General features: G+C 44.2%; 1 protein-coding gene across 1 annotated transcript; it reads left to right on the top strand.

Annotated features, from left to right (window-relative positions):
• Nucleotides 1–24,384: 24,384 nt before the first annotated feature.
• On the top strand, nt 24,385–97,575 carry NCAPG2 (non-SMC condensin II complex subunit G2). The gene is made up of 29 exons (XM_007983655.3): nt 24,385–24,482; nt 28,068–28,169; nt 28,479–28,595; nt 36,837–37,025; nt 37,379–37,493; nt 39,946–40,100; nt 40,784–40,918; nt 43,329–43,423; nt 44,828–44,897; nt 47,695–47,781; nt 50,350–50,445; nt 51,067–51,192; nt 55,558–55,737; nt 59,758–59,910; nt 65,477–65,699; nt 65,931–66,043; nt 67,882–68,055; nt 71,539–71,609; nt 72,587–72,740; nt 72,855–73,028; nt 73,831–73,947; nt 74,028–74,168; nt 74,597–74,696; nt 76,809–76,996; nt 78,300–78,440; nt 82,313–82,416; nt 83,252–83,352; nt 84,480–84,579; nt 97,172–97,575. Exons 3-29 carry the CDS (start codon nt 28,518–28,520, stop codon nt 97,221–97,223), a joined length of 3,432 nt encoding a protein of 1,143 aa, XP_007981846.3. The 5' UTR covers nt 24,385–24,482; nt 28,068–28,169; nt 28,479–28,517; the 3' UTR covers nt 97,224–97,575.
• The last annotated feature ends 24,321 nt before the right edge of the window (nt 97,576–121,896 follow it).

The following is a 121,896-nucleotide window of genomic DNA, read 5'->3' as shown; positions in this document are numbered from 1 at the left end:
CACCTGCTCCCCCAGCACCGCCACACCTGCTCCTTCCCCAGCACCTCCACACTTGCTCCAACCCCCCCCAGCACCTCCACACTTGCTCCAACCCCCTCAGCACCTCCACACTTGCTTCAACCCCCGACACCTCCACACTTGCTCCAACCCCCCCAGCACCTCCACACCTGCTCCTCCCCCACCCACCTCCACAGTTGTCTCTCCCCCCGCCCCCCACACCTCCACACTTGCTCCTCTCCCCTCCCCAGCACCTCCACACAGACTCTTACCATGACTGGCCCAGCTCACATCCACTCCCCGTCACTTCTCAGTTGAAAGTTGATCTCAGTGTCCTGTGAGTTTTCTTAGCATCACGTGTGTTTCTTTTTTTCTGTTTTTCTTTCTTTCTTTCTTTCTTTTTTTTTTTTTTTGAGACAGGTTCTTGCTCAGTTGCCCCAGCTGAAGTGCAGTAGGGGGATCAAAGGACCCCCCACCTCAGCCTCCCGAAGTATTGGGATTACAGGCCTACACCACCACCCCGGCCTGTGTTACTTTGATTCACCACATTTAACATAATTACAATTTAGTTGTATTTAAAACTTTCCTACATGGACTATAAACTTTAAAGGGCAGAGATTATGTGAGTTTTATTTAAATCTTTACCTGGTCGCCTATCACTGTTCTGGGCACATGATAAACCAAATGTCTGTTGAATAAATGTATAAAGTTTGGCAGTGGGCTCACACCTGTAATCCCAGCACTTTGGGAGGCCAAGGCAGGTGGATCACTTGAGGTCAGAAGTTCAAGAGCAGCCTGGGCAACATGGCAAAACACTGTGTCTACCAAAAATACAATTAGCCAGGCGTGGTGGCGCATGCCTATGGTCCCAGCTACTCAGGAGGCTGAGCAGAAGGATCACTGGAGCCAGGAAGTCGATGCAATGAGCCATGATTGCATTGCCGCACTCCAGGCTGGGCGAGACAGCAAGACCCTGTCTCAAGAAATAAATACGTTTGGCAGACCAATATATAATTCACCTCTTTTAACAAGTTTCCATTAAAAATAAGATGTATACCTACTAACAGTTTTTAGTGATGACTAAAGAGTAGATACTGCTGAGCCTGATGGATACTATTGAGAGAAAAGGCTAAGGGCATCCTCCTCTGAGAAACAACTGAGACATGAAAGTTGGAAACACCCAGGAAGTCTGCCTTTGTTTACTGTTATTCTCAACCTCCTGGGCAACACAATATAAAAGGAAAAAAGATTATCTCTAAACTTTGACAGATTCATTTTCAGATACAAGATTGTCTACCTGGAAATCCCAGTAATAATACTCTGCAAAGAAGGCTGGGCACAGCGGCTCACACCTGTACACCCAGCGCTTCTGGAGGCCGGGCACGGTGGCTCACACCTGTACGCCCAGCACTTCTGGAGGCCGGGCACGGCGGCTCACACCTGTAAGCCCAGCACTTTGGGAGGCTGAAGCAGGAGGATCAGTGGAGCCCAGGAGTTTGAAACCAGCCTGGGCAACAGAGTGAGACCTCATCTCTATAAAAATAAACTAGCTGGGCATGGTGGGTGCACACTTACAGTTCCAGCTACTTGGGAGCTGAGATGGGAGGATCTCTTGAGCCCAGGACGTTGAGGCTGCAGTGAGCTATATTGTGCCACTGCACTTCAGCCTGGGCAACAGAGCAAGACCCTGTCTCTTAAAAAAAAAAAAAAAAAAAAAATTTGGGGACCGGGCATGGTGGCTCATGCCTGTAATCCTAGTACTTTGGGAGGCCAAGGCAGGTGGATCACTTAAGGTCAGGAGTTCGAAACCAGCTTGGCCATCATGGTGAAACCCCGTCTTTACTAAAAATACAAAAAATTAGCTGGGCATGGTGGTGCGCACCTGTAATCCCAGCTACTTGGAAGGCTAAGGCAGGAGAATCACTTGAACCAGGGGAGGCAGAGATTGTAGTGAGACAAGATCGTGCCACCGCACTCCAGCCTGGGTGACAGAGTGAGACTCCATCACAAAAAAAAAAAAAAAAAAAAAGGAAAATATTTGGATGTACAAATCTCTGTGTTGTATATGGTAATGCCAATAGCTATTGGAAAATATGGAAAAAATCATACAGCAGCAGCCTTAGAAGCACAATAGCAGAGATGACCAGCAGCCATGCTGCGTCCCGAGGGGAAAGAAAGAACTTATTGCCCTCCAAAAGTTCCATCCCCAGGGAATTGTTACTACTTGAACTCTCAGGCTCCTAGGAAAACTCTGTCTCCAGGTTTGTTGATCCAGAAGAATCAGTGGCAGTTGTTTAACATGGCAGCTGCCTGAGGCAGTGATAGCAGTTGGGACAAACAAGAGGCCAATCCAACACTTTGAAAGGAAAACCTAGGGGATGAGACTGTCCACAAAGGGCTTTGTAAAACTCTGGCATTGCTGGAGTGCTAGACACATGCACATGCCAGGCTGTGTACATCCCCAGGAAAGACCTCCAAGTGTTCTCATTTCTGGCTGGCATGGAGGCTCTGAGCAAGCAGGAAGTGAAGGCTAAGAGAGAGTTGTGAGGTGCCTGCTGGAAGGTTGAAGGCACCCAGCACATACACAGGGCCCCTTGGCAACCAGTTGGGAGACCACCTGGTTTGAAGTATTCGAAGAAATCCTTCCAATCCTTAGCTGGCACGTGAGCTAACGCAGCAGAGGCTTCAGAGGCAGCGCGTGACAACACAGCTTCCAGAGACTCCAAGAATGTTACTAAACACAAATAACAGTGACAACCATCACCAACAACAGAGCCGGGAGAGGAAGAGGGATCTTGTTACAGAGTTGCCACATTATATTGTCTTTATTTATGTTTCAGTTTTTTAGATGAGTCTCGCTCTGTCTCCCGGGCTGGAGTGAGCGGCGCCATCTTGGTTCACCACAAGCTCCGCCCCCTGGGTTCCCGCCATTCTCCTACCTCAGCCTCCCGAGGAGCTGGGACCACAGGCGCCGCCACCACGCCCGGCTCATTTTTTATATTTTTAGTAGAGACGGGGTTTCACCGTGTTGGCCAGACTGGACTATATTATCTTAAATGTCCAGATTCGATGAAAAAAGGATGAGGCATGCAAAGAAATAGCAGAGTAAGGGCCACACACAGGAAAAAGGTAGATAAACTGCCCCAAAGGAAGTCGTGGTGCTGGACGTCATGTGGACCAAGACAAGACCCTGAATCAACTTTTAATGTGTTCGCAGGAATAAGGGAATCATGTCAGCCATTACAAGAAAGTATGAGAATGATGTCTCACCAAAACGGAGAAGATCAATATAGAGAAATTACAAAAACAGTAACCAGAAAGCCTGGGGTTTAAAGTAAATAAGTGTAATGTGAAATTCACTAGAGGAGCTCACCCATGGATCTAAGCTGACAGAAGAAAGAATCAGCAAACTTGGAGATGGGTCCGTCGAGATTATCCAGTCTGAGGAACAAAAAGAATAGAGAAAAATGGACCTAACATACGTGCAGTGGGAGTTCCAGAAGGGGAGGAGGGAGAGAAGCACCAGTAAAAACATAGAAAGAAAGAATGGGCAAAAACTCCCTAATTTGGAAAGAGGCACACCCGGGCACATCTTAGTTAAACGATGCAGCTAGAGAAAGACTCATCCCCTCCGCAGTATGAACTGCTGAGTTCTCATCAGACACCCTAGAGGCCAGAGCAGAGGGATGAGGGATCAAAGTGCTCACAGAGGCTGTCAGCCAAGAATCCTGTCGGCAACAGCTGTTCAAATGAAGGAGAAATTAAGGCATTGTCAGATGTTTTTTTTTTTTTCCCAAGAGAATTTGTTGTGAGCCCACGTGCCCTGCAAGAAATACTAAGGATAAAGTCACCTTTTTGTATTTGTGTACATGTCAGGCTCTAAACAGAAACACCTCTCCAGATGGCCTACGTTTCCATTTTGCAGGACCTCAAATCTGGGAAACAGGGAGGCCCAGTGGGGTGGAGCATGGCTCTGGAGTCAGACCCCCCAGGTTCAAGCCCCGCTTCTGCCCAACGGGACCTGAAGCAAGTCAAGTAACTTCTCTGCCTCCATTTCTCCCTCTGCAAAGCAGGAATCGCTGTAGTCCTTACCTCAAAGGCAGAACTGAGGATAAAGTGAGGTCATCCCTGGAAAGCACTTAGGACAGCACTGGCCCGTCTCACAGGATGGTCGTTAGCCTCCACATCCACTCTCCGTCCTCACCTTCTATCAGAATGCGGCAACCTCCCCGCCTTATCCACTAGGTTAGGACGACAACAGTGTTACACTTTCTCTTCTACTCAAATCCTCAAATCATTTAACACATGAAGCTTCACCAACCTGTCAGAGGTGCCTCTCCCGTCTCCAACCCCAGATTCCTTCCCCACATACCTGGCTATTCAGTATCTTCTAGCATTTGCCACTCATTTGTCCAAGAACAAGGCCCTCCACTCCCCTGCCTTTTTTTTTTTTTTTTTTTTCTTTGACAGGGTCTTGCTCTGTTGCCCAGGCTGGAATGCAGTGGCACTAACACAACTCAGTGTAGCCCCAACCTCCCAGGCTCAAGTGATCCTCCTTCCTCAGCCTCCCTAGTAGCAGAGACTACAGACATGCACCACCACACCTGGCTAATTTTTAAATATTTGTAGAGATGGGACTTTGCCACGTTGCCCAGGCTGGTCTCGACTCCCGGGCTCGTGTGATCTTCCTGCCTCGGCCTCCACAGTGCTGGGATTATAGGCATGAACCACTGTGCCTGGCTACCCGCACCTTTTTGAGGTCATGCGTCTGTTGGGCCTGTGTATCCCCAGTGACTTCCCCCAGGGCTCCACGTGGCCTTTTGGGGCCTCCTTCATTCTCCACAGTACAATGAGGCCCCGCAGTTTCTTCTTTTATTCACAGTAGCATGGGTGCAGACAGAAACGTGCACAATCCCATTTCACTGCCTTGATGAATTTCCAAGCCGAACACACCCGTGTAACCAGCACCTAGAAGAGGTAGCAACGTCAGAGCCCCAGGCACCTTCTCATGCCCCTGCTGGTTCTGCCCTTGCCCTGCCCGGGGTCACTCCGCTCCTGACGCCTTGCCCTGCAGATGTGTTTTGTCAGATTCTGAGCTTGATGTAAGTGGAAGTGTTCAGTGGGTTCTCCTGTGTCTGGCTGCTTTTATTCAACATTGTGTTTGCGAGAGGCAACATGGTGCCTTTTAACAAGGTTTGACTGAAGACTTGGGTGTCAGTGAAGTGTAATACAGAAAGAAAGAATTGATACCAGATGAGGCCCAAATCAGGCCAGCTTCTGGCTTCACATCCAGCCTACCTCCAAGTCCACACCCACGACCACAGCTGCATCCATGTCTTCTGCCTGCGAGCCCAGGCCTGTGGACAGGAAGGACTTCTAGGCCCACAGTGGAGGCCTCATCTGCACCCAGCATGCACACCTGGGCTCTGCAGTTCATGGAGCATGCAGTGGACGGCACCCCCGTCCAGGCCTGGCTCCTTCTATTTCCATAACCACGAGGGCACCACAGACCAGGCCGGGCGACGCTGCAGCCCCATGCCAGTGTCCACAGGCCAGGCCGGGCGACGCTGCAGCCCCATGCCAGTGTCCACAGGCCAGGCCGGGCGACGCTGCAGCCCCATGCCAGTGTCCACAGGCCAGGCCGGGCGACGCTGCAGCCCCATGCCAGTGTCCACAGGCCACGCTGGGCGACGCTGCAGCCCCATGCCAGTGTCCACAGGCCACGCTGGGCGACGCTGCAGCCCCATGCCAGTGTCCACAGGCCACGCTGGGTGACGCTGCAGCCCCATGCCAGTGTTCACAGGCCACGCTGGGCGACGCTGCAGCCCCATGCCAGTGTTCACAGGCTTTCCCACAACAGGGACAGGGACCGGAATCTGAACCACACTTGGATCAGACACAGCAGAAGCTGGTCTCAGTTCCCAGTCTCTCATGAGAACCATCACACACACACCACATGCATGGACAACACACAATATGCACACAACACACAACACACGTATTCTTACAGACACAACACACAACACAAACGATATATACACACCATGCATGCATAACGCACAATACACACAAAACAATACACACAACAAAATACACATCACATTCACACGGACAACACAGAGCACACCACACACGTGCACAACAGACAATATACACACAACATACCTACACACAATGCACAATTCACATGCCACACATTCAAAAAACAGCATATAACACAGCACACTACCACACAAATACAACAAAACAATACAACATCATACCATATATACACAACACACAAGACACTACACACAGACAACACAATATACATACAATACAATGATGACAGGACACACAACACAACACACACACAACAGTATAACACGCAACACAGTCCACACACATGCACACAGCACGTGCTCACAGCTTCCTAGAATCTAAATCTCGCCTGAGTGGGGAGCACAGGCCGATGGCCTGGGTTCTGGATGATGGCGCTGCCTCGGGGCTAACTCAGTCTTACAGAGAAGTGCATAGAATCGCCGTGGCCCACACGGGCACAGTCAGGGCCTACAACGTCCAACTCCAGTCCCTACACTGAAAGACAACTGTTGATGACCATTTCTCTAGTTAAACAAACTGAAGGTACAGCTCTCAGGGCCCCCTGTTCCCTGCAGGCAGCCCCCGTCAGTGGATGGGTGCTCTGCTTCTCTGCAACCTTTCTGACAATGCTGACTATTAACCCCTTTGTTTGGCTCAAGATTCCCTTCCGCTTGTCCATGATTCTCCAAGCTTCTTCAACCCTCAGTTGAAAGGTGAAAGCTTTTTATTTATGATTTTTTTAAGAGATGTGATTCACAGGCATGGTCTATTCACAGGCAGGGTCATAATTCACTACAGCCTCAAGCTTCTGGGCTGAAGCAGTCCTCCCACCTCTGCCTCCCAAGTAGCTGGAACTATATATATATGTTTTTGTAAATTATTTAATTCCTTCCATAATGATTTAGAGGGACTATCTTCAAACCAGTACGAATATTTCATAAATAATATCTGGCTGTTTTCTAACCAATTGAGTAATTCGTTGCACAATAAGTCACCTCACAACTTTCAGGAGTAGATTTTAATCTATTAAATTTGAATAGTAAAGATATTACATAATTAGGACACAATTAAAATTTGGTTTAAATATTTCTGTAGGGGAGAGAATGCCACACTTCTACTCAATGAAGACAAACATTTTTACAGTACAGAGGTCTTTGATTTTATTTTATTTTAACACCTATGATGTCATGAATTCACAGGGAATAGCTTCCAGCAGCTCAGGCTCCTTCCCACTGGTTCCCACACCCGGTGCTTCCCTGGGTGGAGCAGGCTGGAGCTTCAGTTGAACCAGGTACCTTTCTCTTAGGCGTCTTTCTTTTTCTGATCATTTTCTTTCACACATTTCAGGAAGCCATCTCGGCTCTTAGAGCGCTTAATACGCACATAATTCTGTCGGCAGGAATCTCGCCCTTCACTTGTTTACAACACTGCCAGCTGGGGCACTCTGTAGACTCTCCCAGCTTTGCCGCGGTCACACCTGTGGGGCTGCCTTTTTGAACAATATCTATTCCCTTGATGTCGAGTGTCACCTTTCTTATAGATTCGCATATACGTGGCCAAAGGAACAACTCCATGTTTTCTAAAAGGCCTAGAGAACATCTATCGGGAGCCTCTCCCCGTTCCCCTCCTGTTCGTCATTTTGGCGAATTACTGGAAGATGGCGGTTCTGGCCGAAAGGAAGCGTGGCTGAAACTGTAGTTGTTTGTGCATTACCACGTCCATCTCTAGATGAATATTTTAACTTAAAACATAATAGCATAAGCTTCTTGGATCATTTATTATACAATAATTCTTCCAAAAATTTGCCCAGAGATAGTGCACTGGATGTGTCTCATCATGATTCTCTAAATATGTAGATACTAGCATCAGTTGCTAACAAAATATGTTTTGTAAGGCAGAACAGCTATGTAAAGTCTTTTCATTCTTTCTGGTCAAGTGTAGGAAACAGCTTTGGGGAATTGTTATTTTGTTGTTGTTGTTGTTTTGAGACAAGATCTCCCTCTATCGCCCAGGTTGGAAAGCAATGGCAGAATTCCAGCTCACTGCAGCCTCAAACTCCTGGGCTCCAGTGATCCTCCCACCTCAGCCTCCCAAGTAGCTGGGACCACAGGTGCACGCCACCATGCCTGGCTAATTTTTTAGTTTTTGTAGAGACAGGTGTTTCACTACGTGTGCAGGCTGGTCTCAAACTCCTGGCCCCAAGCAACCTCCTGTCATGGCCTCCTGAAGTGCTGAAATTACAGGCATGTGCCACTGTGCTTGGCTAGGAAGTTTTTGTTCTACACTCATATTCCCTTGCTTTGAGAATGTCAACCTGTGAAGCATCTCACTGACTTTCTCAAAATATAAATTAGAACCAAAACACTGTTTAGTGCTCTCTATTCATTCAGCAACATTTGAAACATGCACCTACTATGTACAAGGCGGTTTGCACGACAGTGCCGGGGGAGCTCTGTCTTCACGGGCCAAATACATTTGTATGTGCATGTGTGCGTGCGTCTGTGCTCGTGTGTGAGTGGGAGGCTGTGCATCGTGTGTGATCTTTTTATTGTTTTTATAGTTTTGCCTTTTCCAAAATGTCATATAGTTGGAATCACACAGTGTATGGTGTTTTCAGATCGACTTCTTCCACTTAGCAATATGCATTTACAGTTCATGTCTTTTCATAGCTTGATAGCTCATTTCTTTTTCGCTCTGAATCATATTCCATTGTCTGAATGTGCCACAGTTTACTTATCCGCCTCTCCTACTAAAGGGCAGCTCATCTGCTTCCAAGTTTGGGCAATGATAAATAAGGCTGCTATAAACATCCCTGTGCAAGTTTTCTGTATGGCCGTCGTTTTCAACTCTTTTGGTTAAATACTAAGGAGCACAATTGTTGGATCATATGGTAAGAGTATATTTTGAACTGGGCATGGTGGCTGACACCTATAATCCCAGAACTTTGGGAGGCTGAGGTGGGAGGATCACTTGAGCCCAGGAGGTTGAGGCTGCAGTGAGCTATGTCTGTGCCACTGCATTCCAGCCTGGGCAACAGAGCAAGACCTTGTCTGGGGAAAAAAAAAAAAAAAAAGAATATATTTCATTAGGTAAGAAACCACCGACTGGGCCAAACGTGGTGGTTCATGACTATAATGCCAGCAACTTGAGAGGCTGAAGGAAGCAGGAGGATCACTTGAGGCCAGGAGTGAGAAACGCTGGGCAACATATTGAGAACCTGTCTCTGCAGAAAATTTAAAAATTAGCCAGGCATGGTGGGGCATGCCTTCAGCTACTCAGGAGACTGAGTCGGGAGGATTGCTTGAGCCCAGTGAGGAGGTTGAGGCTGCAGTGAGCTATGACAATATTGAGTGGAGTGCCACTGCACTCCAGCCTTGGTGACAGAATGACCTTCAAAAAAAAGGAGGAGGAGGAGAAGGAGGAAGAGGAGGAGGAGAAGGAAAAGAAGGAAAAGAGGGAGGAGGAGGAGAAGAATGAAGGAAGAGGAGGAGGAGGAGGAGGAGGGGGAAACCGTTCTCTACAGTGGCTGCACCATTTTGCATTTCCACAAGCAGTGAAGGAGAGTTCCTGTTGTTGCACTTCCTTACCAGCATCTGGTGGTGTCAGCGTTCTGGACTGGACATCGTAGTTGGTGTGCAGTGGTATAATATCGTTGTTTTTATTTGTTTTCCTGAACACATAATGCTGTGGAGCATCTTTTCATACGTGTGTTTGCCATCCGTATCTCTTCTTTGGTGTGGGGCCTGTTAAGATCTGTAGCTCATTTTTTATTTGGATTGTTTGTGTTCTTACTGTTAAGTTTTCAGAGTTTTTTGTATATTTTGGATAACAGTCCTGTATCAGATGTGCCTTTTACAAATATCTTCTCCTGCTCTGTGCCTTGTTTTCTCTTTCTCTTGATATTGTCCTTCACAGAGCAGAAGTTTTAAATTTTAATGAAGTCCAATGTATAAACGATTTCTTTTATGGATTATGCCTCCGTTGGATCATCGCCACACGCAAGGTCATCTAGGTTTTCTCCTATGTTATCTTCTAGGAGTTCTATCGTTTTGCATTTTACATTTAGGTCTATGATCCATTTTGAGTTAATTTTTGTGAGGGGTAAGATCTGTGTCTAGATTCACTTTTTGCCTGTGGATGTCTAGTTGTTCCAGCACCATTTGTTGTAAAAACTATCGTTCATCCATCGTACGGTATTGCCTTTGCTCTTTTGTCAAAGTTTAGTCGGTTGTATTTATTTGGGTCTGTTTACGGGCTGTGTTCTGTTGCATTAATTTATTTATCTTTTCATTTACCAGTACTACACTGTGACTACTATAGCCTTATAATAATACTTGAAGATGGTAGCATCAATCCTGTCTCTCCATTTAGTTAGTTCTTCTTTGATTTCAGTCATCAGAGTTTTGTCATTTATTTCCTATGGATTTTTTTTTTTTTCTTTTTTTTTGAGACAAGGTCTTGCTCAGGCTGAAGTGCAATGGCACAAACATAATTTCATGTAGTCTTAACTTCCTGGGCTCAAGGGATCCTCTCGCCTAAGCCTCTCGAGTAGCTGGGACTGCAGTTACACACTGCCATGCCTAATGTTTAAAAAAATTTTTTGTTTGAGATGGAGTCTCGCTCTGTCACCCAGGCTGGAGTGCAGTAGCATGATCTCAGCTCACTGCAACCTCTGCTTCCCAGGTTCAAGCAATTCTGCCTCAGCCACTTGACTAGCTGGGACTACAGATATGTGCCACCATCTCTGGATAAGAGGAAGTTTCTTTTTCTTTTCTTTCTTTTTTTTCTGAGATGGAGTCTTGCTTTGTTGCCCAGGCTGGAGTGCTGTGGCACGATATCGGCTCACTGCAAGCTCACTGCAAGCTCTGCTTCCTGGGGTTCAAGCAATTCTCTTGCCTCAGCCTCCCAAGTAGCTGGAACTACAGGTGCGTGTCACCACGCCCAGCTAATTTTTTTGTATTTTTAGTAGATATGGGGTTTCACCGTGTTAGCCAGGATGGTCTCGGTCTCCTGACCTCGTGATCCGCCCACCTTGGCCTCCCAAAGTGCTGGGATTACAGGCATGAGCCACCACACCTGGTCAAAAGAAAGTTTCTTTTTTACTAGTTTACTGAGCGTTTTAAAAAATTATTATTATGAATGAATGTCAGTTGCTTTTTTCTGCGTCTATTGATATAATCCTGTGATTTTTCTCCATTAGCCTATTGATGTGGTAGATTACATTAATTGATCTTCAAATGTTGAGTCAGCCTTGCCTACTTGATATAAATCCCACTTGGGGCCAGGCACGGTGGCTCACGCCTGTAATCCCAACACTTTGGGAGGCTGAGGTGGGTGGATCATGAGGTCAGGAGTTTGAGACCAGCCTGGCCAACATGGTGAAAACCAGTCTCTACTAAAAATGCAAAAATTAGCCGGGCGTGTTGGCTCACGCCTGTAATCCCAGCTACTCAGGAGGCTGAGGTAGGAGAATCACTTGAACCCGGGAGGCAGAGGTTGCAGTGAGCCCAAATCGCACCACTGCACTCCAGCCTGGGCAACAGAGAAAGACTAAAAAAAAAAAAAAAAAAAAACTCACTTGGCCATGGGGTATAATTTTTAATACAAGATTGAATTAGATTTGGTAATGTTTTGTTAAGGAATTTTGCATTTATGCTCATGACAGATATTGGTCTATAGTTTTCTTTTTTTGTAATGTCTTTGCCTGGTTTTTGTGTTGGGGTAATGCTAGTCTCATAGAATAAGCTAGAAAGTCATCCCGCTGCTTCTACTCTGAAAGAGATTGTAGAGAATTGTATAATTTCTTCCTGAAATATTTGGTAGAATTTGCCAATGAACTCATCTGGCCTGGTGCTTTCTATTTTGGAAGGTTATTAATTGATTCAATTTCTTTACTAGATTATAGACTTACTCAGATTGTCTGTTTATTGTGCAGTTTTGGAAGATTATATCTTTCAATATATTGGCCTGTTTTATCTAAGTTATCAAATTTGTAACCATAGCATTGTTCCTGGTTTTCCTTTTAATGTGCATGGGATCTGTAGTATGTTCCCTCTTTGATTTCTGATATTAGTAATTTGTGTCTCCTTTCTTTTATTCGTAGTTGGCCTTGCTAGAGGCTATAGTTTTGTTTTGTTTTGTTTTGTTTTGAGACAGAGTCTCACTCTGTCACCCAGACTGGAGTGCAATGGTGCGATCTCAGCTCACTGCAACCTCTGCCACCTGGGTCCAAGCGATTCTTCTGCCTCACCCTTCTGAGTAGCTGGGATTACAGGCACGCACCACCACACCCAGCTAATTTTTTTGCATTTTTCATAGAGACAGGGTTTTACCATGTTGGCCTGGATGGTCTCAAACTCTTGACCTCAAATGATCCACCCATCTCGGCCCCTCAAAGTCCTGGGAGTACAGGCATGAGCCACCTCGCACAGCCTATAAATTTTTTTAAATCGAGCTAATTGTGTTACTCATCTTTTCCTTAGCTTTACTAATCTTTTGTAGCTTCATAGTTCAGTTTCTGATTGCAATATGTTAAAAGGTGCTGTGATGATTGAGAATTTTATCTATTTCTCCTTGTAAGTTTTTCATTTTTTATTTCATATTTTTAAGGTTTGGTTGTAAAGGGCATACAGAGTCATGATTAATTTATCTTCCTGATGGATTTTTTTTTTCATTTATTACCTATTATCCCTTCATTATTTTCCATAGATATTTTTGCCTAGGATTCTATATTGTCTAATATTAATATTGCCATACCAGCTTTCCATTAATTAGTACTTAAATGGTATTTTTTCACACCTTTATTTCAACCTTTCTGTGCAGCTTTGTTTTAATTATATCTTGAATAAGATACACATAACTGGAATTTATGTTATCTGATTTAATCTCTTTTTAAAATTAAGAATTTCATATTTTTACATTAGTTATGATTAGTGGCATATTTACACTTATTTCTATGATCTTACTTGATGTTTTATTTTTACCTTTTCTTTTGCTTCCTTGCTCTTCTTTCCTACCTTTGGGTTGATAGCGTTTGATATATTTTTTTCCTTTGCTGTTTGGAAGCTTCAGGTTATATTATTTGATTGGTTAAAGTCTTTTTTTTTTTTTTTTTTTTTTTTTGAGACGGAGTCTCGCTCTGTAGCCCAGGCTGGAGTGCAGTGGCCGGATCTCAGCTCACTGCAAGCTCCGCCTCCCGGGCTTACGCCATTCTCCAGCCTCAGCCTCCCAAGTAGCTGGGACTACAGGCGCCCGCCACCTTGCCCGGCTAGGTTTTTTTTTTTTTTTTGTATTTTTTAGTAGAGACGGGGTTTCACCGTATTATCCAGGATGGTCTCGATCTCTTGACCTCGTGATCCGCCCGTCTCGGCCTCCCAAAGTGCTGGGATTACAGGCTTGAGCCACCGAGCCCGGCCGATTGGTTAAAGTCTTTCAGTATCTGTCCTTCTAAACACAAAGGACTATAGACACTACAACTCAGTGTGTGTTCTTCTGGAGTTTTAGTTCCAATCTTTTTCAAGGCAAAATGTCATCATCACTTTATAGTTATTGTTAATAATATCTCAGGGTGCAAATCAGCGATTTCTGTGCTTATTTTTATTTCCTGGATTCCATACCTTTCCTTGAGTTGACTTTTCTTCTTTAATAATTCTTTACAGAGAGTCTCTGGGTACTGATTCCCTTGGTCTTTTAAGGACTGAAAATGTCTTTATTTGCCCTTTTCCTTGAATAACTAGTTGGCTGGTTATAAAATTCTGAGTTGGCAGTTACTTTTCTCCAGCACTTGCCTTCTGGTATTTACTGTTGATGGTTGTTGTTTGTAATAATCTTCACACCCAATAATTATTAAATCATTCACACCTCTTTAAGCAATCTGTCTTTTCGGTCTGAAAGGTTTTAGGCTTTTAAAAATAGCTTAATGTTCTACAATTCCATTGTAACTTACATAGGTATGGATTTATCTTAATTAATTCTTATCATTGCTTAGTGTATACTATCAATCTTTTTTTTTCTTTTTTTTTTTGAGATGGAATCTCACTCTGTCACCAGGCTGGAGTGCAGTGGCACGATCTCACTGCAACTTCTGTCTCCTGGGTTCAAGCGATTCCCCTGCCTTAGCCTTCCAAGTAACTGAGACTACAAGCGCGTGCCACCACACTTGACTAACCTTTTTTTGTATTTTAGTAGAGACGGGGTTTCACCATGTTGGCCAGGATGGTCTCGATCTCCTGACCTTGTGATCTGCCCACCTTGGCCTCCCAAAGTGCTGGGATTACAGGCATGAGCCACCGCAGCCAGTTTTTTTTTTTTTTTTTTAATTGAGACAGAGTTTTGCTCTTGTTGTCCAGGCTGGAGTGCAATGGTGCAATCTCAGCTCACTGCAATCCCTGCCTCTTGGGTTCAAGCGATTCTCCTGCCTCAGTCTCCCAAGTAGCTGGGATTACAGGCACACGCCACTACACTCGGCTCAGTTTTTGTATTTTTAGTAGAGACAGGGTTTCACCATGTTGGCCAGGCTGGTCTTGACCTCCTGGCCTCAAGTGATCCACTCGCCTTGGCCTTCCAAAGTGCTGGGATTACAGGTGTGAGCCACCAAGCCTGGTCCCCTTCAGGCATTTTAAAGATTGGCATTTTAGTTCGTTGGTCTGAGCAGTCTTGGGTGTGCAGTGGCTGTGAAGACCCTGCCTGCTGTGAGGTGGAGGCAGCAGCCAGAGTTCACTCCTCAGTGCAGGCTCCAAGGAAGGACTTCCCTGGCTGGGAGTCACGCCTGTCACCCGTGGCCACCTGGCTGGGTCCCTCCCACCCGCACCTACCTGGCCCAGTGCGTCTTTCCATTGCCCCCAGGGATTTCTCAGAGACATCACACTTGTTCTTAAAATACTTCAGAGAGATTCCACCACCCATTGAATAAACCCCAACTTCCTGGTGTGAACCCCAGTGGCAGTTTCTGTTTCCAGCGTGTTTCACCCCTTGCCAGTCTATGCTGGCGATGCCCGCATTTGCCTGGCACTCACACGCCGCCCTCTGCCTGGCAGGCCCCTCTCCCTTCCAGCTTCAAGCCCCCGGCAGATTGAAACGTACACTCTGGCTACACGACGGAATCCCTCTGTCCAGCCCCGCCAGAGATTCTGACTTAACTGGTCTGGGGAGGGCTAGGCGTTTCGATTTTAAGAACTCAGTGAGTTTAAGTTCTGTTCAGGGTTGACAGTGACTGTTCTCGCGTCTGTTTAGATACCACGACCCTCAGGAAGGCTTTATGACATCTTTCCGCCCTGTGGCACCACCCAGGACTCTGGCTCTGTCCCCGAGGCCAGACCCATGGATACAGGCGTGACTGTGCCCGGTGCCACCAGCACTGCACCCCCTCCCTCTCAGTTCACCAGGTCCCAATCCCCACCTTGGCTCCTCTCTATTCATCCTCATGCTGGTGAATTTTTATTTATTTATTTTTAATAAAGTAATTTATTTTTTTGAGATGGAGTCTCGCTCTGTCGCCCAGGCTGGAGTGTGATGGCATGATCTCGGCTCACTGCCACTTCCGCCTCCCAGGTTCAAGCGATTCTCCCGCCTCAGGCTCCCGAAGAGTTGGGATTACAGGTGCCTACCACCACACGCGGCTAATTTTTGTATTTTGTAGACATGGGGTTTTGCCATGTTGGCAAGGCTGGTCTCGAACTCCTGACCTCAGGTGATCCATCCACAGGCCTGAGCTACCATGCCTGGTCATGAATTTTTTTTTTTTTTTTGAGACAGAGTCTCGCTCTGTCGCCCAGGCTGGGGTACAGTGGCACGATCTTGGCTCACTGGAAGTTCTGCCTCCCAGGTTCATGCCATTCTCGTGCCTCAGCCTCCCGAGTAGCTGGGACTACAGGCGCCCGCCACCACGGCTGGCTAATTTTTTTGTATTTTTGGTAAAGACGGGGTTTCACCATGTTAGCTAGGATGGTCTCGATCTCCTGACCTCGTGATCCGCCCACCTTAGGCTCACAAAGTTCTGGGATTACAGGTGTGAGCCACCGGGCGCCCTGCCGTGGATTTTTAATAACAGCTTTATTGAGATACAGTTTTATACCATAACATTTACCCTTTTAAACATACAATTGTGTGGTTTTAGTATACCCACAAGGTTGTGCAGCCATCACCACTATCTAATTTTAGATAATTTTTGTCACCCCAAAACCACAGCCATTAGTAGTCACTCCCCATCTGCTCTCCTCAGTCTCTGGCAACACCTAATCTGCTTCCTACCTCTGTGGATTTTAGAGTCATGGACATTCCATATACATGGAGTCGTACAGTCCGTGACCTCTGTGTCTGGCTTCTCTCACCGAGCATGGTGTTTGAAGGGCTGTCTGCACTGTAGGGGTGTCAGAGCTTCATTCCTTCTACAGCTGAGTCATATTCTATTGTGAGGATAGACCGTACTGTGTTTGTCCATTTGTCTGTTGATGGACACTTGGGTTGTGTCCACTTTCTCAGTCATGCTGTGAGCTTTAAGAGGACAGTGATTGTCCTGCGTTGACTTCTGGCTTGGGCAGGTGCTGAGGAGCTCCTCATCCCGCAGTCTGATTCTGTTTCAGGTTCTGCCTGGGGCAGGAACCTCAGTTTTATTGATTTTTTTTTTTTTTTTTTTTTTGAGACAGAGTCTCGCTCTGTCTCCTGGGCTGGAGTGCAGTGGCCGGATCTCAGCTCACTGCAAGCTCCGCCTCCCGGGTTCACGCCATTCTCCTGCCTCAGCCTCCCGAGTAGCTGGGATTACAGGCGCCCGTCAACTCACCCGGCTAGTTTTTTGTATTTTTTAGTAGAGACGGGGTTTCACTGTGTTAGGCAGGATGATCTCGATCTCCTGACCTCGTGATCCACCCGTCTCGGCCTCCCAAAGTGCTGGGATTACAGGCTTGAGCCACCGCGCCCGGCCAGCTTTATTGATTTTATACTTGAGTCATTCACGTTTCCTCTTTTTACATGTTTTCTGAGATCAGTTTCTTCTAACCTGTGCATTAAGATCACTTGGGAAGATTAAAAAATATGAACACCCAGGGTATCCCCTGGTTGAACTGATTGATTTGATTGAGTTGGCCTGGAGGAAGCCTAGCCTTTAGTATTTTTAAAGCAGCTCAAGTAGTTTTCATGGGCAGCCATGGCTGAAAACGTTTGCCCTTGACGGTTTATCTTGTTCTCCTCTGAGTAACCACTAAGGAGATACCCCTGAGCTCACACCCCATGCCTGAGCTCCGCATCCCTGGACCCATGCCTTGTCTTCCCCGAGGACCCCAGGGGGATGGGGGCGGGCTGCTCACCTTCCTCTTCACCTTTGCCCCTGCAGTCTTCCCTAGGTCACAACTGCAGGTTGTGCATGAAGATTCCTTTATTGAAACACCAGGGATCATGTTAAAGAGGAATTACAACCTAAGAGGGGGAAGAAAACCACTTTCTTTGAACAGGAACTCCCATGAAGTCCAGAGGGCCCTGGTCCACACAGGCCACTACAGAGCCCGACTGGCCCCACCACTGCCCTCCCCTCGCCGTCGGGCCACACAGGCCACCGCAGAGCCCGACTGGCCCCACCACTGCCCTCCCCTCGCCGTCGGGCCACACAGGCCACCGCAGAGCCCGGCTCGCCCCACCACTCCCCTCCCCTCGCCGTCGGGCCACACAGGCCACCGCAGAGCCCGACTGGCCCCACCACTGCCCTCCCCTCGCCGTCGGGCCACACAGGCCACCGCAGAGCCCGGCTCGCCCCACCACTCCCCTCCCCTCGCCGTCGGGCCACACAGGCCACCGCAGAGCCCGGCTCGCCCCACCACTCCCCTCCCCTCGCCGTCGGGCCACACAGGCCACCGCAGAGCCCGGCTCGCCCCACCACTCCCCTCCCCTCGCCGTCGGGCCACACAGGCCACCGCAGAGCCCGGCTCGCCCCACCACTCCCCTCCCCTCGCCGTCGGGCCACACAGGCCACCGCAGAGCCCGGCTCGCCCCACCACTCCCCTCCCCTCGCCGTCGGGCCACACAGGCCACCGCAGAGCCCGGCTCGCCCCACCACTCCCCTCCCCTCGCCGTCGGGCCACACAGGCCACCGCAGAGCCCGGCTCGCCCCACCACTGCCCTCCCCTCGCCGTCGGGCCACACAGGCCACCGCAGAGCCCGGCTCGCCCCCCCACTCCCCTCCCCTCGCCGTCGGGCCACACAGGCCACCGCAGAGCCCGGCTCGCCCCACCACTCCCCTCCCCTCGCCGTCGGGCCACACAGGCCACCGCAGAGCCCGGCTCGCCCCCCCACTCCCCTCCCGTTGCTGCTGGGGACACCAGGTGGGGTGGTATCTGTCTCAGCACCCCCAGCTGTCACCCTCCACCCCTTCCCAAGCTCTCCCTAAGTGTAGCTGTGCCTCCTGGGTTAGCAGGAGGTGCTGTGGGGCTGCTGGCCCAGCACCCAGGCAGGGGCAATGTGGGTTCCCAGCTGCCGAGCACTTTGAAGTCTTCTGTAGTTACTGTACTTGTGGGATCAAACATCCACATCCACCTTTCCCAGGTTCAAACGTTTAGAGACAATACAATACAAAAACCGCAAAAAGGAAAAAAATGTTTCTGCACCAGCTTCTGATGTGGTTGGCCGTGTCCACACCCACAGTCTCATCTTGAATTGTCATCCCCATAATTCCCACTATCCCCATGTGTCAAGGGAGAGACCAGGTGGAGGTAAATGAATCATGGGAGTGGTTTCTTCCGTGCTGTTCTCGTGAGAGTGAGTGAGTTCTCACGAGATCTGATGGTTTTATGAGGGGCTCTTTCCCCTTTGCTCCTTGCACTTCTGTCTCCTACCACCTTGTGAAGAAGGGTGTGTTTGCTTCCACTTCTGCCGTGATTGTAAGTTTCCCGAGGCTTCCCCAGCCGTGCAGAACTGTGAGTCAATTAAACTTCTTTCCTTTATAAATTACCCAGCCTCAGGTATTTCTTTTTTCTTTTTCTTTTTTTTTCTTTCTTTCTTTTTTTTTCCCCTGAGATGGAGTTTTGCTCTTGTTGCCCAGGCTGGAGTGCAGTGGCATGATCTCGGCTCACTGCAACCTCCGTCTCCTGGATTCAAGCGATTCTCCTGTCTCAGCCTCCCGAGTAGCTGGGATTACAGGCGAGCGCCACTGTGCCCGGGTAATTTTTGTATTTTTAGTACAGACAGGATTTCACCATGTTGGTCAGGCTGGTCTCGAATTCCAGACCTCAGGTGATCCGCCCACCTCAGCCTCCCAACGTGTTAGGATTACAGGTGGAAGCCACTGTGCCTGGCCTCAGGTGTTCCTTTATAGCAGTGTGAGAACAGACTGATGTAGCTTCCTATGTGCCCAAGAGGCTCCTCTCCTTCTTGGAGCCAGTGGCTCACTCTGCTGGGTCAGGCCGTGTGTGGCCCTGGAGACCCCTCCTCGGGCCCCCTGCTGGTGTGACAGAGCCCTCATAGCTGCCCTGCACTGTGGGGTTTTGCCCAGATTGGCTTTTCAATGGTTATTTTAACTAGGACTCCATGACGTTCCTAGCTAATGACTTCTTGTTGGGTTAGCTGATTCTCCATGTTGCAATGATTATAATTAAATTGTAAATCTTGTATTTTCTTATATAGGCAGGGGAGGGGTTTCTGAGAAGCTGATAACAATGGTTTCCTTTGGAGCAGAGGGCTGTGTGTCCGGGGGGGGCAGAAGACTCTTCTGTGTACCTCTTCTTGCCATGTGAGTTTGAACCATGTGATTGTGTTACTTGTGCAATTCAAAATAAACTAAACTTTAAAAACCCTGTAAACCCTATGCTTGGCTCACTATGAAAGATATTATATTTTTGGCCAGGTGCAGTGGCTCACGCCTGTGATCCCAGCACTCTGGGAGGCTGAGGTGGGCGGATCACGAGGTCAGGAGATCAAGACCATCCTGGCTAACACGGTGAAAACCCATCTCTACTAAACAAAATACAAAAAATAAAATTAGCCAGGCGCGGTGGTAGGTGTCTGTAATCCCAGCATTTTTGGAGGCCGAGGCAGGCAGATCACGAGGCCAGGAGTTTGAGACCACTTGGCCAACATAGTGAAACCCCATCTCTACTTAAAATACAAAAATTAGCTAGGCGCGGTGGCTTACGCCTGTAATCCCAGCGCTTTGTGAGGCCGAGGCAGACGGATCACAAGTTCAGGAGATCGAGACCATCCTGGCAAACACGGTGAAACCCTGTCTCTACTAAAACTACAAAAAAATTAGCCAGGTGTGGTGGCGGGCGCCTGTAGTCCCAGCTACTCGGGAGGCTGAGGCAGGAGAATGGTGTGAACCCAGGAGGCAGAGCTTGCAGTGAGCCGAGATCGCACCATTGCACTCCAGCCTGGGCCACAGAGTGAGACTCCATCTCAAAAAATAAATAAATAAATAAATAAATAGAAATATATTATATTTTTATCAAAGATATTTTAGCCAAGTTTTATATACTTTGAAACTTAGTTTGATATTGCCTTGCCATGTGGTCCAACTTTAATTCTACAGACTTTTTCTCATTAACCACATTGTAAGGTTTTAAGAACACAGATGATCGTGGATGCGTCATTCCTTCATTTATTCAGAAAATATTTTCTTCAAGCATCTAAAATGTGCCAGGCCTTATGCCACGGATATAGGACTAAGGATGATGCAGTGCTTGACATGGAGGGGCTAATGAGGCCTGTGGTAGGGGGCTAAGAGATTGCATTACAATGAGGGTTATGGGGTTCAGGAAATAAACCGCTATAAGGCAAAGCTTGAGCTGAGTTCTAGAGGAGAGTGGTTTATTTGCTGGGGAAGGGTACATTCCCCGTGAGTGGTGATGGCAGCGGGAGACAGGTTCCTAGGTGGGAAGGGACAGGTCCCTGGTGAAACCCCACTTTCAAGCCAGGGACAGCCTGAAGCTCCCAGGCCAGGATGCCAGTTCTGGGTGAAGTCAGAGATCCAGAGAGAGAACCTACTTGATGCCTTTCAGCCAATCAAGTGGTGCTTTTTCCAGGCCTGCCCATGGACCAATCAGCACACACTTCCTCCTGTCTATGGACCAATCAACATGTACTTCATTCTGAGCCCATACCTGCCTGTGGATAGGAGCTACCCACTTCCAGTCTCCTCTCTACTGAGAGCTGTTTGGTCAGCTGTTCTCTGCCTTGCTCACCCTCCAGTTGTCTGCCTAACCTCCTGGACATGGGACAAGAACTTGGAACCTGCTGAATGGGGAGAGCAAAAGGAGCTGTCATACTTTCCTGGCCAGCTTGCCAAGTTGCAGGTGGGAGCCAAAGTGGCTGTAACAGGTTCCTGGCTAGCTTGCTGATCTGCGGTTGTGACACGCTCCCAGACTGAGGGAGTGAAGAGTGGTGACCCTTCTAGAGGCCCAGGCCTAGGGTTTCCCCAAGCCAGAGCTACAATGCTATAGCCCTCCCACCCTCTGCTGGCACCAAGGGCTACCCCATGCCATGGGAAGCAGTGGTGGGCCCGGGTCAGCCAAGGAGTCGTGGACCGGTGTGGGGCGGCAGGACCAAAAGAGCTGTAACACAAATGAGCTGAAACACGCTGCCCGGGAAACACGACCCCCAACTCGCCAGGCTGTGGGTGATGAGAAGGACAGAAGAGCTGTGGCCCTTCTGGGAGCCCAGACCTTGGGGCTCCCCGAGCCAGGGCTGTGACACACTGTAACCCCCCTTTGGGTCTCTGTGGTTCCTGACATCTCTGAGCTTTCGGGTGGTTCAATTCAACTTCTTTCCTTTGTAAATTACCCAGCCTCAGGTATTTCTTTTTTCTTTTTTTTTTTCTTTCTTTCTTTCTTTTTTTTTTTTTTTTCCTGAGATGGAGTTTTGCTCTTGTTGCCCAGGCTGGAGTGCAGTGGCATGATCTCGGCTCACTGCAACCTCCGTCTCCTGGATTCAAGCGATTCTCCTGTCTCAGCCTCCCGAGTAGCTGGGATTACAGGTGAGTGCCACCATGCCTGGGTAATTTTTGTATTTTTAGTAGAGACAGGGTTTCACCATGTTGGTCAGGCTGGTCTCAAATTCCAGACCTCAGGTGATCCACCCACCGCGTCCTCCCAAAGTGCTGGGATTACAGGTGTAAGCCCCACCACGTTCTCCTTGTCCAGATGCTGGTGCCCGCAGTGGAAGCCACTTGTGGTACTTGTGGTCCAGCCACAGCCTCACATGGAGCTGGCAGCTGTGCAGGCACCTGGAGCTGCCTGCCCCACGACCGCAGCTGCATAGCTGGGTATGCCAGTGGTTGGACCTCATGCTGGCTTGCTCACATACCCCTTGCTGCTCTGCACCTGGCTCACCCTTGGCAGGCGTGGGGATCTGGGTTGGTAGTGCAAGCCGAGGGCAACCTGCTGGGCCGAGTGGGCTCGAGCAAAACTCTAGCAGAGGCGCCGCTGGCCACGGAGGTTTCTAGCTGGTGAAGCGATACCGAAAGAATCCTATGACATTAGCGGCTACATGGGCAGGTGCGTTGGGGGCACAGTCAGCGCTCCTGCTGCCCTGCTCCCACGTGCCTCTGAGCACTGCACTACACAGACATTTAGGCCTCATAATAACTCCCTAGAGGAGGCTCAGTACTTAAGTAGGTCCCATCTGATAGATGAGGAAACTAAGGCTTAGTCGTCCATGGCCTGTCGAAGGTCACCAGCTAGTGAGCACAGAACCAGGTTAGCCCAAGTGGTACAGCTTCAGAGCTCACATGTGTAACTTGATACGTTATTCATATTCAGGAAGCAGAACCACCAGGAACAGATGGCTGATTGGAGGAGGGACGAGCATAAGGAAAGGGGCAGGATTCAGGGTTGGGAGAGGAAATTGATTTCCATTTTGGATGCATGTCAGCACCCGCATGGGAATAGGCAGTGAGCTGTTGAAAATTCTGGAGTTCAGAAATAACCGTGTCTTGCAAATCCAAATGCAGAGGTCACTGCTCAAAGGTGGCAGTTTGCACCTTGGATATGAAGGAAATTGCTAAGAAGAAAGCAGTGAGAAGAAGGTGGGGGCACCAAAATTCAAGAAACGGCAGGGAAGGAGATGTCTGTGTATGGAGGGAAGAGGAGGTCAGAGGTGGCTGGAGCTCCAGGATGAAATAGGCGATGTTAGATATCGGCCACCTGTTGACAAGGGTCCGGGACTCAGCATGCTCTGAGTGGGTCTTCTCCCTCCCCTCTGCAGCCTGCCTTGCTTCACTGTTGCAAGCTTCCCAGTAAACCACTTTTCTCCCTGCTATAATTTTATATTGCTTGTTGAAACGATATTCCAACAAGTAATATTTTGATACACTAGGCTAAATAAAACATATTTAAAAATTAATGTCACCTATTTATTTTTATTTTTCTAATGTGGTCACTAGAAATTTACAATCGCACTGTGGCTCCCATGATGTTCCTACTGGGTGGTGCTGTGCTCTCACAGTGCAACGACTTCAATCTCGCCGAGACCTCTGGTTTGAGTTCGGCCAGGAAAACAGATACCACTCTAGACATCTCAAGCATGAAAGAACATAGCACCAGGGAAGGCCAAATCCTCACGAAGGGATGCAGAGCTTGGTGGTAAAGAGCACCATTTTCTAAGAATTTGCTTTCAACAAAAATTGGGAACGCCCAATGAAGTTATTCGCTGACACAAATTAAAAGAGATTGATAGATCAGTATGTGCCTTTGGCATTTAAGTCCAAAGAATTAAATGACATTGCTACTCCTCCTTCACACGGGTGCCTTCGAGGGTCCCCGCTAAGGCCTCTCCCTCTCCACCCTATGGGCAGCCTACCTGCCGGGGGTGGGGGGGTGGGAGTTCTGCGGGGGAAGCACCTGCCCAGGGCGCACCTACTGGGTGCAGGCCGGACAGGTGACCCCTTGGCAGGGAGGGCGGTCACGGAAGCCGGCCAGGCCGGGGTGGGGTCCTCCCGGGGATCCAGACACGGCCCTGTGGCCTCTCCCCGCCCCAAACCTTTCCTTCCTCTCCCCGTCTCTCCCTTCCTCTCCTTCCTCCTTCCCACAACACCGCCCGCTCCCAGCGCCCCGCCCTCTCCTGGACCGCGCACTCCCTCCGCGGAGGCCCCAGGACGCGCACGAGCGCGCAGTGGACGTCGGCGCGCGCACAGTGCATGGGTTCCCCAGCTGCGGCGCCGCGCGTGCGCGTTCCGTGGTGCCCGGTAGGGCACTGGGCTAAGCGCCCAAGAGGCGGGGCATAGACAGGAGGAAGACCGGCGGGCATGTGGGCGGGGCATGATCTGGAGGCGGGGCGGAGCGGGCGTGTGGGTGGGGCCCGAGGATCGCGGCGCCCCAGCTCTCGCGAGAGCGGCGCTGGATGACGACCGGGAGGGCGGGGCCCATCTGGGGCGCCGGCGGGTGCGTTTGAATCTGGTCCGAGCGCGGGAATCGGCGGGTCCCCGAGCCCAGGTGAGAGCTGCGGTGCGGAGCCGGGATTGGGTTCAGAGCAGGGGCTGGGAGGTAGCAGGGATCGGGCGGAAGCCCCTCCTCGGCTGGTCGGGGTCCCGGCCTCCACTTCCCTAAGTGGGCTGCCGACCAGCGCGCGGGCAGTGCTGCGTCTGACGGGACCGGACGGAACAGGCGACCCCGGGCCATCCCCCCTTCCCAGCCCAGCGACGCCCGTCCTTCCTGTCCGTGTCGGAGGAAAATCCCAGCCCCGGGCGCGGGCACTGCCCTCAGAGAGAGTCCCCTCAGCCCCGAGCGTGGGCACTGCCCTCAGAGAGTGTCCCCTCAGCCCTGGGCATGGGCACTGCCCTCAGAGAGAGTCCCCTCAGTCCCGGGCGCGGGCACTGCCCTCAGAGAGAGTCCCCTCAGCCCTGAGCGTGGGCACTGCCCTCAGAGAGTGTCCCCTCAGTCCCGGGCGTGGGCACTGCCCTCAGAGAGTGTCCCCTCAGCCCTGAGCGTGGACACTGCCCTCAGAGAGTGTCCCCTCAGCCCTGAGCGTGGGCACTGCCCTCAGAGAGAGTCCCCTCCGTCCTGGGCATGGGCACTGCCCTCAGAGAGAGTCCCCTCAGCCCCGGGCGTGGGCACTGCCCTCAGAGAGAGTCCCCTCAGCCCTGAGCATGGGCACTGCCCTCAGAGAGAGTCCCCTCAGCCCCGGGCGTGGGCACTGCCCTCAGAGAGAGTCCCCTCAGCCCTGAGCATGGGCACTGCCCTCAGAGAGAGTCCCCTCAGCCCCGGGCGTGGGCACTGCCCTCAGAGAGAGTCCCCTCAGCCCTGAGCGTGGGCACTGCCCTCAGAGAGCAACCCCCTCCGTCCTGGGCATGGACACTGCCCTCAGTGTCCCCTCAGTCCTGGGCCTGGGCACTGCCCTCAGAGAGTAAATCCCCTCAGTCCTGGGCCTGGGCACTGCCCTCAGAGAGTAAATCCCCTCAGTCCTGGGCCTGGGCACTGCCCTCAGAGTCCCCTCAGCCCCGGGCGCGGGCATGCCCTCAGAGAGCGACCCTCCAGCCCTGAGCATCGGCACTGCCCTCAGAGAGTAAATCCCCTCAGTCCTGGGCCTGGGCACTGCCCTCAGAGAGTGTCCCCTCAGCCCCGGGCGTGGGCACTGCCCTCAGAGAGTGTCCCCTCCGTCCTGGGCCTGGGCACTGCCCTCAGAGAGTAAATCCCCTCAGTCCTGGGCCTGGGCACTGCCCTCAGAGAGTGTCCCCTCAGCCCCGGGCGTGGGCACTGCCCTCAGAGAGTGTCCCCTCCGTCCTGGGCCTGGGCACTGCCCTCAGAGAGAGTCCCCTCAGCCCCGGGCGCGGGCATGCCCTCAGAGAGCGACCCTCCAGCCCTGAGCATCGGCACTGCCCTCAAGAGAGTGTCCCCTCAGTCCTGGGCCTGGGCACTGCCCTCAGAGAGCAACCCCCTCCGTCCTGGGCATGGACACTGCCCTCAGTGTCCCCTCAGTCCTGGGCCTGGGCACTGCCCTCAGAGAGTAAATCCCCTCAGTCCTGGGCCTGGGCACTGCCCTCAGAGAGTGTCCCCTCAGCCCCGGGCGTGGGCACTGCCCTCAGAGAGTGTCCCCTCCGTCCTGGGCCTGGGCACTGCCCTCAGAGAGTAAATCCCCTCAGTCCTGGGCCTGGGCACTGCCCTCAGAGAGTGTCCCCTCAGCCCCGGGCGTGGGCACTGCCCTCAGAGAGTGTCCCCTCCGTCCTGGGCCTGGGCACTGCCCTCAGAGAGAGTCCCCTCAGCCCCGGGCGCGGGCATGCCCTCAGAGAGCGACCCTCCAGCCCTGAGCATCGGCACTGCCCTCAAGAGAGTGTCCCCTCAGTCCTGGGCCTGGGCACTGCCCTCAGAGAGCAACCCCCTCCGTCCTGGGCATGGACACTGCCCTCAGTGTCCCCTCAGTCCTGGGCCTGGGCACTGCCCTCAGAGAGTAAATCCCCTCAGTCCTGGGCCTGGGCACTGCCCTCAGAGAGTGTCCCCTTAGAGAGAGTCTCCCTGAGCCCTGGATGTAGGCACTTCCCTCACAGAGTATCTCCCCAGCCGTGGACATGGGCATTGTCCTCAGAGACATCAGTCTCCTGAACTCTTGTTGCTGGTTTGGTGCCTCTTGTTGTGTCCATGAGGAAGGAGTTTGGGGACGGAGTGGAAAGTCACGGGTGGTGACAAGGTTACAGGGATTTCTTCTTTTTAATGCTCATCTTGATTCAGTACCGGACCTCCTGTGCAAAGAGTAGCCTGCTCTTTGGACTGATAACTGGGTGGTGAGATGACTCCGTACCTTGAAAGTAGCATTCTGGCTGCAGGGCTGAGATCTTATGCACATACACTACAAGAAACATGGAATATTGCCACTTTGGGAGATAGATTGAAAAATTAACCATTAAAAAATTACAGTCACTAATATAAGAGGGAAAATGGGAAGTATAGGAATAAGTTTGGTAGTCTGGAGGAAGTATATTACTGTAGGTTGGACTACAATGCCAAAGAGGTACACTTGGAAATAGAGCAAACAAGAAAAGTGACCAGAACTATGAAAAAGTGGAGCATGTTCACAGACTTGCCAGGTGAAGATGTATGAGTCCATGTGTTTGCTGCACCTTATTGGATTATTTTTCTAAAATCATGAATTTGTCCTAGCCACTATTCGTTATGCTTGTTGCTGGCCACTCTCCCTTCCCTCCCCATTTTCTTTGTCAGTAAAAAGTGTGCCAGTCATGCTTCATTTAAAGAGGGAGAAACGTTGTCATTAGGCAAGTTCATCATTGAATGAACATCACAGAGTGGACTTGCCTACACCTAGAGGGTGTAGCCTGCTGCTGCTAGAATGTTACTGTACTGTAGGCAACTGTAACGATGGTAAGTATTTGCATCGCTAAACATATCTAAGTATAGAAAAGGCACAGTAAAAATATGGCATTATAATCTTATGGGACCATGGTCATATATGTGGTCTGTTGTTGACTGAAATGTTATGTGGTCCATGACTGTGGTTCATAGTTCAGCCATTTGAGTTGAGGAATGAGATGACCAGACTTCACTGTTAACTTATTTGGGGCTTCACTGTTAACTTATTTGGGGAGTCATTAAACTGAGGTTATTTTCTGCTTTGTTCAATTTAGACATTAAAATCTAGTATTATATGTTTAAGATGACTCTCTATCCCCATAATTATTGGCAGTAATTTTCCATATTGCTCTATTTATAATTGTGCAGGTGGTTTTCATTTATTTTTAAAGTCAGGGGGCTCCTACCGCAAATATGTCCCATCATTTGCTATTACCTCATCTTTAGGTTGATGTCTTTTTAGTAGGGCACCAATAGCACCAGGTGTTGTGAATGTGAAATAGAGTTTCCTGGAAAAACACAGACAGGATAGAAGGTATACAAAGTCCCCTGAGCTCTCATTATCCCGAAGGGGTGGGAGGAGAGTGCTGTGGTTACGCATTTCTAAAGGATAGTCTAACAAGATCCCAGGTGACTCCCGCCCCCCTCCCCGGGGCCACTGTTCTCCATCTCACTTTGAATAACAAGATGACACTAACAGTGGGATTTTTTTTTTGATAGAGGAATGGCCTTTAGAAAGGGAGCATCTTCAGAATCTGCAGCTGGGATCAGATTGTTCTTTTGTTGAACCAACTCGATCTGCCGAGCCAGCATCTTGCTAAGGTACTAAAAAGGGAGAGATGGTGGTGAGCTTCCTAAGGCTATTTGGATTTCTCCCTCCCTAGTTGGTAATTTTATTAACAGTTGTTGATAAAATATCATTAATATCATGTTATTAACATCCCCAGTAAAGGAAATAAGAAAATTGTTTTTCAGATATTATAACTTGTTTTATGTTAGAATATTTTTATAAACTGTCTGCCATATGTGGTTCAGGAATTTTCTTGCAGTTCTTGGATGTTAATATCAAATTAAATCTTATAGGAAAATATATATTTGCAAGTGTTTCAGTATGATTGTGTTTTCCACTAGGGTTACAAAATAAATGCCATTTGAACAGTTCCATCTGTCATGGAAAAACGTGAGACATTTGTACAAGCCGTATCTAAGGAGCTGGTTGGAGAGTTTTTGCAATTTGTTCAACTTGATGTAAGTTTCAAGTTTTAGTTTTGTTGCGATTTTTGACTGTGAATATGAAATAGGTTCTAAAATCATTATGTCCCCAAACGAAACATAGTTATCTCAGTGAATCCTTAGTGACCAGTGTTTATTTGAAAGAAGAAAACAAAACCCTTTATACATAAATCTACCTGCTGGTGGGCTAAGCTAAGATGTAAAAGATAAACAGAAGTTAACCAATCAAAGAGGGATGTTGGGGGAAAGGACCCATCTAACCAAGAAGGTCACTCTGAAGACTAGAGAAGGTTTGTTGTGTTTGAACTTGAAGTTCAGCAGGAAGGCAGAAGATGAGACTGGGGGCTAGGCTAGGTGGGTCTTTACTATTTTAAGGAATTCAGACTTTATCTTGAGAATGGTAGGTGCTTGAAGCAGGGAGTGAGCTGTAGGCAAGGGAGGAAGAGAACAAAAGAGAAGGAGAGAGAACTAGTGGGCAAAATGGAGGTAAGGATAAAAATATGGTTTGCTTTTTGGAAATATTCCTCTGGCTGCAAGTGAGAAATATGTCAAAGGGACATATTTAAGGCTAACCTCTTAGGCAGTGCCCTTCGTAATGATGGTTGAATTAGGAACTGGAAATGGGAAGCTGCTTGGTAGTGGAGTGATGGCACTATTGGACTGATTGGATATGGGTATGGTGGGGAAGGGCCCAGACATCTGACTGTGTAGTACCATTCAGCAAGCTCATGAACATGGGAAGAGGGCAGATTCAAGGGAGAAGGTGGTTCCATTTTGGAGGTGCCAGATGACTGCTGGTGGGATGTGCACCAGCAGATGGCCAGTAGTCAGACATGCACATCTGGATACCAGGGGAAAGGGCTGGGCTAGCGACAAGTTGGGCATGGAAGCCTAAGTTGTGGGAATGCCTGCAGTTATCTCTGTAGTGTTTCAGAGAAAAGGGCCTAGGACACATCTCTGAGGAAGCCAGCATTGGAGGCACTGACTCTGAAACAAAGAATTAGGAATCTAATAGTGAATTTGTTACTAGCAACATTTAAGAAATTGGTTTTCTTTATAAGAGAAATGAGCTTAAAACATGTTTTTGTATTATAAAATGATATCCTGTAAACTTAAAAATAATCACAAACAGGCATCTCATCACCATAGAAGTGTTTATAAGAGCAAGTTAGTTAGATAATATATCAGTGTCTGCTTTAGCAGTAGCAGTGTATATGGGTTGTATTGGAAATGCAGTACCTACATATTTTAAAGTCTAAAAGATTGTTGTTGCAAAGTGCATACCATAATGTTAACAAAATCACAGCCAACTAAATTGAAAATCAAAGGTAAAAATAGCAACTAAAAATCACACTGGTGGCCACAATGACAGGTACCCTTCTGGGGTGCATTGTTTCCAGCCACCCGTTGTGTGCCAACCAGCCTTTGCAGTGTTGCTGGGCAGCCAGCAGACATCTCAGGAGAATACTGAATTAGTCCTTATACTAATGAGGCATTAACTCTAGTTTATCAATAATAAGCTTTATTAACACTTAACAATTCAGTTTAGTACCTAGTCACCATGTAGCTCTTAAATGTAAAAATGAAAATTTGTAGGATTGTGCATCACGTGGTTTCATCAAGTTGAATGACATAAATGCCATTTTATATAATAATGATGGTTTCCCATAGTTCAATTTGATAAGAACTTAAATCAGTTAGAGGCCTATCAGGTAGATCTTTCCAAGCACAATTAGAGTTCTGCTATAATCCCACACGTGCGTTGCCAACAGTCACTGCACTCTGCAGAATTGGTTAAAAAATAAAGTAAAATAAAAAACCCAGAGAGATTATGGGGAGAATGGAGTTAGGAGGACAACACTAAAAAATTTTGCCAGTGACATGTCAAAAACAGGAACCTAATAAAACACTAGCATAATTTTATATGTTAAATCACTAAGAAATGCATAAATACTATAGTAAGCATGGCATTTTACCTTGAAAAATATTTAAATTCTATAGTTGGAAGTGGGTGCCTGTGCTCACAGGGTACACCTGCCGCTCTGTGTGTAACAGGAAGAAAATGAGGTAGAACAGAGGAGAAAAAGGCAAGCTAGGCAGAGGGGAATAGGGAGCATTAGAGAGCACAGTGGGCCTGGGGAGGGCACAGTGAAGTGGGGTTGGGGCCTTTGGGTCATAGCAGGTGAGGGGCACAATGTGTGGCCCAGGGGTGAATGGACTGAGCTGCTAGGTGTCTGAGATGTGTTTCATGGGATCCTGGTGGCTCCAGTCAGTGACTGCAGTTTTCTGCATTCACCTGGTATTTCTTACCTATGAAATCCCACATAAGAAAATGAGAAATTTGCCTTTGGTCAAATTGTTCCTTGATGTATTGACAATGTTGGAGCCAATTTTCATTTTCAAACAAGTGTTCTAGAGCAGAGCTGATGACACCGTATGCCCTTGTCCTTCTTGCAGAATCAATGATGGGGAGGAGGACACAGCACTGAGAATTCCATCATTTAACAAACATGTCCTAAGTGCCTTCTGTACGCCAGACACTGCACTGAGAGTTGGGGTTATAATACGCATAAAGCAAAGTTTCTGCACAAATGGGGGTTTATGTCCTAGTGGTAGAGGAAGAAAAACAAGACACATATGTAAATAATAAAGCAGGTGGAGGCTGAACGCAGTGACTCACCTCTGTAATTCCAGAGCTTTGGGAGGCTGAGGCAGGAGGATCGTTTGAGGCCAGGATAACAGCAGCCTGGGATGTAACATACTGAGACCCCATCTCTACAGTAATGTTAAAAAATTGGCCAAGTGTAGTGGCTTGTGCCTGTGGTCCCAACTACTCAGGAGGCTGAGGCAGTAGAATTACTTGAGCCCAGGAGTTTGAGGCTATGATTGTGCAACTGTAGTCCAGCCTGGGTGACAAAGTGAGACCCTGTCTCAAACAAACAAACAAACGAAAAAACTACTACTACTGATAAAGCAGGTGGAAGTGGAAGTTGGGAATGATGGAGTGACTAAAGAAACCCTCAGAGGAGGTGATATTTTAACAGAGTTGGTAGAGTCACATGACTCTTGATGAGGATAGGTTCTGAGAAATGCATCATTAGGTAATTTCATTGTTGTGTGAACATCCTAAAGTGTGCTTACATACACCCAAATGGAGCAGCGCAGTACACACCTGGGCTAGATGGTACAGTCTACTGTCCTAGGCTCCAAACCTGTATGGCACGTTACTGTACTGAATACTGTAGGTACAGTGTTGTAACACAATGGTAAGTGTGTATCTCCACATTGAAAAGGTACAGTAAAAATACAGTCTAAAACATAAAAAATGGTCCACCTGAATAGGGCGCTTACTATAGCTGGAGCTTGCACAACTGGAAGTTGTTCTGGGTGAATAACTGAGTGGTGAGTAAATGTGAAGGTCTAATATGTCATTGTACACTACCGTAAACTATAAACACATTACACTTGGGCTACAGCAAATTTATAAAAACATTTTTCTCCAATAATAAATTAACCTTAGCTTACTGTAACTGTTTTACTTGATAAACTTTAAAAAAAATTTTAAACTTTTAAAATCCTTTATAATAACACTTAGCTTAAAACACAAACTCATTTTACTTTACAAAAAATCTTTCTTCATTTTATTTTATTTTAACTTTTATATTCGGGGATACATGTGCAGGTTTGTTACATAGGTCAGCTTGTGTCACGGGGGTTTATTGTACAGATTATTTCATCACCGAGGTATTAAGCCTAGTTATTAGTTATTTTTAGTTATTTAATTAGTTATTTTTCCTGATCCTCTCCCTCCTCCCACCCTCTACCCTCCAATTGGTGAGTGTGTGTTGTTCCCCTGTGTCCAAGTGTTCTCATCATTTAGCTCCTACTTATAAGTGAGAACATGCTGTATTTGGTTTTCTGTTCGTGTGTGAGTTTGCTATGGATAATGGCCTCTAGCTCCATCCATGTCCCTGCAAAGGACTTGATCTCATTCTTTTTTTATGACTGCATAGTATTCCATGGTGTATATGTACCACATTTTCTTTATCCAGTCTATCATTGATGGGCATTTAGGTTTATTCCATGTCTTTGCTAAAAATACTTTCTTTATACCCCTATTTGATAAGCTTTTCTCTATTTTTACTTTCTTTTTTTTTTTTTGAGTTGGAGTCTTGCTCTGTTGCCCAGGCTGGAGTGCAGTGATACCATCTCGGCTCACTGCAGCCTCCGCCTCCTGGGTTCAAGCGATTCTCCTACCTCAGCCTCCTGAGTAGCTGGAATTACAGGCACATGCCACCACACCAGCTAATTTTTGTATTTTTAGTAGACAGGGTTTCTCTATGTCGGCCAGGCTGGTCTTGAACTCCTGACCTCAGGTGATCCACCGGCCTTGGCCTCCCAAAGAGCTGGGATTACAGGTGTGAGCCACTGCGCCCAGCGGTCTATTTTTACTTTTTAAACTTTTTTGTTAAAAACTAAGACACAAATACACATGTTAGCCTGGGCCTATACCAAGTCAGGATCATCAGTATCACTGTCTTCCACCTTAACATCTTGTCCCGGTGGAAGGTCTTCAGGGGCAATAACAGACATGCAGCTGTCATCTCATATTCTATGATAACATTGCCTTCTCCTGGAATTTCTCTTGATGCACCTGCGTAAGGCTAGTTTACAATTAACTTTAAAAAAATGTAGAAGGAATATACTCTAAAACAATGATAAAAAGTAAGTTTGTTTACACCAACATTACCACAAATGTGATTAATCTGTTATACTGTGATGTTTTGACAGCCATGACATCACTAGGTGATAGGAATTTTTCAGCTCCATTATAATCTTATGGGACCACTCTCATATATGTGGTTTGTCATTGACTGAACTATTACTATGCATTGCATGACTATTTGATCAGAGATCCAAATGGGCCATGTAGAGATTTGGGAAAAGAAGATTCTAGACAAAAGGAATGGAAAAGGCCGAGACCCTGAGGCAGGGCACATTTGGGAAGGTAAGGGTGTGGACTTACTGAGGAGGAGGAGGGTGGCAGGGTTAGGGTGGAGAAGTAATTTCTTTCCTGTTGAAATAATTGCTAAAAGAAAAGTTGCAAGAGGAATTCAAAGGAATCCCTGAATACCCTACATGCAGATTTACCAGTTGTTACCACTTGCCACATTTTCTTTATCATTCTTTGTATTTACATTTTTTCTGAATCATTTGAGTCAGTTGTAGGCATTGTGCCTCTTTATCTCTAAACATTTCAGTTCATATTTTTCTAAAATAAAGATATTCTGGTATATAACCACATTAAAATTCTCAAAATCAGGAAATTTAACGTTGTGGATAATCCTGTGAAATAACCCTCTGCAGCCTATGTCCTCTCCTCTTGAATCTGGATTGGACTTGTGCCTGCTTTGACGGACGGAATATTGAGGAAGTGGCCTTCAGAAAGTTTGGCAGCTTCTACTTCCTCTCGGAGCCCCTGGCTGTCATGTAAGAAGTGCAGGATCACCCTCTGCTGGAGAGAGAGACCACACACAAAGGCTGGAGGATGAGACTGCAGAGGGAGACCTCATTAGTGGGCACCAAAGTGCCAGACATGCAACCCCCAGCCGCCGCCTTAAGCACAGGCATGTGACCCCAAGAGTGAGCATCTGATTCATGAGATGCGGTAAAACTGTTGCTTTATGCTACCAAGTTTTTTGTTACGCAACAAGACTTCCCCTGCTTCATACACATCGTGCCAGTCACAAGAGAATACCTCCCGCTGGGCATATAGACTACAAAAAGGCACCCTTGCTGGGGCACAGGTGGCCAGGGCACTCACACAGGGAGGAGAGGCCCTGCAGGATGTCCACCCCGCGGGCCCCTCAGCCTGGTACACTCTGTACAGCATGGCTGCACAGCTTCTGCATCCTGGGGCTGGAGGAGGTTGTGGAGGGATGCCCACAGGCAGCTCGCCAGTCTGCACATGTGCTTCCTAACTGCTGGGCTTTTGTGTTGCCCTGCCTTTGCCCAGTGCCTCATGGCCCTAGAGGCCTGGGCTGTCACTGCTAATGTTTTGGCAATGCCAGGCAATGACCACCCCAAGACCATGCTGGGGAGAGGTAGAACATTTTGATATTTGAACAGTTTTTGTCCCTCATCCTTTCCTTGCCCTTCCACTCAGCTCTCCTCTGCCCTAGGCAACAGGCACTCATTTCTCACATCCCCAGCTCCAAACAGCCCTCAGTGAAGCTGGGTGTGTGTCTCATTTTGTTGCTGTAGTTTGTTACTGGAACCTGTCTCACTCATTTCTTCAGGGTTAATTTTTCAGGAAGGAGTTAACAGCCCATCCTAGTTTGTCACATAGGTGGATGGGTGCTGTTTCTTTTCCTTCAGGCTATATCCTTCAGCATACACCTCTAATAGATTTTAATAATCTGTAGGGTGTTATTCTTGCCCCTAGACTGTGAACTTAACTCAGGACACGATGGGACCTGATTCATCTTTGTGCCCTAACCATCAGTCAACTAATATTTCCTGATGTAAGCATCATGAATCAGCCCAGTCATTTCTCTGGTCACCTTCAGTCACCAGAGTTTGCCCTGAATAGAACATCTTAATCTTTGAACACAGTGGCTGTGGTCCATTACCCAGACTAGGGACCCCAGCACCAAAACTGTCCGTTAATGTACTGGAAAATTACCATTAATGGACCTAAACGGGCCATTAACTTATTTTTTCTGCATAATTGAGGTATAAAGAATTACTCAGCCGTTCACGATTGAATGTCTTGTCTATAGGCAGATCATGATGCTGTCTGAGGTCAGAAATTGGAGAGCTGGTCTGTGTACGTGATTGACAGGCAAAGGCCTAAGGAAAATGGAGAGCAGAAATGAAGGGGAGGAGGGTCCAGGAAACGAGGAAAGAGAGGAGATAAAAATGAACAAGCAGAGGTGGAAAAAGCTAGATGGAAAATAGAGGAGCACTAAGAAGAGGAGAAAACAAACGCCAGGGCAGGAGAGGAGTTAGGAGAGCAGGAAGAGAGGAGAGGGAGGGATGGAGGGCTTATGTGGTATCTTTACTCTCCATCTTACTGTGTTTTATGACCCTGACAGTTTTGAAGACTGCAAGTGGCTCTTTTGTGGCATAGCCTTCAATTCGCATCTGTTGAGGATCTGATTAAATTTTAGTGTGCGTTTTGGCAGGAAGTGCTTAGCAGTGTTAGGTCCTCGGTGCTGTCAAGACAGGAAGTGCACGGCGTGGTCTTTCCGTCCCTGTGTGGGTGGGTGTCCTCCAGGTCTCCTCCGGGAGCCTGCCTCTGTGGAAAAGTGGTGACACTGTAATGTCCTGCTACTCACCAGGCTTCCACCCACTTGTTTAGCATCTTCCGATAATTCCTCCCAGAGTCCGTAATTACTGTGACGGCTATAAAATAGTGATTTTCTAACCCTGTATCGCATCTGTATTTACTCACTTTACTCACTGACATTCTAGAGCATGCAGGTGCTATTAATTAATGATTCGATATTTATTATCAGTATGCTGTCATTGGTTTTTTCTTTTTAGAGGCAGGCTCTTGCTATGTTGCCCAGGCTGTAGTGCAATGGTACAATCACAGCTCACTGCAGCCCTCTCTCCCAGAGTGGCTGGCTTGGCCTCGCTGATGCTTATTTTATTCAGTTGGTTATAATTAATCACTGCCACTGTTTTGGTGCTCACATTGTCCCAAATTTGGCTAGAGGGAGTCCCTTTAACTGGATTCTCTGCCCTTTTGATGAGGGCCTCTATTTGCCCCATCAAAGAGTCGGTGAGGTCATCTCAGATAAGAGGAAATGGGTTTAGAGGGTTGTTGGGGGAGATCTGAAATCATCTCGTTGGCTGCTGGGAGAGAATGATATTAAGGGATGAGTAGAAGGTGGCGTTGAGAGCCCATGGGGGGCTGGAGTCTGTGGCCACAGTATGATTATCACCATTGTTATTGAACTTTAGCCTACTTTTGTAACCTAATTCAGGTATGGAGATGGTGGACATTCGGGTCCCTTTTAGGGAGGGTTTTGCTAAGTGGGTGAAATTTTAAAAACTCTGAAGATTAGGATACTAGGAAAGAATAGGTGGAGAATCCCCCTGCTTCTTCCCTTTTAGGAGTGGATTTTGAATACTGCAACCAAATTCTTGAACTTGTAATGAAGTTAACACTTAAACTTTTCTTCTGATGACATTATGAAAAGGATATTTTTTGTATTTGAAATGTGACATTTGCTATTTATGTTACAGAAAGAGGCCTCTGATCCTTTCAGCCTAAATGAATTACTAGATGAATTATCAAGGAAACAGAAAGAAGAATTATGGCAAAGGCTGAAGAATTTATTGACAGATGTGTTGTTAGAAAGCCCGGTGGATGGGTGGCAGGTAGTGGAAGCCCAGGGTGAAGATAATATGGAAACAGAACATGGCTCAAAAATGGTAGTATTTGTTTTTCAAAACTAAGAAACATTTTTCTCTTTTTTTGTTAAAAAATAACTGTTCATTGTGTATCATTAAATTTTACATTAAGACAAATTTTGAAGTTAGAAGTCAAGAATTTTAGAAGTTTAGTATGTTGTAGTTTTATTCACTTTTCAACCCTACTGTTATTAATCTAATACTAGATATTGCTGTCCTTTTAGGATGATTAACTTTTATTCAACTTTAATTCTTTTTAGAGTAAGCTAGAATTGTGGCTTGATTTTTAGAAAATTTGTAAGTGAAATTTCTGCTAAAAACTGATTTTAAATTGATGATTTTAATTCACTCATGCTTCGATTTTTCATTTATAGAGAAAAAGCATAGAAATAATTTATGCAATTACGTCTGTGATTCTCGCTTCTGTATCTGTAATAAATGAAAGTGAGAACTACGAGGCCCTACTGGAATGTGTTATTATATTAAATGGTGAGTCGATTTTGTTATAAATGGCATATTTAGAAGTGACATTGAAATACTTGTTTTTGTTTCTGTTTTTATTTTTATTTTTTTGAGACGGAGTTTCACTCTTGTTGCCTAGGCAGGAGTGCAATGGCGCGATCTCAGCTCACCACAACCTCCGCCCCCCGGGTTCTAGCGATTCTCCTGCCTCAGCCTCCGTAGTAACTGGGATTACAGGCATTCGCCACCACACCTGGCTAATTTTGTATTTTTAGTAGAGACCGGATTTCTCCATGTTGGTCAGGCTAGTCTCGAACTCCCGACCTCAGGTGATCTGCCCGCCTCGGCCTCCCAAAGTGCTGGGATTACAGGCATGAGCCACTGCTGCTGGCCTGAAATGATACTTTGTGAAAGGAAGCTAGTTGTTTTCATGAGCATTGTTGAATTTAGTAGCAGAAGTGGTATAAAGGTATAGCTTTGCAGTCCAGTTCTTTTTCTTCAGTTAGAATAGGAGCATACTGGCCGGGCGCGGTGGCTCAAGCCTGTAATTCCAGCACTTTGGGAGGCCGAGACGGGCGGATCACGAAGTCAGGAGATCGAGACCATCCTGGCTAACACGGTGAAACCCCGTCTCTACTAAAAATACAAAAAAAAAAAAAATAGCCGGGCGACGTGGCGGGCGCCTGTAGTCCCAGCTACTTGGGAGGCTGAGGCAGGAGAATGGCGTGAACCCAGGAGGCGGAGCTTGCAGTGAGCTGAGATCCGGCCACTGCACTCCAGCCTGGGCGGCAGAGCGAGACTCCGTCTCAAAAAAAAAAAAAAAAAAAAGAATAGGAGCATACTTACCTAAGAGCTGTCTTGAATACTTAGTTTCTTTATTTTATATTTATCTTTTTTTTTTAGAGACAGAATCTCTCTGTTGCCTATGCCGGAATGCAGTGACATGGTCCCAGCTCACTGTAGCCTTGATCTCCTGGGCTGTAGCTATCCTCTCACCTCAGCCTCCTGGTACCACAAGCCCGTGCTTTTTGTTTTGTTTTGTTTTGCTTTTTGGTAGAGACAAGATCTAACTGTATTGCCCAGGCTGGTCTCAAACTCCTGGGCTCAAGTGATCCTCCCACCTTGCCCTGGCAAAGTGCTGGTCTTACAGGCATTAGCCATTGCATCTGGCCTAATTAGTTTAAGCTCCATTCAGATGTTATAGATGGTGAGATGGGCAGTACTCAGCAACTAACTGCTATTGTTTACAGGTTTTTCAGGGAAGTCTGACTTACTGGACGGGTGATCAAGAACTTCTTTCTAGGAAAATACCTGATTATGTGATTACCACTGCTAGATAGTGTCAACTAAGAATTTGTGACATTGAATTTTTTCTTTAAGTATGTTGTGAACATGAGCTGAGGAGTAATTGTTGACTCCTAGGGGAGTTTTACTGTATTGAAATTTGAATGATAGTACTTTTCAAGTTTTAACAAAACTGTAAAACTGGTTATTAATTTAGGAGGTACAGTAGTCTAAGTTAATGAAAATATTTGATTATGAAATATATAAAATTTTAGTTACAAAAGATGTAAAAATATCTTAATGATATTTAAGAAAACTTTTCACATATCCTCATCCCTCACTGTGCAAGTGTAGTTTCATGTGATAAAGTATCTCATCAAGCTTCTTATTCTTAGCATCACTTGGATTTATGTATCTGTTTTATAGTACATTGTTTTATTCTGAATTCTTGAGTTAAAATACAGTATCTTATTAAAAAGTCACCCCTAATCATAATGAAAATAGCTCCCAAATGCTTTGTGAATTTTACTATCAGTTTATTTGTATGGTCTGCAAATAACTAGTAAAATGATTAGTGCTAACGCTGTAGTTGCTATCAACTTCCCAGTTAATTCAGGAGTGTTATATTCGTGTAATGACATTCAGATACCTACAGATTATAATTATGAGCATTAGTATTATTAATTTAATTATTGAGCTTTCCTGTTAATAAAAGCACTGCAGTTTTTGTATTCATTATGGTAATTGCTTTGACTATTTTTCACCTCTGAGCCAAAATTTGGGGCTGGCACATTGAGGGACAGTAGTGGATTGTTGATTGGTCAGTAGACCGGTCTTGGCTCTGGTGTTAACAGAGATACCATTGTTGTTGTTACACTGAGGTTTGGTTGACCTCAGTGTCTGCCTTTCTAAAATTGGTGATATGATTTCTCTGAGACTTCCAGTTCCAAAAATCTCTTTTCTATTATGTCTGTTGAGGGTCTTTTTATAACAATTGTCAAACAGTTTTTTAATTAACATTATTTGCATTTTATAATTAATGTATATAAATCTTTGGCAAGTTTTAAACATAAACTAATGTTATTTGCTTAGCAAAGCTTTAAATAATATATAAAGTCATAATACTCTAAACTGTTGAATCTGAAGTAATAAGAATTTGCCTTACTAATTGGAAAATCTCTGTGCTGTATTTCAGGTATTTTATATGCATTACCTGAGTCGGAACGAAAACTACAGAGTTCTGTTCAGGATTTGTGTGTTACCTGGTGGGAGAAAGGCCTGCCTGCCAAGGAAGACACGGGAAAGACAGCCTTTGTCATGTTGCTCAGGAGGAGTCTGGAGACTAAGACAGTGCGTTCACTTCTTATTTTTTAAAGACTGGGTCTCTCTCTTTGCCCAGGCTGGAGTGCAGTGGCATGATCGTGGCTCACTGCAGCCTCAAACTCCTGGGCTCGAGCAGTCCTCCTGCCTCAGCTTCTCAAGTAGCTGGGACTGCAGGAGTGCACCGCCTAGACATTTATTTTTAAATGTCTTCCTAACATTCTAAACCTGTGTTAGTCAATGTAGTAGCCACTTGCCACAGAAAGCTATTTAAATTTAACGTGAAAAATAATGAAAAATTCAGTTCCTCAGTTGCATTAGTTACATTTTAGTAGCTGTGCAGTGAAATGTGGCTAGTGTCTCCTGCACTGGACAGTTCAATCTTCATCATCGAGGAAGTTCTTGAACTTGCTAGATTTTTTATTATTTTCCCTGTGTTTAAAAACATGTTCTGTAGAGCTACAGGTGGCATTTGCAAATTTTAAAATCTGTTTTTATTTGTCATTATTTTTTAATCTTTGGTGAATCAACTAGAATTACCATTATTTCTGATATAACATATACTTGATTTGAAATATGACTTTACTGTTCATTTAAAAGGGTAACATTTTTCGTGTCGTTGACTTTACTGTTCATTTAAAAGGGTAACATTTTTTGTGTTGTTGACTTTACTGTTCATTTAAAAAGGGCAACATTTTTCGTGTCGTTCCCAGGGAGCAGACATATGTCGGCTTTGGCGTATCCATCAAGCTTTGTATTGCTTTGATTATGATTTGGAGGAAAGTGGAGAAATTAAAGATATGTTACTTGAGTGCTTCATAAGTATTAATTATATCAAGAAAGAAGAGGTAAATAGGCGTTTGTTTTTTGATCTGTTTGTGAGCTGCTTTTAATAGATGTTTCTCCCGTGTTCACATGGTTCCTGTCTGCACCACGCGCAGTGTTGCCATGAAGGTCGGCTTAGCTACCAGGAGCTTTTTACTGCACATCATTTTTACTGCATGGCAGTACTAGAGAAAACATTTTACAAGTCCTTGCTTATTTCATCATTAAATTGGATGGTAACAGGTGGCTGTGTGAATCCTAGGGGAGCCATACTTGGCATTTTAAATTAAGAATGATTAAAAATAAGGTGGAGAAAGCACTTCTCTATGATTGAGATCTGGCCTTCTGCCCTAATTCCATTTTCATTGCCATGTACTCAAAACTATCATCCTGTAATATCCTCCATTTCTTTTTTCTACCCATCCTGTAAATCCAGAGAGGCTTCTGGCCTGTTGCTGCACTGCCCGTCCTGGGGTCAACTCCCAAACGAGGCTACTGAGCACCTGAAACAGGACCCATCTGAACTGAGATTGGCCATAAGTATAAAATACACATAGATTTGAAGATTTAGTGTGAAAGAAATGAATATAAAATAGCTCATTAATAATTTTTGTTATATACTTAATATAATACACAATAGTTTAGATATATTGCTTTACATGAAATATATTATTAAAATTAATCTTCTTTACTTTTGTTAATATGGCTGCTAGAGAATTAAGAATTACAGAGAGGCTCGCATAGTTCTTCTGTGTTAGGGTCTTCTGCATTTGTTTACTGAGCGTCGACTACATGCTCAGGCGGGGTCAGTGGAGACTAGAACAAGCCTTTGCTTTTGGATGCTCATGGCACAGCAGGCACATCTCTGAGGCGGAAGGAGGAAGTCATTCCTTCTCCCTGAAGGAGGTGGAGAAGGGCTTCAGAGGAGGAGGAGGACCAGCTCTGAGGTACAGAGTAAGTTTCCTCCAGGTCTCACAGCTGCTTAGCGGAAGAGACAGAACTGGACCCTGGCGACCCATCTGCGGTCTGCTAGACAAAGGGCCATGTGATTAGGACTGAGACTTTCAGCTCCCAGGGTCCTTGTTCACCGTATAGGTGGTGACTTTGGTCAGGCCTTTCAGCCTCAGTGTTTTCTTCTGTGAAACAGGAGCAACAGTTACTCTTTCACAGAATTGTTGTGAGGAACAGATGAGGTGATATGTATCAAACTGCAGCCCAGACTCCGGTGGGTAAGAACCCTTGGGGAGGGTAGGAACCCTTGGGGGGGGGCTGCCCTGTGCCGTCCTTGCTGTGTCAGCACCGTCATTATCACAAAGATGTTGGACACAGCCTGTGCCCCATACCTGTCTCCAGGATTGTCCCGAAATGTGGGGAGAGTGAAGAAATGAACGATGGATTCAAACAATAAACTACTTTATGTTGACTTATACATAAGGAGTTGATGAATCGTACTTGTTAACTTATATATGTGTGCAGATATATAACAGGCATAAATGTATGTATGTGTTATAACCCCTACCCTTTTTAAAAAATTGATGTCTCCTTTGAATTTAAGATATCTAAACGTAGTTTCCTAATCAATCATTAATTTGGTCAGGTCAGTTTCCAGTCATTCTGGGTAAACCATAAACATCTTGTACTGTACTGGCAGATTACTTCTAGTGAATATTGCTGTTTTTTCTTTTTTTTTTTTTAACTTGCCTGTTGTAAGCATGGTTACCCTGCATTTGAATCAAAATGTATTGCATTTCTGTAGGATTCCAGCTGTGCAGTGGTGTGCTGTTAAGAGATGAAGGTGGTATTCACTGAGAGAATTCTTGATAGATGTATTTTGTGCATTCTATAATAGAGTATACATATTGTATGCATTTTAGGTTTGGGTATATAATCTAGTAGCATACATATAAGTTATCATCACATGATGTATTTATGACTTGAAGACTGTGTATTTGGAAATTCTGACTTGACAGACACCTAACCTTTTAACTATACGAGTCCTCAGTTTTCTCATTTACAAATGAGAAGGTGAAATGAACTGGGTTATTCAATTCCATTCCCACCCACCTATGCTAGACTTAAAGCTTTCTTTCATTTGAGACTATGTAGCCATCCATGACAGAGCTAGAATGAGATGTTTATGCACCCATGGTTACTGTCTGTGGTCTCCATCTCCGCACCTGTGGTCCTTGAGGACAGGGGCGCTCAGTGTAGTGGCTGCTCGGCCCTGGGGAAGGAGGCTTGTGTGGCTCCTGGCTGTGCAGGCCCCGCAGACAGCTCAACTCCTGCGTGTGCTCTTAGTTATAATTACACGTGCCTCCTTTTTAGCAATAGCAATGTTTAGCTTACTAGACGTTCAAAGAATTGTTTGTTATTTGGAACTTTTTATTTGGTTGCAATTTAAACATTATATCCTTTTTTTTTTTTTATTTATAGGGAAGAAGATTTCTTAGTTCTCTCTTCAACTGGAATATAAACTTTGTCAGAATGATCCATGGGACCATTAAAAACCAATTACAGGGATTACAAAAGTAAGTGTTAAAAGTACTTAAGATTTCGTGCTGCTTAATCTGGCTTTGAAAGATTCCATTTGGTCTGACTTCTTATAGTAATGGATTAGAAGCTTTAGAAATATGTCCTTTATTATATACCATTGTATCACTGGGTAGCTTTTTCCTTTTATAGGAAATCATTCTTTTCCAGTATTGAACACTGACATTGAAGTTTTAATTTGTGGTCATTCTTTAAATAGTTAAAATAGTTTCCAGTTGAACCTTAGTCTTGCTCATAATAAAGCCACGTCCATGGTACTTTGAATACAGTGTGTGCTTTTTGGTTGAACGTGGCCTGACTGGTATGGCTTCTCGGAAGAGCCTGTGGAATCTACAGGAGCAGCAGGGAATGTTGCAGTCATGCTCTGCCACTCCCTACATGATGGAGATGTCAAGTATATGCTTGTTGTTTGCCAGGCACAAGGCAGAGTACTTCATTTGCTCCAGTGCTGACTACTTAGTCTGCATTTTAAAATTTAATCCTCACAACTCTTTTTTGAGGTAGGCTTTGGTGTCTAAATTTCCCAGTGTCAGGCAACTGTGTAAGTACCAAGTTGGGGTCTGATTCTGGATCTCTGATTGCAAAGCTCCTATTGTATACTAGATTGCTTTTTCATATTTCCTCATCTTCAGAATATCTGAGTTGAACTAATAGTTGTTTTTTTTTTTTGAGGCGGAGTCTCGCTCTGTCACCCAGGCTGAAGTGCAGTGGCGCGATCTCGGCTCACTGCAAGCTCCGCCTCCCGGGTTCACGCCATTCTCCTGCCTCAGCCTCTTGAGTAGCTGGGACTACAGGTGCCTGCCACTGCACCTGGCTAATTTTTTGTATTTTTAGTAGAGACGGGGTTTCACCGTGTTAGCCAGGATGGTCTTGATCTCCTGACCTCGTGATCCACCCACCTCAGCCTCCCAAAGTGCTGGGATTACAGGCGTGAGCCACTGCGTCCAGTGAACTAATAGATTTCTAAGCTTATGATTCTTAAGTTGGTACTGGTATTTTAGGGCTTCTTGTCCCTGTGGAATTGGTAGCATGGAAAGTCCAACATGGCTCCAAGTCGACAATTTATTTATATTTAAATATTTTTGACTTTAGAATTTTGTTCTGGGCTTATGCACTCATAGTTTCACAGAAAATAGTAAAGTTTTGGGTAAGCCTTGACTGAGGAGGAGGAAATAGTTTGTCATTTCAGTTTCCTTTCCCAAAACCTTCTCCATTTTCTACTTTTTGCTACAGGTAGATAACCTATTTCTATAGATAATTTGCAAAGCACTCGTTTAAACTGAGTTTCTTCTTCACTATGGTTGGAAAGTAACTGAAATGATACATGTTGAAAGTATAATTCTTTAAATTTGCATTATAACTATTTTGATCTTTTTATATAGGTCTTTGATGGTATACATTGCAGAAATTTATTTCAGAGCTTGGAAAAAGGCTTCAGGGAAAATACTGGAGGTATTTTCATTTTTTTAAATGTTAACACTTATTTTTATTATATTTTAGTTACTAAATAAGTAGTCAAAGAAGGGTTATTTAAGATCCATGTTTATGCACTCTGTCAAAATAAAGCCAAATAATCAAAATTTGTTTGATGGGCAATCCAGTCACTTGCTAAGATATGTGGTTTGTGGGAGGTAGGACTGTGCCCTTTCAGGTGGGAGGGAGCTCGGGAGCTCTGACCCTGGTCTTTCTAGCCACATGTGCTCACTGGGCATTTGGAATATGGCCAGTCTGAATCGAGATGTGTTGTAAGTTTAAGAAACATACCAGATTTCAAAGACTTCATATGGAAAAAGGAGAATATAAAATATCTTAGTACTTTTTAAAAATGTTGAGTGAATGTTGAAATGATAGTGGTTTGGATGTATTAGGCTAAATGTGGTAGTTGGCTCTTCGTGGGTTTCACATCCATGGATTCAGTCAACCAAGGATCAAAAATATTTGGGAAAAAAATCCATCTGTACTTAACATGTGCAGACTTTTTCTTTCTTGTCATCAGTCCCTAAACATACAGTGTCACAGCTATTTATATAACATTTTGTATTAAGTATTGTAAGTAATCTGGAGATGATTTAAAGGGTACAGGGTGTGTAGGTTATATGTAGATACTACTCCACTTTATATGAGGAGTTTGAGCATCTGCAGACTCTGGTATCTGAGGGAGGTCCTAGAACCAACCCCCCATGGATACCAAGGGATGACTGTGTAATATTAAAGTAATTTTACCTGTTTCTTTTGTCTGTTTTTAATGCAGCCACTAGAAAATTTAAAATTGCATCCGTGGCTTGCATTCAATTTCTGTTGGATAGTGCCATTCAGGAACTTCAAGTCACCTCTTTTAGTTACATTATTTTTGAGAATTTGAAGATACTTTCTTTGATTATGGGTAACTCTGGTGAATACATAGTATTTATGTTATGAAGATAGGGCTATGTAATCCACAATCCCAACTCAACATCCAGACACCCTTTTGGACAAAAAAAGTATCTTTGTTTTCACTTATATTTTTCTTATACTAGGTTCTCAATCATTTTGTTTTTCTCTGAGAATAAAATTTTTACTCCAGGTCAGAAAGGAGCCTCTCACAACCCTGTGTTCTATCCAGACTTTTCATTCCTCTTTGGAGAGCAGGCCCTGCACTGAGGGGCAGAGGGAGAAACCTGCAGGGTGCACAGAGGCTGCCCCATGTCTGGAGTTTACTTCCATCCTCTCTGCTCCTCTGCACAACTTACACTTGATTTGTATTGCCAAGGTTTATCACTGACTTCTAGAAAACCAAAAGTAGGCTGGGCGTGGTAGCTCACGCCTGTAATCCCAGTACTTTGGGAGGCTGAGGCGAGTGGGTCACCTGAGGTCGGGAGTTTGAGACCAGCCTGGCCAACATGGCGAGACCCTGTCTCTACAAAAAAATAAACAAAATAAAAACTATTTGACTAGATGTATACAAAATTGGTACCAATAATGTGTATTTCTCAGTCTCACTCCATTCCTCTCTGCCTTCCCTCTCTTTAAGTTTTTCAGGCAAATTCCAGACATGAGATTTGATTTCTATATACTACTTTATTCATCTCTCAAAAATGTGCTTATGGAATGCCATTGTAAGACCTAAAAATGTCACAGTAAATCCTTGGTATTTTTAAAAATAATCAAGCCACACTGAAATTTTTCCAGTGATCTCAAAATGTTTCCTTAGAGTTTTTTTGAATTAGGACTCAAGAAGTTGCCCACATGGCATTTGCTTGTTATACCATTAAAATCGCTTACTCTAGAGCCTTCCTCCCTCTTTTCTTTTTTTTTTAAGTCTGTGCCATTGGTATGTGAGGAAACTGAACGAGTTGTCCTGTAGAATGTCAGCATTCTGGTAGTTAGCGCTAAAGATTTGGATTCAACTTTTATGGCACAAGTAACTTCCCAGGTAATACTGTGTATCTCATCTTTCATTGCAAGTCAGACAATGTGTGGTTGTCCCACATTAAGTGATGCTAAGTGACTTCAGGTGAAGGAAATATTTTCAAATATAATGGAGAAGAGGAACTTGAGCATCTGCAGATGCTAATACAAACTCTGGTTTGTATTAGTATTAACCTTAGGAGCGTTTCCTTAGGTCCTTCCCCAAAGCCTCATGTGTGAGGGCGGGCACAGAGTACAGGTACAGACCATAGGGTCCACTGGGGTTTTTTGCTACTGTGAGAGGCTAGGCCTTTCCCCAGTTGCTGCACTCTGAGTACCATGAGTGCATGGGGCTGATGAAGGGCTTCCCACACCTTCCTTGCTCAGCCCTTCTCAGTAGTGGCCCTGAAATATCTTATTTACAGTTTCCACCGTAGAGGTAGTTCTGTTTTTGTTCTGTGGAGGCTGTTGGAACAAATCCAGTCTTCTGAAGGTTGTCCAGGTCAGTGATGAGTCAGAAGAGGGGACACCACACTCACCATGCACTCGGTCTCTGAAATTTGTCTGATTTGAACCACACTTGAGTGGTAGGTGGAAGCTTACCTTGCCATTTGGCACAGCTTTGATATTTCATCAAATAAAAGAGAAGTGAAGCATTCTCCTTAATATATGAAAACCAAAGGAATTCTGAGAAGCATGGACTTAAAATAAGAAAGCTTGGACAAAATGATCCAGGTTTTTTTCTCATGAAATGTATGATGGACAGATTAGAATTTTTTTGTACTCGAATGCTGCACTGCTTGTCAGGTCGTCAGTAGGACACACACACACCAGGTGCTTTGCATTGCACTTGTTATTTCAGACGATTGAAAATGATTGCATCCAGGACTTCATGTTCCATGGGATACACCTTCCGAGGAGGTCTCCAGTGCATTCCAAAGTGCGGGAGGTAAGATTGTGAACAGTTTTTGAAATAATGTTTCCTCTGTTTTGTTTTCAGATAATTGTTTTGGTTACATTTTAAAATTAAGTTAAGCTTTCACAGACATCAATTAGGGGGATTTCTCAGAACCTTGATATTTGATGTCTGGCAGTTTTATTCTTGCCACCAAAGTTTTAATGAGGAAAGCAAAGGTGTATTGTTGAGATGGTCAGTATTATATTTGAATGACTTTAAATTCAATTCTCTGTCTTGAGATTTTCCAGAATTATTAGTTTCTAATGGCCACTATCATTTTTTTCAAAGATCTTAGAGGGTATTTGAAATTATTTTTATTATTTTACTTATTAAATTCCAATTTTGCTGTTCTGCAAACCAAATGAATAAATGTTTTGATTGTTTATTTGATACTTTGTTGTATAAAGGTAATCTCAGAATTCAGATATTAACTTTACCTTTATATTAATAATTGTAAATGGACTGACTAGGTAAGGTTGTATCATCAGTGTCATTACTACACTGATAAGTGTTTGATGGGTCATGAGGATCCTGCACTGATAAGTGTTTGATGGATCATGAGGATCCTGCACTGATAGGTGTTTGATGGGTCGTGAGGATCCTGGCAGGAGGAATGGGAAAATCTGGTCTGCTGTGTTTGGTTGAATTAAGCAGCTGCTGTTGATCAGTGTTGTAACCCATGGGATGCCTTGTTTGCTTGCTGTTAGTTTTGGCAACCATATGTCAAGAAAATAAGTGAATAAAGACTACCCATTTCTTTGTTTTGTTGTATACTGAAACTACTTCTATTTATAGAACGTAAATATACTAATTATATTAATTTTGAGTGGATAAGAGAACGTTTCTTTGCATTATTGGTGATTTAATTTCGGTTACACAAGGATAAAGAACCCAGAGATTTATCTAGACTACTGAGTTTTCCAGAGGATTTAAAAATCGTGATTGCATATATTTAGGATAAATACATTCATTCAGTGACCTCCCTGTCCTACCCGCCTGCCACCCCCATCCCAATGTGGCTTTATTTAGTTGTAGTCAGTTTGGGTTATTTATTTCACATAAATGATTTGGTGTTTCAAATTTTATTTAGTAGAATTGCATCATAATAAACTACATGTATTTATGCAAACTATATTTATGTTTATGTAAACTATATGTGTAGTTTATATGTAAACCATGTGTATTTTCATATATTACTTTCTGCTGTGGTAGTCTGAGTAATTAAGATATTATAAGTATAGATATTACTATTTGATAAATTTATGGAAAAATGCACAAAAAGAATTTAAAGGGAGAATATTAGATTTCACTCAAGTGAAATGTGTTACTCAACTCCAAGTAATTGTTTTTGTCACAACTTATAACACATTATAGTTTTTTCCTCAAATTGTTTTTTTTGATTAACATTAAATTTATATAAGTCATTTTATTGATATTGAAAGAGGCTTCAGACAGTGCTTCAGACATCATTTGAAATTAAAAATCTCAATATTGTTGATGAAAATGTTCTAGAATTAGATAGTAACAATGGTAGCATAGCTCTAAATATACTGAAAGCCACTGAATTGTATACTTTAAAAGAGTGGATTTTGTGGCATGTGAATTAATTCTAAAGCTGTTTAGAAAATTTTTCTATGAAGCAAGTATACTGTTGATATCAAAATTTGATAGTATTATACACAAAAAGCAAACTATAGACTAATGTCACTTATCACCATCAATAAAAACTCCAAAATGATAATCAGAAAAAAAAAATCCCCATACTGTAGCTCTTCTGGGGTAAAGTTGATACAAGCTCACTTAAAGTGTAGGCTATTCTTTTATAGCCTATTTAATCTTTCAGAATTGTTTCACTAATAAAGTTTAGCCCCAAAAGGTGTGAATAGAGAAGTAAGGCAAAATTGATTGTTGTTAGGGACATGAGTTTACAAAGAATTTTGGGAAGATTCTGACTGGAAAAGAAGTGGATAGGAAAAGAAGAATGAAAGCTACAAGAATGATCATTTTCTGATTTTTTCATAAGTTTTGGGAGGAACTTGATGCCTAAATTAATCTTGTACAGTGAGAGGTCACTAAGTATGACACCTCGTTGTTGCAAAGTTATGAAACAGTTACCAGGTGTTGATAATAAAGAGGTTTAGTTAGTGTTTTGGAACAAGCATGAGTTCTTAGAACCATTCAGGAATCTCCTTTACGTGCTCCCCTTTTACATTTTATCCTGAAGGTCAGAGGTTTAAACGAGTCTTTTTTTGAGGTTATGTGGCTGTTGGCAGAATAGCAGAAACTAGAACCCAAACCATTTTATCGCCCAAGCCATTAATCTTTTTATTTCAGCCGTAGATTTCTTTCTTGTGATTGACTGCATTTACTGCTCTCCTACATCTATCGAAGTTACTCCTGCTAAAGAATTGTCATGACATGTGGGTGCCAGCCAGAACCTACTTGTGGTGGAGAGAACAATTCTCCCTGTTGCTCTTTCCAAATGCCATTTAATTTAATTTAATTTAATTAATGTATTTTTTTGTTAACGCTTTCGTTTTCCTTTTCTTTGGTCCTTAGGTTCTGAGTTACTTTCACCATCAAAAGAAAGTTCGGCAGGGAGTAGAGGAGATGCTTTATAGATTATATAAACCCATCCTTTGGAGAGGATTAAAGGTATACATTTTAAATAGTTTATCCGTGTTTAGAATGTATTACTTGTGCTTTTGAATTTAACAAACTCTAATTCAAAATTACAATAGAATAGTAAAGATAAAGCTGGAGACTGAATGCTTTGTGAAATTTTTGAACAAAATTTTTTTCTTTTATTAAAAGCATTTCTTGGTTTCATTTAACTGGAAACCTGGATTGGTTTAGTGCTAACTACACAGTTATTTTTAAGTAACCGTGTTTAGGGAAGGAGATTAGAGACATGCCGTAAAGCAAACCAGCTTAGGCTGTGGGTGGTCTGCCGTGCTGTCCTGGGCTGTCCAGGTCCTTGAGATCTAACAAACACACAGTGACTTTTAGTACAGACAACCTGGTATCTTTAGTGAGGATGTGGGGTGACCACTTAGTGACATGCAGTGGGCTCTGAAGTGAGGAAGCTTGATCTTTTCATAGTATCTGTTGATGTTGAACTGAGTAATGTTTGGTCAATTTAAATGTTATGATTGTCTGTAATTCGAAAATAAATCTGTATCAAGATAATTAAATTGTTACTTTGGGAACACGGTACTTAAGCCTTCGCACGTTAACTCTTTGGGATTCTGAGATACTCTTCTTTTATTATTATAGGCCAGAAACTCTGAAGTTCGATCAAATGCTGCATTGTTGTTTGTTGAAGCATTTCCTATTAGGGATCCAAACCTTCACGCTATTGAAATGGATAGTGAAATTCAGAAACAGTTTGAAGAGCTCTATGTACGTACTTCCGGTGGTCAAGCTTCTTACAGATACCAGCTTTGTCTAGGCTGTGGCATGTACTGCTTGTGTGTGTCCCCACCTCCCCTGTAACAGCCAGAGCTCTGCTCCCACATGACGTGGTTTCTAAACCTGGACTATTCTTCAGAGAGATGCCACTTCTCCCTGGGGCCTTCTGCAACAGCGTGGACCCATGGTGTCTTTTTCTACTTTGGGGACGTTTAATTATTGATTGCTACGTGTGGTTTTAAACATTTTATGCATGTGCCTGTTGTTTCCCCAGTGGAGAGGTGGACGTTTAATTATTGATTGCTACGTGTGGTTTTAAACATTTTATGCATGTGCCTGTTGTTTCCCCAGTGGAGAGGTGGCGTCATACAGTGGGTAAAGCACATGCTGTGGTGTCAGCCCCCTGCTCTCTGGGGTCAGATTCCACCTCTCTCCCTTAATAGGAATGTGGCTGTGGGCAAGCCACTTCTCTGTGTCTTTCTCTGTAAGTGCGTTTGTGACATTGCCTATCATAATAGGTGTCGGGTAGCATGATGAGCAAACACTGGTTATATTTCAGGGCAAGCCTACAAATAATGCCTGTGGCAGTTGACTTTCCAGATGAGGTGTTAGGATGTTAAGATGCAGCATTTATTTCCGAGGAGTATTGTGGATTCTTTTCATCTACTTAGTCTGTATTTCCTAACACAGTTTACTTAAGCAGTGCATATTGTCTACTGTCCTGAGTAGTAAAGTTTTAGGAAACAATGACAGCAAAGTGCTATTGTAATGCTGTCGCCTGTGGTGCTTCTGAAATGCTCCCTTTTGTTTTTCTTTTCTAACTTATGGAAAACCTGACATGCAGAAAGTTGAAGTAATAGTATAATAGGCCTGCACAGTGGCTTACGCCTGTAATCCCAACACTGGGAGGGTGAGGTGGGAGGACTATTTGAGGCCAGGAATTTGAGACCAGCCTGGGCAACAGAGTGAGACCTCGTCTCTACAAAAAGTTAAAATAACAACAACAACAACAACAACAACAAAAACAGCCCAGTGTGGTGGCACACACCTGTGGTCCCAGCTATTTGGGAGGCTTCAGCCCAGGAGGTCAAGTCTACAGTGAGCCATGATCTCACAGCTACACCCCAGCCTGGGCGACAGAGTGAGACCCTGTCTCAAAAAAAAAGAAAAAAAAGTGTAATAAGTATCTGTATACTTCTTCATGCACACATACACATCCCTAAATGAAGTCATTAGTATTTTGCTCTGTACATTATGTATATTTATCTACAATTTTTTTTTAAGATTCCTTATTTTCAAGTTTTATTTTATTTTATTTTATTTTTAGAGACAGAGTTGTGCTCTGTCTCCCAGGCTGGAGTCCAGTGGTGTGATCATCACTCACTGCCGCCTCAAACGGGAAGATCACTTGAACCCAGGAGGTCAAGGCTACAGTGAACCATGATTATACTACCGCACTCCAGCCTGGGCGATAGAGCGAGACCCTGACCCTTATTTTAAAAAAAGAAAAAAACTTTGTGGAAAACAAAATTTTAATCTCCTGTAATTTTCACATGCCATAAAATGATAATTTGTTCATTTTCTCCGACCATTAAGAAATATGAACCATTCTTAGCACTGTGGGCTGTGTAGGAGCAGGTACCAGCTGGGTCTGGCCTGCGGCATTGTTCGCCAAAGCTGGCTGAGAGCTCCTGTCCCTGGTGCTGCACCTCTTGAGGCTTTAACTCAACCTTTAGATGGAAATTAGGCTCTTTCATGAGGGGACAAAGGAGGTGATCTGATAAATAAGTAAGAGCAGTGGTTATTTCCTGTATCCTCTGTGTACCTTAACTGTTCTCTCATGCTTTTTGCTCTATTGGAATTTCTTAAACCTGAGTAATATGGAGAACCTTTTTTTTTTTTTAAATAAAAAAGGGCCTAGGTGCAGTGGCTCATGCCTGTAATCCCAACACTTTGAGAGGCCGAGGAAGAAGGATTGCTTGAGCAGTCCTGGGCAACATGGTGAAACCCCATCTCTACCAATTAAAAAAAAAAAATCAGCTGGGCACTGTGGTGCGTGCCTATAGTCTCAGCTACTCGGGAGGCTGAGATGGGAGGATCGCTTGAGGCTGGAAGGTCAAGGCTGCAGTGAGCTGAGATTGCACCACTATACTCCAGCCTAGGTGACAGAGCAAGACCCTGTTTCAAAAAAGAAAAGGACTCTTTGAATGTTTTTAAATGAAGAGATGCGACAGAAACAGCATTGCAAGTCATGTGCTATCATTTTGAGTGCTTATCTGGTGATGGTGTAATTGCAAACAGGTCTGGACACTGAGCCGGGAGAGGATGTGGTTGTAAGGTGATTGTCCAGAATATATTTTTATTATTTTTAAAGATTATTATTGAAAGTAATTCATAGACAACAAAATGTATAAAAACTTCTGAATCCCAAGAACAGGCCCTCAGATTCCTAAAGTTCTTTTCTATTTTTTTTTTTAATCATCTTTTTTTCTTCCTGTTTGCTTTTTCTTAAAAGACTAGTCATCTTTTCCATTCTTAAGTTTGGATAAAGGATTGGGTTGGTAAGGTAGTTAGCAAGTGTTCTTCTCTAGTTGTGTAGGGTTGTGTCTCAGGTTTGCTAAATGGGCTGAGTGCAACCGCAGGTGGGCTTCCCTTAGTTTCTGTGGAGGAAGAGCAGGCAGGCAGGTGACCCCTTGGTACCCAAGTACAAAGGGCCCTTTCCTTCTGGGTGGCATTGCTTTTCCTTCTTTTGCCTTTCTGGAGGCTTAGAGTTATTGCTGGTTCTTTTTTTGTTGTTGTTCTTTGTCTGTTGCCCAGTATCTCTTTCAGGAACTCTTCCTGGCAGATGACACACTTGGTTTCGAAACCATTTTTCAGACTTTATCCTGGGGGCACATCCTGGCTCCTGAACTGCTGCTGGCCTGTGTGCCTCACCAGGGGCTGTTTGCCGCCCTTGTCCCGAACTCTCTTTTCTGTAACCTGGGCTCTGGGTTCGGGGCTGATGTGAGCTCTCTGAGGTCACAGCCTCCTGTCTTTAGAGCACCCTTACCTAGGAATGTCTAGGTTACAACCTTTTATGCTCTTTTCTCTGTGAATCTGTTCCTTATTCCCTTTCTTACAGAAATTTCTCAGTCTTTTTGTTTCTATTATTGCTAATAGAAATTGATCATTTTGGTCAAATTTGGGGGAGGAGATGGGGTAAATGCTTAATATTAACTTGAGGTCTGTTTTTTCTAATTAAAGTAGTAAGAATTCTGTTGTGTTTTTCAACGTTCCTAATAGAAAGTGTCATGCATAATAAAAAAGAGACTGGAGTAATAACCCCTGTGTGCCCACAACACAGTTTTACTCATTGCTGACTAATCCCAATCCGATTTCTTCTTCCCCTGTCTTGGAACATATTTGGGACATCATATCATTTCAGCTCTAAATGGGTCAGAAGGTATTGGTAAAAGATAATCTTTTTTTTTTTTTAATCATGCCATGATCACAGCTAAAGATAAGTTAATGATGATTCCTTAGTGTCTTTGGGTGCCCATTCGTTGCTGCCATTTTCTCATTTTGTTTGAATGTTTCTCTAACTAAGGCCCATGTGCTGTGACTGACTGACATGTTGCTTAAGTCTCCTGGACCATGGGCTCTCTTGCTATAATCTTTCTGTGTTTTGTTTTCTTAAAACTTGCTATTTTTGTTGTCATTGAAGAAAGCAAATTATTCTATGACGTTCCCAGCAGTCTGGATTTTATAGAACCCATTCCTGTGATGCCATTAGTGTGTCCCTCTGCCCTTTGTGTTTCCTATAAATTGGTGGTTAAATGAGAGAGTTGATCCGAATCATGTATTTGGGATTTTGTTTCGTGAGATTATTTCCCTGGTGATGTTGAGTACTCCCATCGGGGTACTTATTGCCTCATTGACTCCTTTTGAATTTTTAGTACCGCTGATGATCATGGCCTGGATTGGTTCATTACAGGTAGAATTATTTTATTCCTGGCTCTAAAATGCATTACAGCATTTTAGAATTCAAACGCATGGTGTACATGGGCCATGCCTTATCTGAACGCCTGCCATGCTCGGCTGAGTGTGCAGATCTCACTGGATGACAGAGCTGGTTTTGAGGCACTGCTCTCAGGGGATGTGGCAAATAAGGCACCACATGTTTCTGGCTTGATCTTAAATACTCTGCTTTAGAAGTGATAGCAAGTAATCTCAGGTCTAGGAATCCATTTGTGTCCAGTGTTTCTATGCTCAAAGTTTCTCTAAGTTACGAATCCCTGAAGTGCTCATGTGTGAAGCAGATGTTGATTTCGGGAATTAAGTCAAGGTTTTTAAGCCTTTCTCCCCTCCTACTTATAGAGCCTTTTAGAAGATCCTTATCCGATGGTCCGTTCCACAGGGATCCTTGGTGTTTGTAAAATAACTTCTAAGTACTGGGAAATGATGCCCCCGACCATCCTGATTGACCTCCTGAAGAAGGTGACTGGGGAACTGGCGTTTGACACCAGCTCAGCTGATGTTCGTTGTTCTGTCTTTAAGGTAAGATGTTTTAAATTATGTAAGTAATGTTTATTTATTGTGGAATAATTAGAAAAACAGAAAAAGAAGATTAAAATAATACCTGTAATCCTACTCCACAGAGATAACATTTTTGACTTGTCATATATCCAGAGTAAGCTTTTTAAAAACCAAATTAGAAGTGTTTTCTACAAAAAATGACTACTTGAACTAATAGTTGTTTTTAGTGTAAGGGGAGAAGGGGTCCCAGTACTGTTGAATTTATTCTCTTTTGTCTCTTTGTGTGATGTCATGGAGAAATATACTTTGCATAGAATCTGGTACATAGAATATATTTGGATTCACTTAAGTAATTTTTCAGTATCTCCCACCTATCACCAACACCAATCGTAGCTCAAACCTTGCAAGAGAAGCTCACATTTTATTTTCTAAGCAACCTGAACTGTCTTAGGTTTATAGAAATTGTAATGTGTATGTTGGATGGTAGTGGGGTGGCCACTGATCTTTTCTCCCCCTGGCTTTGGTGGGAAAATGTGGAATGAACCAGAGGGAGGGAACTACCCAGTCTGCAATAACAAATGCTCTCCGAGAGAGGGTTTGTAAATCTGTAAAGCGCTCAGAGAGGCCAATTCAGAGAATTTCTTGAGGGCCTGTGAGATGGCCTAAGAAGAACTGATCTCACTTTCCCACTACTGGAATCAACTGTTTAGAAGCTCTGACTCCCCTGAGCACAGCAGGTGACTTCCTCTTCCCTCATGTGCAAAACAGACATTTTCAGAGCAGCTCTTGGGCCTCACGGCCATGCCCCTGTGGGGGCTCCTGTGGATCTTCCTCCCCACTTCTCAGGAACCTGCTTGCTTATTTTCTCTATTTGAAAAGTTTTCTGGACTAGGTGCAGTGGCTCACACCTGTAATCCCAGCACGTTGGGAGGCCAAGACCGGGTGGATTGCTTGAGTTTCATGAGCTCAAGACCAGCCTGAGCAGAGTGGTGAAACCTGGTCTCTACAGAAAGTACAAAAAAAATTAGCCGGGCATGGTGGTGTGCACCTGTAAGTCCCAGCTACTTGAGAGGCTGAGGTGGGAGGATGGCTTGATCCTGGGAAGCAGAGGTTGCAGTGAGCCAAGATTGTGCCACTGCACTCCAGTTGGGTGATAAGCCAGACCTTGTCTCAAAAAATAATTTTTTTTTTCTCTGCATGTTCAACCTCTCCCTCTCAGCAGTATCCTTCCTATAGGTTTGTAAGCATGTTCACATCTCCATCTGAGGCAGAGGCTCCCCCATCTCTCCTCATTGCAGAAAGATATTCTGAGGAGCATGTCTGTGTTTGTGGAGTGATCAGACTTTTGGGCTCATGCCTATTGCTCTGCAGTAATTGTTAGGAACAACCTTCTTACTCTCAAAAGAGTCTTAGTTTAGTGATCACCTAAACAGTCTATCTCCATTTCCTGCCATTCCCCAGTCCACTATAAAGCATCTTCTATGTCCACTACTCCAGTAACCTTGGCATTTCTAGCCAAGGTTAGTTTCACATGACCACTTCACTAGACTTTTTTGATCTCTGAGCAAATTCATCCCCACACCATTCCCTTGTCCTTCTGGATGTTGTACAACGTCAGTCCCTCTTCTTCCTCTTTGTCTGTAGTTGAATGCTCTTACTCTTTAAGTGTTGGCTGAGGAGTCAGGGACCCATGTGCTTCTTGCACTGTGATGGGCTCACCCTGGTGATCTGGTTTCCAACCTTGCTCTGACTGCAGTTTGCTTGCAGCTGGTCCCAGTTTACAGACAATCGTCTTCTTGAGAGCTCTGCTCAGGTGACCAACAGGTAGCTCTGCGATTAAGATTATCCACAGCTTGCAGATTAGGAAGTGCTCCTGGGGTGCACAACCTCTGGAGGGGAAGGGACATTAAGCCACGACACAGCCTGGGAAAGCCTCGTGCAGACCCACAGGCAGCTCTAGAGCCAGCAGAGCCCTTCAGACTGGACCCATACTGATCCACCATTGCACACTGGCTGCCCAGGAGGAAGGCGTTTTCTTTTTCTTTTTTTTTTTTTTTTTTGAGACGGAGTCTCGCTCTGTCGCCCAGGCTGGAGTGCAGTGGCCAGATCTCAGCTCACTGCAAGCTCCGCCTCCCGGGTTTACACCATTCTCCTGCCTCAGCCTCCCGAGTAGCTGGGACCACAGGCGCCCGCCACCTCGCCCGGCTAGTTTTTTTTTTTGTATTTTTTTAGTAGAGACGGGGTTTCACCGTGTTGGCCAGGATGGTCTCGATCTCCTGACCTTGTGATCCGCCCATCTCGGCCTCCCAAAGTGCTGGGATTACAGGCTTGAGCCACCGCGCCCGGCCAAGGCGTTTTCTTCAGGAGGCCGTCCCCACGCATGCTGATGGTGAGGGCAGCTCAGCGGCCCCGGGACAGCTGGGGTGAGTGCCTCATTTCTGACGGGGCCTTGGCAGCATGTTACAGCAGCCACCCTGTCTCCACTGCTGAGTCATTACCATCTTTTCCAAACCTGCTGCCATCCAAGAGTTTTCTTTGTTTTCCTCTCTCCCCCTTGCTCCTCTTTTTCTCCTTGAAGTGGTGATGTCATCTGCTGAGTCACTCACTTGCATGCTCTTCTTGCTTCTTCCTCCTTCACCCAAGTCCTGTCTTTCCCTTCCTGGAGTTCTTTGAGGTTCACCTGCTCCTTCCTGTTGCTGTCACCCAAAGTGGCCACAGCTCCCTGGCCAGTCTTCTCTCGGTCCTGACCTTCTGAGCACAGTCTGGTGCTTTCATGCTTCTGAGGAAACCCTTGCAGGGCCACTCTGAGATGCCTCCCAGGCCCAGATGAGTCATCTGTGAGGAGGGATGGGTGGGCTCTGGAGTAGAGGAAGAGTCAGCAGAGAATCTACGGAAGAAAGATCAGAAAAGCTGAAGGAGAATTAGGAGAACACAGTGTTGTAGGAGGGGCTATAGGGGCTGTGGGATGATGGGGAACTGGCAAGGTAGGTGGTGGCCGGTGGCCAGTGTCCAGTGGGAGGGCAGGATCAAGGGGCGACTGTGGACACAGGTGGAGCAGATGATTCAAATCAGACTGCCCTTTAGTGCTTTGGAAGAAGAGCTGTATGTATTTGAAATTTTTTGAAAAAATTATCGTCGTTAAAAATATATGTGGCCAGGTGCGGTGGCTCATGCCTATAATCCCAGCTCTTTGGGAGGGTGAGGTGGGTGGATCACGAAGTCAGGAGATCGAGACCATCCTGGCTAACAAGGTGAAACCCCGTCTCTACTAAAAGTACAAAAATTAACCAGGGGTGGTGGCAGGTGCCTGTAGTCCCAGCTACTCCAGAGGCTAAGGCAGGAGAATGGCGTGAACCCGGGAGGTGGAGGTTGCAGTGAGCCGAGATCGTGCCCCTGCACTCCAGCCTGAGCAACAGAGTGGGACTCTGTCTCAAAAAAAAAAAAAAAAAAAAAAAGGGATATATATATATATATATATAGTTTCTCCTGAAACTAGATGGAGAAGGCCGTAGAGCTTAAGCAGTGCTGGAGCTTGGGGGCCCAGGCTGAGCCTTGGCCTGTGGAGGAGCACCACCTGCTACATGGGCGCTGTAGTCAGCTGAGAGTGTTTGAGTCACACACACTGGCTCTGTTCCCTCCAATCCTCATGCAGTATCGAGTCAGGAAATGCAGAGTTCTTGGACTTGGTGCCTTTGGAGACCACGTGACCAGTAGTTATTCTGTGTTTCTTTCAACTAAAAAAATCTTCTAAAATTTAGCTAAGGGAGAACATTAAAGATTTCTTTTATAATTGCTTTAATCTTATTTGAACAAAACAATGAATGGACCAAATAGCAGTGGTTGGACCTATACTAGTTCATTAAAAGTATGCCTTTTATATGAAATAGTTCTAGAAAAAGTGTTATTTTCCGTAGGTATATTTATTTCACTAGTAGTTCTAGTAAAGATGGAACCGAATGTTTTCTTTAATGAAGTTTTCCTACCTGAGCCTTTCATTGACATGTTCTGATTTTGAACTGTTTATCTTTCTCTGTGTTGCAGTGTCTGCCAATGATTTTGGACAACAAACTGAGCCACCCATTGTTAGAGCAGCTCCTGCCAGCTCTCCGATACAGCCTCCACGACAATTCAGAGAAAGTGAGGGTGGCGTTTGTGGACATGCTGTTGAAGATCAAAGCTGTGAGGGCTGCTAAGGTACAATGAATAGGGCTTCTTTACCTAAGACGTGAAATAGGGACTTGTGTTCATCAAACAGAAAGAAAGTGGTTTTAATTCCACATTTTAAACTGATAACTGATATTATTTGACCAGTTATCTCTGTCATCAAATGTTGTTTTGTGTTTTTTATCAAAGATTCTAGAAATATTATCAATGTGTTTTCTTTTTGAAAGACATTAATGTAAGCACCCCCTGCCTTCTGTTCTATTTTTATCATGTGTGAAGGTTTTCACTGAGATATTTGGTGTAGTATTTGGATACTTGGCACCCGGTGAGCACTGCTGGAGAGTGTCGAGTATGAGCCACCCCCCACCCCTCACCCCCCGCCCCCACACAGAATGAAGGAAGGAGACACCCACTTTATGAGAGATGTGCGTTTTGACGTTTTATAAACTACTGAAGTGATTATTCTCTTTCAGCTCTAGTTCTATTCTGCTTTTGGCTTTTGGCTAAGAATGTTGCTTAAAATGTTCTTGACTTCATTATTATTTTGGTACCATTGTGAGCTTTCTTTCTCCACACAGTAGTTCTCAGAAATTTACGTTGAGTGCTGTTCTGTTATGGCACAGGATCCAGAAACAGCCTGACATGCCAGAGTGCAGGGTCAGCCAGACAGATTTGTGTGTTCTTAAGAGAGGTGGTGCTATGTGGCCATGAAAAGAACAAGGAGGAACTTTTTGTGGGGCTTCCTTGGAAAGGCCTCTAAGATATAGAAGTATAAAAGCATAGTGTAGATGTGGTTCTGGTGTGCTACCAGCTGAATAAAATGGAGACAAATGTGTATGTAAATATTGCTCAGATATGGGTAAAATATCCTTTGAAGACAACAAGAATTTAGTGCCAGTTGCTTGGGGTGATGAGGTGAGGGGGAGACAGGGTCCCACTCTGATGCCCGGGCTAGAGTGCAGTGGTGTGATCTTGGTTCACTGCAACCTCACGTCATCATCCCTCCTCAGCCTCCCAAGTGACTGGGACTGCAGGAGTGGCCGCCATGTCTGGCTGATTTTTCTAGATGGTGTTTCCCCATGTTGCCCAGGCTGGTCTCAAACTCCTGGGCTCAAGCAATCTGCCCACCTTGGCCTCCCAAAGTGCTGGAATTACAGGTGTGAGCCACCGTGCCCAGCCAATGATGGGGATCTTGTCACTGCATTTAGTACCTATTACTTTGTGTGTTGTGAGTTTTGGTCTGTGAATTTTTTATGTTAGAAGAAAACAAAGGATATTTTGAGTGACCAATGTAGTATTAACACCCAATGTCATATCCAGTTGAGTTACTTTGATGCTTTTGTTGAAAATCATTGACCATATGTGTGGTCCTTTTCCGGACTCTGTCCTGTTCTGTTGATCCATTTTTTCTGTGTGGATCTTACAGTAAATCTTGCAGTGTACATTCTCAAGCTTTGTTGTTGTTCTTTCAAAATTCTTTGACTACTTTAGGTCCTTTGCATTTCATATAAATTTTAGAGTAGTAGCCAGGTGTGGTGGCTCATGCTTGTAATCCTAGCACTTTGAGAGGCTAAGGTAGGAGGATCACTTAAGCTCAGAAGTGTGAGACCAGCTTGGGCAACATAGTGAGACCTTATCTCTTAAAAAAAATGTAGAGTAAGCATGTCAATTTTTTTTTTTTTTTTGAGACAGAGTCTAGCTCTGTCACCCAGGCTGGGGTGCAGTGGCACAATCATGCCTTACTGCCACCTCTGCCTCCCAGGTTCAAGTGATTCTCCTAACTCAGCCTCCTGAGTAGCGGGGACTACAGGCGTGTGCCACCATGCCTGGCGATTTTTTAAAAAATTTTAGTAGACATGGGGTTTCACCATGTTGGCCAGGCTGGTCTCAAACTCCTGACCTCAGGTGATCCATCTGCCTTGGCCTCCCAAAGTGCTGGGATTATAGGCGTGAGCCACTGCACCTGGCCAAGCATGTCAATTTTAATAAAAATACTGGCTGCAATTTTGATGGCGTTTTTTGAAACAGCCTGTTAAAACTGTAGTTCTGTGCTTTTACACTGTTGGTGGGAGTGTAAATTAGTTCAACCATTGTGGAAGACAGTGTGGCAATTCTTCAAAGACCTAGAGACAGAAATACCATTTGACCCAGCAATCCCGTTACTGGGTATGTACCTAAAGGAATATAAATCATTTTATTATAAAGATATGTGTTTGCCTGTGTTCATTGCAGCACTATTCACAATAGCAAAGATATGGAACCAATCTAAATGCCCTTCAATGATAGACTGAATAAAGAAAATGTGGTACATATATACTATGGAATATTATACCGCCATAAAAAGGAACGAGATCATGTTCTTTGCAGGGAATGGATGGAGCTGGAAGCTATTATCCTCAGCAAACTAATGCAGCAACAGAAAACCAAATACCACATGTTCTCACTATAAGTGAGAGCTAAATGATGAGAACACATGGACACATGGTGGGGAACAACACATACTGGGGCCTGTTGGAGGGTGGAGGGTAGGAGGAGGGAGAGCATCAGGAATAATCACTAATGGATGCTGGGCTTGATATGTAGGTAATGGGATGATCTGTGCAGCAAACTACCATGGCACACGTTTACGAATTTAACAAACCTGCACATCCTGCATGTGTACCCCTGAACTTAAAATAAAAGTTGGACCAAAAAACCCAGAAAACAAAGTAGACTTTAAGGCAATTATTGGAGAAAAACAACTTTTTGTGAATATTTTTAATTTTTTTGTTTTAATTTTGAATTTTGAATTTTCAAACATATCTAAAAGCAGAGAGACTAATATAGTGAATTAGACATACCCATCACCCAGCTTTAACAATTATTGCTGTGTCCAATCTTGCTTTATCTAAACTGTATCCAGGCACACTGCCAGACTATGTTGAACTAAATTCCAGACATCATATTGTTTTCTTTGTGTTTCAGAATGTATCTCTAAAAGATAAGCACTTAAAAACCACTGTACCATTATTTTATAAACAATAAAAGAATAACTCTTCAGTAAAACAAAACAAAAAACTGTAGTAGGTAAGGAAGGCAGAGGGACACAGGGTCTCTGGCCCACCAGGGAGTTTGGGTGTCAGAGCAGAGAAAGAAGGCATCGTGTTTGCATTTTAGTCCTTATCTCTGCAAGTGCAAGGCAGAGAGCCATTTGGTTGTGAGGTCTCTGGAAAGGTTTGTGACAGGCATGCAAGCTAATTTCCCTTGAAAGTTAAGGTTACAGAATGACATGCGTACAAGAGGCAGTCTGACTGGGCGAAGGGCAGCTGTTGGAGCTGACTGGAGGGCATTGTCTATGGGCAGGAACGACCTGGCAGCGTGAGATCAGGCTGCCGGGCCTGGCGTGCACACCTCAGTAATGGGCGCGCTGGCCCAGTGGAGGGTCTTGTACATGCAGCTCTAGAAGGAATGAGAGTTATACCTTCTCTTTGTTTCCTTTGTTAGCTGTGGTAGGCCTGGGCTGCTGGGCTAAGCCCAGCGGGCCAAGAGGTGTCAACACTCTCCCTTCAATGCATTGTCCTCTTTTTAATTTTTTTTTTTTTTTTTTGAGACAGGGTCTCACTGTGTTGCCCAGGGTGGCCTCAAACTCCTGGCCTCAAGCGATCCTCCTGCCTTGGTCTCCTGAGTTGCTGGGACTTCAGGCAGGAGCCACTGTGCCCAGCCAATGAGTCTACTTCTATTTCTACAGCAGTGTGTGGGCCGTGCAGCTCTGATCCATGCTTTTGTGTGATGTTGAAAGGCAGCGTGGCAGACTAGATGAAAGTGCTATGATCTTGTGCTTAATTGCTCTAAGCCTGCTTCTTACCTGCTAAGTGGGGATACTAATATCTATGCTGGGGGTGGTTGCAAAAATATAGTAAATCGTGGCTCAGGCACTTGTTTCTGTGCTTGACACCCTCAGGCATTTCCAGAAAGGTTGGTTGCCAACAGCACTGTCACCTGTAGGCCTGCTGGTGTTTCCTGCTGGTGCGGTGTTCGGGGCTTGATGCCTCACTCTTAGAAGTAACCACCTGTTGGGGCTGGAGCCTGTGGCCAGGAGGCTTTCGTGTGTTGGGACGGGCAGAAGGGGGTTCAGGATGGAGGTGGACAGAGTTGTTCTCTGGTCAGAATATCAGTCCTAGTATTTTTCTCTTTCTTGTTCTCTTAAACCGTGACAGCACAGCCTCTCACTCTTAGGTAAGAAGTCTCCAGTCCCTTAATTTCCAAGACTTCAGTCAGGTTTGGCAGAAGATTCTTGTCCCTGTGACTGTAGGTGAGAACTGGGAACCTTGGCCCTGTCCACTGTCTTGTGCGGGGTAATGCTCTGTCTTTCCAACGCTAGAATGTGAGTAAACTGCCCAGTGGGGGATTTGGGATTATTGCCTTTACTATAGTAACTTTTTCAGAAATACCAAGAAGTGCCTGAGTGGAAGTATCCCAGGGGCGCTTCAGGAGGTAGTAATAACAGTGTCGGATGCTGCAGATTTTGTCTGAGTTGAGGGCGTACGTATGTCTATTTGAATTTGCCGTATGAGATCATGACCTTGGCAAGAACAGCTTCAGTGAGGGTGGACTGCAGTGTTGACGGGGTTGGGAAGTGGGGTCTGGAGGTGGAGGTGGGATGCAGGCACGCTTAGGAGCAGGTCGACTGACAAGGGAGAGGGAAGGTGGCATCCAGGAGATGGGAACCTCAGGTTGAGTTTTGTGCGTGGGTTTTTGTTCTAAGAGTTGGGATGATGTGAAGAAGAAAGATCCAATTGAAAATACTGGAAAGAAGAATTGGTCCTTGGAGCAAGGTCCTTGAGAAAAATGCAAGGTCGAGGGTTTTGCCCACCATGCAGGTGAGGAGCCCGAGGCAGGACTTGATGTGGTGCCATTCAATTTTGCTTTGTCTTGTTCTGCGTTTTTCTTTGTCATGAATTTCTTGTGCAGACGATTGGTGCTTGCTTTCTGTAGGTGCTTCGGGTGCTTTTGAGAAGAGGGACGCTATCACTATGATCAGTTCTGATTTTTGCAGGTTGTCTGGATGGTGTGTGTGAGATGGGTTGGGGGAGATGAGATTAGGCTGTGGGGGTCCATGATGATCTGGGCAGGCTTATGTCAGAGAAGGAGTCACTGGATGGGACTGACAGCCCCAGGAGTTCAGGAGTGATGCCTCTGCCTCTTAGATAGGAGACGGAGTGTCCACGTCAAAAACGTTATATATGTTTTTACTCACTTTTCACATTAATGGGCCAAAAGTTAAGGTACTTTAAGAAATTAAAAAAATACTAATTGACAATCATAGCTATCATTGGAGAGTTTCCTGTGTGTTAATCATGGTGTTAAGTAATTTTAATTAAGCCTTTCAGCAACCTTATACTTGGGTGCCTTATATAACAGTACCTTTTAAAATACAGATTTATTTATTCTAATTTCTCTACAGAAAGTCACAGATTCTGATACAGTCATTTGAAGTGAATTTTCTTGAATATAAAAATATTTCCTTTTTTGGTTATGCTTGAAAATTTTTTTAGGCTGTTTCCAGGGTTACAGGCACAATTGATTATTTCCTTCTGCTTATGTGGTTTTTGCACAGTTTTGGAAAATATGCCCCATGGAGCACATTCTGGTTCGTCTGGAAACTGATTCTCGACCTGTGTCTCGGCGCCTGGTGAGCCTCATCTTTAATTCTTTCCTGCCTGTGAATCAGCCGGAGGAGGTCTGGTGCGAGCGCTGTGTCACCCTGGTGCAGATGAACCACGCTGCTGCCAGGAGGTTCTATCAGTACGCCCACGAACACACCGCCTGCACCAACATAGGTAGGGAGCGCTGTTGTTTCTCAGTTCTTGTTATGTTTTCCCCCAAAAGCATAATACAGATTACAGAGTTCAGTATTTGTCAATTTAATAAGCTTCATACTTTAATGCATTTCTGAATAATTTCCCTTAAAATAGTACTTTTAACTAATTGGGATTATAATTTCACTATCAGATAGTTAATTTTGTAGAAGAAACACATCCATTAATTCTTGTTTATCCTAAACATTTCAGCAAAGCTGATTCACGTTATTCGTCATTGCTTAAATGCCTGTATCCAGAGGGCAGTGAGAGAGCCTCCAGAGGAGGAGGAGGAAGAGGACGGCAGGGAGAAGGAGAACGTGACTGTGAGTAGAGCAGGGCCAGGCGGGGCAGATAGTGCATCAATGGCATCACTCCCACAGGCCATTTTGTTAGGAATATTCCTATTTTTTCTTTGTTCCTTTAGTATTGTTAATTAAACAAGTTATTTTGGAAGGTCATAATGTTTTTGAAAGAACTGCTTTGTATCCTTTGTAGTTTATTTTGGAGCTCAGGTAGGACTTAATACAGAAGAAAAATTCTTACCAGTCATATCTTGTCCCAGATTTTCTTTACCTTAAATGTCTCTGTGTGTTTTAATGCAACTCTGGGTGTAGCATAGCTGGATTGGATTCTGGGTACTCTTGTATTTTTCAAAGTATAATTTATTAAAGGGACAGTTTCTTCAGAATCCAAAGTAACCAATTATATTAGAAGAAAATAATGTTTAAGACTTAGACACACTTGTTACTTATACGCATTATCTTAAGCTTCTAAACTTCTATGCTTGTGGACATCTAAAGTAAGATTTTGGGGTCATTTTGCAATGCCCACTATGTTAAGAAACTGGACTTTAAAAGAAAATCACAAAACAGTTTGCCCTGTGCTGACGCACAGTGCTGGTGTGCTCCCCTAACAGCTGGTCCTGAGCCAAGTGCTTCTGGGTCTGACCCCACTGTGGCCTTCCTAGCAGGGGCAGCAGATGGCTCACCCAGGCTCTGCTCGTGCCCCATGGTGCTTTCTCCTCCATCTCCCACCACACCCTGATGGGCCACCAGCCCAGCCCCTCAGTCAGGTATGCTGGGTTGCAATTGTTCAGAAGGAACTTACTAAAAACATACAGGAAATAGATGTGGAATAGAGAGAAGAGTTCAGCGAGAGTGAGGGCGGCTTCCGTCTTCACAGCCATTGGGCAGGCCACCTCCCTGGGCTCACTGCACCCTCGCTGCCAGTGTTCAGAGCTTCAGAGCTGGTTCTGCTCTTGGTGTTGGTGGAGTTTGAGTTTCTTCTCTCAGGGCTTTTCCCTCAGTATACATTAGAGTTGCGTGACAGGCCTCCGCAGCAGGGATTGTTGGCAGGTCTGGCTGTGTGTCTGTGCTGGTGAGTGGGCATGTCCGCTTACTGGCACGCAGCCACAATGCACTTGTGTGTGGCTTGCAGTGTTGACAGCGTGGGACTGCTGGCTCTGGGTAGAAGAGGAATTTGTTAGAGTGCGTTTGTGGTTTAAAGTGAACATTCAGGTGATTACTGCACACTACCAGCATATGTTCAGGAAAATGTAAGTAGGTCTGTTTATTTTAAAATGAACTAAAGAAGCCCGTGATCTAGTGGTAGTCGATCATAGTCAGTCATTATTCCAGCCTCTCAGGCTGTGTTCTGCCTGCCTGTAGGGTGGGGTTGGCCAACCAGAGACTGTGTCCTTTCTGTGACGTGATAGGCTGGGTTTTGGCGGCTGAGTTTCAGTAGCAGTCACCTTGGAGGAAGGTAGGCTTTACCATTCCCCTCCCCCTGCATCGAGATTTGTGGTGAAAAGTGATGTCTTTTAATAAAGCAGAAGATACAGTGAAAGAAAAGGCATGTTTTTTAATGGGGTGTTATGTTCCTAGATGGAGACAATAGTTCATACATTTTCATTTTTAGAGGAGTTTTCTTCATATAAACTGTTTCTTTAAAGGATATAGGGTTAGTTTGGAATTTATATCCTGGGTGGGCATTTAAAAATAAGTTTACCTCCGTAGGAGATTCTAAAGTAGAGAGTAAAAGACATGAAAGTAAGACTGATATTCTTTACATTTCTGCTTTAGAGCTCTAATTCTGAGATGCTGTTATCTTTTAGTAGTTGTTATGATTAGATTATCTCACAATACAATTATTTTTATCTTAGGTTCTGGACAAAACACTGTCAGTAAACGATGTCACGTGCATGGCAGGTTTACTAGAAATCATTGTGATTCTCTGGAAAAGTATTGACAGAAGTATGGAAAATAATAAAGAGGCCAAACTTTACACCATTAACAAGTTTGCCTCTGTGCTTCCAGAGTATCTGAAAGTATTTAAGGTAAGTCTTGATTGAACTCTGCTTGTAAGCAAGGTATATTAAGGTTACATTTGTTTAGGATTTAGCAAAAGTTCTCAGACATGTTTACCTCCCTGGATCTGTTTTCTTACCTGTAAAATGAGAGGGTTGGACTAGTGTTTACCTTGCCGTATAGTTTCTTTGTCTCGCCCCTCTTGAGGGTGGAGACCTTGTGTCTCTGTCTGCTTCCATATCCTCAGCACCCAGAGGAATGTCTTGGGTAAGCACTTGACTCTTCTGCCTCCGATTGTCAGTGACATTATTTCAGAATCTAATTTGATTTGCAGGGATTTAAGAAAGAATTTTGTGAACATGGAGGTACAGTAGTACTCAAGTTCTGTGGGCAGTTTTACTTAGGTACCTGAAGCCACTCAGTAAGCAAATATGTCCCTGAAGTATTTGAGTTGTGTGTGTTGTTGGGGCAAACAGTTGTGTGTGTGATTTCTTTTTTAAAAAAATTTATTTTGAATTGACAAAAATTGTATATACTTTATTGTGTTCAACATGATGTTTTGAAATATGTGCACATTGTGGACTGGCCAAATCGAGCCAATCAGTATCACCTCACGTACTTACCATTTCTGTGGGGAGAACGCTTAAAATCTGCTCTCAGTGATTTTCGAGAATATATTACATTGTTATTAATTGTAGTCACCATGTTACAGGATAGTCTTTGGAACTTATTCCTCTGATCTAACTGCAATTTTGAATCCTTTAGCTAACCCTTCCCACCCCCACCACTCTTCTTTGTGTGTGATTTCTATTTGCATGCGGGACCGTCTCATTCCTTGACTTTTTATTTCTGAAGGAAGTTTATATTTCAAAACTAAATTTAAAAATAGATTAACAACATGTAAAAATGCAAATATATTCTTAACTCTGAAGAAAGTGTAGTTTAAATATAGAAAGATCATAGGTCTTAGGAACCACATTTCTCTTCCTAAATGTTACTCTTGCCTCTTTTTCTACCAACGTATGTAACTTTGGACCACGTAGCTTTTCTAACCCTTTCAAGGCTCTGAGCTTCATTCTGCCTCTGACGTGAAAGCATGGCCTGTCCATGAAAGCAAATTGTATTCGTTGCCAAATTGTATTAGTCTGTTTTCATGCTGCTGATAAAGACATACCTGAGACTGGGTAATTTATAAAGAAAAAGAGATTTAATGGACTCACAGTTCCGTATGGCTAGGGAGGCCTCACAATCGTGACAGAAGGCAAAAGGCATGGCTTACCTGGTGGCATAGAGAAAATGAGAGCCAAGCAGTAAGGGAAACCCCTTACAGAACCATCAGATCTCTTGAGACTCATTACCATAAGAACAGTATGGGAGAAACCACCCCTGTGATTCCGTGATCTACCACCGGGTCCCTCCCATAACACATGGGAATTATGGGAGCTGCAATTCAGGAGGAGATTTGGGTGCAGACACGGCCAACCATCATTTACCAGTAAATGGTAAAGCTCATTAGCTGTGCGTGGTGGCTCACGTGTCTAATCCCAGCACTTTGCGAGGCCAAAACAAGAGGATTGCTTTAGGCTAGGAGTTTGAGACTAGCCTGGGCAGCATAGTGAGACCTCATCTCTACAAAAATTTAAAAATTAGCTGGGCCTGATGACCTGTGCCTTTTGGTCCCAGCTATGCAGGAGGCTGAGGCAGGATTGCTTGAGCCCAGAATTTGAGACTACAGTGAACCATGATCATACTACTGCACTCACTCCAGCTCTGGCAACAGAGTGAGACCCTGCCTCTTAAAAAAAAAAAAAAAAAAAAAAAAGAAAGCAAGCAAGCTGAAATAATGACCTGGGGCTGAGAAGCCAGCATTATTTCAGAATATGAACAGAAGCCCATATAGGACACCAGGTGGGTTGGCGGACAGGGCAGTTGTGACCTTGGGGTATTAGAAACCCTTAGAGGGTCTTGGGATTCAGTTAATTCTTAGTATGTCTATAGGAGGTCTCTCCACCACTAGGGAAAATTGCTTCCTTCTCCAAGTAAAGAGATGATGGGTGAGCCACACAGATAGAATTGGCCATCATTATCAGTATACTTGTAACATTAACGAGATATTTTCTTCCCTTATTGTTAGTTGGGGGTAAGGATGGGGTCACTGTGAATGCAGATTAATTACTAATCAAATTTTGATTTTGGTCTGTTTCTGTTTCATATATATTTTCAGGAAAATTATTATTATTTTTTAGGATTCACCATGTCCTCATTCTCCCAGCCAGGAGTATCTCTTATTGAGTGTTCTTGATGAAGGGTAGATGGACCCCCTTTTACTTATTGTTTCAGTAATAATAATATAGCTGCAGTTTACTAAGCACTGAGGACACTCTAAGTATTATACTGTGGTTCTGTGTGGTGTAGTTCACTTCGGTTCTTCCAACAGTCCTGTGTTCGTTTTGCAGAGGAAGAAACTGACTCTGAGAGCTTAACTCCTCTCCTCTGTGCTATGTCGGCTGTTGGGCTACAGAATCTGATTGGGTCTGGATTTGGCCCAGTAGCCTTAAAGCTTACTTTTTTTTTTTTTTTTTTTTTTGAGATGGAGTCTTACTTTTGTTGCCCAGGCTGGAGTGCAGTGGCGCAATCTTGGCTCACTGCAACCTCTGCCTCGTGGGTTCAGGCTATTCTTCTACCCCAGCCTTCCGAGTAGCTGGGATTACAGGCGCCTGCCACCATGCCCGGCTAATTTTGAATTTTCAGTAGAGACGGGGTTTCACCATGTTAGCCAGGCTGGTCTCGAACTCCTAACCTCCGGTGATCCAGCCGCCTCAGCCTCCCAAAGTGCTGGGATTACAGGGGTGAGCGACTGTGTCTGGACATTTCTTTTTTTTTTTAATAGATATAATCTTGCCCTGTTGCCCAGGCTGGAGTGAATGCTTGCTGTAGCCTGTAACTTGGCTTCACACAGTCCTCCCGCCTCAGCCTCCCAAAGGGTTGGGATTACAGGCATGAACGACCACGCCCTGCTGCGTTTTCCATTGAACTCTACTGTCTTCCTCAAGATATTCTGATTTTGTTTTATAACATTTTCTCTGAATAGTTTCCTTCTCTTGAGATTTATGTTCAGGATACCAAGTGCATAGAGTTAATTTTTTTTTTTTGTTTGTTTCATCAGTGTTGTTTTTTAAAGTAGATTCAATTCGTGACAGTGTATGATTTTGTTTATCCTGCTTACTGGCATATTCCCAGGGTCTAGATTGGCACTGGGTACATAGCAAGTGCTTAATAAATATTTGCAAAGTAGTAAAATGTTACATAAAACTTTTGTAACACTTATCAAGTAATTTTCTGTGCCCCTCAAACATGAGGCTGGTTTAAGTTTTCCCTTTGAACATGGAAAGAACTACCATGGTTCTTCTTGAGCAGCTTTGATAGTAAGTTATTAGAGTTTACGTAGAGACACTTTCAGAATTTATAGTGTTCACATGTGCTTTGGTTTGTTTTTCTCCTTTTGCTCTTAGGATGATCGCTGCAAGATCCCTTTATTCATGCTAATGTCCTTTATGCCGGCCTCTGCTGTCCCTCCATTCAGGTATTTGCTCTGTTCTTCGGTGCGGTAGTGAAGTAGCAATCCTACCCATTGTTGTGCTGAGTTATTACTTCATGTCAGCAGACCAAAACATTTAGCTTTCAGCTCATTGTGGCTTCTTCCTTCTGCCCTTCCCTCTCCCTGTGGTAGGGAAAATATCAGGATGTGATTTTAAGTGGGCCCTAAGTTGGTACTGATGAAAGAAGAGACTACATATGGAACTGAAACTGTTACTCCACTTTAAGTCTGGGGTTATTCTTAGCACCTGGTGTGGGAGGTTCTGGAGCACAAGGCCACCGTTGGTCACATGTGACCCTGAGCACCTGGGCTTTGGCCATCTGAGCTGAGATATGCTGTGAGTACAAAATACACATGGAGTCAGCCTTGGTGCAAAAAGAAGAGTGTGAAATATTGATTACATGTTAAAATGATTTTGGATAGATTGGATTATGTAAGATTATGTTATTGAAATTAGTTTCGCCTGTTTTTCTTTGTGTTTTAAAATGTGGGTACTAGAACATTTTTAATTACATTTGTGGCTTGCATTTGTGTCTCACATAATATTTTTTATTAGAGCTCTACAATGTTGGTGATTATCTCAGTAAAAATTATGTTTATTCATATTTATGGAAGAAAAAGGAGTATTTTGATGCTAAACAAAAATTGTTCTTTAAGAGTAGAAACTCTTGCTCTAGAATGTGACAGATGGCACAGAAACAGAAGGATGAGGGCTTTGTGTGGCTGCTGTGCCCTGCTCCTTCAGTGTCCAGAGCTGATCTCAGGTCTTGTGGTGGGATGCAGCTGTGTAGCAACTGTGGGAAACTGTATTTATTCCCGCCTTGGAGAGCATGAAAGTGCTAATATAATAACAAGGGCTTATGCACCGTCAGATTTTAGCTTCTTGGTTTTCCTCACCTTTTGACAAAGTGGGGGAGTTTCTGTTGAAATACTCGACCTGATTTTCCATCTGACCTTGTCAGCTGTGGTGTGATTTCCACGCTGAGAAGCCAGGAGGAGGGCGCTGTGGACAAGAGCTACTGCACTTTGTTGGATTGCCTCTGCTCCTGGGGGCAAGTGGGGCACATTCTGGAGCTTGTGGACAACTGGCTGCCCACAGAGCATGCCCAGGCCAAGGTAGGTTAACATCATGCTTCTTTAAAATTAGGTGAGTGAGGATAACTGTGTATTAGAAATGATATGCTTTTCTAGGGACATGTGTTTTCATTATCAGTGTCTGTCTTCTTTCAGAGCAACACAGCTTCTAAACGTAGGGTGCAGATCCACGACACACGCCCAGTCAAACCTGAATTGGCTTTGGTCTACCTTGAGTATCTGCTGACTCATCCAAAGAATCGCGAGTGCTTGCTCTCTGCTCCTCGGAAGAAACTTAATCATCTTTTGAAAGCCCTTGAAACGTCAAAGGTAACTCTGTGCCCTGAGAGTTGAGTGGTCTTCTATGATAATGGTGGTGACAAATCAAGATGTGAAGGTTTCATATTTCCAGTGCTGTACAAGTGTTCTGGCTGCAACAGAATTGGGAGTGATCATGTCACCTCATTCAGTTGGTACAAGGCATGGAGCCTGGCCGGGGCAAGGTTGGGAGTCAAGTCCCAGTTGACATGTGTTCAGAAATCTTGCATTTCTGTTGCACCTGCTAGGGCACTAGGACTCAGGAGGATGGCCCGAGTTTCTCAGAACACACCCTCTGCAGGAGATATGTCACACACCCTTTCATGTGAACACTCAGTCCCTGCAGTCCTTGGCAGTTTTTTCTGGGAATGTTTGGAGAACATTTCTTGGGAACCCATCATATTCCCAACTGTCCCACGGAGGCCGTCATCTCTTCCTCTTCTCCAGAAGCCAGCCCTCTGAACACCCTGTTACATTGCCCTCAAGTGTCACTGTACCAGAAGCAAAGCCTCAGCAGAGCAGAGCCAGGCAGATGGGGAGGACGGGCCTGGTCACGAGGCAGGGAGGGGACGGGTGGTGCTGTGTGCAGGGCAGGGGCTGTGGACGGTGAGCTGAGGCCGCTCACCTGGCTGTACATTTTCCCACGCCACCCAGCACCTCACGTCCAGGCGCAGAGTCCTCGGAGACTGGGCTTCTCCAGAGCGGGGGTCTTTCCAGCTCGCCTGAGATCAGGTGCTTCCCATTGTTCTTGCTGTCTGGGGTGTGGTGATGCCTTGTCAGTCAGCATGTGGCCCTTGGGTTTTTTCTGTTCCAGGCAGATTTGGAGTCACTTCTGCAGACACCGGGTGGGAAGCCTCGTGGCTTCGGTGAAGCGGCTGCCCTGCGAGCCTTTGGCCTCCACTGTCGGCTGAGCATCCATCTTCAACACAAGGTGCGCCTGTTCCTGGCCCTCTGCTAGGATGATATGCAGCGCTCTTTTTGTTACTGATTTATCTTCTTGTTTTTGGACAGTTCTGCTCAGAAGGAAAAGTGTATTTGTCCATTTTGGAAGACACTGGCTTTTGGTTAGAAAGCAAAATTTTATCTTTTATTCAAGATCAAGAAGAAGACTCTCTGAAGCTTCATAGGGTCATTTATCAGCAAATTATCCAGGTTAGAAGTCTGAAGACACAGAAACCTTTCTCTTTACCAAGTTTGTTATGTTTCAGTATTTCATTTTCTACTTTAGAGTGGTAATTTTAGACATAAGTGTTATTCTTAAAAACTTACAGTAACATTTATCTAACTTTCTAGAGTTTATCTTTTCGCAAAGCATAAACTTCATACTTTTAGTGTAATTTTACACATTACATGTAACAGCTGTTCAATTATGTTTGTGGAATTACATAAAATATGTCTCTAGATTTATTATGAAAACAGCAAGAATTAATGTATCTTTATGAAAATTCCTTTATAAAACATCTTTGTAAAAATCTGCTTTGTAAGATAACTAGCACATGGATAGGAGAAGCTTTGTGAGGCTGGATTTACTCCCTTTTTTTAAACGGCCTTTGTTTCTAACTTGTGTCTGTCTCTTACAGACCTACCTGACTGTGTGTAAAGATGTTGTTATGGTAGGCCTTGGTGACCATCAGTTTCAGATGCAACTTTTACAGCGGAGTCTTGGAATCATGCAAACAGGTACAGTCAGGGCTGTTTTAGAGCAATAAATACTCAGAACCAGTCCTTCCCTCCCTCCGTCCTTTACTGTGTAACTCAGAACTCTCACTTTTAAGTGACTGATTATAATGCAACCTAGTGTATACCAAAAAAGGGATTTTTTGGGTGATGCAGCCAGGAAATTCAAAGGTGTTTCTGGGTCAGATATAACTGCATCCAGAGTTTGTGACAGGGTCCTTGGGATTCTGCCTCTCCTTGTGGTCAGCTTCGTTGCCAGGCCGACTTTCCCTGTGGATTGGGCTAGTGGCTATTTCCTGGCATCTGTGTGGGAAACCATCACCTTCTGGCTCTGCTCTGGCCATGTGCTCCGTGGGTGGGGGCGTGAGTCAGGAATTGTTAAGTGGTACCCCGCCAGGACCCCTGGAAGTTGCTGTTACCCCAAGGAAAGGATTAGCACAGGGTAACCCATGGCAACAGTGAGTGAGAGGACAGCCTTCGAGTCACATCAGATGATGACGGGAAAGGGTGTGGGGCCAACCCAGGGGGAGTGTACCTGGGGCCATTCCATATCTCCTTGGCCTTCTGATCACAGTCTGGTAAAGAAGAGTACTGCTGAGCTGGGATCCTGGTCCCTGGCCCCTGACCCCTAGCCCCTAGCTCTTAGCCCCTACTCCTTAATCCCTAATGGCCAGCCTCCCACCCCACTGCTTCTGTGGTGTAGCCGACTGCTGTGTAAACCTGTTTCTGGATGGTTTTTAAGTGAGTATCCCAATATCCCAGTGTTGCATTTGATTCTTACTGAGATCTATAAAAGCCTCAACATTTGATGTAGACATTTCTTTAAGCCTAGTTATTTTGCTAGAAGAGATTGAAAATGATAACATTTAGTAAATTCAACATTAAGTTTTGAGAATTAGATTAAGTTGGTAGTCCAATTTCTAGTGGATCCATCTGTAGTCTCTTTCCCATAGCCTTAAATATCTTCATGGCAGATTCTAGAGGGGTCTGTGTGTGTGGATCCCCCCAGTGTATCTCTCTTTATGACGTTGCAACTGAAAGTAGATGCTAGGAAAACACTGGAGCCAGGGTACTGGGCAGTGTCTTAGTTAATCTTTAATTATAAGCAAAATCATCCATCATTTGTTTAACAGCTCCAAAGCTTAAGAGTAAATATCAAATAGACCAATATTATTTGCTTTAGCTTTTTTGTTTAATTTTTTTTTTTTTTTTTTTTTTTTTTTGAGACCAAGTCTTGCTCTGTCGCCCAGGCTAGAGTGGAGTGCACTGGCGTGACCTCGGCTCACTGCAACCTCCACCTCTAGGTTCAAGCAATTCTCATGCCTCAGCCTCCCGAGTAGCTCGGATTGCAGGCACCCACCACCGCGGCCAGCTAATTTTTGTATTTTTAGTAGAGGTGAGGTTTCACCATCTTGGCCAGGTTCGTCTCAAACTCCCGACCTCAAGTGATCCGCCCACCTTGGCCTTTCAAAGTGCTGGGATTACAGACATGAGCCACCATACCCAGCCTGTTTAATTCTTTATAATTCACTTCTATTGTGAAAACAGCATTTTATACTTAAGCTTAATGATTGAAACAGTCAAAATTATTTATTTTTTAAACTTCACTTATCATTTAGGAATTGCTTTCCCATGAGGACTGAATCTACTTTTATTATTTATAAAATTTACTTTTTGGAGGAGCTAATTATACATAGAATTCTAGATCTCCAGTGTAGCCAGTTTCATTATATAGGTATATCTGTTCTCTAAAAATAGAACAGAACCAACAACTGTTCTCTAATTCCGGTGTTGAAGGAGCCACACTGCTGAACTTCTGTGTGTTCACATGTGCAAGGAACACAATTTTTAGTTTAGTGACTAAGTCTAATACACTATTACTGTTATTGAAGGTATCAGTTTTATAAATTGGACAAATGTCATACTTACTTATTTATTTTGATTAGAATTTAGGTTAACCTGATCAGCCTGGCTTTTGGTATTGGCTCACCAAATACCAAAGTGTAATAATCTCTTTTTTGTTATCATTATATACATGTGTTAAGTGAGAAATGTGTAATGATTTCAACAAACTTGTGTGATTAGAAAACTGATATATTCCAATTTTCTTTCTAGTGAAGGGATTTTTTTATGTTTCATTACTTCTTGACATTCTGAAAGAGATAACTGGAAGTTCCTTGATTCAGAAAACAGATTCAGATGAAGAAGTTGCACTGCTATTGGACACAGTCCAGAAAGTATTTCAGAAAATGTTGGAATGTATTGCACGGAGCTTCAAGAAGCAACCGGAAGAAGGCCTTCGGGTACTCAGGCCTCCCCAGGACGGGTTCGCTAGATGGACTTTTCAGGGCTGGGTACACCCACACAGATGCGTGAGCCCTGGCTGTGCTGTTGACGCTCGGGTGACGTGCAGTGGTGTGTGGGAGGTCCCTGGTGGCGAGGTGCGCTGAGAGAGATGGAGTTGGCGTGGGAGTCCCCCGTGGCGGATACACTGAGAGAGAGATGGTGACCCCTGTGCATGGGCTGGAGGCGGGAAGGGCGGGAGCTCCAGCTGTTAGATTCTACTCAGTGGTCTTAGAACAGGATCCCCTGAGTTCAGGTTGACCAGACGGCAGGACAGGAAGCAGAGGACTGATTGCTCTAGGTTCTGAGTGCATAATTGTTATATCACAGAGTTTTTCAAATAAAATATACCTTTCTTTTGAAAAATAATTTTGATACTTGTAGAGTGACAGACATCTTGCCAGGTGAAATGCTAATTTCTATCATGAGTTACCTCCCCGTCCTATGTTAACCTTCTCTAGGTTGGAAACGAGAGTCACAGACCTTGAAGGGGCCTGTGGCTTCCCTTTGCTGGTTGAAAGCTGATGTGAAGTGAGATTATTGCATAAGCACTTCATATAAAAAACCTGCATGCCAGATTTGCTTCATCCTAAAAATAATGTCATGTCAGTTTCAGTTCTCGTACCACATGATGTTGTTATCAGAGAGAGCCATTACTTTTTCTAAGTAGCAGCTTAAAAATATCAATGAACTATTATTTTTTAATGAAGACTTTTAAAAATGCTTAAATGGGAGGCTATTTATGAAATATTGAAGACTCAGTGTCCTTTGCTGATAAAGGTCATTGAAGGTTGTTGGCCATACTTTTTCTAGTCTAGTTCAATTTGAATTAATTTGAAATGTTCCTGTTTTTGATGAATTCGTTTCAAGTGTCTGTGATCTTTTAGATAATGTAATTTGTGCCAAAACCTTTAGTTTTCCCATCAAACCTCTGTAGCTGTAGTTAGCATATGTTGCCTCATAGCTGATGCCTTATTTTAATGTCATTGATGTTTTGCCTCCTTATTCCTGAGCGGTGTTCTTGGCTTTAGGGGAAGTTCCCAGTGGGCTTTGGTCCCGTCTATCATCTTCTGGCCATGGTGCGTGGGAGGTTTGAGTCAGCCTGGGAATGGAATGTCTTGGGCATTGGTAGCAGGCAAACAACATCAGTGACTCCTCGAGTCCTGGGGGAGGATAGTAAGATACTTATTTTAAAGTGTCGTTTTGTTTTTTTCAAAACCATGGTTTTTAGTCATTAAAAGTGATGTATGTGTTTTCTTGTAGCTGCTTTATTCTGTTCAGAGGCCTCTTCATGAGTTCATCACTGCTGTTCAGTCTTGGCACACGGACACCCCTGTGCACCGGGGTGTACTTTCTACTCTGATCGCTGGACCTGTGGTTGAGATAAGTCACCAGCTACGGAAGGTGAAGTGCTTTAATCCTGAAACTGCTGTGCCTCTTATTGATGACACAAGATGGTGTTTCTACTAGCAGCACATTCTCTATGTTTCTCAAAGTATTTTTTAAGAATTTTCAAACTTGAGTGAGTGGTGTACTTTCCTAGCAGCTACACCTCAGAGTTTGATAGTTAGTATTTTAGACTCATGTGACTATTGTGAAACATGTACCAAGGATGTTATCACTCTTGATTAAAACAGAAATGTAGTCCTTACATTTGAACATGCTTTTATGCTACATTCAGGAGACTGAAATGAATTGATAAGTTTCTTAAGATTATTCTCCCTCCTAAAAGGATAGAAGTAGTTGTAATCAGTGGTGAGCAGAATACAAGACTACTCTGGGACTGCTTTTGTGGAATAGTTTACGTATCTTTGCATGTTATATTATTAGCCTCCCCCACCTGTTTTTCATTTCTAAGCTAGGATAGTCAACCTTCTAATGTCAGTTTAGGCTGGGCGCAGTGGCTCATGGCTGTAATCCCAGCACTTTGGGAGGCCGAGGCAGGTGGATCATGAGGTCAGGAGTTTGAAACCAGCCTGGCCAACATGGTGAAACCCTGTCTCCACTAAAGATACAAAAAATTAGCCGGGCATGGTGGCACGCACCTGTAACCCCAGCTGCTCGGGAGGCTGAGGCAGGAGAATTGCTTGAACCCGGGAGACGGAGGTTGCAGTGAGCTGAGATCATGCCATTGGACTCCAGCCTAGGCAACAGGGCAGGACTCCGTCTCAAAGAAAAAAAAAAATGTAGCTAATATCAGTTTAAACAGACAATTTATTCATTATTACTATCTTATTTTCCTACCAGTAGCTGTAGATGAATTGAAGATCATTATTAATACAGAAGATATTAGCCTATTTGGTTAAAGAGTGATATAATCAGGATGATAATTCAAGGCAAAACAAAAAGTGGTGTTTTCCCACATGGAATATTCAGGGTGTTCTTTTCCTCTTCACCTCTTAAGAAAAGTAAAAAATCACGTTTTCATATAGAGAAAAGACCTTCTCTGTATGAAAAGATAAAATCTGACAGGGAAGGTCATTGAATTATATGCATTTTTAATGTTTACATGAATCATAAATTTTGTAATATAAAATCATGACTGGCCGGGCGCGGTGGCTCACGCCTGTAATCCCAGCACTTTGGGAGGCTGAGGCGGGCGGATCACAAGGTCAGGAGATCGAGACCATGGTGAAACCCCGTCTCTACTAAAAAATAGAAAAAAATTAGCCGGGCGCAGTGGCGGGCGCCTGTAGTCCCAGCTACTCGGGAGGCTGAGGTGGGAGAATGGCGTGAACCCGGGAGGCGGAGCTTGCAGTGAGCCGAGATTGCGCCACTGCACTCCAGCCTGGGCGACAGAGCGAGACTCCGTCTCAAAAAAAAAAAAAAAAAAAAAAAAAAAAATCATGACTAATAAAAAGATGTTAACTAAATTCTAAAACATCAAATAGAATTTAAAGCCTTCCTTAAAGCTTGAAGGGAGATCATTTTGGTTTGGAAAGTAATTACTAGATTACACAATAGAATAAAAACTAGGATTTGTTTATTCCGGAGAGCTATGTAGCTAAAAATGATTAAAAAAAATGTTTGGCATATGGGTCACGCCTGGCTTACCATCTGTTTTTTATCAATAAAGTCTTATTGGAACATAGCTGTGCCCATTTGCCGAGCTTTTTCTTTTTGATGAATTGACTCCTAGTATTGTGAAATATCTCTGGCTCTGACTCCTCATGAAGTCTACTTTGATATTTTCATAGCCAAAGCAGCTTTCTTGTGCTTTGTGTTTGCATAGCATATCTTTTAAAACCCCACCTGGGTGGGGTTTTAAAAAAATCTGGTCCAACAACCTCTGACTTCTATTTGGCGTGGTTATAGTCCCTTCTATTTTTTTTTTTTTAGTCCATTTGACTTTAATGAATTTATTGATAGGTTTGGGTTTAAGTTAATGTTAATTGTTTCTTTTCTATCAGTCTGTCTGTTCTGTTAGTCTTTCTGGTTTTTTTTCTTTCCTGTCACTTTTTTGATGAATCAAGTGTTTTTACTACACCATTTTATCTCTGTTGACTTTATATTATCTTTTGTGTAATTTTTTTTTTTAGTGGTTTCTCTAGAGATCTCAGCATGCATGTTTAACTTGTCTCAGTACCTTCAGAAATTATGCTTGTCTAATGCATGGTAGGAATCTCCAGTTGTGTTCTCCCATCCCTTATGCTGTTGTTATTTTTATTTTAATCTGTCAATAGTCTTTTGTCTCACTGTTTAAGAAATGCATTTACAGCAATCACTTTAAGATGTAAAATATTTTCATGAGAAACAGTGCTATTTGATATATAGTGATGATTGACTTAAATTTTAAAATTTGTATTATAATACTAGCAGAGGAAGTGTGGGAAGACGTACTGGAAGTGCTGTCTAGGCCAGGCACGGTAGCTCACACCATAATTCCAACACTTTGGGAGGCCTAGGCAGCAGGATGGCTTGAGGCCAGGAGTTCGAGGCCACCCTGGGCAACATGGTGAGACCCTGCCTCTATTAAAACATGTTTAAAAATTAGCTGGGCGTGGTTGTACATGCCTGTAGTTTTGGCTGCTCAGGAGACTGAAGCAGGAGTTCAAGGCTGCAGCGAGCTATGATTTGTGATTGCGCCACTGCACTGCAGCCTGGGCAACAGAGTGAGACTATGCCTCTTAAAAAAAAAAAAAGCAGTGTTGTCTAGTCATCCCTGAATGAAATCTCCTAAGATAGCCAAGAATCGAGCCAAACACATGGTAGAGACATACAGGGGTGGGATAGGCATATTCATGCTCAGCTATTACAGGTGGAAAACAAAGGCATAAGTTTCCACCTGGAGCAGGAATTCTGGACTTTCTGAGGAGCTTGTGGAATTCATTCCTCCATGGTGAAAGGCTCATCGAAGTTCACAAGGCTGATAATTAAGAGCACAGGTCCAGGCAGGTGGCCTTGTGGCTCTAAACTTACAGTACTTCACTGTGGGGTTCTGCCCTGCAGGGGACACTGCAGTGTATAGGAACATTTTTGTTTGGCACAACTGGGTGAGGGGGTGGGCAACGTGCCCCTGGCATGGAGTGGGTGGAGGCCAGGGATACTGCTCAGCCTCCAACAGCACCTAGCACAGCCCTCCAATCCCCCAAAGAACGAGCTGGTCAGGTCGGTAGTGCTGAGATTGAGAAACACCAGTTTAGACAGGAGTAAAATGTTAAATTTATTTAGCATAAAAGCACATTATTTACAGTAGACGATAACAAGATAAAGACTTTTTGATGAAAAGCTCATTGAGTAGCATGTCTGTTTTTCTTTATTTTTGTCTCACTGAATAAGCACCTTCGCTTATCTTCTTTTTTTTTTTTTTTGTCATATTGAGATAGGATCTCTGTCATCCAGGCTGGACTGCCATGATACATGGCTCACTACAGCCTCAAATTCCTGGGCTGAAGTGATCCTCCTGCCTCAGTCTCCCAAGTAGCTGGGACTACAGGTATGCACCACCATGCCTGGCTAATTTTAAAATTTTATTATAGAGGCAGGGTCTTGTCATGTTGACTAGCCTGATCTTGAACTCCTGGCCTCAAGCAATCCTCTTGCCTCAGCCTTCCAGAGCACTGGGATTACAGGTGTGAACCACCACGCCCAGCACACTTATGTTTATAATAATAGATTATTCATAATTATTGTAGACATTCCAACAGTTAATAAAAATAATTATTTTGAATTTCTGGCAAGTTTTTCTTGGGTGTTGAAGAAAACCCAAAGCAGGGTAGTTTACAAGTGAGTAGCCTAGTCTCTGTTTACAACTTGCTGATTTGGAACTTTTTTAGGTTTCTGACACAGAAGAGCTTACCCCTCCAGAGCATCTTTCTGATCTTCCACCATTTTCAAGGTGTTTAATAGGAATAATAATAAAGTCTTCGAATGTGGTCAGGTAATCACTTTCTCTTTACTGTCCTGAAACTCTCATCGTGGCTGTAACCCTCAGCAGCTTTTGTTCTATTCCTTTTACTCTCAAGTTTTTCAAAGCTACACTCTTTTCTATGAGAAAAATGTCTTATATAATTTTCTCTCCATTTTATCAGTAATTAGAAATATTTACATTAAACTTACACAGAAAAATTCTAATTTTCTGTAAAGAATATTCATCTAAATAGTCTCTGGTTAGTTATGCTTCTCATAACTGAAATTCAGTTAAGGGAGAACATAGAATGTTAATGTTTAGTAAAATACTTCTTACCAAGTGTGCTTTCAGAACACTTGACAAGGTTAAATACCGGTGCCATGTTCGTTGAACACGCAGCTGCTACTCATTTTCTAGTCCATATGTCGCTTGATCAGAATTGCAGGGTTTGCTGTGGTGCATGCAGGGCTAACGGGTTACAGAGGGAGTTGCTTTACAGATGTCTGGTACCTGTCGAATTTTAATAGCAGATACGTTCAGTGAAAACTTTTAAAAGCACCATCTTTAGCAGCTATGAGTCATCTTTCAACAACATACTAAATCTTTTCTGTGTGCATTGAGGGTATACAGAGTAACCTTTTTCACTCAGCACAGCATCCCTGTTCCCAGCAGCATCCTCTGGTTTTAATGTCTCACTGTACAATCTGGCACGCTCTCCATGAAAAGCATGGGGCGAGTTCAGTCAGCTTCCCATGTCCCCTGCAAACTGGGGTTTGTGGTTGTGGTTGGACCTTGGTGGTACTTATTTTGCTATAATAGGTTCTATACGATACAGTAATTTTGATGTTTGTTGATTGTTTTGCAGGTCATTTTTGGATGAATTAAAGGCATGTGTGGCCTCTGACGATATTGAAGGCATTGTGTGCCTCACGGCTGCTGTGCATATTATCCTGGTTATTAATGCAGGTTGGTTACATTCCCCCCCGTCATCTGGAAGGTGGCTGGTGTACCTCACAGGTGCTGTCATGGGATGCTGGGGATCAGCCCCTGCACTCGGCTACTCCTGGCCAGCTCACATGTCCCCCAGCCTTTCCACTCCCTGCCTTCTCATGTGCTGGACACAGTGCTGTCCACTTGGCTTCCTCTCCTTAACCCACCCTGCATCTGTTTTTGTATCAGCTTGCTCACTCTTCAGTGGTGGAGGTCCCGTTCATTTTCACCTTTTGCCGCTGGACCCATTTAAGTATTCCTCTCTGTGCCTCAGCATTGAATTTCTATTGATTTGATGTGTTACCTGTATCTTAAAATCTGAATGTATTTTGGTTGATGATGGATATTTTGGTGTTTATATTTGATCTATCTACTATTTCTCGTAAGCCTTAGTCTTGCCTATTCTGAATATCCCTAGCAGTTCAGAGTACTGGAAAAATAACTGGAGATATGTATAAGATGCTTAGCTCAGTATAAAATGTAGTAACATCCCTGCAGGCTGACTGCCTTTACCTGTCTGTGTGATTTGCTCAGTTTTACTAATGTTGAAATCATTTTCAAAGATGGCACATTGTAGATAGGGAGTGCTCCTATTGAAACAAACTCTCCCTGTAAGCCTAAATGGACAGAATATCTGCAGATTGGTAAGAATACTCCTCGACTAGTCTGACCCAGGTTGACCATAAGCAAAGACTTCCCTCAGGGACTCCCCCTGCATTGAGATCACCACCAGGAGGATGTTGAGGACGGATGTTGGATGCTCCCAGGTGCCTTGCCCTTAATACATCCTTAACTACCTGCGATAGTTAAACAGGGGAAGGACTCTGAAGCAGGATTGGTTTGCTGGCATGGACATAATCTTTCCTCTAATGGCTTCATGGGGTGAGGTCCATTTGAACTCTTCTTCCCAGTAAATGTTTGTTTGATCTTTACAACATCCGTTTAGAAGGGAGAATTACTATTCCGCAGGTCAGTATGTAGGTTACCTCAAAGGGAAGATAGGGAGGCCCAGCTTAGGGAAGTTGTACCACGTGTGTAGCGGAGTGTTTGTGTTTGTGTAGTGATGTTAAAATCTTTTCTGTCTTTTAATATAATTTTTCCAGGTAAACATAAAAGTTCAAAAGTGAGGGAGGTTGCAGCCACTGTTCACAGAAAACTAAAGACATTCATGGAAATTACTTTGGAAGAGGATAGCATTGAAAGGTAAAGCAGAGATATTCACCAGATGTGATCATCTAAAACTGCTCATTATTCTTTGGGTCTGCATGAGGTTGTGTTTTCATTTCTGCTGCTTACACCAGGTGGTTAGGAGACTAGGGACTGTAAGGAGAAAAACGTTTCTGTTGGCAAAGACCTGTAGCTTATGTTTAATTTACTTGCTAATTCTGTCTTCAAAAACAAAACGAAATTGTCATTTGCAAAATTCTGCTGTAGAAAAGTGAGGGCATACAAACGTATTTTATATGGTTTTAAAATCAGACAATATTTTTGGTGGTTGCTGCATTATGGAAACCATGGGCATTTCCCAAGGACAGATACCTTGCGGACAAATACCTACGTGGTGATGGGCGGTCCCTCCAGAGCCTCTGAATGTGTGTAATTTCCGCCTTGCTGGACAGCCCACTGCTGCGCAGAGCCTGCAGGCCACCAGTGTACTCGCAGAGCCTGCAGGCCACCAGTGTACTCGCAGGGCTGCTTTCCAGCGGGGCGTTTCTGCTGCTGTGTGCTGTTTGGTGTGCTCTGCTTTTTACTGTAGACTCTGTTTTGGATTGTGTTTGACTTTTAGATCAACCACAAATAATTTTTTCTCGCTATTTTATGAGCTAAATAGGTGAAGCGTTGTAAAGCTCTGCACTAGGAAATTCACCTTTGCCTGGGAAACAAACCACTCTCCATAGTTGCTTCCTCTGGAGAAAGGTTTTCCAAATCAGAAACTGCTAATTTGTGAATAAACTTCCAAAGTGTGGCTTTTTATAGACTGTCGGCTTGTACTATAGACACAATACACTTAATGCTCACTTTACTAGAAAGTTTGGTTTGTAGGCTGGGCGCAGTAACTCACGCCTGTAATCCAGGAGTTCAAGACCAGCCTGGCCAACATGGTAAAACCCCATCTCTACTGAAAATACAAAAATTAGGCTGGACACGGTGACTCATTCCTATAATCCCAGCACTTTGGGAGGCCAAGGCGGGTGGATCTCACGAGGCTAGGAGTTTGAGACCAACCTGGCCAACGTGGTAAAACCTCTACTGAAAACATAGTAAAACCTCTACTGAAAACAAAAACATTAGGCCTATAATCCCAGCACTTTGGGAGGCCGAGGTGGGTGGATCACCTGAGGTCGGGAGTTCAAGACCAGCCTGGCCAACATGGTGAAACCTGTCTCTACTAAAAATACAAAAATTAGCTGGGCGTGGTGGCAGGTGCCTGTAATTCCATCTACTTCAGAGGCTGAAGCAGAAGAATTGCTTGAACCTGGGAGGTGGAGGTTGCAGGTGAGCCGAGATTGTGCCACTGCACTCTAGCCTGGGCAACAGAGTAAGAGTTCGTCTTGAAATAAATAAATAAAAATAAAAAATAAAAATAAAATAATTAGCCAGGTGTGGTGGCACACTTCTGTAATCCCAGCTGCTCTGGAAGCTGAAGAGCTTAGTTAGCCTGGCTAGAGGTTTATCGATTTTTATTGATATTTTCAGAGAACTAGCTTTTGGTTTTGTTTATTTTTTTCTGTTGATTTCTTATTTTCAAGTATGTTGATTTATGCTCTAGGTTTTACTGTTTCTGTTTTTCTTACTTAGGATTTAATGTGCTTTTCTTTTTCTGTTTTCCTAAAGTGGAAGTTTAGATGATTGATTTTAGATTTTTCTTCTTTTCTAATGTGTACTTTCAATGCTATAAATTTTCCTCTAAGCACTGCTTCATCCCACATTAAAATTTTTTTTTTCTATTTCTCTTTTTGTCCTTTTTCTTCCCATCAGTTTTTGTTTTGTTTTGTTTATTTTGTTTTGAGATGGAGTCTTGCTCTGTCACCCAGGCTGGAGTATAGTGGCACGATCACAGCTTTAACCTCCCAGGCTCAAGCGATCCTTCCATCTCAGCCTCCCAAGTAGCTAGAACTACAGAAGCGTGCCTGGCACGGCTAATGAAAAAAAGTTTTTTGCAGAGGTGGGGTCTCACTATGTTTGCCCAAGCTGTTCTTGAACTCCTGGGCTCAAACAATCCTCCTGTGGCCTAAAGTTCTGAGATTACCAGTGTGAGCCACCATGTTTGGCCTTTCTATCATTCTTGCTTTCATTTTATTCATCCCACAAATTTTTGATAAACTGTGCTATCATTTTTATTTAGTTCAAAATATTTTTAAATTTCTCTTGTGATTTCCTCTTTGATCTATTTAGTTGCGTTGTTTAATCTTCAAGTGTTTGGGGATTTTTCCAGCTTTCCGTTACTGATTTCTGTTTTAATTCCTGTAGCCTAAGAGCAGACATTGTATTATTTCTAATCTTTTAAATGCGGGGAGGTGTGTCTTATGGCTCAGAATGTGTTCTGTCTTGGTGAGTGTTCTGTGTGAGCATGAGGAGAATGTGTATTCTACTGTTGTTGGATGAAGTAGTCTGTAGATGTCCATTATATCCAATTGACAATGTTGTTGGGTTGAACTGTGTCCTTCCTAATTTTCTACCTGTTGGATCTGACAGAGGGTGTTATAGTCTCCAGCTGTAATAATTGGCTTCTCTGTTGCTCTTTGCAGTTCTGTCAGTTTTTGCCTCACATAGTTTGATGCTCTGTTGTTGGGTCCACACATTGATGATTGTTACTATCTTTTCTTTATGTAATGCTCTTCTTTATCTCTGATAATTCTTCTTACTGTGAATTCTGCTTTGCCTGAAATTAATACTACTACTCCTGCTTTGTTTTGATTAGAGTAAGCATGGTATATCTTTTTCCATTCATTTTCTTTTTTTTCAAGATATGAAGACTCGCTATGTTGCCCAGGCTGGGCTCTAACTCCTGGACTTCTGGGCTCAATCTGTCCTTCTGCCTCAGTCTCCCAACTGGCTAGGACTGCAGGCACACACCACCAGACCCAGCTAATTTAATTTTAATCTATATGTGTCTTTATTTTTAAAGTGTTTTTTTTTTTATAGACAGTATATAAATGGGTCATGTTTTTTGATCTTCTCTGACAATCTGTCTTATAATTGGTGCATATATACCATATTCAAAGTGATTAATGATATAGTTGGATTAATATCCACTAGATTTGTTATTCTATTTGTTCCCCTTGTTGTTTGTTCCTGTCTCTGTCTTCCACTCCTTTGTTGTCTTTTGTGGTTTTAACTGAACATTTTATGATGCCATTTTCTTTACTAGCGTATCAGTTATACTTTTTTTTTTTTAAACCTTTCTTAGTGGTTGCTTTAGAGTTGGAGTTTTCATTTATAACTAATCCACGTTTGCTTTCAGATGACACTATACCACTTTGCAGGTAGGGTGAGTACCCTATAATAACAAAATAATCCTAATCCTTGCCTCTCATTCCTTGTATCATTGCTGTCATTCATTTTGCTTAGGTATAAGCAGACAAGCATATATAATTGAATATATTGTTGCTATTATTATTTCGAACAAACTACATCTTAGGTCATTTAAGAATAATAAAAAAAAGTATTTACCTTCACTAACTCCTTCTTTGATGCTTGTCTTTTCTTTGTGTTGATCCAAATATCCTGACACCTATATTCTTTTCCTTCCCTCCAGAGAACTTCTTTTAATGCTTCTTTCAAGGCATGTCTACTGGCAACGAATTCCCTTAATTCTGGTTTGTCAGGGAGTCTTTTACTCTTTATTTCTTTGCAGGGATAATGTTGTGTAGTTTATAATTCTAGTTGGTGAATTTTTTTCTCTCTGTACTTTATTTAATTTATTATTATTTTTTGAGACAGAGTCTTGCTCTGTTGCCTAGGGTGGAACGCAGTAGTGTGATCTCAGCTCACTGCAACCTCCACCTCCTGGGTTCAAATGATTCTTGTGCGTCAGCCTGCCAAGTAGCTGGTATTACAGGCATGTCGCCACCACACCCAGCTAATTTTTGTACCTTTTAGTGGAGACAGTTTGCCCAGGCTGGTCTCGAATTCTTGATCTCAAGTGATGTACTCGCCTCAGCCTCCCAAACTGCTGGGATTACAGGGGTGAGCCCCCGTGCCCAGCCACTCTCCCAAATTGCTGGGATTACAGGGGTGAGCCCTCATGCCCGGCCACTCTCTGTACTTTAAACATTTCCCTGTACTCTCTTCTTGGCTCGTGTGGTATCTGAGAAATAGGATATAATTCTTTTTTGTTCCTCAGTAGATAAGGTGTATTTTTCCCTGTCTGGTTTCTTTCAGTACTTTTTCTTTGATTTTCTGTAGGTTTAATATGATATGCCTAGGGGTCATTTTCTTTCTTTCTTTTTTTCTTTTTTTTTTTTTTAGCATTTATTCTATTCAGTATTCTCTGAGCTTCCTGGATAAATTCTCAGTTATTATTGTCTCAAGTATTTCTTCCTTTCTCCCTTCTGAAATTCTTATTATACATGTTAACACCTTTTACAGTTGTCTCACCATTGTTGGATATTTCGTTCTATCAAAACAGCCTCATTTTTGAATTCTGTTTGCTAATATTTTATTTGAGAATGTTTGCATTAGGTTTCACATAAGATTCTATGGTTGTTGGTTGTTCTGTAGTTTGGGTTTTGTTTTTTAGTAGGACCTCTGCCAGTTTTGCTTTCAGTGTGAGTTGCTGTCAGCATTAGAAGGTAACTTTTCCCTTTTCAGTGTTGTGGAGCCGTTTAAATTACATCTGATGCTGTGGAACAACATGTCCCCAGAATTCTGGGATGACTTTTCCCTATTTCTTTTATGTTATTAGTCAGGCCTGATTTTTTATTACTGCCTGAATAAATTTTGGTAATTTACAATTTCTTACATTGATCTAGATTTTTAAATTTATTAACAAAATGGCTTGTGATTTTTCATTCATTGTTTATTAATTTTAATAGAATAGAATTTACTCATTGAGATATACATATGGAAAAGAATGTAAATAATACGTGTACCACTGAATTAATTGTCATAAAATGCAGTCACAGGCCAGGTGAGGTGGCTTACGTCTGTAATCCCAGCACTTTGAGAGGCCAAGGCGGGTGAATTGCTTGGAGTTTGCAACCAGCCTGGGCAATGTGGCGAAACCTTGTCTCTACAGAAAATACAGAAATTAGCTGGGCATGGTGGCATGCGCCTGTGGTCCCAGCTACTCAAGAGACTGAGGTGGGAGGATCACTTGAGCCCAGGAGATTGAGGCTGCAGTGAACTGAGATTACGTCACTGCATTCCAGCCTGGGTGACAGAGTGAGATCCTGTCTTAAAAAAAAAAAAAATGCAGTCACTACCTAAATCAAAGAATACGCCTCCTGAACATGGCCCCTCTCTCCCTGTTTGGAGGTATCAGCCCACCCAACACCTCAGTCTAATTTTGAGTGTTGTCCAGATGAAGACCAAAGTGTGTGTGGTTTTATACTTGATATGATGTTTATGTTTACTGTGGCTTTTAACACCATTTCTTTTTTGTCTTTTTTTATTGTACGTTTGAGACTGGCTCTGTGGCTCACACACAGCATTTGTGAGTGCTTGTGCATAGGAGTGTGTGTTTTACAGAGGTGGAGTGCCACCTGATCAATTTACATTTGTTAATTGTGTTACCCCAACTTTTCTATGTATTTACTGATTTTTTGTTACTTATTCTACAGAGACTTGGGTTAAATTTCTCATTATGCTTGTGGATTTGTCCAAGTATCCTATTTAGGACTGCTTTTGCATTATATATTTTATGGTCCTGTTATTAGGTGCATATAAGTTTGGAACTGCTGTATGTTCTTGATTAATTGACCCTTTTATTTTAATAAAGGGTCTGTCTTTAGTCCACTTTGTCAGGTACTGAGATAACAATGTTGGCTGGGCATGGTGGCTCGCGTCTGTAATCCCAACACTGTGGGAGGCTAAGGTGGGCAGATGGCTTGAGCTCAGGGGTTCAAGACCAGTTTGAGCAACACAGCAAGACCTCATCTCTACAAAAATTACAAATATTTGACAGGTGTGGTGGCATGTGCCTATAGTTCCAGCTGCATGGGCAGCTAAGGTGGGAGGATCGCTTGAGGCGGAGGTTGCAGTGTGTTGAGATTGCGCCACTGTGCTCCAGTCTTGGCAACAGAGCAAGACTTGTCTCAAAAACAAACAAAAAACAATGTTTTTCTGTGTGTTTGTCAGGTTCCAGGAGGAGACCAAAACCACGCAGTGATTCGGATAGGGAAAGCTCAGTGTCAGGGATTTTTTTGTTTGTTTTTGAGATACAGTCTCCCTCTGTTATCCAGGCTGTAGTGCAGTGGAGCGATCTTGGCTCACTGCAACCTTTGCCTCCCAGCTTCAAGTAATTCTTGTGCATCAGCCTCCTGAGTAGCTGGGATTACAGGCATGCGCCACCATGCCCTGCTAATTTTTGTATTTTTAGTAGAGACGGAGTTTCACCATGTTGGCCAGGCTGGTCTTGAACTCCTGACCTCAAGTGATCCGCCCGCCTCAGCCTCCCAAAGTGCTGGGATTATAGGGGTGAGCCACCGTGCCCAGCTGAGTGTCAGGGATTTTTATAGGGAGTTGACATGATAGGTTATTGGCTAGTGAGAGTTAAAGAGAACTCTAGAGAATACTGGAGTAGCAGATGAAGAGAACACCTCCAACCCTCCCTCAAGGAAGGAGCCCCCACCCCCAGAGGGAGACCTGGCTTCCTACATGAAAGACATTGCTAGCGGCCTTCTGTGGGACCTGAGGACATCCACTCATGTGGGTGGGTGGCGGGCCGGGGGGGATGTGGAGCCATCCCAGGGGAGGTGCTGGGGGAGCTGCCGGAGCCAGAGCTGGAAAGCCTGCTCTCGAGTGCTGCAGGCTCCTGTGTATGGCTCGGATCAGGTGGGGGCTTGTGGGGATAGTTGTCTGGTGTGCTACTTGTGCTGTCAGAGTCCTCTGGAGAAAGGGGGGCCTTACAGAAACCTGGAGAAAGTCCCCTCCTTCCCCAGTGGTTTTCCAGCACCCCATGGTGATGGGACGTTGAACTGGGCACTAAAGCAGGTGGGTAGGTTTGGGCTTCTAGTGACTGAGTGAATGAAATGCATTCAATTATGGACTTTATTCTAAAAATGATTGAGTGTCCACTATGCTAGTTTTAATCAGGTTAGACCTGGCAACTATATATTTTAAGAAGAAACCCTCCCAGCACTTTGGGAGGCTGAGGCGGGTGGATCATGAGGTCAGGAGATCGAGACCATCCTGGCTAACACAGTGAAACCCCGTCTCTACTAAAAATACAAAAAAGTAGCTGGGCGTGGTGGCAGGCACCTGTAGTCCCAGCTACTCGGGAGGCCGAGGCAGGAGAATGGCGTGAACCCTGGAGGCGGAGCTTGCAGTGAGCCAAGATTATGCCACTACACTCCAGCCTGGGTGACAGAGCAAGGCTCCGTATCAAAAAAAAAAAGAAGAAGAAGAAGAAACCCAACAAACTATTGGTCTTAGGAGCTTGTTTTTAGGGCAGTGGTCTGATTTGGGGATGACAGAGGAGCACTTGTGCATTTCAGAAAATAAGTGGCAATGTAAATGGTTCATTAGACACAAAGATTAAACAAGATGACCAGAATTACCAACTGTAAGAATGTTAAATTGTTTTCACAGGATGTAGTAACAACCTCAAAAGTCCAAGCATTTTTCTTTATTAGAAATAATGTTGGCCGGGCACAGTGGCTTATGCTTGTAATCCCAGCACTTTGGGAGGCTGAGGCGGGCAGATCACCTAAGGTCGAGAGTTCAAGACCAGCCTGACCAACCTGGAGAAACCCCGTCTCTACTAAAAATACAAAAATTAGCTGGGTATGGTGGCACATGTCTGTAATCTCAGCTACTTGGGAAGCTGAGGCAGGAAAATCACTTGAACCCGGGAGGCAGAGGTTGCTGTGAGCCGAGATGGAGTCATTGCACTCCAGCCTGGGCAATAAGAGTGAAACTCTGTCTCAAAAAAAAAAAAAAAAAAAAAAAAGAAATAATGTTGCCAAGCAAGGCTTATTTGGATATAGAATAGTGTACACTATTCTGAAGATGAAAGGGAAGAGGAACATTGGTTTTTTATTAGGATTAGGAATGCCTTCCATTTCCACTTATACTTAGTTTCAGGCTAACTACTTGAATTGTGTTAGTTACATTGAGAGAAGAGAAGACCTGAGAAATTCAGAACTTACAATGTGGAAAAGGACATGAACAGAACTGGGGACGGAGTGTTTTGTTTCTCCATTATTTCTTCACCTGCATGCCATCCTCTCTACTAAGCTGATACACAGACGAAAAAAAGAGCTCCTCCCTTTAAGAAGGAAACATCCCAGAAAATAAATAGGTTGGGACTGTGAAATATTGGCTTCTTACTTAAATATGCAAGAAGCAAACTATAGAGAAACCAGTGTCTAAAAAAATCAATCTGACAAATTGATGAAACAAGAAAAATCAATCTAATGGAAGACAAACAATTAAGATTTACGACTGTATTTTAAAATATTATTGATTTAATGTTGCACTAGAGACATTAAAGCAAGTAAACATCTTTAAGAGTCTGGGAACCCCTTGCTCCAATTAATATTTTAGGCAGTGGAGCTTGATTTAAAAGTGCACATTTTCTTAACAACTAATCTAGTTTTCAGGGTTAGTATTCTGTTGACTGGTCTGTTGGGTGCTAAATAAAAATAGGCATCTCATTGCATTTTCATTGCCTCGTCCCGTATGGCATCCTGTAAACTGGACATTTTCCGAGGAGAAACAATGTGCATTTGCCAGTGCACTGGTGCATTTAAATGTCAAGTATGTTAAGTTTATTGCTTTCATAAATAGTATCAAGATAGTAATAAATTTGTAATTTGAAATAAATTACAAATATAAATAATATATTTCTTAAGGTTTGTGTTACCTCATGAATTTTCCCCACTAATCATATTACAAGCGAATTACTTGCCGATATTAATTGTGCCTGTACTTGCAGGCAACTTTAATAGTACAGTACAGTAAGTGCCAACATTAAACCCTGAAGGAAAAGAGTACTCCCTGAAAAAGTTGCCTCACTTTTGTTATCAGGTATTGTTAAATGAATACCAGTTCATTTTATTGTGCTTTAATTTTAACAGTCCTTTTTTTAAAACGAATTTGGGGCTGGATGCTTTTTATAGCTTATTTTATGGTATGCTTCTATCATCCATACCCAATGAACTTGGTGTGGGTAATTTAAAACTATTTATATATAAAACCACCCTTTAATAAATACATACATTGTCTTTTTATCTTACTGTTTTTCTCAGAAAATTGATTCTGCCTGTATTTCTTGTGGCTGTGATCACCAACATGTGACCCTAACCTGACATAGACGGAAGGAAAGGTGGCAAAGTTTCGAGTCCTCGTATTTGACACATTTGATAGACGTTAGTGCTGAGGGGATTTGCACATCGTCTGGTCTGCGTGTCTTGTTACACACAGCAGGAGAAACCTGGCCCAGGGAGCTTTTTGCCTAAGCTTTTATCACTGTCCCTTCCAACTTTAAAATTCCTTCATTTTGTTCTTTAGTAGGTCTTATTTCTCTGGTCTACATAGTGTGTTCAGTTCTTCAGGTAACAGAAGAATGAGTACATTTGAAGTATAGTGGAGTATCTTTTTAGTGTTGCAGTAGTGTACCAGTAGCAGGAGAAAAATGACCTGGGTTTAAACCCAAACTGCCCTTCCCAGCTGAGTAGTCTAATGGGCAGTTTGCTTTAGCACTTCTGCCTCAGTTAGCTTGTCTATTAAAGGAGAACGATAAAGAGTCATTCTTGTTGCCAGTCTAGACTTAGGTCAGTGTGAGTAGCTATTTACTACCTGGTAAATGAGAACACTTGACCTTCTGTATCCATGGGTTCCACGTTCGGAAATTCAGCCAACCATAGTTTGACAGTATTTGGGACAAAAATGGATGGTTGTGCCTGTAGTGAATATGAACAGACTTTTCCTTGTCATTATTCCCTAATATAGCATAACAATATAGTATAAACAATATAGTATATAGTATAACAACTATTAGCATCGTATAACAATATAGACAATATAGTATATAGACAATATAGTATAACAATTATTACCATAGCATTTACCTTGTATTAGGTATTGTAAGTAGTTTAGAGATTATTTAAAGCTTACAGGAGGATGTGGGTAGACTGTATGCAAACAGTACACCAGGGACTTGAGCATCTGTGGATTTTAGTATCTGGGGGGTCCTGGAACACATCTCCCACAGATAGTGAGGGTTAACTGTACTTTTAACTTAACATTTTTCTCTAAAGTATTTTAAAATTCATGCTCACTTAAGGAGACAATATTATTTTTGAGTAATTAAAAATTAATTTTAGGCCAGGTATGGTGTCTGTAATCCCAACACTTTGGGAGGCTGAGGCAGGCAGATTGCTTGAGCTGAGTTCAAGACCAGACTGGGTAACATGGTGAAACCCCATCTTTACAAAAAAAATCAGCTGGGTGTGGTGGTGTGCGCCATAGTCCCAGCTACTTGGGAGGGTGAGCTGGGAAGATTGCTTGAGCCCGAGAGGTCAAGGCTGCAGTGAGCCGTGATCTCACTGCTGCACTTCAGCCTGGGTGACAGAGCATGACCCTCTCTCAAAAAAAAAACAATTAATTTTAGATTTTGGAGGGTTCATGACCCCCTGGGTCCTGTTCCTCTCTGTCTGGACTCTGGCTGCACTGCTGCTGAGCCAAGCAGTTGCTGAGCTGATAGGTGGGCAGAACCTGGGCTGTGGACAGAGAGCACTCTCTTCTCATGGGGGACTCAGGGAATGGGCAGGAGACTCTGAGGCAGCAGGTCTAGAAGAGGCCCAGCAAGGCTGGGAGAGTGAAGGAGCTATGGGGCACCCTGTGTCACTGTGTGGTGGCCTCCACATAGCTGTGCCCTCACCCCTAGTTTAACACAGGCAGAAATAACCACACAGAGGGTGGCCCAGGCACTTCCAGAGTGATAGTGGTGGGAGAGTAATAAGAGTCTTTGAAGAAGAGTTGACTGTAACCCCAAAAGGACAGTCTACAGCTAATGTGTCACAGACACACTGCTGTTGATAGTCAAATTCCAGAAAGGTCAATTTGGAGAGATGTCTCAGAATATAGAACATAAGTACTCATGAGGAGAGGTCACGAGGATGGTGAACTCTCCTCATGAGAGAGGGAAAAGGCCTGAGAGACCTAGTATCAAGGAGAAACAGTGATTCAACAGTGATAGGAAAAAATTCCCCAGAGCTAAAGAAAGATATACAGATTCCCTTTTTTCTTTCACTAAATTCTGGATTGATGGGAAAAAAATCACAGTTAAATAATTGTGGATAAAATTCCTAAATTCCAGGAATAAAGAGAAAATCTTAAAATTTTTCTAGATTCATGCAGGCCAATACAGTGGCTGCTGAACACCTGAAACCTGGTGAGTCTAAGCTGAGTGTGGCCCTCACAGAAAGTGCATGCAGGTTTTGAAGACAGTATGGAAAAGAGAATGTGAACTATGTCACAAGTAATTTTATATGGATTACAAGTTGAAGCATTTTGGATATATTGGGTTAAATAAAATGTATTGAGATGAATTTTGCTTAAAAAAATAAGTGAAAACGAGGTCTTGATCCATTGTACTCTTTGATCTCTTTCAATGTGATTACTGGAAAATGTAAAATGACGCATGGGACTCGCATTGACATTACAGGGCGCTGTGGTAGACAGCAGTCTGTCTGCAAAGGGGAAGACCAGGTAGACGAGAGTCTCACTTCCTGCTGGACACAGGAAGACAATAGGATTGTAAGAGTTTTAAATCTCGCTGAGATATCATTTGGAGTGGAGGGTAGATATATTCGTGTCTAGGAGGAATTCAGAGATGAGCTTTTCTGTATTCCTTCTGTGAGGAGACTACTTCAGAGTGCACTGTAATCAAACAAGCATGCATTGGAACCAAGTAGGAGTTGTAGGACAATAAAAAAGGGAAGTCATGGTGAGCCACACACTTGGTAAATACGTGTATTTAAAGGAACAGTGATTATGCTACCTGTCTAATTGTGATTCTTAAAATAGGCACACTGCCAGGGAAGTGAGGACAGCGTCTGGCAGGGAAAGTACTCAGTGATCTCAGCCAAAGCCGCGGCCTAGGTGGGGCTGGGGAGGACATGAGAAGAAAGAGTCTCGCCTTGAGGGACAGGGATGCAGGGGAGTGGGAAAGTGAGGTTTTTCTAAAGGCCTCAGGTTATTAGAGGTAGTAGGTACATGTCATGGTAGTAGAGTGTCTTAGTAGGTCACGTAGTTTTTATCTTGTTTTCTTGTATAATAGAGAAATAGGCTCAGAACTGTGGGTGCTGGAAAGGAAGAGCCTATGTCCTCTTTGCCCATCAGCATGGCACACTGCCCAGTGCGCACATTTCATTGCCTGGCAGTGCGTGGTGTCCACCGTCAACCCAAGCCTGTGGTCCAGTGCCGTGTGTCCTGACTCCTGTGGGGATTCTGACTCCATTTTACATAAGAGAAACAATTAATGAAACATTTATAGATTATTTCAACTTTGTTTTTAAATGCATCTGGCTGCAAACCATATTTAGATTATAGTTTTGAAAACGTACATTTGGATAATTTGGTCACTTTTTTTCTGTAGCTAAATATTTCTCTATTTGTGTTTCAGATTTCTCTATGAATCATCATCAAGAACTCTGGGAGAACTTTTGAATTCATAACCAAGCCAACATCTCCAGACATGTAAAATAGGGAAAAGGGATTCCAAATGAAATTCCTGTGTATTTTCCTATTGTTTTTAATGTTAATAACCAATATAATAGCAAAAGGGTGGGATTTTTTTGTGGGAGTGTGGGAAGATGGAGGTTATGGAGTAGAGAACTCAAAACTTCTTCAATTTTTGCTAGTGCCTGCGTAAATAATATATTTAATATAAAGGACTCCAGGTATGAATGGTGTGGAAATCCATGATTCGAAGAAAAAACACTTTTCTAGCAAACCTGGTTGTTTTTAAAATGACTTTTATATATGTAATATTGCTTGGAAACTATGAGTAATAAAGCAATGACAACATCCGTTTGTTTATTTGAAAGTATTAGGGGCTGGGCGCGGTGGCACATACCTATAATCCCAACACTTTGGGAGGCTGAGGCAGGCGGATCACTTGAAGTCAGGAGTTGAAGACCAGCCTAGACAACATGGTGAAACGCCGTCTCTACTAAAAATCCAAAATTAGCTAGGTGTGGTGGTGAATGCCTGTAATCCCAGCTACTCAGGAAGCAGAGGTTGCAGTGAGCTGACATCACGTCACTGCACTCCAGCCTGGGTGACAAAGCAAGACTCTGTCTCAAAAAAAAAAAGAAAAGAAAATATTAAAGCCCACCTTTATGGCCAGGAGTGAGGTGCGGTGTCCCAGGGAGGGACTCCCAGCATGCTCCCTGAGTGGAGAGCACGGGGCAGGGCCCACAGCAGTCTCTGTGTCCAACCTTCATGTTGCCTGTGTGGGGTATTGAGATGGGTCCTGTGGCTGTGAATGTGAGCAGCACAGACACCAAGTAGCTTAGCCTAAAGGCAAACCACGGTTACTCGGATCTTTTCTTTCTGTGAGCTGTTCTGGTAGCAGTGGTGCTGACAGCCTCCTATGCTGCCCTGACCTCTCGCCCACCTTGTGGATGCCGATTGTTTCATGGCCCCATGCTCCTGGCCCTCTCAGTCAAAGATTCTGTGTCACGGTTGATCCTGTGGACCCTCGTGGACCACCTCATAGTTGGTTGGAAATTAGTGCAGCTTAAATTTCATGCTTGTTCTGTCCTCAGCCCCTGAGCAAAAAAGTAAAGAAATGCCAGTGTTTCTGTGCCTGCATTTCTCTAAGACGTACAAGAAGTGGACGACTTACTGTAGTTACAAGCATTCAGGGTAAGGTTTTGCCAAGGGATCTGAGAAATGGAAGGTGGGGAGTGGAATAATACTACTGCTTAATTCGGATAATTTTGAAAATGACTTTCTAGACATCTTGGCAGACTAAACCATATTCTGAATTAGTGAATGACATTGATAACGGAAATACAGTTCTATCAGTGTTGATAAAGTCATTTATTTGGAAGAATTTGTGCAAATTTAAGACTGGCGATTGACTATGTGAGGGAGAGATTGCTGGTCTCTCCCCTGTTATTCATTCTCCTCTTTTTTCCACAGAAATACTATCTCTGATTTTGTCACTGGGTACATGCCCTTCCAGAATAAAGACCGCATTCACCAGCATCGCTTGCACCTACATATGGGCATGTGTCCAGGTGCTTCCAATAAGATAATAGTGAAGTTGTCATGGGCACCTTGAAAGTTATCTGTGTATCTTTACCTTTCCTACATCCTGTCTGGAATGGGGTTGTGATGGGTGGAGCTCTCACTGCCCTGTTGGACTGTGAGGATCTACGGTTTTGAGCTACATTCCTGAGCCTACATTGTTTAAGCCCCCAGTGTATTTGGGAGAACTAGAGAGCCAGTCTTGACAGTTGAAAGCCATAACTCGCAGCTAGTCTGAGGATGAATCCCTGTGATTGCTACCAGGCACTTGACATTTTAATTAGCACTTCTGCTCTCAGAATTCGCCTGCAGTGTTCCAACACCAGTGTCACTTCTGCACCCAGCTAGAGAGGTAGGGAGACACCATTTTAGAAAATTAAAATAGGGCCGGGTGGCCCCACCCCTGCTGTGGCACTCACTCCTCAGCCAAAGACTGGCAGAATCCTGGCCGCATGGCCGGGAAGGCAAATACCACTTTAAACATTTAAATATTCCCTGCATCAGGAGATATTCTTCACCACTCACCAAGACTCAAGGAGAGAGATCCCAGAACAAAAAAATAAATAGATGTTGGGTGGCCAAAGACAGCAAGAATTGTAATTTAAATTATTCTGATTGTCTAGATCAGTGGTTTTCAGCTTTAATATGCATCACAAACCTCTGAAGTTTGTTACAGCTGCTGGGACCTGGCCCCACAGTGTCACAGTCTTGAGATTCATCCGCGCTGTGGTGACTTAGCCATTTACCTAGTGAGGGTCATTCGGCTGTTTGTCCATTCACCTGTCGATGGTGGTTTGGCTATTTACCCATTCACCTATTGATTCCCCTTTGGCTGTTTACCCCTATTGATGGTCGTTTGGCTATTGCAGATAAAGTTTCTGGGAACCTTTGTATATACAAGTCTGTGTGGGCTTGTTTCACTGGGTCAGTTTCTTGGAGTGGAAGTTCTGGTTAATATGTTAAATCTACATTTAACTTTTTAACAAATGTCACAAACTATTTTCCATAGTTATAACATTTTATATTCCCATCAGTTCCTCCACATCCTCCCTTACAATGGTTATTTCAGTGTTTCTATCTTCATTCTGTTGGGTGTGTAGTGGTAACTCATGGTGGGTTTTTTTTTTTTTTTTTTTTTTGAGACAGAGTCTCGCTGTGTCTCCCAGACTGTAGTGCAGTGGCATGATCTCAGCTCACTGCAAGCTCCACCTCCCGGGTTCCCGCCATTCTCCTGCCTTAGCCTCCCGAGTAGCTGGGACTACAGGCGCCCGCCACCACGCCCGGCTAATTTTTTGTGTTTTTAGTAGAGATGGGGTTTCACCGTGTTAGCCAGGATGGTCTCGATCTCCTGACCTCGTGATCCACCCGCCTCAGCCTCCCAAAGTGCTGGGATTACAGGCGTGAGCCACCACGTCCGGCCGACTCATGGTGTCTTTACTTTGCGTTGCCTGAGGACTGATGCTGCACACTTCACTTACGTATCTGCGTTGGCGAAATACCAACTCAAGTCTCTCATCTGTTTTGTTGTATTATTGCATTGTTTGTCTTGTTGCGTTTTAAGCCTTCTTTAGATGTTCTGGATACAAGTCTTTTATTAGGGTTAGGTATTATAGTATGTGGTTCCTAATTTTTATTTTATTTTATTTTATATTTTATTTTTGAGACTGCGTCTCGCTCTGTCACCCAGGCTGGAGTGCAATGGCGCGATCTTGGCTCACTGCAACTTCTGCCTCCTGGATTCATTCAGTTCTCCTGCCTCAGCCTCCCGAGTCACTGGGATTACAGGTGCGTGTCACCACGCCTGGCTAATTTTGTGTGTGTGTGTTTTTAGTAGAGGTGGGGTTTCACCACGTTGACCAGGCTGGTCTCAAACTGCTGACTTCAGTGCTGGGATTACAGGTGTGAGCCATCGCACCCAGCCCTATTTTGATTTTTAAATGGTGTCTTTCAAATAGGAAATTTTAATTTTGAAGAAGTCCTGTTTATCAATTATACTCTTATAGTTTGTGCTTTTTGTGTTTTATATAGAAAGACATGTAAAAAGCCATGTTTATTTGTTGTCCTGTGTGAAATAACATGTTTTATTTTGGCTTGCATAGTTAACTGATGAGACTCTTACTGTTGTTTGTACCTTGGTGTCTCTGACTGCTTTTATTATCCCCTTATCGAAACCTAAAAGCTCTGCTCTTATGTTTAGGTCTGTGATCCATTTTGAATTAATGTTTATGTATGGTATGAGGTAAATATTTATTTATTTCTTTATGCCATATGGATATCTAGTAGTCCCTGCACCATTAGAAGGTAATATTTTTATCAAGGAACTCCATGACACATCTCTGGACCTGCCCTTCATCTAGACCAACAGGGCTCAGCTGCGCATGAGTTTGGCCCCGTTTCTGTCAGTGGCACAGGTGTCTTGGTGGGCTGGGTTTCCACAAAATGCCTCAGGTAGGAGGCACAGGACAGCCCTTGCAACAAAGAGTCATTCCAGCCCAGTGGTCAATGGTGTGATGTTGAGAAGCTATGCTGTGTAAGTTTATGTTTTAGCTGTTATGATTAGATCTCTAATCCATTTTAAGTGAATCTTGGATGTGGAGTCCAAGCTCAGTTTGTCGTTTTTGTTTTCCCCACATGGTTATCCAGCTGTTCCTGTGCCCTTTCTTTCTCCATGAGATCACCTTGCATCTTCGTCAAGATGCAGTTGGCTGTGCATGTGTGGGCTCTTTCTGGAATCTGTTCTGTGCACCGAGCTATGGCCATCCTCACGCCAATTCCCAGGGTCCTTTTTATTTGAGCTGTACCTGTGTCTTAAAATTGTGAGTTGCAAGTCCCCAGTTGGCTGTTTTTTGGTGTGGTTTTGGCTTTTCTAGCTTCTTTGCCTTTTCGTATACATTATAGAATCAATTTGTCAGTTTCTACAGAAGAAGACATGCAGTACAATTTTGATTGTGATTACACTAAATTTACAGATCAAGTTGGGGATTAACTCGCAAAAAGAGTCCGGCCACTTATGGAAAGAAGGCAAAATGATAAGTTACGATGACAGTGATATTCCTTTATTATTTGTGCAGGCAAGGGGAAGAGCAGTTCCACTCTTCAGTTTGTGGAGGGAACCCCGGGGTTTTTACAGAAAGGGTTTGGAATGCAGAAGAGGCAGGGGGGACTAAGAGGTGCCAGGTGGCGTGACTTGCTTCAGTGGACCTTCTTGAATTATTGTCCCATTTGGTGAAGGGGCTGGCGCCGTTGTGGATCCTACTGGGTTATAAATTAATCACAGTCAATCTTGTAGTCACTCTTCAGCCAGGAGAGGGTTCTGGCCTTGAAGTAATCTTCTGTTGGAGAGAGAATTCCGGAGGTGTCTAGTCCCTTTTAGGACTCGCCTCCTGAAGCTTCTAAGCAAATAAATGGCCTAAGAGAGCATGGTGTGTACTTACCTAGTATCTGGGTAAATAAATGTGCGTACAGCATGGGAGCATAGAATGGGAAAAGGAAGAGTGGAGGGCCCGGGGTCGGTGGCTCACGCCATAATCCCAGCTGCTTGGGAGTCTGAGGCAGGAGAATCACTGGAACCCAGGGGATGCGGGTTGCAGTGAGCGGAGATCGCACCACTGTACTCCAGCCTGGGCGACAGAGCGAGACTGTTTCAAAAAATAAAAATGAAAGGGAGTGGAAGTTCACAGCACATTCCAAGGCTGTATTTCAAGATGAAAGGTAACACATATGCAGTTTGTCTCAGTTATATCTTGAGACTGGGAAGGGGGAGAGAAAAGGGAAAAGAAAAAAGAAGTTTAAAACACGGTTTGAGGCTAGGCTGCTAAGCTGCTCAGACAGAGGGAGAATTGACATTCAACAGTGTTGAGCGGTCTGATCCATGACCATGGTCTGGTTTTTCAGACGTTTAATTTCTCCCAATACTTTGTCATTTTCATGATATAGATCTTCCATATGTTTTATTAAATTTATCCGTATGTATTTTGTGTTTTATGGAGCTGTTGTAAATGGTAGTGTTTTAAAATTTTCAACTTCTAATTGTTCATACTAGAATAGAGGAAGGCAGTTTCTTTTTGTATGTTGACTTTGTATTCTGCTTTTCCAAGCTCATTTATGACTTGTGGTAGTTTATTTATAGACTCTGTCATATATCTACTCAGATGATCAGGTTATCTAAAAATAAATGCCATTTACTTCTTCCTTTCCAGTCTGGATGCTTTTATTGCTTTTCTTTTTGGTGCCAGCGAGAACCTCCAGTAAAACGTAGACTGAAAGTGGTGTGAGCAGGCACTCTTGCCTTGTTCTGGTCTCCATAGCAAAGCATTCAGTCTTCCACAACTCAATGAACTGTAGGTTGTTTATAGATACATTTTATCAGGATGACCAAGTGCCTTTCCATTCCTAGTTTTCTGAGAATTTTATTTTCCGTGAGTTGGTGTTAAAATTTTGTCAAATTGTTTTTATGTGTTTTTGTTTTGTTTTGTTTTGTTTTGTTTTTTTGTTTTTTGAGATGGAGTCCCGCACTGTTGCCCGGGCTGGAGTACAATGGTGTGATCTCGGCTCACTGCAACCTCCGCCTCCTGGGTTCAAGCAATTCTCCTGCCTCAGCCTCCTGAGTAGCTGGGATTACAAGTGCCCGCCATCATGCCTGGCTAATTTTTTTGTATTTTTAGTAGAGATGGGGTTTCACTATTTTGGCCAGGCTGGTCTCGAACTCCTGACCTCATGATTTGCCCACCTCGGCCTCCCAAGGTGCTGGGATTACAGGAATGAGCCACCGCGCCTGGCCAGCATCTATTAACTAATTCATCTACCTTCAAAATATATTGTATCCCTTTATGAGTTGCACACAAACTTAGCAGCTTACCTCCATTTCTCCTTCTGTTCACTGTGCTATCATTGTCATAGATTTTACATCTACATATGTTATTCCCAAAATTCATTGTCATTATTTCTGTTTTAAACTGTTATTTAACTTTTTAAAAGATTTAAACATAAGAGAAAATTGTCTTTTAAGTTTATCCACATATTCACTACTTCTGGCAATGTTCTTTCCTTTGTGCAGTTTCAGATTTCCATATGGTATCATTTTCTTTCTTCTAAACAGTTTTATTTAATAATCTCTTGTCGCATATATCTGCTAGTTATGAGTTTTCTCAGCTTTTGATTATCTGGAAGAGTATTTTGCCTTCATTTTTGAAGGTTTAAAAAATTTTTTTAGAGACAGTGTCTTGCTCTGTCACCCAGGCGCAATCATGGCTCACTGCAGCCTTGACCTCCTGGGCTCAAGTAGTCCTCCTGCCTCAGCCTCCCAAGCAGCTGGAACTACTGGCATGTACCACCACATCTGGCTTTTTTTTCTTTTTGTAAAGCCAGGGGTTTGGGCCAGGCATGGTGGCTCATGCCTGTAATCCCAGCACTTTGGGAGGCCGCGGCAGGTGGATTACCTGAGGTCAGGAGTTCAAGACCAGCCTGGTCAACATGGTGAAACCCCATCTCTGCTAAAATACAAAAATTAGCTGGGCGTGGTGGCGGGCGCCTGTAATCCCAGCTACTCAGGAGACTGAGGCAGGAGAATCGCTTGAACCCAGGAAAGCGGAGGTTGCAGTGACCCGAGATTGCCCTATTGTGCTCCAGCCTGAGTGACAAGAGCGAAACTTTGTCTCAAAAAAAAAAAGACAGGGGTTTGCCATCTTGCCTAGGTTGGTTTCTGAGGTATTTTTGCTAGAAAGAGAATCCTGGGTTGATATTTTTCTCCCAGGAGTTTAAGCATGTTTTACTGTGGCTTGTTTGGTTACTGATGAGTATCCTACTGCCAGTCCCACCTTCGTGTCTCTGGCTGCCTTCATGATCTCTTTATCACTTTTTGTTTGTTCGTTTGTTTTGTTTTGTTTTGAGATGGAGTTTTGCTCTGTCATCCCAGGCTGGAGTGCAGTGGTGTGATCTTGGCTCACTGCAACCTCTGCCTTCCGGGTTCAAGCAATTCTACTGCCTCAGCCTCCTGAATAATTGGGATTACAGGCATGTACCACCAAGTCCAGCTAATTTTTGTATTTTTAGTAAAGATGGGGTTTCACCATGTTGTCCAGGCTGGTCTTGAACTCCTGACCTCAAGTGATCCACCCGCCTCAGTCTCCCAAAGTGCTGACATTATAGGCGCAAGCTAACGCTCCCGGCCTATCACTGGTTTTTAGCAATTTGATTATGATGTATTTGGGTGTGATTCTCCTCATGTTTCATCTGCTTAGGTTTCATTAGAGTTCTTGAATGTGTTGGGTTTTAGTTATTAAATTTGAAAAATCTTCAACCATTCTTTCTTCAACAACCTTTCTCTTACCTTCCCCCTTTCCTAGCTCCAATTACATGTGTGTTATCCTGCTTGGTATTTTCCGTGGCTTCTTCGTGCTCTTTTTTGTCTTTCCAGTTTTTTTCCTCTTTGTGTATTTTTCATTCCCAGGAGCTACTTTTGAGTCATTTTAATAGCACCTCATTAAGTTCATTTTTTTCCTCTACCTTTTAAAACCATGTATTACATATTTATAATAGCTGTTTTAATGTCCTTGTCTATTCATTCAGTCATTTCTGGTCTGTATCTTTTCTGGTTTCTCCTAGCTATTGGTTACTCTGTGTGTGTGTGTGTGTGTGTGTGTGTGTGTGTGTGTGTGTGTGTGTGTGTTTCTAGTAATTTTTGAATTAGTAGGCATTTTTGAATAGATTTTTGAATAGTTGATGGGCGGCATACATTTTATATTGTTTGCTGGTTTTTGTTGTATACCTTTAAACAGTGTTAGAGTTTGTTCTGGCGTATGGTTAAGTTACCTGGAATCAGCTGGATCCTTCTGAGGATTACTTTTAAGCTTTGTTAGTGTCGGTGTAGAGCAACCTTTATTCTAAGACTAGCTTATTCCTACTACTAAAGCAATACCCTCTGGGTACTAAAGAAATACCCTTCTTGGTACTAAAGACTGGCCAACTCTGCCATACATTGCAAGGTCCTTCTAGTCTTGCTAGTGAGTATGTAAACTGTTCTTAGCCTTGTATGGCCTCCAGGAACTATTCTGTGTACACCAGCCTGGTGATTCTTTCCCTGGTCTTGAGTTCTTTCTCTCCTGTTTGCATAGTTCATAACTCAGCCAAAGACTCAAGTGAACCCTCTGCAGATCTTTAAATGGTTCTCTTCTTAGCTGTCTTTCTTGAGTATTCTACCCTGTAGATTTTAGCTTTCTTGACCTTCCCAAACTCCATTCTGTCTCTCTCTTAACATAATGAGGCCACCAGACCCTGTGTTTCTCCTCCCTGCCTAGAAACTGCTTCCAGAGAGTACCTGATGTGACTGTAGGACCTACCTCATTTGTTTCATCCCCTCAGGAACCTGAGTCCTGCTGCCTGTTATCCAATGTCAGAAAACTCATTTGTGTGGTTTATTGTTTGGTAAAACTGGAGGGTAAATTCAGTCCCTTGCTACTTCACCATGATGTGAAGAGGAAAAATCTTGAAAGTAGATAATTCTAGTAATTTTTTATTAGAACATTATGAATGTTACATTGTTGAACAGCTCTGGGCTTTGTTTTGGCAGGTAGTTACATATGAATCAATTTGATTCATTTGAGGCCCTTTTTATATATTAATAAAAAGTATTTATTTTTAAAATGTGGTAGAATATATATAACAATTTACTATTTTACACTTTCAGCTCAGTGGCATTAAGTACATTCACATTATTGTACCACCGTCACCACCATCCATCTCCAGAACTTTTTCGTCTTCTGAAATGGAAACTGTCGCCCTAAACACTAGCTCCCGTCTTCCCTCCCCAGCCCCTGGCAGCCCCCATTCTCCTTTCTGTCTTCATGAATTTGACTACCCCAGGCACCTTGTATAAGGGGAATCATAAAATATCAGTTCTTTTGTGGCTGGCTTATTTCACTCCGTGTAACATCCTCAAGGTTCATCTACTGTAGCATGTGTCAGCATTTCCTTTTTAGGGCTGAATAATATTTCATTGTATGGCTAATCCACATTTTGTTAATCCAGTCATCCATCCATGGACACTTGATTTGTTTCCACCCCCTGGCTCTTGTGAATAATGTGGCAGTGAACATGGGTAGACAGATGTCTCTTTGAGGTGTGCTTTAAATTTGGGGTGGCATATATCCAGAGGTAGAATTACTGGATCATATGGTATTTCTATTTTTAATTTTTCGAGGATCTGCCATACTCTTCCACAGTGGCTGTACCATTTTACATTCCCACTAGCAGTGCACAGGGTTTAAATTTCTCCATATTCTTGCTAACACTTGTTATTTTGGGGATTTTATGTTTTTGATAACAGTTATCCCAGTGTTTGTGAAGTGGTATTAAGGCCTGTTTTTAAGCATAATTGTCAGGTCTAGAGCAGCCGTTATTCTACCAGAACTTCAGCTCTACTACTGAGGTGAGAGCCCTCTATGATCCTGGCTGAATGACCTGCGGAATGACTAAGGACATTACTCTGGCCGATTAGAGTCTCTCACATTTCTGTGAATCCTTTATTTTTATTTTTTGAGATGGACTCTCGCTCTGTCACCCAGGCTGGAGCACAGTGATGCGATGTCGGCTCACCACAACCCCCACCCACTGAGTTCAAGCCATTTTCCTGCCTCAGCCTCCCGAGTAGCTGGGATTACAGGCGTGTGCCACTACGCCCTGCTAATTTTTTGTATTTTTGGTAGAGACAGGGTTTCACCATGTTGGCCAGGCTGGTCTTGAACGCCTGACCTCAGATGATCCACCTGCCATGGCCTCCCAAAGTGCTGGGATTACAGCCCTGAGCCACTGCATATTCCTGTGAGTTGTCAGAACTGTTTGTCTTACAACTCCCTGATAGTTTTGTTTTATTTTTCTAAAATCTAGCTTTTACACAATAATGGCCTCTTACCCCTTTTCAGATTCTTCAGCCCTTTTTCTCCCCAGCTTTCTCCTTTCTGGGACTCTGCCCTGCAGCTCCAGCCACCTCAGCATCCCACAAACTTGGGTCACCATCTCCTCAAGTTAATGAGACCTCTAGGCTTTGTTTGTGGTCCCTCTCGCTGTGTTCATGGCCCACAAATGCCTCTGGTTGAAAGCCAGGGTGACCACAGGGCTCTCAGTCCTGCATGCTTGCACCCAGTGTCTGAAAGCAGCTATTTAATTGTTTTGTGCATTTTTCTTTTTTCTTTCTTTTTTGAGTAGGAGTCTTGTTCTGTCGCCCAGGCTGGAGTGCAGTGGCATAATCTCATCTCACGGCCACCTCCACCTCCTGGGTTCAAGCAATTCTCCTGCCCTAGCCTCCCGAGCAGCTGGGATTATAGGCGCCCGCCACCATGCCCGTCTAATTTTTGTATTTTTAGTAGAGACAGGGTTTCACCATATTGGCCAGGCTGGTCTCTTGGCCAGTCTGGTCTCAAACTCCTGATCTCGTGATCCGCCCACCTCGGCCTCCCAAAGTGCTGGGATTACAGGCGTGAGCCACTGTGCTGGGCCCTGTTTTGTCCATTTTTCTAGTTGGTTACAGTGGGAAGTTAAATGCAATCCTTGTTACTCCATCTTGAACAGAAGTGGAAGTTGCTTTTCTCTTAGTTTATCTTTCTTGGATGCATCTCTTTTTCCTTCTTGATTTACTCCTTTGTTTTGGTGGCACACATGGTCCAGTTGCTTCCTGAGAAATGGGTTGTATGGAAAGTTAATTTTGGAAAATCTTTAATATGAAAAAATGCTATTATTATACTTGCTTGCTAGTTTATCTGGGTATAGAATTCTAGGTTGGAAATAATTTTTCCTCTTACTTATGATGACATTGTTTTATTATCTTTTATCTTTCAACAGCTGAGAAGTTTAATGCCATTTTGATCCTTAATCTTTTCCCCACCTCTTTATCTGGAACTTTCAGAATCTTTTTCTTGTACCCACTGATGTGAATTTCCCTGGGAGGTGCCCTGAGGTGATTCTGTTTTTCAACATTGTGCGCTTTGTGTTACTCAGTGCCCTTTGTCACATCTTTGCATTCTAGGAAATTTTAAAAAATTACTTCTCTGATTTCCTTACCACTGTCTTGCCTTCTATTTTTTCTCTCCATCTGGAACTTCTGTTGTAGTCTTGTTGCTTCCATGTTCTCTTTTCCCAGCTTGTGTTATCTGATCTCTCTGTTTCATATTAGAGGCGTTCCTTGAGTATCTGGTCGTCTTTGCTCATTTTTAAGATCAGGGCACTAAAAAGCAGAATGAAACTCTTGACCATGTCAACTATATGGTCATAATAGGGTAGCCTGGTTAGATCTTTTAATCAGAAAATGCTTCATGTTGGTAGTTTTAGGTCTTTTCTCTTGGGCTAGCCAGATTGTTTTTGTTCCAATCTCCTCCATGGTGAAGTGTCGGCCTAGCAGCCAGTATTCTGGGTGCCAGAGTGAGGGGAAAGAGGTACGGGCTGTTCTTATTCAACATTGTCAGTGTTTACTAACCCCCTGTTTTCAGTATGGTGCTGCAGCCTCAGTTCAGAGAGCCTCTGTCTCATATGCCCTGGAAAATAAATCTCTAGTTGCCTACCAGAGAGGGCATGGGGATCTGAGGCTCTGCTTATATCTGTACTTTCTCTTGATTTTATTATGGTGGAGCATTTATCAGCTGATGACAGATTTATTTTTGCCCTCGTCCACTGTCCCATCCCTGGCCGATTTTGAAGCAAGTCTCAGATATCAAATAAAAATACAGCCACAGTACTGTTATTACATCTAAAAACAGTTATATAAATAAGATGTTAACGGTGTTAATAAGCAATTATGATAAAAATTGTGTAATATCATCCCATATCTCAAATTCGTCGATAGATATCTGTTCTTACAGTTTGCTAGCTTGAATGAGATCCAAATAAGGTTTATATACTGTCTTATGTTTCTTGTGGATTCCACTCTGTCGCTCTAAAACATTGCTGGTACTTGTTCTGTACACTTTTGTGTTTGTCTGTGGGCTTGCAGCGATGCTGGTTGCATCCTTGCAGCATCGTTTAACACATTACTCTGCCTCTGTTTTTCCTGAGGGTTGTTGTTAAATCTTTATTGTAGTTTGTAGTTCTCAATTTGATTAATCTCAGGTTGGTTTTGTTTGACAGGGTTCCTCATCGGGAATATTGGCTCCTCCCTTAGGATGTGCCTACCCTCCAATAGCCTCTCTTTTTGTGATGTTATTAGCTATCGATGATAATTACCTAGATCTATTAATTCATAAAGGTTTGCAAAAAGTCATACTCTGAGTATTGTATTTCTCTGTTATCAGCTGGAATATTTGGTTTGATTGCTTCTTTGTATAGATTGTATAGGAAACAAGGGGAATTATTTACCAGTATTCAAAAATAGTGAGCATCTTCAAAAAGCTACGAATGAGAATTGTTAAAATTATTGGCATTTGATGAGTTTCAGTCCATCGTAGTTACTGTCCTTATTGGAGCCCATATTTTCTGGCCAGTGAGAGCTCATTCAGTTTGGGCTGTAGGCCTGATAATACGACCCAAGCAGTTTTTGGGAGCCTCCCTGCTTCCTGGTGCGTTGAGTAGCCCCAGGCTCCTCTTGTACATTTCATGCACTAGGCCTAGAATCAACTGTTTCTCCGAGGACTTATGGTTTGTTTGAGTGGAAAATGGCAGTTGGAGACCATGATCTGACCTCTAGGAGTGTTATTGCTAACAGGTTGGTCGCTGACCATTGTTTCTAGGCCTCTTCAGTAATCAGAGCTAGAAGATTATATAAGTGTACTTTAAAAAAGTATACATATATACAATTATACATATGGAATTATTTTTATGATAATTATAGTTATATGAAAATTTTTTAGGATAAACATGTGAGTTCATACTGATCATTCCAGTTCAAATTTAGGACTTGAGAATTTTAACTTAACTTCATTGGTCTTAGCTGTTTGTATCCTTTTAACTGAGCCAAAAGTCTGAGTTCTCAGTGACACCCAAGTGATTACTCATTCGGTTCAGCAATACACTCACTGTAGTCTAAGAGTAACATTGCAGATACTGCCACCATGAATGTGATTCTTGAAACAGTTTAAGATTTTGTTGCAGTTCTTTTGGCCTTAGGGGTGTATCCCCTTAGGGAGCGCAAACACAGCTCTTCTGTATGGCTGTTCTGCTCCCAGCTGGATACATAATCAGATATATTTGTTTAGTTTTACCACCAATTTGTAGGCATTGTTTTAAAAATGGCTATATTTTTATATTTAGATAGTACCAAACATCAAGTTTTAATAAAGGTATATTCAAATAATACATATTTCTGAATTTCCAAAATAGGTAATGTTTTTTAAAAGTGTATGGTCTATTCTTCTATTAAAAAATAAGCAGGCTGGCCAGGTGCAGTGGCTCATACCTGTAATCCCAGCACTATGGGAGGCCAAGGCGGGCAGATCACCTGAGGTCAGGAATTCAAGACCAGCCTGGCCAACATGGTGAAACCCCATCTCTACTAAAAATACAAAATTAGCCAGGCGTGGTGGTGCATGCCTGTAATCCCAGCTACTCTGGAGGCTGAGGCAGGAGAATCACTTAGAACCTGGGAGGTGGAGGTTGCAGTGAGCTGAGATTATGCCACTGTACTCCAGCCAGGCACAGTGGCTTACAGCTATAATCCTGCACTTTGGGAGAATGAGGCGAGTGGATCACTTAAGCCAGGAATTCAAAACCAGCCTGGGCAGCATGGCAAAACCTATCTCTACAAAAAAATATAAAAATGCAAAAATTAGCCAGGTGTGGTGGTACACACCTATAATCGTAGCTACTTCGGAGGCTAAGGTGGGAGGATCAGCTGATCCCGGGAGGTCGAGGCTGCAGTGAGCCATGATGGTACCACTGTACTCCAGCCTGGGCCACAGAGTGGGGCTTATTATACTAACATCCTTTCTTAGACAAATGGAAACATAACAGATACATTTTATTTTACCTTTTTAGTTTTTAGCTTAATATATTCTGGAAACCTCTTCAACCTGTAATATAACATGGAGCTCTCATTTCTTCACAGCAGCCTGGTGCTCCTTTTTGTGCATGAAGCAATTTATCTAACCAGTGCCTTGCAGAGACTTTGGGTGTTTTCACTTTTGCGTTTGCCGTAGTGCCACAATGAACAGCCTTGTGCGTATTTCTTCTCAGGCCTTCACTGGTATATAACTGGGATAGAGTCATGAAAGAGATTGCTAGAGGAAAGGGAGTGGATTTGTGATTTTTTTGCCTAATTGCCTAGTTTCTGTCTCTAGAGGTTGCACCATTTTGCCTCTCATCAGCCATGCATGAGAAGCCGGTTTCCCTCAGCTTGGCCAACAGAGTATGTCGTTGAGATTTTGGATTTTTGCCAATCTGATAGGTGAGAAATGGTATCTCAGTGTAGTTTTAATTTGCATTTCATTATGAGTGAGTCAAACTGCTTCTTCAACAGACTCTCAGTGATTGTCCCTTATTTACCACCGTTCTCAGCATGGCTGGTGCCGCTCACTTCTGTCCCCAGGGCCTGGGGACAGTTGGTTGGATGTGTTTTTCCTTGTGGGATTGCTCCCCCTCTCAGGGTCTGGCTTTCCTTGCGTATGCAGAGACAGAGGCTGCTCTTTCTGATTTCCCCTTTTGTAATATAGGTACTAGTATCTTTTCTCCCACTTTGTTCTTGTGGGTCTATGCCTTTTTAAAAAAGCATTTCGTGTCTTACTGGGTTTTGCGGGTAGCAGAGGTAAATGCTTATGTTCAATCTACCCATCTTTAATAAGAATCCAAAAGGAACTTCTGTGCTGAAAGCCACCACAAATGTCATCTATTTTCATGATTCAGGGGGAAAAAACCCACTTCCAGGTCCTCCACAGCACACTTTAGAACTTGGAATAACAGTTGTGGTGGGCACTGCTGTTTGAAAGGGGCACTTTTTAAATGTTTTTCCTCTGCTTCAAGTTGTGAATCAGTTTGACTTGAATCAATTGTGGCAGTCAACACAAATCAATTCCAGAGCACGTGGCTTCAGCATGAGCGAAGTTCCTGGTTTGTGTGGATTCTTCCACTTGGGATTGGGATGAGTACATTTTGGGGGTGCTTCAGGGTGTTTTTGTGCTGGGAGACATCAACTTCGTGTTGCCCTGGACTTTCCCAGGCAGTAGCCTCCCGTGCAGGCCCCCACAGCCTAGTGTGTTGTCACATCCCAGGTGAGCCTCATCCTTTGGGAGTCACTGCAGCGTTGCCCTTTCCTTGAGTCAGAAAAGTAACATGAAGAAGTTTTAAAATCTCACCATATCTATTTTTCTTTATTTTCCTATTTGAGATGTGTGTTTTGTAGAGATAAGTTACCTTAATCATAATGGCAATATTTTAACTTAGCCTCATTGATCTGATGTGTGTATATCCTTTCGAGATTATGTAACATGGCATAGTGATATTTTTATGCTACCTTATCTGATATCGTCACATGTACCCTTCACTTTTTTTGAATCAATAACATCTCAGTAATGTATTCCGCCCAAGTTTTTTTCCCTGAAGAGACCATTTTTCCACAGGGAAACTAACCTTCAAGAATGGATTTAGCTAATTCCATAGTGTCCCACATGAGGATGAAGCTTAAAGTGTTTAAGTATAGTCAGTGTACTCTATACTGGTGTATCATGGGATTTATTTTCTAACGAAAAGTATTCTCATGTACTCTGATTTTAAGGGGCTTATGTCCGTGTATGCTGTAGGAGATGTTTAGTAAATGAGTGGGTTGTCAGGAAAGCCCCAGGTTCAGTCTTTCTCTCGGAACCTTTTAGCTGACAATCAGCATCCCTAATTCAGTTCTGTGCTCCGCTGTTGTTAGGAGTAGGTGTGGTTTTGCTGCCGCTTTTGAAATGAGATTGGCCTACTATGACAGAAAGCCTGGAGTCCTCGACAGAACCTTGTCAACACGTGTGAGGTTCTTATTTAACTGACTTCTCTAGCTTTCAGAAGTTGAATATGAAGTGGCTGGTATACCCCTCCTCCACAAGTACCTTTGAGAACTCCAAAGTCTTGAAGACAGCGATGCAGATGCTTAGGTGGCAGCCACTGTCATCACGTTTGGGAGGAAACAGTGTCTGTGGTGAGCGTCATCAGGTGCATCCTGGGAAGGGGCTGAGTCTTGGCAGCAAAGAAGCTGTGAGTAAAGTAACTTTTTTGGATCAAATTGGAATTGGTTTTCCCTGGAAATATTTTTTATACACATTTTTTAGTACATATTTTCTATAGAGAGAGAAAGAGAAAAGAGGTACCTCTGACTTACATTTAACGGCTTCTTGCATATCAGGAGCCCTTTAACTTATTAAAAGCCTCCTTGGGTCTGCTTTAAGTGACTGCTGATGAAGCTCTGTGTTTTCATGTGATGCGGTCAGCAAGGGTGTCCATGTTGGTGCAGAGGGTTGCTTCCTATTGAATAAGGAAAGTGAAAAATCTCAATGTAGCTCCCTAAGGCCATAACCCCAGCCTTCCTGTTTCCTCAACTTGAGACTGAAGAACACTGACATCCTATTGAGCTACAGTGTTAACAAATTTATCGTTGGTGCATGGGAGGGAAAACAGCAACTCAACTTTTACTCCTGCCTTCCAGGCCCTGGAATAAGATTACTTTTTCCACCCCATCCCCATCTTTCTGAAAACCAGCCGTTGGAAGTATCTGTGCACACAGGGGACATGTGCTCATCTGTGGGTCTTAGCAAAGGGGGTACACTTGCTGTTTCTCTTACTGCTGTCAGGCTAATGCTGGGCATGCTTCCTAACTGCTCTGTGGGTGAGTTTCTTACTCTGTAAAGGGAATAGATTGAAAAGGTATGAATCTAAGAAAAATCAGAATTCATATTCATGAAGCAGTGATTCCCAAAAGTTTTGGTCTCATACCCTGTATTAGGGTTCTGCAGAGAAACCAGAAGGAAGTGTGTGTGTGTGTGTGAGAGAGAGAGAGAGAGAGAACGAGGGAGAGAGATACCTGTATTAGGGTTCTGCAGAGAAACCAGAAGGAAAGGTTGTATGTGAGAGTGTGTGTATGTATCTGTGTGTAAAATGAACTGGGCTGGATGTGGTGGCTCATGCCTGTAATCCCAGCACTTTGGGAGGCCGAGGCAGATGGATCACCTGAGGTCAGGAGTTCGAAACCAGCCTGGCCAACATGGTGAAACCCCGTCTCTACTAAAAATACAAAAAATTAGCCAGGCATGGTGGTACGCGCCTGAATCCCAGCTACTCTGGAGACTGAGGCAGGAGAATTGCTTGAATTCGGGAGGCGGAGGTTGCAGTGAGCGGTGTTGCACCACTGCACTCCAGCTTGGGCAACGAGCGAAAATCTGTCTCAAACAAAACAAAACAAAAAGAGGAACAGACCCAGGGAAAGTTGCTGGTGTAGATTTCACTCTGAGCCTGAAGGCTTGAATCCAGATGCAACCAATAGCAGAAGACGGCAGATGTCCCAGGTCAGCAGTTAGGCAGAGAGGTAGAATTGAACCTTCTGCTGCCTTTTTTTCTATTCCGGCCTTCAAGTATTGGATGAGAGGCACCAATATTGGGCAGGGCATCTGCTTTTCTGAGTCTCTCAGTTCAAATGCTGATCCCTTATGGAAATTACCTCAAAGACAAACCATTCCCTGATACTTGCCCCTAAGACACACTCCCCACTAAAAACACTCCCCCTTCACATGCACTGTCCCCTCACAGACACTCTCCCATCACACATTACCCTCTCACACCCCCCCACTCACCGACAGCGCCCCCTCACACATTCCCCACAAACACTCCCTCCTCACACTCCATCTCACACACACTCCCCCTCACATTCCCCCCTCACACTCCCCCCTCACACACTCCCCCTCACCCACACTCCCTCCTCACACACACTCCCCCTCAACACACTCCCCCCCACACTCCCTCCTCACACTCCGCCTCACACACACTCCGCCTCACATACAGTCCTCCTCACACACCCTCCCCCTCACACACACTCCCTCCTCACACTCCCTCCTCACACACACTCCGCCTCACATACAGTCCTCCTCACACACCCTCCCCCTCACACACACTCCCTCCTCACACACCCTCCCCCTCACACACACTCCCTCACACACACTCCCCCTCAACACACTCCCCCCCACACACTCCCTCCTCACACTCCGCCTCACACTCCATCTCACACACACTCCCCCTCACATTCCCCCCTCACACTCCCCCCTCACACACACTCCCTCCTCACACACACTCCCCCTCAACACACTCCCCCCCACACACTCCCTCCTCACACTCCGCCTCACACACACTCCGCCTCACACACACTCCCCCCCCACACTCCCTCCTCACACACACTCCACCTCACATACAGTCCCCCTCACACACCCTCCCCCTCACACACACTCCCCCCCACACTCCCTCCTCACACACACTCCACCTCACATACAGTCCCCCTCACACACCCTCCCCCTCACACACACTCCCCCTCACACACACTCCCCTCACACACCCTCCCCCTCACACACACTCCCCCTCACACACACTCCCCTCACACACCCTCCCCCTCACACATTCCCCACAAACACTCCCTCCTCACACACACTCCCCCTCAACACACTCCCTCCTCACACTCCGCTTCACATACACTCCCCCTCACACACCCTCCCCCTCACACACACTCCCCCCCCACACTCCCTCCTCACACACACTCCACCTCACATACAGTCCCCCTCACACACCCTCCCCCTCACACACACTCCCCCCCCACACTCCCTCCTCACACACACTCCACCTCACATACACTCCCCCTCACACACCCTCCCCCTCACACATTCCCCACAAACACTCCCTCCTCACACACACTCCCCCTCAACACACTCCCTCCTCACACTCCGCTTCACATACACTCCCCCTCACACACCCTCCCCCTCACACACACTCCCCCCCCCACACTCCCTCCTCACACTCCCTCCTCACACACACTCCGCCTCACATACAGTCCTCCTCACACACCCTCCCCCTCACACACACTCCCCCTCAACACACTCCCTCCTCACACTCCGCTTCACATACACTCCCCCTCACACACCCTCCCCCTCACACACACTCCCCCTCAACACACTCCCTCCTCACACACACTCCCCCTCACACACACTCCCCCTCAACACACTCCCTCCTCACACTCCGCTTCACATACACTCCCCCTCACACACCCTCTCACACACACTCCCCCCCGCACACTCCCTCCTCACACTCCCTCCTCACACACACTCCACCTCACATACAGTCCCCCTCACACACCCTCCCCCTCACACACACTCCCCCCACACACTCCCTCCTCACACACACTCCCCCCCACACACTCCCTCCTCACACTCCGCCTCACACTCCATCTCACACACACTCCCTCTCACACACACTCCCCCTCACATTCCCCCCTCACACTCCCCCCTCACACACACTCCCTCCTCACACACACTCCCCCTCAACACACTCCCCCTCACACACTACCTCCTCACACTCCATCTCACACACACTCCCTCTCACACACACTCCCCCTCACATTCCCCCCTCACACTTCCCCCTCACACATTCCCCACAAACACTCCCTCCTCACACTCCACCTCACATACAGTCCTCCTCACACACCCTCCCCCTCACACACACTCCCCCCCCACACTCCCTCCTCACACACACTCCATCTCACACACACTCCTCCCCACACACTCCCCCCACACACTCCGTCACACACTCCCTCCTCACACTTCCTCCTCACACACACACTCCCCCTCACACACACTCCCTCCTTACACTCCACCTCACACTCCCTCTCACAAACACTCCCTCCACACACACCCCCTCACCCACACTCCCTCCTCACACTGCCTCACACACACTCTTCCCTTATAAACACTCCCCCCATACAAACTCCTGCTCACACACCTCCTCACATATTCTCTCCTCACACTTCCTCCTCACAAACACTCCCCCCCACATCCACTCCCCCCTCACATACACTTCCTCCTAATACACATTCTCCCCTCACACTCCCTCCTCAGAAATACTCCCCCCACACACTTCCTCCTCACACACACTCCCCCCTTCACACAAACTCCTCACACGAAGTCCCTCCTCACACTCTACCTCACACACACTCCCTCTCACACTCCTTCCTCACACACACTCCCTCCTCACACTCCCCCTCACCCACTCCCCCCACACACACTTCTCACACACACTTCCGCCTGAACACATCCTCACACTCCCGCCTCACACTCCCCCTTCACACAAACTCTCTCCTCACACAAACTCCCTCCTCACACATTCCCTCACACACACTCCCTCTCACAAACACTCCCTCCTCACACACACTCCCCCTCACCCCCACACTCCCCCTCACCCACACTTCCTCCTCACACTCTACCTCACACACCCCCTCACACACACTACTCACACACACTTCCACCTCAACACATCCTCACACTCCCGCCTCACACTCCCCCTTCACACAAACTCTCTCCTCACACAAACTCCCTCCTCACACATTCCCTCACACACACTCCCTCCTCACACTCCCCCTCACCCACTCCCCCCACACACACTTCTCACACACACTTCCGCCTGAACACATCCTCACACTCCCGCCTCACACTCCCCCTTCACACAAACTCTCTCCTCACACAAACTCCCTCCTCACACATTCCCTCACACACACTCCCTCTCACAAACACTCCCTCCTCACACACACTCCCCCTCACCCCCACACTCCCCCTCACCCACACTTCCTCCTCACACTCTACCTCACACACCCCCTCACACACACTACTCACACACACTTCCACCTCAACACATCCTCACACTCCCGCCTCACACTCCCCCTTCACACAAACTCTCTCCTCACACAAACTCCCTCCTCACACATTCCCTCACACACACTCCCTCTCACAAACACTCCCTCCTCACACACTCCCCCTCACACCCACACTCCCCCTCACCCCCACACTCCCCCTCACCCACACACTCCCCCTCACCCACACACTCCCCCTCACCCACACTTCCTCATACTCTACCTCACACACCCCCCACACACACTCCCCCTCACACCCACACTCCCCCTCACCCACACTTCCTCCTCACACTCCCCCTCACCCACACTTCCTCCTCACACTCTACCTCACACACCCCCTCACACACACTACTCACACACACTTCCACCTCAACACATCCTCACACTCCCGCCTCACACACTCCCCCTCACACACTCCCTCCTCACAGATACTCCCCACATGCACTCCCCACTCACAGATACTCGCCCTCACAGACACTCCCCCCTCACACGCACTTCCCACTCACAGACACATGCCTCTCACGGAGACATTTCCCCAATGCTCAGACACACGCCTGTCACAAACACTCCGAGAATCATGTTTGATCTGAGTACCCTGTGGACCAGTCATGTTCGCAAAAAAGTAACCATTGCACACCCCTTTGTAGTCTAGAAGCATTGAAAACCCCAAAGAAAGTTTGTTTCTGTGGTTTGCATCAATCAGTATTTAATTTATTAGAAATTAAAGCTGAGAAATTAAAAACATATTTATTAAAAAACAATACATCTATTACCTGCTAATATTCTTTTTTGTTTATGGACAGGGTCTTGTTGTGTGGCTTAGTGTGGAGTGCCTGGTGCCTCACCCTCTAAGTATCCGGAACTATAGGTGTGAGCCACTGCACCCAGGCCTTGCTAACATTCTTTATGAATATATGTTATTCTTCAAAATTGTACTTTCCCAACAAAAGTGGCTAGTGAGCAGGGTTTTGTTGTCTTACATATTTTCAAATTTCAGCTTAATTCTCACATCTATTTCTATATTCACTCTATTGTGATTTATTGTTTTGCTTGAAGTTTATGAAGAAAATCCCGCCTCACACAGATGTATATTTGGAGAATACAGAAGTATTTATTAGCCTTTTAGATAATTGTGGATATTCTTTGATGCTACATTACGTGTTGGCATTGGGGATTCCTTAAAGTTACTTCAGTGTGGAATGCGAAACCGTCAATAAAATTGTCGCCGTCTGTGCCCCTGAGACCTGTCAGTGGACCTGCACTTCGAATAGACATTTTACTGTTCGTGGTTCTGTAACTGTTCATTGGGAAAGTATTGGTTGCCTGAGTTATGCAGCTCTTCCAAATGTTGACACATTTTGTTATAAAATATTTTAAAATTACGTTTGTTAATATCACCACTGATCTCAGAAGTCTTTAAGTTTTGGAAATCTATCAAGTTCACATCATCAATACATGTTTTCCAAAATTCCGATTTTTGCTGGAAAGCTCAGTGTTATCATTAGCAACAGATACTGTCACTTGTTCTTGAACTGAAGGACTTGTTTTGTGTGTGTGTGTTTTGAGACAGAGTCTCGCTCTGTTGCACAGGCTGGAGTGCAGTGGTGCGATCAGTGCTGCTTACTGCGGCCTGGACCTCCTGGGCTCAAACGATCCTCCCGCCTCAGCCTCCAGAGTAGCTAGGACTACAGGCACGTGCTGCAACACCTGGCTAAAGTTTGTATTTTTTGTAGACATGGGTTTTTGCCATGTTGCCCAGGCTGGTCTTGAACTCCTGGGCTCAAGTGACCTGCCGACCTTGGCTTCCCAAAGTAGTGGGATTACAGGCATGCCCAGACCTGATTTTTTTTAAGCGCCAAATACCCCCTATGAATAGCTGCAGATCACCTTCCAGCCACCCTTGCAGGGAACATGGCAGCCCATGAAAAGTGGCAGGTTCAGCCACAACGCAGATCATCCAGATTATGGTAGGAATCTTCTCCGTGGGACAAATTTCTTCTTTCAGTTACAGCAGAGGAATTTCATACATCCTTCCTTGATAACCAAAAAGAAATGCACTCAGGGTCAAGCTTTAATAAGCTGATAATTTTATTTCTTCATCAAAGATATGCTTAAGCCAAACTGACCTTGTGTTTTCTGCGGCAAGGGCCATGGGGAACAGGATGCCTGTAGGTGCAGTTGCTGCTGCTCCCAGCTCCCACTCAGGCTCCTGCTGGCTCCCTCCATTGGCACAAATGCAACCCAGTAAAGAGAAGACAATGCATTACAATAATTGTGAAGGCAGTTTCGACTTTGGGAACCCCTGAAGCTGTTGTGGAGACCCCCAGGGGTCTGTGAGCCACTTTTGGAAGACCATGGGTGATTCTTCCTATCCCAGGAACTCATCTGAGGGTGGAAGGGTGAAGCCTGAGGGTTGGCATCTTTAAGATCCTACAACTTTGCAAGTCAACACTTTCCCCGTGAGCAGTGAGAGGTTTGCCGAAAGTTTTGAGCGTCTGGGGCAGGTGCATCAAGGCTGTACATCTCATGCCTGCTGCACCGTCCAGAGGAACGAAGCCACTGATACTTTCCTCCCACCGGCCTGGGCTGATCAGCAGTACTTCAGCTTGGCGTTCATCTCCGGGTGGAGCTGGAGGCCACTGGTGCTAGCAGGCTGGCCTGGTCCACTTTCCTCCCACCTGGCTTCTGAGTGGGATGGATGCCAACCCACCTGGGGCCTGGGAGCCCAAGGGGGATCTTCAGGGGGGTTCATAGGAGAGAATGAGCCTCTGACTACATGGTGCAGCCTCTGAGGCCAGCCCTGCCTCACAAAAGGGATGTTCTGCAGCAGACACAGTCTTTGGTCTCACTGCCTGGGGCTGGCTTGCATTCACTGCTCAGGACTCATGAGAGGCCCGTCCGTGGCCCTCACTTATGTGCCCAGCACCTTTCCCACCAGGGGGACCCCCAACAGCCCACAGAATCAGTGCCGGCCCACCGGCCACCTGGCTGAGCTCAGAGCCGCCACCTGGCCCAAACCAGCCAGGTGTGTGGTTCCTGTCTTTGGAGGAAGGTCATTGTTTTGAAAATCATGATTTTAAAATTAAATGTGATATTTTCTGCAGGAAAGCCTAGAGGAAGCCTTGTGTTTTCAGGCTGCAGAGGCCATTAAGAGATACCTCCTGGGATCGTCGAGATGTCCACACAAACGTCATGGGTGAAGGATGGGCAACACAGTGGTGGCCTTTATTCTGTGTCTGTGGAAACTCCAGCCAGGAAAAGGCTCAGAG

This window comes from Chlorocebus sabaeus, chromosome 21, assembly GCF_047675955.1.
Source record: "Chlorocebus sabaeus isolate Y175 chromosome 21, mChlSab1.0.hap1, whole genome shotgun sequence".
Lineage (NCBI taxonomy): Eukaryota > Metazoa > Chordata > Mammalia > Primates > Cercopithecidae > Chlorocebus > Chlorocebus sabaeus.
This window is presented reverse-complemented; position numbering and strand designations above follow the sequence as displayed.

Coding starts and splice junctions, on each gene's coding strand:
- NCAPG2 (XM_007983655.3), top strand. CDS start 28,518: ATGGAAAAACGTGAGACATTTGTACAAGCCGTATCTAAGGAGCTGGTT. Junction 50,446..51,066: donor TCCTTTGGAGAGGATTAAAG/GTATACATTTTA, acceptor TTATTATTATAG/GCCAGAAACTCTGAAGTTCG. Junction 68,056..71,538: donor AGTATCTGAAAGTATTTAAG/GTAAGTCTTGAT, acceptor TTTTGCTCTTAG/GATGATCGCTGCAAGATCCC.